Source organism: Hyperolius riggenbachi, chromosome 2 (assembly GCF_040937935.1).
Source record: "Hyperolius riggenbachi isolate aHypRig1 chromosome 2, aHypRig1.pri, whole genome shotgun sequence".
In the NCBI taxonomy this organism is placed as follows: domain Eukaryota; kingdom Metazoa; phylum Chordata; class Amphibia; order Anura; family Hyperoliidae; genus Hyperolius; species Hyperolius riggenbachi.
The window spans coordinates 66715023-66859201 of record NC_090647.1 but is presented as its reverse complement, the minus strand read 5'-3'; the positions used below and the strand labels follow the sequence as shown (position 1 = coordinate 66859201).

At 44.8% G+C, this 144179-nt stretch overlaps 2 protein-coding genes across 2 annotated transcripts; both read left to right on the top strand.

Moving 5' to 3' along the window:
• Positions 1-18020: 18020 nt before the first annotated feature.
• DCUN1D5 (defective in cullin neddylation 1 domain containing 5) lies at positions 18021-38087 on the top strand. Its single transcript, XM_068264956.1, is given in 9 exon segments — positions 18021-18059; positions 18062-18087; positions 25829-25917; positions 28192-28262; positions 28727-28818; positions 29324-29432; positions 30589-30693; positions 33660-33762; positions 37861-38087. Coding segments are annotated over 9 exon segments (690 nt in total). The 3' UTR covers positions 37917-38087.
• Positions 38088-94512: 56425 nt separating this feature from the next.
• Positions 94513-142451, top strand: LOC137545529 (collagenase 3-like). Its single transcript, XM_068266869.1, has 11 exons — positions 94513-94594; positions 96296-96391; positions 99049-99263; positions 101448-101596; positions 117285-117410; positions 120334-120495; positions 125476-125578; positions 127427-127557; positions 134277-134436; positions 138716-138822; positions 142309-142451. Exons 1-11 carry the CDS (start codon positions 94571-94573, stop codon positions 142398-142400), a joined length of 1365 nt encoding a protein of 454 aa, XP_068122970.1. The 5' UTR covers positions 94513-94570; the 3' UTR covers positions 142401-142451.
• Positions 142452-144179: the final 1728 nt, after the last annotated feature.

Below are 144179 nucleotides of genomic sequence, written 5' to 3'. Positions count from 1 at the left end.
CTCCGCATAGTTATTTGTGTGCTAGGCACTGTACATACCCATGTCTATCTCATCATGTCACATGTCATTTTGGGTATCCTTTAAAGGATTCATATTTTTATTGTCTATTTGTTATTACAACAATTAAATGTTGTCTTTAGTACAATGTATGATGACAATGTATTATTTGGAAATAAAGGTGTATTTTTCCCGTTTTGTTTCTGTTTCTACTCTATCAATGCAAAAATAGCAGTTATATACTCTCATGATATACATTAAGAAAGCTTATGCCAACTCTTGCCCCACTGAGTCTTTTTCCCCATCTGTGCCACCACTTCCCCCCCTGTGCCTCTTTTGTCCCTCTCTTTGTTACAGGTAGAGATGTCTCGAACCTACGATTTTTGGTTCGCGAACCTCAAACACGAACTTCCGCAAAAGTTTGCGAACCTGCGAACTGCAATAGACTTCAATGGGGAGGTGAACTTTCAAAACTTCAAACACTAATTCTGGCCACAAAAGTGATGGAAAAGATGTTACATGGGGTCTAACACCTGGAGGGGGGCATAGCGGAGTGGGATACACGCCAAAAGTCCCTGGGAAAATTACGGATTTGATGCACAGCAGCGTTATAATCCCTAAAGGGCAGAAATCACATTGCATTGCTAAATTGGAGGCATAAAGTGCTTTAAAACAGCTTGCGTGTGTATACATCAATCAGGTAGTGTCATTAGTGTACTGCTTCACACTGGCAGACCAAACTCACTGTGTAACGCACCGCAAACAGCTGTTTGTGTAGTGACGGCCGTGCTGGACTGGTGCGCACCATGGCGAGAGTGCAGGCAATGGCGGTTTTCAAGCCCATATGGTCGGGCTGAGGTAGCTCAATGACAGAACAACAGTGACTTTCCAACTGATCAATTTTGGTCTGTCCACAATGAAGCAACGACCTTATTATCTTGGGTCAGGTGTGCCCCCCAACACACTCATATAGCCGGTCGTTGCTTCATTGTGATACGTAAGCCCCTTCACCGCGGCAAAGGTGGCCAGTGTGAGGAAAATCTGCACATGCCCAGTTGAATGAAGCCACTCATGCATAGCTTCATTCTACCATGCATGAGCGATTAGCTCTAAAGGGCATTCACAGACCTTTCTCCTGTATGGCCTGTGTTCACAGCAAGAAGAAACCTGCTTGACTCACATCAGTAGAATAGATTTGTGGGCTACAGGAGGGTCCAGGAAGCCTTTGGACCATACCAAGGCTTCCCACTGCTACAGTATGTTATTTTTAGACTTCAGATGTCTTTTAAAAATCTGACAGGCCCTGTCTATTACCCACTCTACAGCTACCTGATTTTTCCAATGAGTTCACCATTCTTCAGCTCATGGTCCCATGTGCTTCAGTCATGTGTCCATAGCCAGGTTATACCACTGCACATAGTAAGCAGTAGGTCATGGACACATGATGACAGAGACAGAGATTGTTTTGTGGCATAGAGATCAATGGGGGTAGCAGGAATCGATAGATGGGGTAGCGGTGTGGTCAGATGATCAGATACCTCTCCTACATCAGCCCACACTAGTCACAGGTCTACTGTGCCTAGCGGGAACTCCTACCCTAAAGCTGGTTTCACGCTTATCAAATTTCGCATGCATTTTGCAAATGTACAAAAACGCGTTTGCCTTGCATCTAATGAAACTAAATGAAAAATCACACTTATTCTAACTGTAACCTTCTCTGCTCTAAGTGCCTAACCCACCTACCTAATGCCTCACAATACACCCCCCTCCCCCTTCCCGTAGGTGCCTAATCCTCCTAACCCCTGACCTAGTGCCAAACCTCCTCCGAAAGTGCCTGAAATACTATTCCCCCTACGAGTCGTAGCAACTCAGAGGGAGAAGTGAGGGAGGGAGAAGTGCTGTCGCCAGCACACAAATATATATTAACAATCCCGCTGCACCACTATAGACTTAATAACATTAGGTCTATAGTGGTGCCCAGGTCAGATGCAGCGCAGCACTAAGCGCACACCAAAATGATCTGCTTCCTAACCTTAAAGGGGAACTGAAGAGAGAGGAATATGGAGGCTGTCATGTTTATTTCCTTTTAGACAATACCAGTTGCCTGGCAGCCCTGCTGATCCTCTGCCTCTAATACTATTAGCCATAGCCCCTGAACAAGCATGCAGCAGATCAGGTGTTTCAGTGGTTCAGACTTATAAGTCTGATCTGACAAGACTAGCTGCATGCTTGTTTCTGGTTTTAATCAGATACTACTGCAGAGAAATAGACCAGCAGGGCCGCCAGGTAACTGGTATTGATTAAAAGGAAATAAACATGACAGCCTCCATATACCTCTCTCTTCAGTTCCCCTTTAACTCGCCCACCTAATGCCTAAAACCTAACCTTAACACCCCCCATAAGTGCCTAACACTAACCTAAAATCAGGGGTGATTGTCTTCCAAATACCCTTTTAACAAAAACCTCTCTAACCAGTCTAGAAGTCATTTGGATTACAAAGATTTTTTGAACACTGCCTGCTTGTTGTGGCAGTTGCTAGGAGAGTGTTCGGGAAAGTGATAATGTGTGTGCATGCGTGTGTGTGTGTTTGGTTTTCTCCCTGAGACAGGTGAGACTATAAGGCTGATTTCAGTCCAAAGCTGTCCTGCTCTGGGACCTAAGTGGTTGTGGTGGACTGCAGTTACTGCACAATCATAGGTGTCAGAATTTTGTGCTGCGAAAAGGTTTTCTCGTTTTTTTTTGTTTTTTTTTGGGTTATTTTTTGTTTTATTTGGGACAAACAGTAAGTTTGCTCACAGCAGAAAGGATCTATAATTAAAATATTGTAAAAACCACGTTCAAAAGCACACAAATTAAAGAGAACCCGAGGTGGGTTTTAAGAATGCCATTAGAACACACAGAGGCTGGTTCTGCATACAATGCCCAGTCTCTGTTACTATACTGTTCCTCCCCAGGCTCCCCCTGCACTCTGCTGTCCCCCATAAATCAACCGCCACTCCCCTGCCTCTATATCGCCGCTCGCCGCCTGCATCCCTTCCCTCCAATCAGCGGGGAGGGAAGGGACGCAGGCGGGAAGCGGCGATATAGAAGAGGCGGGGGAGCGGTGGTGACAGACACTCAGAGAGCTAAACAGCCTGCTAGCGACACGCTGCATGTCGCTAGCACGGCGGTTTGATTTATGGGGGACAGCAGAGCGCAGGGGAGCCTGGGGAGGAACAGTATAGTAACAGAGGATGGTTATTGTATGCAGAACCAGCCTCTGTGTCCTGGCATTCTTAAAACCCACCTCGTCTTCTCTTTAAAGCGGAACTGTAGATATAAAATAAACACATTGTTTCACTTACCTGGGGCTTCCCCAAGCCCCCAGTAGCTGTCCTGTCCCGCGCTGCTCCTCAACGAGTCTCCGTTCCCCTGCCGCCGCATGGTCCCGTACCTCGACTTGTAAGTCGAGGCCAGCGCAGCCCTGCCAAGCGTATCCTTTCTTCGCGTTCCCCTCTGCAATAGCGGGGAACGCAAAGAAAGGATACGCGTGGCCAGAGCCGCGCAGACCCAGTGGCCCGGCGGCGAAACCGAAAGTAGTTGGCAGCGGGCGAACGGAGGCTCGTTGAGGAGCGGCGCAGGACAGGACGGCTGCTGGGGGCTTGGAGAAGCCCCAGGTAAGTGAAACAATGTGTTTAGTTTATATCTACAGTTCCGCTTTAAATCTCCACACATTTTTCACCTTCCTCTCAAAAGAAACGTGAATACTAGTACACAAATGTGATTTATTCAAGTACCCAAACTTGATGCTGGGCAGGAAGTACATCACTGGGATTCCCGTCGGTGCTGCACATGGATGCCTCTCCTGCCGTGCACACTGCTTGCGTCGCCCATTGACTTGCATTACTGCATGATCCGTGGTGTGGCATTGCGGCGATATGGAGACTTCCATTGCACCGCATCACATTGGGCTTGATTCACTAAGACAAATAGCATGCCTCATCAGCATTAACACACCTTATCCAAATTAACACGCTTTATCAGGGATAACACACCTTATCAGAGTTAACATACATTATTAAAGGTAACACGCCTTATCAGAGTAGCATAACGAGCGCTACAAACTTATGCCTGCTAATTGGCAATGACGAACTTATGCCTGCTAATTGGCAATGCCTGTGAAGTTTCCTGCTAAGTGACAGGCAGCCTATTGGGCCAATCAAAGTGCGGGGATAATGTCCTTTACAGTAATTGGACCCGCAGGGGTTTAGGGCAGGACGAGTGGAGCTCTCGTCATTGCCAATTAGCAGGCATAAGTTTGTAACGCTCACTATGCTACTCTGATAAGGCGTGTTATCTCTGATAAGGCGTAGAAGTCTGAGGAAGGCAGTGTGGGAGCGATCCGTGCGGATGGGGCTGGAACTTTTATTATTCGTCAGCTCTGGTTTCCTTTAGGGCTTGCTCACATCCAAAATCAATGACACCAGCGATTTTCAATTTTTTGCACTTCTCTTTTTCCCCCCTGTGCTTACATGCGCGCTTCGATTTTGTGTAAATCGCTTTTCTAAGTGCTTTTGCAGAGCGATTTATTTTTTCACTTCCTAAGGCAGGTCAGGAAGTCTTTGACCCGGAAAAGAATAAATACAAAGTATTTATTCTTAAAAGCTCTGGGGAAATCGTTATACAAAGTGCTTTTTCAAGCGTTTTGCGATTTCCCTCTTCCTTCCATCGAGGCAAAGCGCTTTGGTGAGCGGATCGTAAACAAACTGCAATCAGATGTGAACACTCTCATAGGGAATCATTGCACAAGCACTTTTAGGCTCCATTCACACTAGAGAGCTTTGCTGGCGATTTCAGCAAAACGCTCAAGCGCTAGTGCTATAAAAGCCTATGGGCCTGTTCTTACTTGTGCGATTTGCATTAATCACTGGCGATTAACGTAAATCGCCAAACGCAAACGCGTAGCCTGCACCATTTTAAGGCGATTTCCAGGCGATTGTGTTTAGTGCTATAGAAGAGCTAAACGCTATCGCTGAAAAATAGCTGCAGTGTCCAGTGATTTCTCAGCTGAAAAAATCACTCAAGCATAACGCCGGTTTTACGCTTTTAACCCTCTGGGCGATACAATTATATCGCCCAGGAGGGGGCGCAGCACTATTTTTTTAAAATGTTTTAAATCGTGTAGCGAGCCCTGGGCTCGCTACATGATAGCCGCAGCGCGGCGGCATCCCCCCACCCACTCCGATCGCCTTCGGCGATCAGAGTAAGCAGAAAATCCCGTTCAGAACGGGATTTCCTGCTGGGCTTCCCCGGTCGCCATGGCGACGGGGCGGGATGACATCACCGACGTCATGGACGTCGTGACGTCAGATGGAGTTCCGATCCACCCCTCAGTGCTGCCTGGCCAGCTGATTGGCCAGGCTGCGCAAGGGGTCGGGGAGGGGGGGGCTGCGCAGCACGGCGGGTAGCGGCGGATCGGAAGTTACACTCAGCTAGCAAAGTGCTAGCTGCGTGTAACAAAAAAAAAAATTATGCAAATCGGCCCACCAGGGCCTGAGAACTCCTCCTGCGCGACATACCCCGAGCTCAGCTCGGGATTATCGCCCAGGAGGTTAAGTGTGAATAGGGCCTTAGGGCGATTTTGCAAACCGCCGGCGCTTAAAAAAAGGCGAAAACACCGTAGGTGTGAACAAGCCCTTAAACAATATAAACAGATTGTTGGAAGTGTTAAAATGAGCCAATGATTGGAAAATCAAAATTGGATGTGTGATCCAGTCTTCACACATACTCCTATACACACTTGTACAAACATACACACACTCAATCACACACATACACGCCCCGCCCTCTCACCCGGTTGGAGGTCACATGATCCGAGCACATGACGCTGATGTCACATCCACCTCCTTCAAGAAAGTGCAGTGCAGCATCTGCCCGGGGCCGGCCGGTGAATCAGTGCCCGGGCAGCAGAGAGGTAACAATGGTGGGGAGGAGAGCAGGTTGCCCCGTGTGTCCCATCCGTGCGGCCAGTGTGTCTGCATGGTGTGTGCGGAGCCTGCTCTGCCAGCCTGTGTATATTCTATATACATGGGCATCCTGTATGTAGCCATTGTAGAGGGAGGCAGTGCAGTGTTATGTGACCATGCTCTCTATTCTGGGCAAACATTCACACTCATACATATATATTCTATATTATGTTCATTCCTATATAAATGCCTCTGTATATTGAGCATGCTGTATATTATGTAAATGCTGCTATACATGACTATGCTCTATATTCTGGGCATTCAGTCACATCCATACATAAATCTGCTCTAATATCCCTATATAAATACCTCTATGTATATGACCATGCTCTATATATTGTATACATTATTATATAAATGCTGCTATACAAGACCATGCTCTCTATTCTGGGCATTCACATTCATACACAAATCTGCTGTATTATATGTATGTGTGTGTGTGTGTGTGTGTGTGTGTATATATATATATATATATATATATATATATATATATATATATATATATATATATATATTCTATCCATGCTCTGTGATGTACATTATTATATAAATGACCATGCTTTATATTGTGGGCATTCATATGTATATATTATGTACATTTCTATACAAATGCTGCTATATATGACCATGCTTTATATTATCTACACCCCTATTTAAATGCTGCAATGCATGACCATCCTCTATTTTCTGGGCATTCAGTCACATTCATACATAAACCTTCTATATTATGTAGATTCCTATGTAAATGCTGCTATATTTGTCCATGCTCTATATATTATGTATATCCCTCTTCAAATGCTGCTATACATGACCATACTATATACTCTGGGAATTTAGTTCTATATGAAATACTGTTAGGTTCTTGGATTTTCAGCTAAATGGGAGATCATTTCTCAACCAGAGCAGCTATTTGTATTGAGGGGCTTATTTTTATTCAATTAGTTTGTCTTGTCTGTGCTTAGGTAGGATTTAATGATGGGATTTACTAGTAGGGCAGCACGGTAGTGTAGTGGTTAGCACTCTCACTGGGTCCCTTGGTACCAATCTCAGCCAGGGCATAATCTGCACAGAGTTTGTATGTTCTCCCCGTGTTTGCATGGGTTTCCTCTGGGCACTTCAGTTTCCGCCCACATCCTGCTAACATAGAGATAAGTTAATTGGCTTCCCCCTGAATTGGTCCTAGACTATGATACATACATAGACATATGACTCTGGTAGGAATTAGATTGTGAGCCCCTCTGAGGCGTACGAGAGATAACGGTGCCGGAGACTTGGGCGCAGGATACAGCCGCTATATGGCTGATCCTGCTGCTGCACAAGTCCGGGCCGTATTAATTACTATTCCCCCTCCAGGCTGCCATGGATGGTGGGGAATGAAATAATTCAGCTTCCAGCTATTGCTGGAAGCTGAATTATGGTTTTAAAAGCAACTTCAGCTCCGTCTTCTGACCGCTCTGAAGTTACTCCCTGTGCCTGCGATAGCCGTAATACCTATTATGGCCTATAGTGGCGCCGGCTGCACCGAAGTCTCCTGCGCTGGGTTCAGCGTGTTCGCCTCTGAGTCTGAGGGACAGTTAGTGACAAGACAATATACTCTGTACAGCGCTGCGGAAGATGTCAGTGCTATATAAATACTAAGTAATAATGTTAGTTTTACACTGGGGTATTGCATTATATGTCCTGTAAAAACAGCCTTGCAATGGAGGTGAAAGTTGAATTGTGCGTTATGTGAAAGTAGCCTGTAGGTTTTTGATTTGTTTTTTAGAGGTGGAAGCTGATGTGCTAGGAAACATACTACATGCAGATAGTGCCCAGGATAGGCCCTCAAGATTCAAACCTGGTCCATGATGCTGCAAAACAAAAGGATTATGAAGCCACTGTGTCACTAAGCATTTGCTCACAGTCCCGCAAGGGCAGTGTTTCTGCATGTACCATTAATGATGGACAGGTACACTCTATTGTGGATTACATCATCTTGCGTTCCCTTGACGCATACATATTACTTAGGAATACTCAGTATAGCTACGTTCGCAATGCTGCGGTGTAACAGTCACATTGCACCATGGATTTCCGGACTGCAACGTTCACAGTGCAACCAATATGGTGTGACAGTGCGTTACTGCAAAACGCATGTTAACAGTGAAGCATACGTTTCATTGACAGTATGCACCACTGGTTTTTTTTTTTAATGATATGTTACAGGTTAGTTTATACAGTGCTTCACTGCATCTGTAAAGGCCACATTGGCTATCCATGAACAGGCTGTCGGTAAAGAGAGTCAGTGCGGGAAAACACCGCTGGTGGATTTTTAGACTTCTGGGTGGGCATTCATAAAGATGTATCCATGTGCGGAAGCACTGTGGAGATTCCATGAACTAGGCAGGCGGTAGGCTTGCGGAGACACAGGAAGCAGCCGAGTTGATACATTTCTCCGTGTTCCGCTCTGCTGCAGCTGCCTGGGAGGTCTGTGTGTCTCCATTCATTTACATTGATATCGCCACATCAGAGGGAGCGGTACTTCCCGACCTCACACCTCTTGCAGTGATCTTTATGAATTAACATTTTGCTACATTTGTACCGATAATCACCGCACAAGGCGGTGATTTATCACTCTGCTCGGTAGTGTCATTTTTCCATGCGGAAAGAGGCTTTATGAAGGCTGACTTTGCCGAGTGGTCGGTAAAGTCAGCTGTTTTAAGCATTTCCGCATGCGGAAATGCTTTATGAATGATAGCCATTGTCCAGTAATGCACAGCATGCTGATATTCTGACAACTTCCACCACACTGCAAACTCGCTTATGTTAAAGCCCCAAAATCGTATATATCGTGATGCGATTATTTTGTCAGACACAAAGCACCACAAGATGCTGGTGTGAAAGAGGCCTTCCTCATAAATACAGTGGTTTGCAAAAGTATTCGGCCCCCTTGAAGTTTTCCCCATTTTGTCACATTACTGCCACAAACATGCATCAATTTTATTGGAATTCCACGTGAAAGACCAATACAAAGTGGTGTACATGTGAGAAGTGGAACGAAAATCATACATGAGTCCAAACATTTTTTACAAATCAATAACTGTAAAGTGGGGTGTGCGTAATTATTCGGCCCCCTGTGTTAATACTTTGTAGAACCACCTTTTGCTGCAATTACAGCTGCCAGTCTTTTAGGGTATGTCTCCACAAGCTTTGCACATCTAGAGACTGAAATCCTTGCCCATTCTTCTTTGCAAAACCGCTCCAGCTCAGTCAGATTAGATGGACAGCGTTTGTGAACAGCAGTTTTCAGATCTTGCCTCAGATTCTCGCAGGGCTGTGGAGTCGGTCCAAAAATCCACCGACTCAGACTCCTCAGTTTAGGATTCCACCGACTCCGACTCCACGACTCCGACTCCTCTAATTTGCATATTACAAATTTGTTGATTAAAAGTATGTAACATGAAATTCGTCTCTTAACTGCCAACGCTTAGGAATTTTACAAGACAACTGAAGTGAGAAGGATATGTAGACTACTATATTTATTCCCTTTAGACTAAAACTAGTCCTTGGTAAGAGTACTTGTAAAAGGTACAAACCGGAACAAAGAACATCTATCAGGCCCTAGGCAATGTAAGTGTGGGTACATGTAAGAATGATGTGCAGGTACTCTGCAGGGGAATGAGGAGATTGTAAACAGACAACACCTCTGTGTTCAATGTGGACAGCATTCTCAGTGGATTCCTGCAGCTCTGTGGGGAGTGCATATGTAGAGTATAGTACTACTGTGTAACAAAGTAAACCTGAGAGAGATGAAATTAAAGTTTTATACATACCTGGGGCTTCCTCCAGCCGCCTTCAGGATAATCAGTCCCTGTATGTCCTCCTCCACCACCTGGATCTTCTGCTATGAGTCCAGGTACTTGAGCCAGTCAGGCGTAGTGCGCATGCACACACTCCGCCGCCAGGAGCATACTACACCTGTGCAGCACTATTGCGCAGGTGCAGAATGTTCCTGGCTGTGGGAGCGGCATGCGGCCGGACAGCGCTGACTGGCTGAATTACCAGGACTCATAGCAGAAGATCCGGGTGGTGGAGGACAGCGAGGGACTGATTAGCCTGAAGGGGGCTGGAGGAAGCCCCAGGTATGTATAAAACTTTACTTTTCATCCGTTTCAGTTACCCTTTAATTTGTAGTCACCAAACCAAATTTTAATAACATATCACATTATTTGATTTCATCAGCAAAGGGAGTGCATACATTTGCATAAATCAGCATCAATGCAGAATTATTTCCATCTCGTTGACCATCTCTATTAGTGACACAGCTACACATCAGGCTTTATTCTTACAGCATAGATGTTATTTAGTATATATAAGAGATTCCTGTGTACACATCATATATACAGTCACAATCAGATATGTATATCTGACCTTAAAAATACGGGGACTGCTTTATTGAAGCAGCACAAGTAACTAATTTTGACTGGTTTATTTCATTTTTGTGGACTAAGCACAGCTATTACTGTATATATACTGTATATATACATTATTTTTAATGACTATTATCTGAGAAATAGAACATTTTATCATATTTTCTATTTTAATTACAGTTACAAATTCATTAGGAGTCGGTGCATTTTTTCCCGACTCCGACTCCGACTCCAGGCACCCAAAATTGCCCGACTCCACGACTCCGACTCCACAGCCCTGGATTCTCGATTGGATTTAGATCTGGACTTTGACTGGGCCATTCTTACACATAGATATGTTCTGTTTTAAACCATTCAACGGTTGCCCTGGCTTTATGTTTAGGGTCGTTATCCTGCTGGAAGGTGAACCTACAGCCCAGTCTCAAGTCTTTTGCAGACTCCAAGAGGTTTTCTTCCAAGATTGCCCTGTATTTGGCTCCATCCATCTTCCCATCAACTCTGACCAGCTTCCCTGTCCCAGCTGAAGAGGAGCACCCCCAGAGCATGATGCTGCCAGTGCCACCACCATATTTTACAGTGGGAATGGTGTGTTCTGAGTGATGTGCAGTGTTAGTTTTCTGTCAAACATAGCATTTTGGCCAAAAACGTTCCATTTTGGTCTCATCTGACCAGAGCACCTTCTTCCACATGTTTGCTGTGTCCCCCACATGGCTTGTGGCAAACTGCAAACGGGACTTTTTATGCTTTTCTGTTAACAATGCCTTTCTTCTTGCCACTCTTCCATAAAGGCCAATTTTGTGCAGTGCACGACTAATAGTTGTCCTATGGACAGATTTCCCCCACCTGAGCTGTAGATCTCTGCAGCTCGTCCAGAGTCACCATGGGCCTCTTGACTACATTTCTGATCAGCGGTCTCCTTGTTCGGCCTGTGAGTTTAGGTACATGGCCTTGTCTTGGTAGGCTCACAGTTGTGCCATACTCCTTCCATTTCTGAATGATTGCTTGAACAGTGCTCCGTGGGATGTTCAAGGCTTTGGAAATCTTTTTGCAGCCTAAGCCTGCATTAAATTTCTCAATAACTTTTTTTTACCCTGACCTGTCTTGTGTGTTCTTTGGACTTCATTGTGTTGTTGCTCCCAATATTCTTAGACAACCTCTGAGGCTGTCACAAAGCAGCTGTATTTGTACTGACATTAGATTACACACAGGTGCACTCTATTTAGTCACTAGCGCTCATCAGGCAATATCTATGGGCAACTGATTGCACTCAGAACAAAGGGGGCTGAATAATACATGGATAGCTAGCCATAATGGGCTCTATTCACAAAGCATTACCGCATTTGGTAATGCTGAAAACAGCTGATTTTACCGATCACCTTCCCAAATTCCAATTCACTAAACTGATTACCGCACAGAAAATTAATATCACCGACTAGTGTGGTAATTGCCTGAAGAAATTGCAATTCACAAAGATTTGGTTTACCGGGCAAAAGTGTTCAGTATTTTTCTGCAGCCAATAACTGGCTCTCCTCATGCTGTCACTGGCATAGAGAAGAGCTGCAGCACATCTAAAGGGATGACTGGATACAGTCCAGAGAAAACCTCCGAATCATACATGCACCTTCCTGCCTGCCCGCTGATCTGATACATGGAAGTGACACTTATTACCGAGCAGGGCTTAGTGAATTGAGGCATGTTTGTTTGATACATTTCCGAACTTCTGTCTCAAGCAGAAAAACTTCAGTGTATTTGGGGAAAAAAAGTGTAATACCAAATGAGGTATTTTACCAAACAAAATGATTTTACCGACATGCCCATTGTGAATAGAGCCCAATGTGGCAAACTGAACAATCCCTCACTGATTTGAATTTGGTAAAAAACGCACTAAGATGTTCAATAATTTCACCACTGTTCAATACAGTGAAATGCTATGGGAACGCCTGTCTACCACCGCGTCTGCTTTACCAAAATGTACCCTCCGGTCTGATAGGAATTTTGACAAATTTTTGCTGCAAATCAATCAAAATTATGATCATCGCGGCTTGGTGTCAGATTAGAATTTGCTGTTAAAAAATTGGTGTATGGCCGCCATAAACGGTTACTAAAGCGGAAAAAAAATAAAAATCCGTTAAACTTACCTGGGGCTTCTTGTAGCCCCATGGAATCTTCCTGTGCCCGTGCCATCCTTCTGGGTCTCTCCATTTGAGCAATGGTGACCCCTGAAAGCTGGCTGAGGGGGAGGGTGCCAACTAGATGCTCATACCGTTTGCTTTAGCATGTTTTTCCATGCTGTCCTAATGGTATCTCTAATGCTACGTACACACATGCGACAACGTTCGTTGTCAACGACGAACAAACTATTAATTGATGAAAGAACGACCTAAGTAAAGTTAGTTTTAAAAGTTGTGTAACGATCTGATCGTTAGAAGGAACGTTACATCATGTAAAAGCAACTATTGCGCCTGCGCATAAAAATGAAAAGTTCCATGGAGAAATAGTGAAATGTGCATGTCAAGCCTAGTACGAACGACCGTTTCCAACGATGTACTACTTTTGCAAACGATCGTCGTTGGAAAAAATCCGCCAAGCTAGATCGTTCGTTTTTACCGATCTAGCTTGTCCGCCGTTAGACTTAATGGTCGTTGGCTGCTTTTTTTAAATGATCGTCATTTGAAACGATCGGGGAACGATCGTTTCAAACGACTATAGTCGCATGTGTGTACGCACCTTTAGAGTTGGATCAGATTGGATGGTGGCATTTCCAAGCTTTTGAAGTGATCTTTTGTCTTCATCCCTCTTCAAATGCTGAATAGGATAGAGGTCAGGGGACTAGGCTGCCCCATGAATGCAGGTTAAACTCTGATAACCAATGAAGACTCATCGAGCACGGTGACACGGGTCCACAACAGGTGTCTTTTTCCTATTTTTCTGTGATTCCAAAGGCTCTCTTGATGGTCTCCTGCTGCCCATGATTTGTGAAGTCCATCTTGTGGATTGGGATATGCTTTGTGATGCACCTGCATTGAATTTAGATGTAATTTGTTGAGTTGTTGCTCTTCGGTTGCTGTGGACCATGCGTGCTACTCCCCTTTTACCTCTCGTTCACCAGCCTTTTTTAACCAAAATAGTCCTTATCGCTTGAAGTGTCTTTGTTTGTTTTCTTTTCTCAGAGTTTTCAGGGATGCTAGCACCAGCTCTTCTTGCTTTGACGATCATCCCTCGTTTAAATGCACTTCTTTTGTCGTACCCATTTGGACATTAACTTCTGTGATAACTCTCATCTAAAGCTTGGCTTTCCTCTTATAAGCAACTCTGCGTTGTCACTCTGTCACCGGTGGACTGGTTTACTTACAAATAAACTGTTTATAATTTTTTTGAGTCACTCCGTGTACAGTTGTATAGGCATTTTTTTATGTCTTGGCACTGTAACAAACGTTTTCAAACGTGTGTGTGTTTTAAATACCGGTGTTCCTCATGCTAGGAAAAGGTACCATGCAGAGTGAGTGTTGCGTTATGCTCGTGTTATAGTGCGGGCGTTAAGCGATGCCTAACTTTTTTTCTGCTATTTCACGACGGCCTTTTTCAAGTTGTCCAAACAGCTCTAGAATGAAAAGTAGTGTGCTCACACCATGAGCAATCAGTGGAAACTGTGCAGGGGTGATCTCTCGTGTATGCTCTTGCACATGTGGCGGGGGTGAATTGCAGATTCTTCAAACGGCTAACAACAAAAATTTGCAAACTTGCTATATTCCTCTGCAGAACAATGTGTAAAGCTGGACATTGAAGATTAAGATCAATTTTGGTAAATTGTCTCTGATTGGGTGGGTGTATGCCCTAGCAGAAGGGGTTAACTCGCCTGGGCCGCCACCTCCTTGAAGTGCTTCACACCGTCCTCCATTTGTCCGACACTTCCTCCTTCTGAACTGGAACTACCACTGTAGGGCTCCCTGCACACTGAAAATCCGATTTGCGATTCTGATTGTCCCTGGATGCTATCAAAAGACAAACGCAGCATGCAGTAGCGGTTAAAAATCGGAATCGCATGTAGTGTGCAAGGAGGCCTCAAGGTGGAATTGCGAAGATTGATAGCAGCATGGAGCACGTTGGCAAGAGGTGGCTGCCCAGGTGAGTTAACCCCTTCTGTCCACCTCCCGCCCTATCAAGGAGAATTTTGCTATTCTTAAACTGATTTCGCTCCTCCTTTCTGGTCATCTGTAGACCTGACAGATCGAAAGGCAAACAGTCAAATAATGAGCCATTCCGAGATGTCCCTACATTCTATTCTGCTGTGTGCGGCAGGGCAGTGGAGTAGGTACAGAAATCTGACTCCTCAGTTTATGAAACCGACTCCAGGTACTCAAAATTACTGACTCCACAGCTCTGGTATAGGGGGGCACTTGCCATTGTTAACACTGTGTTTACCAATTAGCTGCTCTGCTGTGGCAGTCAGCTGACACAGCTGTGAGATCAAATTACTACTTGTGATTAGTCACACATGAGGGATATTAGAGAGGCTAAACTCTCAGTACATGGTGCATGTCTGTTTTCCTTCTGTCCTGTGCAAGAGTTCAGGTCCACTTTAACCCTTTCTAGTCCCAAAGGGCAGCAAATAACCCTTCCAGGACCCCACATGCATTAACCCTTCCTTATCACCAACTGCAGCGAGTAACCCCTTGCTGCGCTCCTATTGGTAATTGATGTGGCCAGTACATGTGTGTCCCCCCCCCCCCCCCCCCCTCACCACCCTGACAATCATTTTGGCCAGTATCTGTCAGCCCCAAAGCGCACACACCCCATACACACACACACACACCTCATTCACATTGTGTTCCGTTCACGTGTTGTGCAGGTTTTGTGGCTTTTTTGCGATTACCTGCGTTTTTTTTTGTTTTTTTTTTTAGCTTTTCTAAGCGGATTTGTCGAGCGATTGCGGTTTCTGAACTCTTTGAACTGGAAATAATAAATACAATGTATGTATTCTTAATGTGAATGCAATCGCTGCACAAATCTATTTTGTGAACGTTTTGCATTTCTCCTATACCCTCCATTAAGGAGGAATCTCCTCAAAAATGGTCCATGCACCGGTTTGCTGACCACAGCGCACAGATCCGCGCTGATATAAATTTTCTCATAGACCTTCATTGCACAAGCGTTCAGCAGTGGTGGTGTGTGTGTTTTATTTTATATCGCCTGTGTGAAAAGAACGAAAACTCCTCCAGCGTGAACGAGCCCTCAGTGCAGCTAGCATCTCCCACCCCGTCTTAGTAATCATTATGGCCAGTATTCCTCCTCTATTCAACCACCTTCATTAGTAATGCAGCCAATGTGCTCCACCCTCAGTAACCAGCGCGGCCAGTTGACTTTGCCATAATGCCATATTTTAACCATTCTAACCGTAAAGAACCCCTTACTAAACAGGTGGCTAAAGCTTTTTTTTTCCTTCATATGCAGAACATGTCTTCTTGTCCTTTATGCAAGCCTAGTGACAAAATGCTCATCTGCCAAGCTTTTGTATTGCCCTCTGATTTATTTGTGCATATTCATTAGTTCACCTCGGGTGTTTTTTTTTGTTTTTTTTCCCTTTTTGTACAGATCGTATATTGAGTGATATCATCTCGCCTGCTGTTTTGGAAAGACTGCGTGTTTACATCTGCGAGATGTAAGCACACAATGTTTTAAGGGAACTTGAAGTCAGAGGGATATGGAGGCTGCCATCTTAATTCCCTTATACACAATGCCAGTTGCCTGGCTATCATGCTGAGCTTTCAGGCTCCTTTTACACTGTGCAGGTTGCGCTGTGATAAGATCGCAACGTTGCTAAAGTCACATTGCCTGTACATGCACTGCATGCTGTGCGTTACACAATTAATGTGATGGCCAGTTAAAATTGTATCACATTGTGATGTGATGTTTGTTACGATGCAACCTGGCCTGGGAGTCAGTGCAGAAATCATCCGACTCATCAGTTTATGAACCTCCGACTCCAGGTACCCAAAAATTGCTCAGACTCTGACTTCAACAGCCCTGGATGCAACTGGGCATAGTGTCAAAAGAGCCTCAGGCTGGGGGCCACACTTGTTGAAAAAGCACATGTGAGTTCACACAATGCAAAATTGCATGTAATGCTTCTCAGTGCGATGCACGTCCTTCATAAGGCTGCAATTTATTTTCTTTAGCTGTGATTTGTGCATTTTGTAAAAGACTAATTCCCTTCCACATAAAATTGTACAGGATGCGTAAATCATCTGCAGAAAAACACCGGTGTCTTCCATGGCCATAAGTATGGCCTCTCCCCCAGGCTCCTCTTACACTATGTCCGTTGCTTTCTGTTATAACTGTAAGGATACCTTATGTACAAGGTAATGTCTGGTTTCCTATGGCCTCTTTCACGCTGTACTCTGAAAACCCTGAAAGCTTTCTTACAATGGACTAGTATTTAACACTTGAGCAACTAAAACACATTGGTTTTTCATCTTATTGTGTAAAAGAGGCCTTGGGCTTTAGTAGTGTTTGAGTTACACAGCTGGAACAAGCATGCAGCCAGTGGAGTCACACGAGTCAGAGGATCTGATCTGCATGCGCATTCCTGGGGTAGATATGGCATTAATGAGCATTAAAGAGACTCTAACAAAGTTTCACTGGGGGTACTTACCTCGGTAAGGGGAAGCCTCAGGTCCCAGTGAGGCTTTGCCCTCCCCTGTAGCTTCAGGCAATCCAGCACTGGCTCCCCCGAAGCATCCCGCAATCCTGGCTCGACAAGGCTTGATATATTTACTTTCCCTGGCTCCAGTGGGGTGCTGTTGTGGCTCTCAGCACCGAGATGGGCGGAAATAGCCGATCTCCGCCGGGTCCGCTATACTACGCAGGAGCAGGAGACTTGCGCCTGCGCAGTAGAGCGGCCGATAGTGATCGGCTATTTCTGCCTATCGAGCCGAGCATGCACTGGGGCCGGGAACGTAAATATCTACATCCCCGCTATTCGGAGGGGCACAGCAAGACCGCCGTGGGACACAGGACGGGGTAGCCTCAATAGGAACCGGAGACTTCCTCCCCCCCCCCCCCCCCCCCCCCCCCCCTCCCCAGTGGAAATGTTTGTTTGTTTTTTTTTGTTACAGGGTTTCTTTAAATAAAACAGATACTTGCCTAAGGAGGGAGAAGGCTCTGGGTCCTCCTCTCCTGTTCCCCTCGTTCCAGCGCTGGCTCCCTCGGTAGCGGTATTCGACCAATAGGTCGAAGACAGATCTTTCTCCCCTACAGAAGGCTTCGGAAGTCTTTTAGATTATTCCTAACAGGTTCACTTAATGTTTTGAGGCACAAATGTAGCGCTAACAAAACTTTCTTTTTATTTGTGCTGTTGTGGAGGGGGCGGGCGCGGAGCTTATAGCATATTTACAGGCATGTTTCTGCAAAGCTGCACGGGACTTATGATACTAAGTTGAATATCCTACTGAGCGCATCCTGCTGTCTTCCGTTAAAAGATTTTCTTTTAACTTTTTTTTTTTTCCTCTGATTTTGATATTTTGCTGTAGTATTATACTCCGATGTTTTATTTCCTTTACTTTTTTGGCAGTGCTGAGCGGTTTCCACTATTCGCCGTTCATCTGACAACTATATGCCTGTGAAAAAAAAGAGAAAATCCACTGCCGATGAAATGAACCTGAAGAATGTAGAATTACTAGGTAGGACAGCCCTTGCCTTGTGGCCAATAGAATCTCTGCAGAATCCCAATAATCGCTTAACACCTGCTATATCCTACATCAAAACAAAGGCCTGCACTGCATAGTGTGCACCTTGGATTTTCATTTGCCCAATATTGTTAATGATCATTTGGAATTCAAGCATCTACATGCAGGTGGCCTCTTCGGCCTAGTGCCCACCGAGCGGTTTTTGGAGCGATCCGTCGGCCGCATCCGCCTGTAAAAACGCTTGGCTAATGTATTGCAATGGGATGGTGCACACTGGCGGTTTGAGGTTTTTGACAAGCCGTAAACTTGCCTCCTGCAGCACGTTTGCGGTTTTCGGAAGCGTTTCGTCAATGTAAAGTATAGGAAAAACGCAAACCGCTCTGAAAAACGCTACTTCAGAGCGGTTTGCCAGGAGTTTTTGTTACAGAAGCTGTTCAGTAACAGCTTTTACTGTAACAATATGTGTAATCTGCTACACAAAAAACGCACCCAAAACCACTAGGTATGTTTAGAAAACCTCTCTAAACATGCCTAGAATCTCTCTGAAATCCGCTCCCAAAACCGCTAGCATATTGCAGATCTGCTAGCGGTTTTGGTGTGCTCTGGGCCTTCCTGTGGTTAGAGGAGGGAGGCAAGGTGAAGCCAGCACTGCAGTTCAAATAATGTTTATTGGGATCAAAGAATGGTAAAAGCACTTACAATCAGCTCAGGTCGGATGCGATGCGGATGTGGTGGACGCCAGGTCTATGTCCCCCTGCGGACGTCCGTTTCGCGCGTCTAACGCTTGTTCACCGCAATGGGGAAGGTGAACAAGCGCTAGACGCGCGAAACGGATGTCCGCAGGGGGACATAGACCTGGCGCCCACCACATCCGCATCACATCCGACCTGAGCGGATTGTAAGTGCTTTTACCATTCTTTGATCCCAATAAACATTATTTGAACTGCAGTGCTGGCTTCACCTCGCCTCCCTCCTCTACACAAGTTTACTATTCGTTACTGTTTGCTACTCAGCCTGTGCACGCTGTTCAAAGGGACATGCACTTTCATCTAACATAGCCAATTAAGGTCCAGTCCAATCTCCTGCTACAATCCTGAGAGTGCCGGAACCCCACTTTCCTCGCTCCATACTCTACCTGTGGTTAGCTTAAAGAGACACTGAAGCGAAAAATAATTGATATAATTAATTGGTTGTGTAGTACGGATAATTACTAGAACATTGGTTGCAAACAAATATTCTCATTTTGATTTTCAGTTTTACAGGTGTGTTTTTTTTTTTGTTTTGTTTTTTTTTTAATAACCTTGCATAATTCTCTAATATTTGCAATTTACACACTACTCAGCATTCTACATGTTTTTACAGAACAGGCAGTGAACTTTTGACCTGTCCTGAACTGTTCTCTGCAAAAGAAAAAAAAATACAGTTGAGATAAAAACCATCAGAAGTCAGAGCTCTAAGATGGCTAAATTTAAAGGCGGAAATGGGAACTGTTGGAGATGTCTTACCGCGTTTGGTTCATATATGCATATGTGGTGGTCGTGCCCGGTTATACAGAACTTTTGGAGAGAGATAGGAGATTTCATTAAACTTCCTTCCCCTTTTCATCCCAGTACCGCTCTGTTGAGTTGCATGGAACCTGACAGCTTTAGACATGCAAATAAACTAGTAATCCCTGCAGCAATTGTGGCCAGGAAACTTATAGCAAAATCCTGGAAGAACCCCGAAGCTCCCAGTATGGAAGAGTGGATATGGATGATGTCAGATTTTTTGCAAGGTGGCGAGGGCAGTGTAGAAGATGCTGGCACCAACAAACAAATGGAGGAATGGAAAATTGCATGGGAAAAAATAAGTAACATAATATGTAGTTAAGTATTTGAAGTGGAGGGGATGAGGAGAAAAGAACCAAATAACCACTATATTACCAACTGAAACTGTAAGGATAAATGGATGGATGAATGTGCAGATGCATGGATATATGTTGAAGTATAGAAGGCACTTATATGAATGTGTATGAAAGGTGAAATAAGAGTAATTGCTTTGCTTCTCAGCTTAGATATGTGACCTGTTTGTGCATGAGGCCTGTCCCCTCCATTGGCTCGTCCGGCCCTGATGGCTCATGCATGGAGGGCATGCCCATAAAATAAGTGGGTGGTCGGAAAGGGATATTAACCACTTAATGTTAAGATGGGTAGGTGGAGTTTTTTTTTTGCTGGTGTTTGTGGTTTTTTTTGTTTTTTTTCTTGCTTTCTTTTTTCTCTTTCTTACTATAATTAGTTTGACCTGAGCCACTGGTGGAATATTTGATATATTGTAGTGATGATGGAGGGGGGGAGGAGAGGAAAGAAAATCAAACTATGATGCAGACCTGAGACCCACGTATGATGGCTTCACAGCTGTCACATGGTCATATCTGGGTCACATACCGGCTGAGTTTGAAAAAGAGAAAAAAGAAAAAAAGAGAAAAAAAAAAAAGTCAGAGCTCTCTGCGACTTTGAAAGTGGTGGAGCTCAATGGCTATTTGCATAGATAACTGGAGTTTCTTAACTCTTCCTGTACTGGAAACAATATTAGACTCATGTCTCTGCTCCTAATGCTTTATTTCTAAGCTGTACTACACAACCAATTCATTATATCATATATTTTTTTCGCTTCAGTGTCTCTTTAAAGCGGATCCGAGATGAAAAACTAATTTTAACAAGTCACTTGTCTATATATCTTAGTTTAAATAGTTTACACAGCAAATCTGGCTGCAAACAGCTTCCAACAGTTTATGATTATTTCTTCCTGTGATACAATGAGAGCGGCCATGTTCTGCTTCTGATCATTATGCTGGATACACACCATGCGTTTCCGTGTTCGATGCGTCCGTCGATATGCATCTATTCGATTATTTTCGACCTGTCCGATTCAAGCTTCGATGGATCGTTAGATCGATTAGCCATACTTTACATGGCAATCGACCTAAAAATCATCGAAATGCGTTCGGAAATAATCGTATCGACGGTAGGGTTGCCGCGATTTACCGGTATTACGGTATACCACGGTTTTACAATGCACGGTAATCGCGGTAAGCACTTTTAGGAAATACCGGTTTTTGCTGTATTTCCGTATCCCCCGCCACCGCTCCGGCATTGTCCTGCTCTCCGTCTTCCTCGTTACGAAGGCAAGCTCCCAAAGCTAGTTCCTGATTGCGGGAGGCTTGTGACATGAGTGCAGGAGCTGGGTGGTGATGATACGCGTCCTGTGATGACGCAGCCACGGCTGGAGCGCACACAGAGATCTATTTCCCGGCATATCTGCTTGTATTTTTTTTTTAATTGCGGACTGTACTACAAAGGCAGAGGGGGAGTCACCAGGTCATTCCTGCCAAAATAAATAGGCAAATGAGAAAAGGCTACAGCCCGTTCTCCCTCCTGCTAGATGCATGCAGCCCTCTGCCTCCCCCGACTGCAGAGCTGACATAAACACTGATACAGATCAGTGTTCAAAGGAATGTCCAGCTCTCCTCCCCCCATGAAAATGATGAGCACGCCGCCCGCCCGGGAGAAGGAGCGAGAGACGCACTGCACATGGAGAGCTGAAGCTTAATGACACCAGATGAGCAGTGTTGCTGTGGGAGAGGTGCTGTATTTGAATGCAGCCAGTGTGTATATGTATGGCTTGTGTGTGTGAGATGTGTCTGCCTGATGTATGTGTGTGGGATGTCTGCCTGATGGATGGATGGATGGATGGATGGATGGATGGATGGGTGGATGGATGGATGTCTGCCTGATGGATGTGAATGTGTGTGTGTGTGTGTGTGTGTTACTGTATATACTGTACATACAAGTGATTTCTCCCTGATGCATGTCTCTGTGTGATGTCATGTGTCCTCATGCCCACTGCCCCCCCCCCCCCCCCCCCTGTTCTACTCTGTCCCCCTACTTTTTAAAGAAATCGTCCGCAGTGGCTTAGCACAGGACTTCGCCTAACTCATGTCCGCTCCACCCATTTGCATTTTAGTTTTCAGCTCTGGTATCCTTTAAAGGAAACCAGAGACGCAGCATAGTGAAAGTTTTTTATACATAACTGCGGCTTCCTCCAACCCATCATGCACACAGATCCCTCCCACGCCATCCTCAGCCTTTTCTATCGCTGTTACTGAGTCCCGTAACTTTGGCCAGTCACGGCCAGTTTTATGCATGCGCAGTGCGCTCCCTCCATCTCTTGCAGAAAATAGTACTACGCCTACGTAGTATTATTCTCCGCTGCAGAGAACGCACTGCACATGCTCAGACTGGCCGCGACTGGCTCAAGTTACCGGACTCAATACCAGCGATAGAAAAGGCTGAGGATGGCGGCGTGGGAGGGATCTGTGTGCACGATGGGTTGGAGGAAGCCGCAGTTATGTATAAAACTTTCACTATGCTTCATCTCTGGTACACTTTAAGGTGTATAGTAAAGTGTACCACCAGCATTTTTGAAGTGGACCTGAACTCAAATGTCCTCCCCTCTGCTCAAAGATATGCAACAGCAATTTCTTTCTTTGTTATAGCTGATACAAATCCTAAAATAAATCTGCACAGTTTCTACTTCCTGATTCATGGAAGCAGACATATTAACCTACTGTGCTTTCAAATGGCCTTATTATCTGCCCTGTCTGCCATAGGCAGTCATGTGACACGGGGAGAATGAGATTTACTTTTGGTATTGTTTGGTATTGTTGTTTTTTTTTTTACATTTAGAAGAGTAAATATTTCAAGTATGACAGGAGGACCCTAACCATTAAGGGTCTAATAAAGAAGAGTTTGTTCAACTTTGACCTTTTCTTATTTTTATAAGGGTAATTGTAATGCGAATAATTGCGTAATACCGTATACCGTAATACCGTCATACCGTGATATTTTTTTTGACGGTTATCATACCGTGAATTTTCATACCGTTGCAACCCTAATCGACGGACGCATTCGACGCGGAAACGCATGGTGTGTAGCCAGCATAACACACAGGCAAGCTGATAGCATCTCCAGCCTGTGAAAACATCACTCCCCACTCCTCCTCCCTTCTCCCCTCTGCCTCTGAAATCTCTGGCTAGTAACCTCCTCCTCCTCCCACCCAGACTGATCTCCCATAAGCCCTTGCTACATGGGTCTCAGAGTGCCTAGGCACTGGAGGAGCTGTGGGCGAGGCTTGTTTCGTTTATAGTGAATTAGGGTATTAAAACAGTCCTTTTTTTTTCTTGAGGAATTTCCTATAAACTATATGAAAGGAACACAATTATGAGAAAGTTTATCTTGGATCCACCTTGGCAGATGCTGATCCTGTAAAACGTACTATATCACTCTGGGAGTTTCATTGTCCACTATAACACAGCATCTGTCCACAGACTGTTATTAAAAGTCCACTTTATATGATCAGGATGTTATCGCAGGAGCGGTCCTCAAGCCTTAGTGACTCCACCACCTCACTCTATAGACGGGGCACTCACCCTTTGATCAGACCCACCATTAGATTGGTTCGTTATTGTGTGTTGTTTTACTAGTACTTTTCTGATTATACAATGCACCACCATTTTTATTTGTTTAACCCCTGGCGGTATAATTCCCGCGGCTACGCAGCCGCGGGAGGGTTTTTCGGCTTTTTTTTTTTTTTTTTTTACGTGTAGCTAGCCTAGCGCTAGCAACATGCTTCCCCCCCCTCCCCGCGGTGTCCGCCAGTCCCCTCCGATCGCCGCCGGCGCCGCTTGCCATGGCGACGAATGGTGTGATGTCATCGACGTCACTGACATCGTGACGTCACAGGGAGTCCCGATCCACCCCATAGCACAGCCTGGCGGCGATTGGCCAGGCTGCGCAAGGGGTATGTGGGAGGGGGCCTGTTTCCACGGCGGGTAGCGGCGCATCGGCGGCGGGCGGCGGCGATCAGAGCAAACACACAGCTAGCAAAGTGCTAGCTGCGTGTTTGAAGAAAAAAATTATGTAAAACGGCCCAGCAGGGCCTGAGCGGCACCCTTCGGCGGCTTACCCCGTGTCGCACACGGGGTTACCGCCAAGGAGGTTAAAGGATAACTGTAGCGAGCGGTATATAGAGGCTGCCATATGTATTTCCTTTTAAACAATACCAGTTGCCTGGCAGCGCTGCTGATTTGTTTGGCTGCTGTAGTGTCTGAATGACACCAGAAACAAGCCTGCAGATAATCTTGTCAGATCTGACAGACACGCCTGATCTGCTGCATACTTGTTCAGGGGCTGTGACTAAAAGTTTTACAGGCAGAGGATCAGCAGGGCTGCCAGATTTTGAAATCCAGATGCTGATGTGCTACCTGCAGCTTGGGGGGTACCCTCTGCAGACCAGAACACACAGATGAGCAGTGTATGTACAGCATTCCTAGCCCAAAACAGTCCATTCAGACACCTGCCTCAGTAGCTGTGTAACATACCGCAGTATAAATTCAATATCGGTGTGTTTCCTCACTTAAAGGGAACCTTAACTGAGAGGGAAATGGATATTTCCTTTTAAACAATACCAGTTGCCTGGCAGTCCTGCTGATCTCTTTGGCTGCTGTAGTGGCTGAATCACACACCTGAAACAAGCATGCAGCTAATCCAGTCTGATTTCAGTCAGAGCACCTGATCTGCATGCTTGTTCTGGGGCTGTGGCTGAAAGTATTAGAGGCACAGGATCAGCAGGAGAGTCAGGCAACTGGTATTATTTTAAAAGGAAAAATCCATATCTTTCTCAGTTTAGGTTCCCTTTAAGGTTTGTTTTACAGAATAAAAATATGCATATATCAAGGCACATCCCCTACAGTTAGGACATTTAGGGAGGTGCTAAAGGGGGTGTGGCCTGAAAATGGCAAAAAAAAAGTTAACCCTTTGCACACTCAAATGCAAATATTCCAACAAATGCAATCACATAGATCAATCATCCAGGCACCACTGCTCTCCCTACTGCTAAATTAAAAGTAAGAGTATTGGTTACAAAAGGAATACATTCCTTTGCGTGGTCACTTACACTGTGCAGTAGTACTCGGGTATTCGTAGGCGTCCTAATGCTACGTACACACATGCGACAACGATCGTTAAGAACGACGAACAAACTTTTAATTGATGAAAGAATGACCTAAGTAAAGGTAGTTTTAAAATGTGTGTAACGATCTGATCGTTAGAACGAACGTTACATCACAGAAAGCAACTATTGCGCCTGCGCATAAAAATGAGAAGTTCCATGGAGAAATAGTGAAATGCGCATGTCAAGCCTAGTACGAACGATCGTTTCCAACGATGTACTACTTTTGCAAACGATCGTCGTTGGTTAAAATCCGCCGAGACAGAACTTTCTTTTGTAGCGATTTGGCTCGTTCGTCGTTTGCCTTAATAGTCAGTGGTTCGTTTTTTGTAACGATCGTCGTTGGTAAAGATCGGTGAACGTTCGTTACAAACGACTATAGTCGCATGTGTGTACGCACCTTTACTCTGGCCCTGTAGCATGTATAGTGCAGACATGCAAACATTCATTGCATCAAACCTATCTAAAAGATTTGGAGCACATATCCTGATCCGTGTGATTGCATTTGTTTGAACATTTGCATGTTAGAACACACACACACCACACACCACAAACACCCTCTGCCGTTTCTGTCTTTACAAAAGCAGAGTTGAGACAATGTTGTTCTGTCTGCAGAAATCATTGTGCTGTATTTGTGGGCTTATGTTGTGTGTTTTGTTTTTTTGTTTTTTCCCCCCTCTCTCCTCAGTTATTGTAGGACACAAGCACCTGGTAGATTATTAGCAGAGGACCTGTTTTCTAGCAAAAAGTGCTTGGCTTGGTTTTATGAATATGCAGGTGAGTACTGGGATGTTCTCTGTTTTTGAAACTGGAGTTCCTCCATTAAAGCCCAATCTGGCTATAAATGCTATCCCAGATCTGTAACTCGAATGCAGCAAGTATTTTATGTATGTAGACTCCTTAATTGGCTGATATCGTCTAAGGCATTTTATTAGTGGTTCTTGGGTAGGAGTGCAAAGGCTGGACATGTTCTGCATGTCAGACTGCTATTACTATAGGCTGCAGCCTTTTCCAAGGTTCAGTCTGTAGACAAAAACAATTTATTGATTACAATCAGCCTGGGACCCACTTGCAATCACAAATCGCAGTGGCTCTGCTTTTTTTTGCTAGCATTTTTAAAGCAATTTCAGCAGTGATTCCTGGAGGTTTTTGTAGTGATTTTAGGAGGGGGGGGGGGGGGGGGGTTAGCGACTGGGTTTTTTTTGTTTTTTGTTTTTTTTTAGGTGGTTCAGGTAGTAAAGTCGCTGTTACACTTTTTTACAGTGTGCAGCGATTCACAAAGGGATTTTTACAGTGATCCTATTTTGTATTTGAGTGAACCCTCCCAAAATTCTGCAGGCAGAGCGATTGGGATTTGGCCAAAATGCAATCACTCTAGTGGCTTCCCTCCCATTTGACTTTCATTGGCAAAGCGCTTTTTGTAATCTCTGGCAATTGTCAGCGATCAACCGCTGACAAAAGTGCTCAAGTGGGTCCCAGGCCTAAGGCTTCATCAGATCAGTACAGCGCCCATCGCTGCAGTGAAAAGAGCTAGGAGCACCTTAGCTGTTGGGCACAATCTGTAAATGCACCTGTTCCTTCTTGCATTCAAATTTAACTTGCAAACAAACCTATAGTCCCTTTCTTGTTTGCAATCTGGGGATTGCCTGTATAACATTTTCATGTCAGTGAATAGACTAATTGGTGGAGCTGCAGTCAAACTTCTTAGAGGCCCTGTAGTGACACTTAGAAAAATGCAGCAAATTATTCAGGATACCTACTTTTACAGTAATTTCCATGGGGGGGGGGGGGGGGGGGTAATTGATCCCTCACTGATCTGAATCTTATCAGTTTGCCACATTGGGCACACATTTCTGCTTGTATGGCCACAACAGGCCATGCACATCCTAGTTTTTTGTCCCTCACCGCTTCTGAGGTCCTACATGGAGTGCTAGGGACTTGGGAAGAGGGATGCTGCTGATATCACATCCTGTGATCAGGAAGGCAGAGCTCTGAGCTGTCATATCAGACAAGACCCATAACATTTATATTCTGCTTTTCTACTGGCTGACTCAAAACGCTAAGCAGTACCAGTGTTAGGGAGTCTTGCCCAACATCTCCTTACTGAATAAGCGAAGGAAAGCCATATGCTCTGTAACCCCCAAGGCAAACTCACTGGTGCTGGATCTGGATAAGCCAAACCATCATAAGCGACAAGAGAGGGATTCACGGACTTCAGATGAGTTTGTAAAAAGCCGAATAACTTTATTGCAAAAGTCCACAAAAGGCATAGACATCCATGGGAAGAAACTGACGCATGTCAGGCTCAGTGTGTGCACTTAGTCATAGTTAGCAGTTAGAACTATGACTAAGGGCACATACTGATCCCGATACGTGTCAGCATTTGATTCTGTGGATGTCTGTCTTTTTGTGGACTTTTGCAATAAAGTTATCCGGCTTTTTACGAACTCATCTGAAGTCTGTGGATACTTCTCTTGCTCCTTACTGAATATCTGCTGGCTTGCCGAACAGGAAGAGCCGAGATTTGAACCCGGGACGCCTGTCAGAAGCAGAGTACAGTATCCAGCCAATATCGGGCAGGCATTGTCTCGGCTATTGTATTCTGGTATGAAACGAGCGAGGCAGGCCCATTTATATGTTCTATCTGTGAGGTTTGTTACTGCTGGTTGAATGCCTAGAATTTTTCTTGGTTTGATACTTGGCTACAAGATTCGCATAGCTGCGGTAAAATTAGCATGTGCAGGCAGCACATGGCAATATTGCTGATATGTATGCCAGCAGAGTACCAGGAGATGCATAAATAATGCAAGTGTTGCTACAGTAACGCACGTTATTCTTTTTGCATAATGAGCCTTACCCATCTATTGCTGGTCTGGCTAATTGCACAACAAGCACTATCCTGCTGGTAAGATTGCAGAGCACTGCCTGCCTCCACTGTTTTATCAGGGCTTTGTGAATCGGGCCACTTCTATGCAATCATTTCACGTCTTTTATTGTAAATTGTGCCTTTTTTTCTAAATTTATGGTTTTTGTTCTCTCTTTATACAACAGGTCCAGATGAAATTGTGGGGCCAGAAGCAATGGAAAAATTCTGTGAAGACATAGGCGTAGAACCAGAAAATGTAAGCTCTTTGATGCACCTAAAATATATATATATTTACATTTTTCCCTTCCAACCACTTGCTGATGTAATTCACCCCCTTATGCAGTAAGCTGGGGCACAGAAGGATCCCCATGCTCCTACATAAGCAGGTGGATTATGCAGTGGTTGATGAATAGCTTTTAGTGTTGGTTTCCGAATTTTGGAAAACCCCCAAATACTCCAAAAAAAAAACAACCACAGTTTAGCACCATTTCAGTACCGAACAGACCAGGGCAGTTCACTTACTTGTGCTACACATGACTAATGATGCTTCTTCTTTCCAAAGCTGAAAGGAGGAAGTGTCGTCGTCAATGTGGCGCAAGTAAGTGAACTGCCCCTGTCTGCTTGTTCGGTACTTAGATGATTTGCATCGAATTGGCCTTACCGAGTAACATGCAGTGTGTTTGCTTTCTGTTCACCTGTTCCATTTTCTGTCTCCTGCAGATAATTATGTTGGTTCTGGCCTGGAAACTAGAAGCTGAAAGTATGGGCTTTTTCACAAAGGAGGAGTGGTTAAAAGGAATGACCTCGCTACAGTAAGTCTGGTCTCACTCTTGCATGGTGTGTGCAGGTACACTCCTTTTTATTCTTATAGGTAAGCTGGCCAACAGATTTGGGGGGGGGGGGGTCTAAGAATGGCTGCAGTTTATATTTTCCCATTTGCTTGTGCTCTGCCCACTTTGTAACCTTGACAGTGTAACTGAATGACCAAATCCCTTTTTTTTTTTTTTTTTTTAGTTGCTGCCTAGTCTTCAGTTCTGCTTATCGGAACTAAACGAACATACATATGTAAATGCATCCCTATTGCCTGGTTTAGGACCCGTTCATATGGTTCATTCCATAAAAATCATTCACTTTATTGGAGCGTAGGTGTGAACCCAGCCTTATACTCCACATCTAGCACACATGGCCCTTTTTAGTTGGTTATGAGCTTGTAATGGATTTTGCGCCTTGCGTTTGCAAGAAAGATAAAGTGGTCAGTGTTTGTTTTTTACGTTCTTGGATCCCTGTTTTAATCTAGATTTTATCCTTCTATTACAGATGTGACTGCACAGAGAAGTTACAGGGTAAATTTGATTATCTTCGCGCTCAACTGAACGATAGCACTGCCTTTAAGAATATTTATCGATATGCTTTCGATTTTGCAAGGGTAAGTATATCACGCCTTTGAAAACTGTATTATTTAGCAGACCATGTATCTCAACACATAGAAGGGGTAGGAAAAACTAAAGCAAAATAATGCAATTGTCTGACAGTCAGTTAGGCTTGATCTTTGAAACCAGTTAGGGTTGCTAAGGGCAACTGCCCTACTTCTGCTCCAGTTTTGGCCTCCATATGCACAGTGTCAGGCAGAAAACCTTTATTTGCTGTATTAGCTTTTGGGTAAGGAACTCTTGCACAGCACACAATGAAAAGTATTTTATTCCACATCTAGTTGCTGAAGAATTTACTTCTGTTTTTTACAGATTAGATCAAAGTGTCTCATTGGTTCCTAGCAGTAGGTGTGAATAGACTGCAGAAGTGCTCTGCCCAGCTCTCCATATAGTAAACACTGAGGCTTAAAGGGACCACAAGCAGAAAAATAAATTCTTACCTGGTGTTCCCTGCAGAAGTGAAACCCAAGTGAAACTTCATTACAATTTATAGAAATCCTAAAAAAAAACTGAAGAAATATTATTTTCCTCCATTAAGGTTATCATGCTGGGGTTTATCTTTTAGAGCAGAGAGGAAGTTCTAAGTTTAGTTCCACTTTAAGCTTATTGTTGAGCTTGAGGTAACATTGGTGGTAAGTTCCTGGGTTAGTTTAATGGCTCATTCACAGTAGCCTTGGTGCACATTGCGCTGTGCTGTTGTCGCTTAGGATTCCGCTTGGCATGCAAGGGGCCGTTCACGCTAATAGGTGCGGTGCTTTGGGAGAAATATGCAACCAACAAGATATTCATGGATGGCCTATTTACTTATATGGAATGTGACTGCACTGCATACAGTAACAGGAAACAGACTCAAACTGTTTTCATCAGACACTTACCCCCTACTTTTTTTTTGGGGGGGGGGGGGGGGGTTGCTCCACATATGTCCTACCTTATGCCAACCCTTTCTATATATTGTGCAGAGCTGCATAATATGTTGGCGCTTTATAAATAAAATAGCCTATCTACATGGCTGCTAGTGTGAACTAGATGGGACCTGACTCTGAAGTTGTAACAGATGTATATATGTCAAGTAGGTATTGAATTGGAATCTTTCAGAAATGTATGAATTAAGTCTGAGTTTATTTTAATTTTTTTTTCTTTTTTTTGCCTCAGGACAAGGACCAGCGGAGCCTGGACTTAGATACAGCTAAATCCATGTTAGCACTTTTGCTAGGAAGAACGTGGCCCTTATTTTCCGTGTTCTACCAATATCTGGAGGTAAAATTCCATGTTTGGATAGTTACTGTATTGAAACAAAGACCATGACGGCGCATTCACAGCATGAGCTTTTAAGAGACTATAAAGCCAAGTTACAGATTGCATGCTCTCCTGTCAGGTAAAAAGTTATGACTTGCGTGTTTCAAGTCCCCACACCCCTTCCGAAGACTTCTTTATCCTACTTCTCAAATTACTGTATGGCCAAACTGGGCACAGGATTGTCACAGTATGGTAGAATCTGGTTACAGTGAACTCTGATATAATAAACCTCTGGCTATAGTAAGCTCAGTCCTCAGGTCCCGGGCATCCGCTGTATGGATACAATGTATGACCAATTATGATATAGTAAACTACTTGGCCAGGTCCCTTGAAGTTTACTATAAGGCAGGGGTCTCAAACTCGCAGGCCATTTGCGGCCCTCGATGCAATATTTTGTGGCCCTCACTGGCAAAAGCTTCCTTATAGTTCGCTTCAGTGCTCCCAAGTAATCCGCCGCATCCCTGCCGCTAAACGAAGGCTGCAGAGCCCCCAAATCGCCCGGGGGCAATCCGCCGGCATTTCCTGGAAGGGGCAGAGCTTTCAGCTCTGCCCCTCCTGACGTCAATCGCCGCCCGGATCGCCGCCTCTCCCCGCACCTCTCTGTGAAGGAAGAGTGAGAGGGGCGGGCAGAGGAGACGATGCGCCGCGATTGTGAAATTCCTTATGCCGCCCAGCCTCATCCTGACTTTGCCTCCTGTGGCCCCCCATGTAAATTGATATTGAGACCCCTGCTATAAGGGGATTTTACTGTAACTTCATGAAAATGTTGTGTCGCAGTCTTACTGATAACTGTCTTGGGCATTCTGCTCTCTCAGGTCCTCTGCTTGGAAAGGGCTGAATGTTAGACATGCCACTATAGCTTGTGGATTCAATGGTTGTGCAGGAGAGACTTGAGCTGCTGTTTGTGGAGAACATACATTTATTTTTGAAGGTTTATACCCAACAGGATTTTGCTGTACTTGTGTATACTTAGCCACCAAATACATTTAGCATTGCCAAAGCAAAACATTAGCGTGGGAGGGGGTGGTTGTGGGATTAAGGAAATGGTATAAGTGCTGGTATATACAGTCCATAAGGGTGTGGAGGATGTAAGGGACAGTATATGGGACTGGGATATATAGTCCTTAGGGGTGAGAAGGGCAAAGGGGTGGTATACAGTCCATACAGTCATGGGGTATCCTGTTCCCCTCAGTTAGTGGCAGGTAGCAACATATCTGGCCGCTATTTGCACTGTTTCCTCTTCCCCTTGGTAGGATGTAGTTTCCTTGCCTCATCTGCGGAGGTGAAATCCTGGATGTGGTCTGAGAGTCTCTGGAAGTGGGCAGTCCTTACTGGTGCGTGTTTGCTGCAGTGCAGCAGAAAGTGGGCCTCATCATCCTGGGCCCCTTAGTCACATTGTCTGCACAGTCTCTGCTCCCGGGGCTTCCATGTCTGTCTGTACCGTATTGTCTCTACCTCCAGGCTGTAGGCACTCAGATGGTACAGGATCAGGGTCTTTCTTTATGGTGGTGTAGCCTCTCCAGATATGGGCTATTGTGTACGCCCTCTGCAGTGATTGGTAGACGTTGAGTTTCTTGGAGTTCTGTCACTCCTCCATTCCTCTAGGTATCATTCCTTGCAACTTTCTATAGTCCTTTTTTTTTTTTTTTATTTTGGTTTTGTCAGGCTGTGTTGGTGGTCCTGGCTGGGCTGACTGCTGACGCTTTTCTTAAAGGGACTCCGAGCTCAGCGAAAAAAGTAAAGTTGTACTCACCAGGGTCTTTCTCCAGCCCAGTGCTGGTCGGGAGGTCCCACGCCGGCGTCCTGGCTCCTCTCCTTCACCCCGCTCCGGTATCGTTGACAGGCCGCAGCCCGGGCGACACTCGGTGGAGTGTCGGGCTGCAGCTTCCGCGTATGACGCGGATTACGTCACACGCCGGCCGCCTCGCGTCATCACGGCGGCCGGCGTGAAAGTACTGCGCATGCGCGATTAAAGCGCGCATGCGCAGTACTTTCACGCCGGCCGCCGTGATGACGCGAGGCGGCCGGCGTGTGACGTAATCCGCGTCATACGCGGAAGCTGCAGCCCGACACTCCACCGAGTGTCGCCCGGGCTGCGGCCTGTCAACGATACCGGAGCGGGGTGAAGGAGAGGAGCCAGGACGCCGGCGTGGGACCTCCTGACCAGCACTGGGCTGGAGAAAGACCCTGGTGAGTACAACTTTACTTTTTTTGCTGAGCTCGGAGTCCCTTTAAAGGACCACTATTGCGAAAATCTTAACATTTTAAATACATGGAATCTCTTACAAATAAGTACATTTCTTCCAGAGTAAAATGAGCATAAACTACTTTTGTCCTCTGTTGCTGTCACTTACAGTGGGTAGTTGAAATTTGACTGAACTAACAGATGTTTGTATTAGTCCATCTCTTCATGGGGGATTCTCAACATGGCCTTTATTTTTATTTTTTTTATAAAGACACTCTCAAAATGCTGGCCAGCCTCCCTGCTCACTGCACACTTTTTTGGCAGTTGGGCGGAGCAACTGCCATTCACTAACTGCATTTGAAAATAAAGAAGACCCTGAGAATCTCCCATGAGGAGATGGGCTAGTCCAAAACACATCGGTTCTGTCAGATTTCTACTACCTATTGTAAGTGAAAGCAGTATAGGAGAAGAGTAACTTATGGGTCATTTTACTCTGGAAGAAAAGTACTTCTTACTTGTATGTGCTTACGTGTATTTAAAATGTTACCATTTTCGCGATGGTGGTTTTTCAAGAGCGCATGGTATGGCCTGGGCCCCAAGGCTCAGTGAGACTTTATGGTGGTAAGTGCTGGGGCTGCTGCTCTGTGCCCAGGATGACTCCTTAATGTCTTTGTTGTGAATCCAGTATACATGCCTATGAATACTGAAAAGTGCTAAAATGACTTTCATTCTGTCTTCACAGCAATCAAAATACAGAGTTATGAACAAAGACCAGTGGTACAATGTATTAGAATTCAGCCGAACTGTTAATGCCGATCTTAGTAACTATGATGAAGATGGTGCCTGTGAGTATATCCAAGTGTAATTGTTGTACTCTGTTATACAGTGATTATTTAAAGAGGCACTGTAGTGACATATAGTAGAATGCAGTGTTCAAGATATCCACATTTTAACCCAACACTGAAATGATCCTGAAGTGCTCCAGAGACAGTTGCTGCCTTTCACTACTGCAACACGCTGCACTCCATCTTCTCATAGAGAACACGAAAAAGTATCCATATAGGCAATAATATATAATCAAACACCTCAATAGTTCCAGTAGTCGCATTTTATTCAGGCAAAATATCCCAAACATACCACAAAGACATCTTCTCAACTTCTGGCTGTAAAGGTGGAACTGAGGGGAAGATTGACAGCAACGTACATTGCGGTGGGGCGAGTCAGAGACTTGGGTAAGTTGACCCTCTGCTGTGGTCAGCAGTCCAGTGAAAACTGTTTTGCAAAACTTTCTTTGCTTATCATTAAAGTTGACCTCAACCGTGGACCTTAAAAAAAAGTTTCATTTATCTGGGGCTTCCCCAAGCCCCCTACAGCTGTCCTGTGTCCTCTAGTCCCCGCTGTGGTAAGTTTCGTTTTTGACAGTCCACCCCCGGCCATGCCTAGTCTTCTTCGCCTTCCTGCCGTCAAGCGCAGGCGTAGTGCACCTGCGCAGGACGGACTTGACACCGGCAAGGCAAAGACGACTACGCGTGGCCGAGGCTCGGCTCTCCGCATGAAAATGAATCTAACCCACAGCAGGAACCGGAGGACACTCGGAGCGGCGAGGACACAGGACGGCTGCAGGGGGCTTGGGGAAGCCCCAGGTAAGTGAAACTTTTTTTTTTTTAAGTTCACTTTGTTAGTTGCATCATTAACCCTCTGGGCGATACAATTATATCGCCCAGGAGGGGGCGCAGCACTTTTTTTTTTTTTTTTTTTTTTTTTTTTTTTTTAATATTATAAATCCTGTAGCGAGCCCTGGGCTCGCTACATGATAGCCACAGCGCAGCGGCATCCCCCCACCCACTCCGATCGCCTTCGGCGATCAGAGTAAGCAGTAAATCCCGTTCAGAACGGGATTTCCTGCTGGGCTTCCCCGGTCGCTATGGCGACGGGGCGGGATGACGTCACCGATGTCATGGACATCGTGACGTCAGAGGGAGTCCCGATCCACCCCTCGGCGCTGCCTGGCACTGATTGGCCAGGCTGCGCAAGGGGTCGGGGAGGGGGGGCTGCGCGGCACGGCGGGTAGCGGCGGCGATCGGAAGTTACACGCATAGCTGCGTGTAACAAAAAAAATTATGCAAATCGGCCCACCAGGGCCTGAGAACTCCTCCTGCCCGACATACCCCGAGCTCAGCTCGGGATTATCGCCCAGGAGGTTAAATGCTGTGGTGGGAGGGTCTGCAGATCTGTAGTGCTGCAGTGGGAGGAGATTGGCTGAGTCACAGTTTATGTGCTGGGGAAAAACTTCCACTATACGAGCAATAGGGAGCTACTGGATGCCGCCATGCAGGAACTTTCAATATGTTTATTGCAGAAAGTACAGGTGTGCAATGCAGCGCACTTCATTTTTAACATCATTATCATATGCATTTAAAAACAAAGCTGATCAGGGCCAATGACAGGGATATGTTGGCTGCCATATTCACCCTTTTGTGTCTTGGAATTTGTTATACATTTTATAACATTATTTTGTTTTACATTTTATTCATCATGTTACTTTAGTCCCTGTAATTACCAATTATTTTGTACCCCATGTGTCTTAATTTTATACAATACCATGAAATATGTTGGCGCTTTATAAATCAATAATTTCCTTTTTAAAGTCAGTTGTGTGGCATAAGATGCAGTAGTATCTGGCTCACACACATGTAACGAGCATTCGACACCACACCTGATGGGCATACTTGTGTAGATGAATGCATTAGAGACACAGTATGGCCTGGTGCACACCAGAGGAGTTTTTCTGAGCGTTTTGAGTTTTTAAATCTGCTGCTAATGTTATCCTATGTGTCTGTGCACACTGGAGCAATGAGGTTTTGTAAAAAAAACCCATAGCATTACATTGGGAAGATTAGCACATTCAATCACAGCGCCAGGAATTACGTTGTCAAAGCAGGAACTCCAATCCACCTCCAGAGACCTCTCCTGTATTTTGGGTGCTATATTGCAGTGTTTCTCAACATTTTATTAGTATGTACCCCTTTTAAAACCCTGTACTTGCCAAGTACCCCCTAGCATAGTAAACATTCTCGCAAGTACCCCTTGACAAATGTATGTATGTATCATATTACATGATAATTGGTTCTAAACAATTTCCAAGCATTTACTATTGCTTTTATTCAGCTAAATTACTAATTTGGTATTGTTTAAATGGGATGTATCATTTTCTAAAACTCTAAATTTGTTATTCTTGGTTAAGTATAGCAAGTCTGAGTACCCCCTGGAACCATCAGAAGTACCCCCTGGGGTACGCGTACCGCACGTTGAGAACCTAGGCTATATTGTGTGCTCCCAGCAGCCCAATAAAAATAGAGAAGGAGAAGGTGCTCTCAGCGGATATGTTACAGGCAAATATTTATTGGAAATGGATAAATATAAACAATGCAGTAAATTCACTCACATCATGAGGGTCCTATACCAGTTAGGACCCTCTCCGGCTAGATCGCTTCCCACCCTGTGGTACTCAGTATCAAATACGATCAGAAGTGCATAGCCCGCTCTCGTCCTGACTAGTTTCGGCCTCTCGCCGTCATCAGGGGATATCCCCGGAGAGGGTCCTAACTGGTATAGGACCCTCATGATGTGAGTGAATTTACTGCATTGTTTATATTTATCTATTTCCAATAAATATTTGCCTGTAACATATCCGCTGAGAGCACCTTCTCCTTCTCTGTTGTTATTGGGCTGCTGGGAGCACACAATATAGCACCCAAAATACAGGAGAGGTCTCTGGAGGTGGATTGGAGTTCCTGCTTTGACAACGTAATTCCTGGCGCTGTGATTGAACGTGCTACTGTTTCTGTGGAGGAGAGAGGGTCCTACCCTTAACACGGCTGCAAAGGTTGTTGCTCTAAAAAGAATAAGGAAGAGGATTTCGTGTATGTCCTTGTGGGGCGCCTCTATATGCTACAGAATTACATTGGGAAGAGCTTTTAGAGGTTTCAAAAGCTCTTCCCAATGTAATGCTATGGGGTTTTTTACAAAACCTCATTGCTCCAGTGTGCACAGACACATAGGATAACATTAGCAGCAGATTTAAAAACTCAAAACGCTCAGAAAAACTCCTCTGGTGTGCACCAGGCCTATCCGTAGGAAAGCCATGATCAGCATAATTTAAAGAGAAACCGTAACCAAGGATTGAACTTCATCCCAATCAGTAGCTGATACCCCCTTTCCCATGAGAAAACTTTTCCTTTTCTCAAACGGATCATCGGGGGCTCTGTATGGCTAATATTGTGGTGAAACTCCTCACACAGTGTGACGTCAGGACTATGGTGCTGACATCACACTGTGGGAGCCTTGTTGCATTGTGGGAAATACGTTATTTTTTTGGACTAGAAGTCCACTTAGTGACTGATGAGTACACTTTTTTTCTCCCCCATAAGTGGAGAAAAGTCACTGCGTCTTCTAGTCCAAATGCAGGGAGTTCCTGACTTGTGAACACCCGCCAATACGAACCTCCAATCTGCCGCAATGTCGGGACACCCTGTACTGTGCCCATGCAGAAGAGAACACAAAGGGACATAGAGGGGTGGGTACATGGACACAGGGAGACGCAAGAAGTACGCAGGGGGCATAATCCACAAGATGCCACTTCACCATGGATACACTTAGTTTAGTTTTTTTTTTTTTTTTTTTTTTTTTTTCCCCTGGTATTTGTCCTCTACACCTAGGTGCATCTTATGGTCTGAAAAATATGGTAACAGCTGTTTTCCAACTGCCAATGAGCAAACACTGGCTAAATTATGTACACATAATTATTGTAAAAATCACTTTTGTTCGTGACGTTATTTTCACTGGAGTTCCTCTATAAATGAGGTGAAAAATGGGACGGGCTGCCTATATTGGACATGCCACTAAATTTTGCAAATACCCGACTTGTGTCTTTGTGCTTCTAGGGCCGGTTCTACTGGATGAATTTGTGGAGTGGTATAAACATCGCCAGTCATTATAGCCAGATCTGTTCTGGACACACAATACGAACTTTCAGCTGCCCCACAAGCCCTAAACATGAAGTGTGTGAAGAATATGCTCCACCTGGCCGAAGACTCCCAACCTTTTCTCTCATTTTACCATTTTAAGCAGGAACTGAAGCCTTGTTACACATAAAGTTGTCCAGCAATCAGTACGGCCCCCTCTGTTGCACTCATTCATTGTTAAGTGACCATTACTGTTCTCTCAAATTGACACCAATGTTAGATTTACACCCATACTTACTGGACTGTTCAATTTTTGTTTTATTGCCATTTGTTTTCTACCCTTTAAAGGGATACTGTAGGGGGGTCGGGGAAAATGAGCTGAACTTACCCGGGGCTTCTAATGGTCCCCCGCAGACATCCTGTGCCCGCGCAGCCGCTCACCGATGCTCCGGCCCCGCTTCCGGTTCACTTCTGGAATTTCTGACTTTAAAGTCAGAAAACCACTGCGCCTGCGTTGCCGTGTCCTCGATCCCGCTGATGTCATCAAGAGCGCACAGCGCAGGCCCAGTATGGTCTGTCTGCGCAGTACACTCCTGGTGACATCAGCGGGAGCGAGGACACGGCAACGCAGGCGCAGTGGTTTTCTGACTTTAAAGTCAGAAATTCCAGAAGTGAACCGGAGGCGGGGCCGGAGCATTAGGGAGTGGCTGCGCCAACACAGGATGGCTGCGGGGGACCATTAGAAGCCCCTGGTAAGTTTAGCTCATTTTCCCCCGACCCCCCCCCCCCCCCTTCCCTTACAATATCCCTTTAAGCTTTTGCTCTACCTGTTAGGTTACACAGTACCTACATGCTGCCATAATAGGGTATCTGGTTTCTCCAGGTTCTAAAATCCCACCAAATTCTCCTTTTTAATGTGGCTGTGTCCCCTTCTTCATTGTTTCGCGATGGATCCTCTCAAAGGAACTGCCTAGAATTCTAAAATGCCCTTTTGTTTTCCCTTTGTATTTATCAAATTGTGTTTGGCCCATTTATATGTATTAAATACAATCTGTTATCCCCTTTTTCATTTCTTCTATAGCTGTAATGACAGTCATTTTCAGCACGTGAAATTCCAGTCCTCAATGGCTGCATATGTCATGTGACCTCCTTTTCAGAAGTACAAATGCCACAGACCAACTGACAGCTGGAGGATGGTTGTGTTAAACTTTTGCTGCTTAGGGTGCGTACAAACCTCTAATTTTTACTGGCCGATTTTACCCCTTCCATGTGGTGTGAGAGCTGACCTAAACAATCTGTTCATAGTATTTAAAATTTTTTGGCCCTCATACTACATGGAAGTGGTAAAATTGGCCAATTAAAATTAGAAGTGTAGACACCCTTAAAGGATACCTGTAGCCACCTTACAAAAGAAAAAAACTCTCCTAAGAAGAGGGAGGGGAGGCTCTCTATCCTAAAGAGCCAGCCCAGCCCTCTCTTGGTTTGATCATTTCTCTACTGCTCCCCATCCAAATTTCCCTCTGGCTGTGGCTTCGTGTCTCCTCTGAAGGCTTCCGAAGGGCTTGGGTCTGAGTACTTCTGAAGACAGGTGGCTCTGTAGTGCACATTCGCTAGTCCACACTTGCGCGTGCGTAGTACAGAGCTGCTAATCTTCAGAAGAACTCTGAGACTCAAATACTTTTGAAGCCTTCAATGGAGACCCAAAGACTTGTTTGATATTCGAGTTGGATTGCTGCATCGGGTGCCTGCCGGTGGAACGAGGAGAGGGAGAGAGAACCAGGAAGACTCTAATTTTGTGGTGTTTTTGTTTTTGTTTTTTAGGGGTTCTGTGTCATGTTTAAAAAAAAAAATAAAATAAACTGCCACTAACCTGGGGCTTCTATCGGCCCCCTGCAACTGTCGTGTCCTGCCCCGTCCTCCTACGATCCTCCGGTCCCGGTCTAATTATGCCTGTAACTAGACTGCGGCTGCTGCATACGTCATCAGGAGCTTACTGCGCAGTACAAGAAAACTTTGTACAGCGCTTGCGCAGTAAGCTCCCGATGATGTGTGCTGGAGCGAGCATTATTTAGATCTAGTTAGACAACTAATTGGACCGGCGGTGGGGAACAGAGGATTGTAGGAGGCCGGTGTGGGACATGACAGCTGCAGGGGGCCGATAGAAGCCCCAGGTGTCAGCTTTTGTGTTAAACATGACACAGAACCCCTTTAAGTTGGCCACACACCATACAATTTTTATTTTTTTACGATCAAAAGTTTATAATCCAAATTGGAAAAAAGATTGAAACATCTGACCAATGTATCTCATGAGGTTTTTAGTTTTTTTTTTTTATTTTATTTCTCCTCTTTCGCCAGTTATGAAAAAATTGCTTGGCTCTATAAATATTTAACAATGTACCCTACACCACTCTATCTAAGATTGATCAGTTTTCCTTCACTCCCTATCAACTTATACTGATGAAAATTTGATATTTCTCCCTTGAAAAGGGAAAAAAAAACCTGTACAATGGATTGTTTTCCTAAATGGGAAAATCAAATCTTTATAGTGCTCAGATATCCAGCACCTTCTTTGAAATGTGAATATTTGTATCATCTAGACCGTATAATTTTATCAAGCGACCTGTCTGGTTTGGAGAATGCAGAGCTGGGCTCATTTTCTGTGTCTTTATTAAGAATTAGCACTGATGGGGCCTGCGAGTAGCTAATGGTAATTCCAGGATGGGCACCGATTGCCTTGTTCTTTTCGGATACGTTGTCTGATGCTTAGTCAATTGACCTGATTATGATATGGAGGCTGCCATATTTTTTTCCTTTTAAACAATACATATTGCCTGGCTGTCCTGCTGATCCGGTGCTTTAAAATCTTTTAGCCATAGAGCCTGAACAAGCATGCATATCAGATATTTGTGACTTTAGTATGACTGCATTTAATGCATGTTTGCTAAAGGTGTGTGATTCAGACACTACTGATGCATGAAAGATCAGCAGCACAGCCATGAAACTATTGTTTCAAAGAAAAAAAATGGCAGCCTCCATATCCTTCTCAGGTCAGCTTTCCTTTAAAAACCAAACATTAAAGCGTACCTGAAGTGAAATGTTTTTGGGATGCTTACCTCAGTATAGAGAGGTCTCTGGATAGTCCAGAGGCTTCGCCAGTCGTCTTATGCTCTTCGCTCCTGTGCTGGGAGCCTTGAAAAATAATTAAAGTGAACCTCCGGACTAAAAATCTACTCGGCAGAACTGTAAAGGCTTGGTGTTTAACAGTTTCACAGCATCAGAACTTTGTTTTTCTTACCAAAGCATAATTTTTAGCTGCATTTTTAACTAAGCTCCACCCATCAAAGAAAGAAAAGCCTGGGCTTTTTTTCCCTGATCCTGTGCAGAGCATGATGGGATTTTCTATGTTCACGTTGCCTAGCAACTGGGAGAGGTGCTCAGGACACAGGACAGTTGGAACGGTCTCGTGCTCCCTGTCACCTCCTTTACACCAAAAAGATGGCTGCCATCATGAAATCAAACATTTGCCTGTTCTTTTAAAGGAGAACTGTAGTGAGAGGTATATGGTGGCTGCCATATTTATTTCCTTTTAAGCAATACCAGTTGCCTGGCTATTCAGCTAATCCTCTGCCTCTAATACTTTCAGCCATAGGCCCTGAACAAGCATGCAGCAGATCAGGTGTTTCTGACAAATTTAGACAGATATGACAAGATTAGCTGCATGCTTGTTTCTGGTGTGATTCAGACACTTCTTTAGGCAAATAGACCATCAGGGCTGCCAGGCAACTGGTATTGCTTAAAAGGAAATAAATATGGCAGCCTCCATATCCCTCTCACTACAGTTCTCCTTTAAAACAGTGTGGGTAAGAGATTATATTACCTCTATTGTAATTAACATAACTAATGTAACTTAATGACAGTAGGTTTGTTTAGGCTGGAGTTCCTCTTTAACATTGTAAATGTGTGCGTTCTTGTGCTCTTCCATGTATGAGCATGGCCACTCTGCGCAGGTGCAACGTATTGCCTGCACCTGCGCAGTAGCACAGAGCTGCTCGTGCACTGCTTTTTCCTCTGCATGGGCGGCTCCAAGCTATTGTGCAAGTGCGAACCCTACTTACACCTGCACAGTAGGGAAGTGTAGCCCTGATGAAGAATGGGGCCTTGGTGAGCAACAGAGGGAGCGAGGTGGCTTCCCTCTACAATGGTATAATTTTTTTATCTTATTTATTTTTTTCGATTTGCATACAAACACCACAACATTAACTTAGGGTTTTCCGAGCCTGAGAAATATTAATGTCATTTAGCTCCTAAATGGAAAATAAAAACTGTAGCCATCATGGGATTGCCTCGCCTTGGGTTCCCCATTGTTTTTTAGGTTGCAGCTGCTAGAACTGAAAGAATGACCGATGCTGAGTTTGCAGAGTGTTTTCCCGACAGGAGGAGGTCACGTGATGTAAACAGCAGTGAAAGCGATACCAGCTACTGCAGATCACAAGGTCATGTTACTGAAAACACTGCAGTGAACAGATGATCCAAGTTTCAAAATGTTTGATCTTTGCTTTTTCTTTGGCCCATGGTCCAGTTTTATACGTTAATCATTTTTCTACATAGCTTCATCCCTATAACCAACGTTTCAGTTAAATATTGTTCCTCAGAATTCTCACTTATTTTATCCATTTAAATGCTTGTGTTTTTTTTGTTTTTTTTTTTTTTTCCTTGGTACTGATGAAAGCATCATTCCACTGTTCTACAATTGCAAGCATAATGCCACCTTTCTGACAAATGTGAATTAGTCAGAGCAGTGACATACTCTGCTGTGTAAATGGTACACATAACCCATTTTGTTATGTTGTGCACTTATTTTAAAGTATCCACTGTGCCAAACACCAATATTGTGCTGTTTGCAGTGGGGGTGTTGCTTCTGCTGCCTATAGTCTCCTTGTTTGTGACTACAGGACTCACGCAGCAAGCAGCACTAGCACTGGACTCCAAGGCTATTCAGTCAACAAGTGTGTGGGGTAAATAAATTCTGTATAATTTTATTGTTTCTCTGGCCTGCCTCTATATCTCATGTGAAACCGAAAAGAAGTGGAGTTGTATTTTAACTAGTCACAAATGGGAATACAACACTCTCATACATTTATTTCTGATAACATTCTTTAGCTTTTTTTTTTTTTCCAATGAAGATTGTGAAGCTGCTCTTCAGTGGTAAATAAATGGTTCCTCTACTAGGACTTGTTTGACCGCCCAGCCTCCTCCTGTACTTGTTTCCTTCCTGCTCATAGCACAAGTGTTTGGACTAGACGCCATAATCCCACTTATTGTTCAAGTAGTGCTCCCTAGTTTGCCAAACCATTTTTTTCCCCAATTTTCTTTTCTGTATTTATTGATGGCATTCAAAAGAACATTTCACGGAATGGTGAGGGTAGCCAGGCTACCGCTGATTGGAGTATGCTCTAAAAGGGAGGTTAAAATGGGCCTTTTTGTACTTGCGTTTTAACTTTTTCTTTTCTAAAAAGTGTCATGTTAATTGTCGAATTGTGCAGGTTACATGCAACATTAAAGATTTGTTTTTTTGAATCCTTCATAATCTTGCAGTGTCTTGTTTAACTTCTTGTTCTTTGTGTTGCAAATTTGTGTTGTGTTTTTTTTTTTTTTTTTTTGTCTTTTTTTTTAACTAGTTAGTAGGAGCATGCATGCTATATTGTATAGTCATGGCCAAAAATTTTGAGAATGGCTCATACATCTTTTCACTCAGTTTGCTAGTTCATTATGATGGCAATTTGCATATACTCCAGAACGTTATGAAGAGTAACTGGGTTGATTGCAAAGAACATTAACCTAAAGGACAACTGTAACAAGAGGGTGTTGAAGCTGCCATATTTATTTCCTTCTAACAATACCAGTTGCCTGGCAGCCCTGCTGATCTATTTGGCTGCAGTAGTGTCTGAATCGCACCAGAAACAAGCTTTCAGGTAATCTTGTCAGGTCTGACAGTAATGTCAAACACCTGATCTGCTACATGCTTGTTCAGGGTCTATGGCTAAAAGTATTAAAGGCAGGGATAGCTAGGCAACTAGTAAACTAGTATTTTTTTTTAAAAGGAAATGTGGCAGCCTCCATATCCCTTTCGTTACAATTGTCCTTTAATCCCAAAAAAATCCTTATCCAATGCATTTAAGCCAGGTATGTCAAACCGGTCCTACGAGGGCTGAGGTCCTCACACATTTTTGATACAGCTCAAATTAATTGATGGGTGTGGTCCATCAGGTAGAACACATTCCTCTCTGTCCATCCTAAACACTGGCATGGATCTGGCTCTCCAGGCCTTGAGTTCAACACGTGATTTAAGCCTTGCCACAAAAGGACCTGCTGAGATCATGTCAGTAAGTGGGTCAGAGTGGCACACCTTTTTATAGATGTCTTGGGTGTATGACCTAGGTGACAAGCCGTACCACTGAACCAAAAGTATTGAGTCTGGTCTACTCCCCAGAGTAGTATGATGCCTTGATTTACTCCATCGGCAGTCTACAATGTAAGCTGCCAATTGTTTCGGAGCACAATTTTTGTCTCCATTGAAAAGCATTGTGTGCTCCCAGCCTTAAAGTAAACCAGAGATGATTATATCTAAAGATTTGATACTTGCCTGCAGTTTACTCCAGCCCCATAACACGTGCAAGTCCCACGCCATCCTCCCGCGATCTGCCATTCAGCCGCAATCACTCTCAGTAATTGCTTCAGTTGAGAGTCTGGGTCTTCTGCGCATGGGCAGACCTCCTGCACATGGGCAGTCATACCCCCATCTATGTACAAGCGTGGCATGCCTGTGTATTAGCACAAAGCCATGCATGACCTGGTTTGTGCTACTGTGCTGTTAGGGCTTGTGCTCGGATGGTAGAGCAGCTATTAGAAAGTATTTGACAAGCTCTTGTTGAATGGTTTCCAGCTTTCAAATGGCTATGCAAACAAAGAGGAATGCAAAAAAGCCATGGGCACACCTTGAGAATATCGATCCATAAGGAAAAAAGGTCTAGAGTGTGACCCTTGCAAACTACCCATATTTAGACGGCTCTGGATGTTCTTTTTCATAATAGTGATATTTGACACCACTTTTTTTTTTTTTTTTTCTAAAGTCCATTCTCTTCTGGAGTTATGCAAACAGACTTATGCTGTAAAATCTGATCAGAAAAAGACTGAAAAAAGGCCAATAGTGCATCTTGAGTATAATGGATTTCTGCATCACCTGATTGTTATCAAATTAAAGGGAACCTAAACTGAGAAGGATATGGATTTTTCCTTTTAAAATGATACCAGTTGCCTGACTCTCCTGCTGATCCTGTGTCTCTAATACTTTCAGCCACAGCCCCTGAACAAGCATGCAGATCAGGTGCTCTGACTGAAGTCAGACTGGATTAGCTGCATGCTTGTTTCAGGTGTGATTCAGCCACTGCTGCGGCCAGAGAGCGCAGCAGGACTGCCCCGCAACTGGTATTGTTTAAAAGGATACATTCATGTCCCTCTCAGTGTGGGTTCCCTTTTAAGCGAATGTGCCATCATCCTAACCGTGTCAAGCCCTAGAATACATTTTTGTTGCTAGACTCAGGTTGCATACAAAATAGGTAGGGACAAACTCCATCCAACATTAAAAAAAGGTTATTTTCAAAATTTTGCTGAAACATTCACAACTTTGATCTCAACACAGGTCCATAGATTACTAAACACAAACTTTTGAATAGCTCAGGTTGTTAGTTTTTCATAGTGGTGACATTTGTGGCCTTTTTCTGATGTTCAGAGTCTTCTGAGGCTCTTCGAAGAGCAAATGGCTCAGAAAATTGGCCTGTAGCAAGCCACATGCACTCTTAAGAGTTAATGAGCTGGTAAATGCCCAACTAGCTGTCAGATGTGGCATATATATCATTTTAATAAGTAGAATAGATTTTAGGGTTGAGGCCTTTGTGTTGTGTATTCTTTTTAGTGACAAACTGAACCAAAAGTAGTAATTTTCATATATCCTGTACCAAAATAAGACTTGTAAAAATAAAACACAGGGACAGAATTTAAAAGAAAATACATAGATTACCCTAGGAACTTGGCTTTTTAAATATGTATGTCAAGAGGGTATATTACTGTTATTTTTGCAAATAAGATCTTGAAATCCTTGGAGTACAAAAAAAACACAAAACAGAGAAAAAATACATGTCTTTCCTAATAAAATATTGTCACCATAGATTGTACTAGGAACAATTTCAATGTTTGTGATCAGGACAAATATGCAAATACAATGGCCTCAATTCACTAACATCATGCTGGAGATAATAAGGCAAGAGAAAACTTACCACTAGAGAGAGACCGAACCTCCAGTTTTTGGTTCGCGAACTTTCGCGGAAGGTTGGGTTCACGCGAACTGCAATAGACTTCAATGGGGAGGTGAACTTAAAAATTTAGAAAAATTTCTACCGGCTGGAAAAATGATAGAAAACATGTTTCAAGGGATCTAATACCTGGAGGCAGACATGATTGAGTGAAATGCACCTCAAAAGTCCTAGGCAAAAATCTAGATTTCACATAAACCTCTATTTTAAGGTCACAAATCTCATTCAATTACAGGCCTACACTTCTGCTGCGCTTAACTCCTCATAGACACATCCAGTGGGTGTCATCTTCCAGGGAATTGTAGAATTTCAAAAGCCAGCTTATATACCTTGGCCAGCAATTGAACCCAGGTCTGAGTGCTTGGTAGATAGCTCTCTTAACTGCTATACCACCACTAACACTACATGCTGAAGGCAGCCTAGCATGTACCATTATGATCTATCCTAGAAAAAAATGAGGTTACTTAAAGATTTGTAGGCTTTAAAAAGCCAGCTTACATACCTTGGCTGGGATTGAACCCAGGTCTGAGTGCGTGGTAGATAGCTCTCTTAACCGCTATACCAACACTACATTCTGAAACCAGCCTAACATGTACCATTATGATATATCCTAGAGAAAAATGAGCTTGCTTAAAGATTTGTAGGCTTTCAAAAGCCATCTTGCATACCTTGGCCGGGAATTGAACCCAGGTCTGAGTGCGTGGTAGATGGCTCTCTTAACTGCTATTCCACCACCAACACTACATTCTGAAGCCAGCCTAGCATGTACCATTATGATATATCCTAGAGAAAAATGAGCTTGCTTAAAGATTTGTAGGCTTTCAAAAGCCAGCTTACACATACCTTGGCCGGGAATTGAACCCAGTCTGAGTGCATGGTAGATGGCTCTCTTAACAGCTATACCAACACTACATGCTGAAGCCAGCCTAGCATGTACCATTGTGATATACCCAAGAGAAAAATGAGCTTGCTCTCTCTCTCTAGGACTTGATGGTTTTACCAGCAGAATTTCACAGGCAATTTCGGAATTCTGCCGGATTGAAAAAGCAATTCCGTTCCAACCAAACGAAATGGAATAACCAATTTCCGCCCAAAATTGCGGAAAATACAATTCCGCGGAAAGCGGTGACCATCTCTACTAGAGAGAGAGAGAGAGAGATGAATCTACGTGGCTATCTGGGGTTCTCTTCGGACAACTGTTGAACACAAAAGGCAAGGCCATGCCTGGGTGGGGTTGAACCACCAACCTTTTAGTTAACAGCCAAACACGCTAACCAATTGTGCCACAGAGACTGTGTACCACAAAGACTGTGCACACAGTTGCTGTTAAATGATTTTATGGGGATGTATGTGTGTCTTTTGGAGGGAGGAAGTAAGTCTGCTCCAAAAAGTTTCAGCATGTAGTGTTGGTGGTATAATGTTTAGGATAGCAGCCTTCAGAGCGGTATGCCTGGGTTCTATTCCTGGCCAATGTGAGTTGGCTTTTAACATACTACACATCCTTAAGCAAGCTCATTTTTCTCTTGGATATATCATAATGGTACGTGCTAGGCTGGTTTCAGAATGTAGTGTTGGTGGTGGTATAGCGGTTAAGAGAGCTATCTACCACGCACTCAGACCTGGGTTCAATTCCTGGCCAAGGTATGTAAGCTGGCTTTTGAAAGCCTACAAATCTTTAAGCAAGCTAATTTTTCTCTAGGATATATCATAATGGTACATGCTAGGCTGGTTTCAGAATGTAGTGTTGGTGGTAGTATAGCGGTTAAGAGAGCTATCTACCAAGCACTCAGACCTGGGTTCAATTCCCGGCCAAGGTTTATTAGTTGGCTTTTGAAATTCTACAATTCCCTGAAAGATGAGACCCGCGAGGAGGGGGTGAGGGAGGAGGTAATATAAGGAACAAGCCTATAAGAGCCTAACTAAACTCTCCCTAGCAGAGTCTGCCAGCAGCTGTCCCTTAAAGGGGAACTGAAGAGAGAGGTATATGGAGGCTGTCATGTTTATTTCCTTTTAGACAATACCAGTTGCCTGGCAGCCCTGCTGATCCTCTGCCTCTAATACTATTAGCCATAGCCCCTGAACAAGCATGCAGCAGATCAGGTGTTTCAGTGGTTCAGACTTATAAGTCTGATCTGACAAGACTAGCTGCATGCTTGTTTCTGGTTTTAATCAGATACTACTGCAGAGAAATAGACCAGCAGGGCTGCCAGGCAACTGGTATTGATTAAAAGGAAATAAACAGGACAGCCTCCATATACCTCTCTCTTCAGTTCCCCTTTAACTAATTAGTGTAGGCAGACTAGTGAGTAAAACGGCACAAGGACCTTCCCTTGTATAAGGGGGGTCGGGCACCACCAGTGAGTGCAGTCTGATTGGCAACAATGTGCCTGCTGACTGTGATGTAGAGCAGTGTTCCCCAACCCTGTCCTCAAGGCCCACCAACAGTGCATGTTTTGTGGAAATCCACAGAGGTAGTTAATCAGCTCTGCTGAGACACTAATTACCTCACCTGTGCATGTTTGTGGTTTCCTGCAAAACGTACTGTTGGTGGGCCCTGAGGACAGGGTTGGGGAACTCTGATGTAGAGGGTCAAAGTTCTGCTCAATAGAGCATTATGGGGCGAATCGAACTTCCGGGAAAGTTCGCCTTCGCAGGCGACCGCGAACCACCCGAAGTTCGCCTGGAACCGTTCGCCGGCAAACCGTTCGGCACATCTCTTCTTACCACCACACAGTTATCTTCTCTGTAGCCCAGGTCAGGCGCTTCTGCCGCTGTTTCTGGTTCAAAAGTGGGTTCATGTGTCCATCTGCTGAAAAGCTTTATGGAGATGAAGATTTCATTTTATCAGCACGACCTGGCACCTGCTCACAGTGCCAAAACCACTGGTAAATGGTTTACTGACCATGGTATTACTGTGCTCAATTGGCCTGCCAACTCTCCTGACCTGAACCCCATAGAGAATCTGTGGTATATTGTGAAGAGAAAGTTGAGAGACGCAAGACCCAACACTCTGGATGAGCTTAAGGCCGCTATCAAAGCATCCTGGGCCTCTTTAACACCTGAGCAGTGCCACAGGCTGATTGCCTCCATGCCACGCCGCATTGAAGCAGTCATTTCTGCAAAAGGATTCCCGACCAAGTATTGAGTGCATAACTGAACATAATTATTTGAAGGTTGACTTTTTTTGTTTTAAAAACACTTTTCTTTTATTGGTCGGATGAAATATGCAAATTTTTTGAGATAGGAATTTTGGGTTTTCATGAGCTGTATGCCAAAATCATCAATATTAAAGAGGAACTGTAACGACAAAACGGCCCCTGGGGGGTACTCACCTCGGGTGGGGGAAGCCTCAGGATCCTAATGAGGCTTCCCACGCCGTCCTGCGTCCCTCGGGGGTCTCGCTGTAGCCCTCCGTACAGCTGTGACGCAATATTTACCTTCCTGGCTCCTGCGCAGGCGCTCTGATGGCTGTCGGCGCCGAAGTAGGCGGAAATACCCGATCGCCGTCGGGTCTGCTCTACTGCGCAGGCGCAAGTTTCCGGCGCCTGCGCAGTAGAGCGGACCCGACGGAGATCGGGTATTTCCGTCTATTTCCGTGCCGAAAGTCGCCACAGCGCCCCCGCTGGAGCCAGCAAAGGTAAATATTGAACTGACAGTCGGCACAGTCGCCGGCTGTTCGGAGGGCTGCGGCGAGACCCCCGTGGGACAGAGGACGGCGTGGGAAGCCTCATTAGGATCCCGAGGCTTCCCCCACCCGAGGTCAGTACCCCCCAGGGGATGTTTTTCATGTTACAGAGTCTCTTTAAAACAATAAAAGGCTTGAACTACTTCAGTTGTTTGTAATGAATCTAAAATATATGAAAGTCTGTTTATCAGTACATTACAGAAAATAATGAACTTTATCACAATATGCTAATTTTTTTTTTAGAAGATCCTGTATATAAAGTAGGCTTAGGGAGTCTCTCAAGCTCAAACTTTAGCGTATCTTCGAGGCACCTTGACATATGTGGGATCTCCCTCAATTCGAGTGAACACCATCACCTAGCCCCCAGAAGGGGACATGCACCCTTATTATATGCAGGGTCATTAAAGGCCACACTCTGCCTGTCATGATCCTTCAACACGTCAATTTCCTTTGCACTTGTTCCACATATAACATCTCAGAGATAAAAGACGCATCCCTCCATAGCGTAAAACCGTTCACTTATTTATTATAAATATAAAAAAGGCCTTTAACCACTTCACCACTGAGGGGTTTTACCCCTTGAGCACCAGAGCAATTTTCACCTTTCAGCGCTCCTTCCATTCATTCGTCTATAACTTTATCATTACTTATCACAATTAAATGAACTATATCTTGTTTTTTCCGCCACCAATTAGGCTTTCTTTAGGTGGGACATTATGCCAAGAATTATTTTAGTCTAAATATGTTTTAATGGGAAAATAGGAAAAATGTGGGAAAAAATTCATTATTTTTCAGTTTTCGGCCATTATAGTTTTTAAATAATGCATGCTAATGTAATTAAAACCCATGAAATGTATTTGCCCATTTGTCCCGGTTATAAAACCGTTTAAATTATGTCACTATCACAATGTTTGGCGCCAATATTTTATTTGGAAATAAAGGTGCATTTTTTTCAGTTTTGCGTCCATCCCTAATTACAAGCCCCTAGTTTATAAAGTAAGTGTTGTACCCTCCTGACATAAATATTTAAAAAGTTCAGTCCCTAAGGTAACTATGTATTTTTTTTAAATTGTAAATTTAAAAAAAAAATTTTTATTACAAAATAAAAATAAAAATGGGGAGTGTGGGAAGTAATGAGTTAATTTTTTGTGTATAAGTAATGTATTTGTATGTGAAAAATACTTTAGGGTGTAGTTTTACTATTTGGCCACAAGATGGCAACAGTAACTTTTTGTTTATTGCGACCTCCAAGTGTCCTTCCGGACGCTTGGAGGACGTACTAGGAGGCTGAGGAAAAAAAAAAAAAATTTTTCACAATGATCGCGCTGCTTAGCGGAGAAGCAGCGGATCAACGAACGGGAATGGATTTTCCCGTTCATTGATCTCCGGGCGAGTGGCCGGCGGCGTGTTTACGAGCGGGAGCGCGGGCAGCGGCGGGAGCGTGGAAAGTACGGATTTCTCCGTCCCTGGGAGTGAAAGGAGGGAAAAAGGGACGGAGAAATTAGTACGGGCGGGGGTAAAGTGGTTAACATATTAAAACCTTGTGCTTCAAGCATGGTTTGTAGATATTTCCCGCTTGGTGTTGGCCGCCTTGCCAACTTAGGACTGCGCTTCTAGATCTCCATGTCAGGATCGACGCTACCACGGCTGCCTGTTTCCACGTGTAGAGCTGCTCAACTAGTTTTGTCAGCATATGACTCATCAGGGCCACAGAGGTGCCTAAAACATGACACTAGTTAAAAGTAGTTTAAAAAGGGAGGTAGTGGTGGACTTGCCTCCCCGATATAGACTCAAACGGTCGTTATCAAGCAGAAACGCATTATTCGTACACTCTAAAAAATGGAATGCGTTTCAAGGGAATTTACCCTCTTCATTAGGCAATAAAATAGGTGTAACTGGGTTGAAAGTCTCAGCAAGCAAAATGCCTGTGTGTTGGACACACTAAAAACAAACTTTTGTTTGCAAAATAATCTCCTCACCATAAGATAGTTGGTTTTGTACTGTCATTTATACAAGCACTTTATGGTTTATATTTTATTTAACATGTGGTCTTGCAAACTTTGGAATATGTTGGGGATATACAGTACATTAGGTATCCTGGTTCTTATTCCTTGTGCTATATATCCCTTTTTTCATCCAGTTTTATTTTTGTCATATTTCTCAGGGTGTTTATTTTCTCTCTCTTTGCAGTGTGGTGTAACTTACGCTCCTTTGATTTGAATCAGTTGGTTCTCGATTAAGACTGCATTCACAGTGTGGGTTATGGTGTCTTGTGTCAGACAGTATAATTGAATGCCAAGCGCAATGCAGTTATATTGTAAGGGTACGTTTACATTGGCTGGTAAGCAGTGCGATGCGGCGGAATCTGTCGGCATAACGTGAGTTGTGCAGTACCACGATACACTTGTGTTAACAGAAAACTGGAAAGGCTGCTACACTCACGCTCACTTGACAAATGGGAGCCAGGAAGTAAGATGCTAAAGTCCAAATAGTAACCGAAAGGATATCCCGCTGCATATCCCGTACAGATAAAAGCTATTATCTGTACGTTTGATGTTGGATTAAGAATAAAGATTTTCTACTTTCACCCAATCATCTGGTGCAGCGGGATATCCTTTCGGTTACTACTTGTGTTTACAGTTGCAGTGAAGCATACGGTATGCTTCACTGCATGCATCGCACTGCACTATATATCGCGTAACGTGGCTTTTCCTCTCGGTTGCGATTTCTGTTTTTGCAGGATATGTAACGCCTCACTGTGAATGCAGCCTTTAAAGGACAACTGAAGTGAGAGGGATATGGAGGCTGCCATATTTATTTCCTTTTAAGCAATACTAGTTGCCTGGCTATCCTGCTGATCCTCTGACTCTCTAATACTTTTAGCCATAGACCCTGAATAAGCATGCAGCAGATCAGTTGTTTCTGACATTATTGTCAGATCTGACAAGATTAGCTGCATTCTTGTTTCGGGTGTGATTTCAGCACTACTGCAGACAAATAGACCACCAGGGCTGCCAGGCAACTGGTATTGTTTAAAAGGAAATAAATATGGCAGCATCCATATTCTTTTCACTTCAGTTGTCCTTTAATCAGACTAGTCTCTTCTTCATGATGTTTGTCTGCTTTACTGGCCACTAGATGGCAGTAGATTACTATCCAATATATTCCGTAGTATATATTGCCTCATCTTAATTCATAATATGGATGTATGGCATCTACTTTATATTGATGCATGTAAAAATAGCGCCTGCTAAAAAGTGCGACCCATTCACACCAATACAAACCTTTTCTATATTTGTGCTAAATGTGTAATACGGGTCGCACATTAATATAAACAAACCATGCCGGTTTTAATATGGGTGCTGCTTTTTATTACAGTGGGATGCAAAAGTTTGGGCAACCTTATTAATTATCATGATTTTCCTGTATAAATCGTTGGTTGTTACGATAAAAAAATGTCAGTTAAATATATCATATAGGAGACACAAAAGTTTATTGGATTTACAGAAAGTGCGCTATAATTGTTTAAATAAAATTAGGCAGGTGCATACATTTGGGCACTGTTGTCATTTTATTCATTCCAAAACCTTTAGAACTAATTATTGGTACTCAAATTGGCTTGGTAAGCTCAGTGACCCCTGACCTACATACACAGGTGAATCCAATTATAAGAATCCAATCCAATTATAAGAAAGAGTCAATTGTATGTGTCCCTCCTCTTTTAATTTTCTCTGAAGAGTAGCAACATGGGGGTCTCAAAACAACTCTCAAATGACCTGAAGACCAAGATTGTTCACCATCATGGTTTAGGGGAAGGATACAGAAAGCTGTCTCAGAGATTTCAGCTGTCTGTTTCCACTGTTAGGAACTTACTGAGGAAATAGAAGACCACAGGCTCAGTTTAAGTTAAGGCTCGAAGTGGCAGACCAAGAAAAATCTCGGATAGACAGAAGCGACAAATGGTGAGAACAGTCAGAGTTAAACCACAGACCAACACCAAAGACCTACAACATCATGTTGCTGCAGATGGAGTCACTGTGCATCTTTCAACTATTCGGTGCACTTTACACAAGGAGATGGTGTATGCAAGAGTGATGCAGAGGAAGCCCACAGGACAAACAGAGCTGCTTAAGGTATACTAAAGCACATTTGGACAAGCCAGCTTCATTTTGGAATAAGGTGCTGTGGACTGATGAAACTAAAATTTAGTTATTTTGACATAATAAGGGGCGTTATGCATAGAGGAAAAGGAACACAGCATTTCAAGAAAAACAGCTGCTCCCCACAGTAAAATATGGTGGTGGTTCCATCATGCTGTGTGGCCAGTGCAGGTACTGGGAATCTTGTCGAAGTTGAGGGACGCATGGATTCCACTCAGTATCAGCAGATTCTGGAGACCAATGTCCAGGGGTCAGTGACAAAGCTGAGGCTGCGCCGCGCTGCATCTTTCAACAAGACAACGACCCTAAATATTGCTCAAAATCCACTAAGGAATTCATGCAGAGGAACAAGTACAACATTCTGGAATGGCCATATCAGTCCCCAGACCTGAATATAATTGAAAACCTGTGGTGTGAGAAACAGAGCTGTCCATGCTTGGAAGCCATCAAACCTGAATGAACTAGAGATGTTTTGTAAAGAGGAATGGTCCAAAATACCTTAAAGGGAACCAGAGATGAACGTTTCACACAAAATAAACATATCAGTCGATAGCTTGTAAAGAATAAATGCTCTACCTGATAATTTCGCCGCTCTGGTGTGCCTTTTTTAGTGTTTTTTATTCATTATTGCTCCCAGGAAAAATCAAATATGGCCGCCGGCTCAAATCCCTTCTGCTTCCGCGTTATGAGTTGTTCTGGATGTGCTGTCTAGGCTATATGAGACTAGGCTGCTATCTAGGCTATATGAGAAATGCTGCTGCAGCCTTTCATCTGTGTGCTTTCATTTTGGTATGATGTGCAGCTGCCTGTAAGAAGTCTCTCTCATAGGAATGAAACTGCAGTCATCATCAGTATCTATGCAGACAGAGTGCACACAGAGCACACAGATCATATTGCCACACCTGTCTGTTTCAGAGATTCTATCTCAGCAGCAGCCCCTCCCATGTCATCACAGCTCTCAGTATGCAAAGCAGGATATCTGAGCCAGGAGGTGGCAGGCTTGGGCTTGAAAAGACTCCACAGAAGAGTGACTCAGCTATAATGATTCCAGGTCAAACCTAGACTGAGCCAGTCGGAGATTCTTATCACAGCTGCTAATGAAACTACTGTAAAAGCAGGGTAGGTGTTTACTGTCATGTTCCCACTGATAAATGTAATAAAATACATGAGGGTGCTTCGTCTCTGGTTCTCTTTAAACCAGAATCAAGGGCGTAGGGCCCGTGGTCGCAGCGGTCGCCTTGGCGACCGGGCCCGGCTCCTGAGGAGGCGGGGGAGGGGCCCGGGGGGCCCATCTCCGTTTGCAGGGCCATGCGCCCGTTCGCGCTGGTAGGAGGGAGCCGCAGCCGCGGGGAGGGCAGCCCGACCTCTTCCTCCCTTCCTATCCCCGGGCCCCCCCCTCAGATGCAGAGTAAGCGGCTAACGGAAGCGCTATAGGCAGAACTCACCTCCCTGCGTTCCACTCGCCGCTGATCTCCTCTCTGGCTGGCTCTGCATAGATGCTTACACACGCAGCTTCCGGCTAAACAGGAAGCTGCGTGTGTAAGCATCTATGCAGAGCCAGCCATAGAGGAGATCAGCGGCGATTGGAACCAGGGACGGAGGTGAGTTCTGCCTATAGCGCTTCCGTTAGCCGCTTACTCTGCATCTGAGGGGGGGCCCCGGGGAGAGGAAGGGAGGGAGAGGTCGGGCTGCCCTCCCCGCGGCTGCGGCCCCCCCTCCATTATGGGGACAGGCAGCTACCTAATCTATCCTGGGGGCAGCTACCTAATCTATCCTGGGGGGCACCTACCTAATCTAACCTAATCCTGGGGGGCAGCTACCTAATCTAACCTATACTGGGGGGCACCTACCTAATCTATCCTGGGGGCAGCTACCTAATCTATCCTGGGGGGCACCTACCTAATCTAACCTAATCCTGGGGGGCAGCTACCTAATCTAACCTATACTGGGGGGCACCTACCTAATCTATCCTGGGGGCAGCTACCTAATCTATCCTGGGGGGCACCTACCTAATCTAACCTAATCCTGGGGGGCAGCTACCTAATCTAACCTATACTGGGGGGCACCTACCTAATCTATCCTGGGGGCAGCTACCTAATCTATTCTGGGGGGCAGCTACCTAATCTAACCTATACTGGGAGGCACCTACCTAATCTATCCTGGGGGCAGCTACCTAATCTATCCTGGGGGGCAGCTACCTAATCTAACCTAATCCTGGGGGGCAGCTACCTAATCTATCCTGGGGGGCACCTACCTATTCTAACCTAATCCTGGGGGGCAGCTATCTAATCTATCCTGGGGGGCAGCTACCCAATCTATCCTGGGGGGCAGCTACCTAATCTATCCTGGGGGGAAGCTACCTAATCTATCCTGGGGGGAAGCTACCTAATCTATCCTGGGGGGCAGCTACCTCATCTAACCTATACTGGGGGGCACCTACCTAATTATCCTGGGGGCAGCTACCTAATCTATCCTGGGGGGCAGCTACCTAATCTAACCTATACTGGGGGGCAGCTACCTAATCTAACCTATACTAGGGGGCACCGACCTAATCTAATTTATACTGGGGGCACCTACCTATATAACCTATACTGGGGGCACTTACTTATCTAACCTGTATTGGGGGCACCTAGCTAGCCTATGCAGGTGGCAACTAAACTGGCTACCTATATTGGAGGCACCTACCTAACTAACCTATACTGGGGGCACCTACCTATCTAACCTACGCTGGGGGCAACTATTCTGGCTACCTATATTAGAGGCACCCACCTAGCTAACCTGTACTGGGGGCACCTATCTATCTAACTTATACCGGCGGCGCCTGCCTATCTCACCTATACCGGGGGCAACTATACTGGCTTACCTATGCCTGACTACCTATACTGGGGGTACCTATAGCTGGCTATAGGGATTTTGATATGTGTGTGCATCCGTCGGGTGTTGTCGGGGGAGGGGGGGCTGTTGTTGCCGGGGGGGGGGCCCACATCCAGATTCCGCATCGGGGCCCAGAGGTTTGTAGCTACGCCACTGACCAGAATCCAGACTCTCATTGGAACCTACAGGAAGCATTTATAGGCTGTAATGTCTGCAAAAGGAGGATCTACTAAATATTGATTTCATTTTTTTGTGGTGCCTAAATGTATGCACCTGCCTAATTTTGTTTAACCTCCTTAGCGGTAACCCCGTGTGTGACACGGGGTAAGCCGCCGGAGGGTGCCGCTCAGGCCCTGCTGGGCCGATTTACTTAATTTTTTTTTTTTGCTGGACGCAGCTAGCACTTTGCTAGCTGCGCCAGCACCCCGATCGCCGCCGCCACGCGCCCGATCGCCGCTATCCGGTGCGGCGCGCGGCCCCCCCCAGACCCCGAGCGCTGCCTGGCCAATCAGTGCCAGGCAGCGCCGAGGGGTGGATCGGGTCTCCCAATGACGTCCCGACGTCGCTGACGTCGGTGACGTCATTCCGCCCCGTCGCCATGGCGACGGGGGAAGCCCTCCAGGAAATCCCGTTCTTTGAACGGGATTTCCTGATCGCCTATCGCCGGAGGCGATCGGCGGGGCTGGGGGGATGCCGCTGAGCAGCGGCTATCATGTAGCGAGCCCTCGGCTCGCTACATGATTTAAAAAAAAAATAATTAAAAAAAAACCTGCGCTGCCCCCTGGCGGTATTTTTCATACCGCCAAGGGGGTTAAACAATTATTGCACACTTTCTGTAAATCCAATAAACTTCATTTCATTTCTCAAATATCACTGTGTGTGTCTCCTATGATATATTTAACTGACATTTTTTATTGTAACAACCAACGATTTATACAGGAAAATCATGACTATTAACAAGGTTGCCCAAACTTTCATCCTACTGTATTACGTAGAAATAAAGGTGTATTTTTTCCGTTTTGTTTTTTTTGTGTGTGTCCCATCAATTGTTAGGGCCCATTCACACTTAAGTGGGAATCGCGCAATTCCCATTCACCGCAAATCGCTAGCGGTTTTTAAAACCGCTTAGCACCTGGTTTGCTATGGCAGAGTTCTCACTGCCGCGATCGCAGGCATTTTGAGCTTAGCGACAATCGCAAACGCATTACATGCAGCGTTTTGTCTCCGATTCTTGAGCGATCATGATTAGCATGTATAGAACCGCTAATCATGATGGCTCCCAAAACGCTACAGTGTCCAGTAATTTTTCCGCATTAATCGCTGAAAAATCACTCCTACAAAACTGTAGCGGTAATTGGTAGCATTTTGCGATTTTAGGTGTGATCGGGACCTAAGCCCTTATGTACTAACATAACCGTAATATACCCTCATGACATACATATTAAAAAATAGCCCTAAAGCAACTAGTTATGGATTTTTTTTTTATTTTTTTCCCCTCAATGTGTTTACTTGGCAACTGGGGTGGGGGGAGGGGACTTTGAAAATGATTAAATTATATTAATATTTTTAATTAAAAAAAAAAAAGTGCAGTGTGTAATTTACCTGTTCGCCACTAGATGGTGCTAGAAACTGTTCTTAGTTTACCAGGAACTGTCAAGTCTTTTTTTTTCCCTGTACATTCACGTTCTTTATTATGAATGGACATGGCCCCTGATTGGGGTCACTTATGTCCATTCATCACAGGCACTGCAGTTGGTTCAGAGAAACCTGGCTTCTCTTCCCCAATCGCCGACACCAAAAACCGCTGGGGGGCGCGGGACTGTATCCCTGCGCACTGCTGCTTAAACGCTGGATGAAAATATCTGTCCAGATAGAATTAAGCAGAGCATATCAGGATGGAAATATCCACCCATATAGGATTAAGTGGTTAAAGGTAAGTTGTCCACTGGAAGGGGGGTGGGTTTTGAGGCTAGTTGCCTATTAAGGGGGGGGGGGGTTAAGGTTAGGCACCAACAGGGGTGGGATCTGTGTGAGGGTAGGGAGAGGTTGAGTCATAGTAAAATATTAGTAAATGTTACTGTTTTTTTACTACATGGATGAAGTAGGAAAATATCGGTAATCAACCAATATTTTATCAGTTTTCCTGGTGCCCATTTTACTAGGCGCAAAAATTGAGATTACTGTGGGGAATAGTCGAATATTGGTATTATAGACAATATTTTACGGCAATTCCTAAAAGTGCCTTACCGGTAGTGTTGGGCGAACAGTGTTCGCCACTGTTCGGGTTCTGCAGAACATCACCCTGTTCGGGTGATGTTCGAGTTCGGCCGAACACCTGACGGTGCTCGGCCAAACCGTTCGGCCATATGGCCGAACTAAGAGCGCATGGCCGAACGTTCCCCGAACGTTCGGCTAGCGCTGTGATTGGCCGAACGGGTCACGTGGTTCGGACCCGAACGCGCTCTGATTGGCCGAACTGTCACGTGGTTCGGGTAAATAAATACCCGAACCACGTCATATCTCCGCCATTTGTCTGTGGGTTTAGCTTTGGGTAGGCAGGCAGGGTAGTTCGCGCTCCAGCCACGCTAGCCAGGGTCCCCCCCAGTCATTGTGTGTCGCTGCTGGGAATAGTAATACACCGCTCGCTCAGCATTCTGTTTACTGCCACTCTGTGTACCTCGCTCAGCCACACTATATAGCATTCTGTTTACTGCCACTCTGTGTCTGCTGGGAATAGTAGTACACCGCTTGCACAGCCACACTATATAGCATTCTGTTTACTGCCACTCTGTGTACCTCGCTCAGCCACACTATATAGCATTCTGTTTACTGCCACTCTGTGTCTGCTGGGAATAGTGGTACACCGCTCGCTCAGCCACACTATATAGCATTCTGTTCACTGTTCTGTGTCTGCTTGGAATAGTGGTACACCGCTCGTTCAGCCACACTATATAGCATTCTGTGTACTGTTCTGTGTCTGCTGGGAACAGTAGTACACCGCTCGTTCAGCCACACTATATAGCATTCTGTGTACTGTTCTGTGTCTGCTGGGAACAGTAGTACACCGCTCGCTCAGCCACACTATATAGCATTCTGTTCACTGTTCTGTGTCTGCTGGGAATAGTGGTACACCGCTCGCTCAGCCACACTATATAGCATTCTGTTCACTGTTCTGTGTCTGCTGGGAATAGTGGTACACCGCTCGCTCAGCCACACTATATAGCATTCTGTTTACTGTTCTGTGTCTGCTGGGAATAGTGGTACACCGCTCGCTCATCCACACTATATAGCATTCTGTTCACTGTTCTGTGTCTGCTGGGAATAGTGGTACACCGCTCGCTCAGCCACACTATATAGCATTCTGTTCACTGTTCTGTGTCTGCTGGGAATAGTGGTACACCGCTCGCTCAGCCACACTATATAGCATTCTGTTTACTGCCACTCTGTGTACCTCGCTCAGCCACACTATATAGCATTGCGTACTCTGCCAGTCAGTGTGTATATTGCTGGGATCAGTAATACTCCACTCACCGTCAACCACTATATGAGCTCAACATGAGTTCCCCAGAGACCTCCGCTGTGAGCAGCACTCCCAACAACAGCAACAGCCAACGCCCCACGCAAGCTATAACATCCACCCCAGCAGCCAGTGGTCAGCAGCAGCCCTCCCCGGAGGAGAACGTTGTGTCCATCAGTCCGTCGCCAGAGCGATTAATGAGGGCTGCCATTGAGGAGATGATGGGGCCTGATGTGGAGGAGGAGGTCTGGCTCAGGCCAGCATCCCAAGTTAATGTTGAGGACGATGAGGGGTCTGTGTCTGGGGATGTTGGGGTGGCAGAGGTGGTGGGTGGGTCAGACTCAGGAGAAGAGTTGTATGATGAGGATGATGATCGGGACCATCTGTATGTGCCTCAGAGTCCGACCCCGGAAAACATGTTGTATCGTGTGTTTAGGTACTAAAATCTGCGTTCCCTCCCAGTAGTGTTGGGCGAACAGTGTTTGCCACTGTTCGGGTTCTGCAGAACATCACCCTGTTCGGGGTGACTATATAGCAGACTATATAGCATTGTGTTTAATGCCACTCTGTGTACACGGCTCAGCCACACTATATAGCATTGTGTTTACTTCCACTCTGTGTCTGCTGGGAACAGTAGTACACCGCTCACCCGCCACTGTATAGCATTGTGCTCTGTGTCACTGCTGACAATAGTGGTACACCGCTCACCCACCACTGTATAGCATTTCTGTACTGCCACTGTACTGCTGCCAGTCAGCGTGTACTTTAAGGATAAGTGAAATGAGGAAGAAATCCGGTGAAAGAGGGAGGGGCAAGGGAAGAGGTGTTTCCCCTGACGGTTCACGTACAGGCCACAGGGGAGCACCCAAGAAAACCCACTCAATACTGCCCATGTTGTCCAGGACAACAACCCTCACAGATCCAAAAGAACAGGACCAGATAATTACTTGGATGACCTCTCAAGCGTCCAGCAGTGGGTTAAGCAGCACCAGCACATCACGCACGAGGTCCGAGTCCTCAGCCAGTTAAAGTCTGGGCTTTCTTTGAAGACTGCACTGAGGATGTTACCATGGCGATTTGCAAGGTGTGCAAGACCCGCCTGAGCAGGGGGAAAAGTATTAACAACCTCTCCACCACCAGCATGAGCCGCCACATTCTATCCAAACATCCCACTCTGTGGGCAAACGCGGCAGGACAGGGTACCACCAGCAACACTGCCTCCCTTGGGTTCACCAGACTCACCACCAGACCCGCCTCAGCAGCAGCAGTAGCCCAGCCATTGCGTGGTTCACAACATTCACAAACATCAGACGATGCTGACACTGTCACTTTCCGGACTAGTGCTCTTGAGGTCTCCCAGTGTTCATCAAACACAACAACCAACAGCCCTTCGGTGTGCAGCGCTACGGTTGAGTTGTCTGTTTCTGAGATGTTTGAGCACAAGAGGAAATTGCCAGCAAATGACCCCCGGGCCGTGGCAGTAACAGCCAGCCAGCATAGCCAAGCTTCTGGCCTGCGAAATGCTGCCATATCGAGTGGTGGAGACAAACAGCTTCAAGGGCATGATGTCAGTGGCCATCCCACGTTACGTGGTTCCCAGCCGCTACCACTTTGCGCGCTCTGCAGTGCCTGAGTTGCATGAGCACGTGGTCAGCTAAATAACCCGAAGCTTGAAGAATGCCGTTGCCTGCAAGGTTCACCTCACCACTGACACCTGGACGAGTGCGTTCGGCCAGGGTCGATACATCTCCCTTACCGCGCACTGGGTGAACCTTGTGGAGCCTGGCAGCGATTCCTCACCTGCTACGGCGCGGGTGTTGCCCACGCCGCAAACAGCTGGATAACAACAGCAGCACCTACCTCTCTGACTCCTTCTCCTCCAACGCATCTCAAAGCTGTACCTCATCCGGAAATGCTAACCCAGCACCAGCAGCAGTAGGATCGTGGAAGCAGTGCAGCACAGCTGTTGGCATGCGTCAGCAAGCGTTGCTGAAGCTGATCTGCCTTGGGGATAAGCAGCACACAGGGGAGGAAATTTGGAGGGGAATAAAGGAACAGACGGATTTGTGGCTGGCACCGCTGGACCTGAAACCGGGCATGAAGCTAGACACCTGGCACGAACTGGCAATGTACGCAATAGAGGTGCTGGCTTGCCCGGCAGCCAGCGTTATGTCGGAACGCTGTTTCAGTGCTGCCGGAGGCATCATCACAGATCGGCGTATCCGCCTCTCCACAGAAAATGCAGACCGTCTGACTCAAATTAAAATGAATCAATCCTGGATTGGAAACGACTACGCAACACTCCTGGACCCCAACCAAGTAACATGACCGATGAACATCTGGGATGGTTTAGCGTTTCCGGTCCCTGTTTATTGAACCTCTCATCTGTATTACATTTATGACTGCATGGCGGCAAAAAGCATTGCTGCTATATCCGCACGCTTTTTGTCCTCATGCAAGGCCTGGGTTGTTGTGTCTCACAAAGCGTGGCCTTCTCCTCCTGCGCCTCCTCCTGTTCCATCACGTGTGCTGCTGCTGCTGCTGCTGCTGGGTTAGCGTTGCCGCGTGGTCCCTGTTTATTGAACCTCTTATCTTTATTACATTTATGACTACATGGCGGTACAAAGCATGCTATCCGCACGCTTTTTGTCCTCATGCAAGGCCTGGGTTGTTGTGTCTCACAAAGCGTGGCCTTCTCCTCCTGCGCCTCCTCCTGTTCCATCACGTGTGCTGCTGCTGGGTTAGCGTTGCCGCGTGGTCCCTGTTTATTGAACCACTTATCTTTATTACATTTATGACTGCATGGTGGTACAAAGCATGCTATCCGCACGCTTCTTGTCCTCATGCAAGGCCTGGGTTGTTGTGTCTCAAAGCGTGGCCTTCTCCTCCTGCGCCACCCTCCTCCTGTTCCATCACGTGTGCTGCTGCTGGGTTAGCATTACCGGTCCCTTTTCCTGGAACCTCTTATATGTATTACATTTATGACTGCATGCCGACAAAAAGCATGTTACCTGTGCAAAGAAAACAGACATTTCCCGCATTTAAAAGACAGTTTTCCCTTTGAAACTTTAAAATCGATTTTCTCAAAAACTATAAGCTCTTTTTGCTAAATTTTTTTTTCCTCTTGTACCCACTCCCAAGGTGCACATACCCTGTAAATTTGGGGTATGTAGCATATAAGGAGGCTTTACAAAGCACAAAAGTTCGGGTCCCCATTGACTTCCATTATGTTCGGAGTTCGGGTCGAACACCCGAACATCGCGGCCATGTTCGGCCTGTTCGGCCCGAACCCGAACATCTAGATGTTCGCCCAACACTACTTACCGGTAGCACCGCAATAGCTGTTCCCCATCAGTATAATATTTGTAGTAGATTTACCATTATTGTGCTAATCTTCTGATTCCTGGAAGGCAGCTGCTCCTCATTTTACCATCATCAGAAAACCAAACAAGAAACCAGATTATTATTTATAGGATGTTGAGGTGGAAGGAAAATAACAGATAAGGAAGCCCAAAAACTCTAACTGCTGCCTGTAAATATGGGAAGGTTGTTATGGAATATCTTGTCATGTTACTCAGGGCAATGTTATGGTTGGCCACACCATTGCTGTAGTGTAGAGGGAAAGGCTAGTCAGCTGGAACTGGATGAGTGGTCACGGTGGATAATGATGAGAAATGTCCGCTTGTGGCCAGGCCCATCAGTTCCTGTAAAGGTCACTGTGTGGCAGTGTCACTGGAGCAACACAAGTAAATATCACAAGAAATGATGGTTAAACTGCTTTTTCAGCCCTGAGTAGATGCAGCATAGAGGACACATTTAGTGTTCTCTTAGATGAGATGGTACAGGTTACTAAACCCCATAATGCACCAATTAAAGGTCCACTATCGCAAAAAAAAATAGTAAAATGTAAAATACATTCATATAAATGTACATTTCTCCCAGAGTAAAATGCATTATGGATTGCTTTTTTTTCTGTGTCTCTATTACCGTTTTTTTGCACCATAAGACACACTTTTTTTCCCCCAAAAGTGGACGGAAAAGTCCCTGCGTCTTATGGTCTGAAGGTGTCTGTGTCCAAAGGTGATGCCACTACCCCTTGTGTTCCTGTGTCCTTTCCTGTCTCTTATGTCCCCCTGTATTTTTTCTCTGTCCTATGTCCTCCCCCGTACCCCTGCATCTCTTATGTCCTATTTTATTCCTGTGTTCCCCCCTTCTGTGTCCCCATGTCACCTGGTGCAGGCATCCTGATACTCATCATTCACCTGAAGATGAAGAGGAGTCCCTTGACAAGCTGCAGATTCAGGCATTTATCTCTGGCTCCACAGGACTTGCTTCAGTGTAAGCCAGTGCCGTGTGGCCAATAGGGGGAGTGGCAACACGCCCATCCAATCACCGCCGCCTGCTATTCTGACAGGACCCAAGGGGGCCCTGTGAGCATAACCTAACGCTATTGGAGAGTGTGGGCCACCTAATGTGGCTATCTTGAGGGAGTATTTGGGGCTTTGGCACCACTGCTGCATTGGGGGGCGCATTAGAGGGGTTGTGGGGGTCAGGAGGGGCCTGTGCAATTTTTGCCCATGCCCCCATTTTTGCTAAAACCTACAGATTCCAGAAAGAATTAAAGGATTTACAAGGTGAAAAGTGAAATAAAGATAAATACCTGTGTGCAGTCTTGTTCTATGGAGGACATCATCTGCGCCCTCCCTTCCATTCCGCGCAGTTTATTTACATGTAGGCAGCCCCAGGTCGTATCCGGACCCCACTCCACGGGTCGGGCTAGCTTTTCCCGCATAAGATGGCCGCCAGGATTGCCGCGGATGCGCAGCTTTAGTGCCTTCTCCAGCCGCGTGACATCCCACAGTCTGTTGGATGTCACACGGCTGGAGGAGGCACTAAAGCTGCGCATCCGCACTCACGTTTATGCGGACTGTGCAGCCGCAGCAAACCTGGTGGCCATCTTATGTGGGAAAAGACAGCCCGACCCGTGGTGTGGAGTCCGGATATGACCTGGAGCTGCCTACATGTAAATAAACTGCGCGGAATGGAAGGGAGGGTGCAGATGGTGTCCTCCATAGAACAAGACTGCACACAGGTATTCATCTTTATTTCACGTTTTCACCTCGTAAGTCCTTTAAGGAAAATTAACTTCTGTTTTCAGAAAGCAAAATTGAACTTAAGACTTGGTTTATATTACACACATATAATTTTCAACTATGGCAAACAATGGATAAACATACATGTCAATGAGTTCAGTGTTATCTACACCAGCACCTATACATCATTTTTTTTTATGTCTCTGTTGTAATAGTGAAATGCAAAGTCAAGTCCTGCATGACTTTTCCCAGCACCGCATACACTACATATCTCAACAGAAACAATGAAAGCTTATCGGGACAGACCACATCCGTTCTCACTAGTGCTTTTTAACTAAAAAATGGGCAGGTAGGGGATGAAGAGCCAAAAACAGGTGGAAAGAGAGGAAATACTTAGCTCTCTCAATCCCATTTCGCACTTTCTGTATACAATTTTGTTGTACGGAAGGAAGTATACTGGATACTCTGTCCACTGCTATTATTTTGTTATTATTGTTTGGTAGTTATCAGTATGTAGTGCCTGCATCATACTTATACTTTTCTTCATGTCAGTCATTGTATGTCATCTCAACAAAAAACAAAGGAAAGTATATTGGAGGCCCATATGTTATTCACTTTTTCTCCTGAGTTATCTCCTAGGACAGTAATCTGCAAACTTGGTTCTCCAGCTGTAAAGGAACTACAAGTCCCACAATGCATTGTAGGAGTCTGACAGCCACAGACGATGATTCATACAGGCAAATGTATTGTGGGACTTGTAGTTCCTTAACAGCTGGAGAGCCAAGTTTCCAGATCACTGTCCTAGGAGATACTTTTCCATCTTCTCTTTAAAATAACTTTTCAGCACTTTTTGTAATTGAAAAAGTACCAAAAACAAGTAAAAAAGCCTCAGGTCCATATGCCATTACCTTTTTCTCTTGAGTTTTCTCCCAGGTGATATTTTTAAATTTGTTAATAAAATGCCTCCTTTAAGCCTCCAGAAAGCAAGAGAATACTCATAATAATTTTGATATCACTTCTTCACCTAGTTTTTGGTACTTTTTTAGTTGAAAACCGTTGGAAAGTTATTTTAAATCAAAGATGAAAAATGATCTCCTGGGAGAAAACTCAGATGAAGAAGTGAATTGCATATGGGCCTGAGTGCGTTATACTTTACCAAGTCACCATGAGCAACAGAAGGGCTTCCAAGTCTAAAGTATCATCTAAGGTCATTGCAAATATATTTTAAAATCAATCTTTTGTCATATTTTCATCTTTCTGTTAATTCCAGCCTTATGTATCTAAGGAGGAGTGTTATTTGATGAGATATGATTGTTTTAAGAGTTGATTCATAGTTGTCTCATGTTCCAAAGCAAAGTTATTAATTTCTGAGATGTGGAAGATAATAAAAGCATTGCTTGATTTGTATGAACTTGAGAGAATATACAGAAAATGGAACTGATCTTGGATTCAGTGTCTTGTGTGTTGTCATGGAGATATGGAATTTTCATGTATTTAATACTCAATTTTCCTTTAATGGGGGGGATGAATCTGCTTTATAATTGCAAATTTCACCCATCTCTCTCCTACAGACTCCTCCCCAACAGAGAGGGAGTTAAAAGCCCAAGTTCCAGGCTCATGAATGTCCTTTGCCTGTCTTTTGCCGTGTCAAACATCGGGCACACCAGCATGGACCATAACAAGCTAATCTTTATTAGCTGAAAATTGGAATTCCACTGACGTAATTGTCCTACAGGGTGTCCTAAGCGGGGTTGACTTTTGTTTACACGCTGAAAAGTACCTTGCTGTCACAACTAATACCATGCCTAACTGTATCCAAAATACACACTAATGGATTAAATTGGTCCAGAAACCAATTTATTCAATTGACGTAACCCTGTTCTGGGCTTAACCCTATTTATTAATACTCTACACTCTACCTACATGTTCTACATATTAGAAGTAGTCTATTCAAGTACCTGGAATATAACTAGTACATTGCGTTATTTACAAAGTGCACAAGTTACAATCCTCAGAATCAATAGTTGATATCCCCCCCCCCTTCCTACACTTTCTTTGTTCTTTATATGTTTTAGTAAATTGCTTAAATCTACAATCTCTGAGGAGGATGTGATTCCTTGCTTCTAAGAGCAGGGAAACAACCCAGATCCCAGGAAGTAAGGTCTAATGCCTGATACACACCAAGCAATTTCCCATCAGAAAGGTGGGGCAATAGATCATTCCCAACAGATCCATCACTTCTATGCGAATTGATCAGAGGAAAACGATCGGAAATCAGATCGGACCTGTCGGAAATTATATATTTGACCCATCTATCTGACGGGAAAATAAATGGTGTGTATTAGGATTTACGCTCCTCCACATCACAACTATAATAGAAGGCCATTTATATGTTAATAGGGCGATACCGTTATTCATGAGCCTTTATTGTAAGTATTACCTTTTAAGGCACGCTTAAAAACAAGAAGAGAATCGAGAGCCCAATATGGTGCAGTATTGTCAGGTAAAATGAAGAGTTCAATACAATTTTATGTATATGTATACTCACAAACACGGGTTACCAATAGGCAACCACTTTAAATGCAGGTGGGGAGCATTAGGACCTGACCCCACTCAGGTTAAGAAGTCGCTCTCTGTAGATAGTAGATGGGGATGCACCCCTCCACCCAGGGTGGACTAGAAGATCAGCAAAAACTCGATATACAGAGGCGCCAGAGTAGAGTGGGTCAAGCAATAAGTTTTGAGCGCAAACTTATTGCTTGACCCACTGAGTTGTGCTCCCATTTTTGCCTGAAGAAGCGGGGTCACGCCCGCGAAACGCGTTGCATTTGTGGAGTTGAATAAATTACTTGACAATTCTATTTTATTGAGACTCAAGTGAGTTTTCTTTTTTTGTAAGAGGGAGGTGAGTCCACCTTAACATCCCCCTCTCCTTTTAAGCGGTTTTTAAAACATTTTACTCTACTCTGGCGCCTCTGTATACCGAGTTTTTGCTGATCTTTTAAGGCACATACACACGCCAGATTCCCGCAAACAGGGAGGCCGTACTAGCGACAGTTTTCCTGTGTGTACAGTCTGTCGGCAGGCTGATAAGGCCATACAGAGCCCTCTGATGATCCGTTTGAGAAAAGGAAAAGATTTCTCATGGAAAAGGGGGTATCAGCTACTGATTGGGATGAAGTTCAATTCTTGGTTACAGTTTCTCTTTAAGAAGTTAAACAGTAACCACTTGAGGAGCGTGGCACACTAGTCTGTTTTAATGAAATGCAGACATCTTGTCTACGCAAAAGAAACCCAACAACACTGGCAGCCTTCCTCACCTTCTTGGCTTCACGCCGGTAAAAATCACATTAAGTGGTTATTTTGGAACATGAGCACATAGTTGTTAACTGTAAGTTCTGCCTACAGCTGGGGAAGCGTAGAAACACAATCATTTGAAGATGCTTCACTGCCAAAAAATACACGGCGAAGATCTGTATGCTGCATAAGCATGGAGAGAAGTTGCACATAGTTTTATGAAAGACCATGTGGGATCACTTATTTCATGCCCTCATCAAAGCAACGATAGGATCAGGCAGGTCTATGACGGAGTTTATTGTTTGCTTACTCTTCTGTTTGTGCTGAAAAAAAGGTGCATCCAATATGAGTCTCTCAGTCTGGTTATTTTTGGATCCATGGAGAGGACGTCCTTGTTCTGTGAATACAGCAGACGCCTATTAGCTGAGCACTCTCAAGGGGAGCCACCAACTGGACAGGTCAGAAGAACCTGTATTGGCGATTATCATTCCTCCCAACTTGCCTGAGATAAGCAGTGATGGCGGCATCTGCTGCCTATTCCAGCATTCCATCTTATCTCTTGCTATTTTTATATTTTTATTTTTTACTTTATTTTTATTTTAAGTTTATGTTTTTTTATTTTTATAAAATTATTCTGATCAGGATGTAGATACTATACCATAGGTACTTGGAAATATTGGAGCCACACAGTCAGATTTATACGTTTTCCTCACCTAGGCTAGACCAACTTGCTTGTGTCTCCCCTCCCATGTGCAGCAGCTCCTCCCCTTCCATGTGCAGCAGCTCCTCCCATTCCATGTGCAGCAGCTCCTCCCATTCCATGAGCAGCAGCTCCTCCCATTCCATGTGCAGCAGCTCTTCCCATTCCATGTGCAGCAGCTCCTCCCATTCCATGTGCAGCAGCTCCTCCCATTCCATTGGCAGCCTCCTATTACACGTGAAACATCCAAGTACAATAGACCCTCTCTTTCATATACAGATCCCTTGAGCAGTGCCTCTGCCGCTCCATGTGTTGTTCCCCATCATCAGCCTCCCTTTTCTATATGCAGCGTCCCCTCTTCCATGTCTAGCCACCCAAGGCCTGGGCCTTTGTGACCTTACTAGATATCTGGCCCTGTCAATATTTACAACAGATATAGCCTTATGTACCCTATGTAAAATGTAGATAACTTTACTAATCACGTCCAAAAGACACGTAAGACAGCTGACGCTTTTCAGACATACAGGTCCTTAGTCATAGCTACATTTCACCTCATGGAGTGCTGCGGGCTTCTAAGCTGACCTTATATGTCTTGTCCCATAGAGGGATTTCCAGGCACCACCAATTAACATGGGGGTCTGTAGCGGTCTGCCTACCCGTCTTTCTGTATACTATGTGTTTGTGTACCTCAGTTGATAATCTGCTACCCATGCCATAAACTTGGGTCAGTTTCTTAGAGCAAAAAAAGCTACCCACCAGTACTTCCATTTTAGGCATGTAGGAGGAAGCCAGAGTGCCCGGACACACAAACACAGGCAGCACATACAGCCTACATACATAGGGCTCGATTCACAAAGCGGTGCTAACCCAGTTAGAGACTTTAGGTGTGATAACCATTGCACCACGCTGGTGAAAAGCCAGTTTAGGCATGATAAGTTTAGGTGTGATAAGTTTAGGCATGATAAATTTAGGCATGATAAGTTTAGATAAGTTTAGATCGTGCGCAAAGTCCCGCACGCAAAGCAGCGCCATTAAACTCTATGCAAAGTGCACCAGACTTTGCTAGCGCAAAACTTTTGATCAGCTGTGCACTGCGGTGCTAACCCAGTTGGTGCTTAAACTTATCATGCCTAAACTTATCACACCTAAACTTATCATGCCTAAACGTATCACACCTAAACTTATCACACCTAAACTTATCATGCCTAAACTGAGTTTAGGCGTAATAAAGGGCTTTTCACCAGCGTGCTAACTGTTAGCACCGCTTTGTGAATCAGGCCCCTAGTGTACAGATCAGGATGGAACTCAACCCATTAATCGGACCTGTGAAGCCAGTTTTTTGCCCACCTAACCAACGGGCTGCCCTAATATTAAACAGCATGCAAGTAGCAAGTGGAGATTCTACACCAAATAGCAGCGGGGTCAGGTTGAAGAGGAACTTTAACCCAGGCCAGCATTGAACGCCATCCCAATCAGTAACTCATTCCTACTTGTCCCATGAGAAATCTTTACTTTTTCTCAAATAGATCATCGGGGAGAAGATGTCCAAAGCAGCAAAGAAGATTTGGGCGTAGCCGGCACCACCATAGACCATAATAGGAATTACGGCTATAGCAGCGCACAGTGAGTATCTTTGGTGTCGTCAGAAGACGTAGCTGAAGTTACTTTTAAAATACTGTAATTTGGCCCCCAGCAATAGCTGGCAGCCGAATTACATCATTCCCCACTATCCACGTGGACCTGGAGGGGGAATAGTAATTAACGCCGCAGGGACCTGTGCAGCAGCAGGCTAAGCCATATATCGGCTGTATCCTGCGCCCAAGTCTCCTGGTGGCTATTTCATCCGTACACCATCAGGGAGGTCTGTATAGCTGATATTGTGTTATAACCCCTCCCACGGTGTGATGTCATGACTATGGCCCTAACAGTTTGCTGTCTGTGAACCTCATTGAACTGTGGGAAATAATGGCCTTTTCCAACTGCCAAGTAAACAATATCTCCCTCTGTGCATAGAACTCTCGGTAACGAACATTCCGTACAAATCACCTGGCAGAACTAAAGATGTCACCACCAGTGATACATTTCAGAATGTAAATCAGGGAGAGGAAATATTTTACAATGAGCAAACTACATTTTATTCCTTATGTTATTTCCACTCTTTAAAGTGTAGAAAGTGACAGTTTTTGTTTTTCTCTTTTTTAGCACAGTCTGAGTGTACTGCTGCCCATGACCCAGTATTAGATTTACGCATTTAGCAGGGATGTGGTCACATATTTTTGGTGGACAAGCTAAATCCAGTTACTGGCAGGTGTCTGTAAATAAAACCCTCTGTGAATGAAAAAAGCAGATAGTAAAAAGACTACAAACTACCCAAGAAGCATCTCAGGTCACGGCGAGGATGACAGAAAAAAGATTGCAGCAAAAATGTAAAATATGCAACAAACAGGCTGGCTAAGTGGTATTTATTTTTCTTAACCCCAAGGCACATTTCAGCGGTTAGAAATGCATCATCTAAAACAAAATACAGTGAAGCCCCCATTATCCGGCACCAACGGGGATTGTCTGATACTGGATAAGTGTAGTTTCTGGTTGCTTGAGAGTCAATGTTAAAAATGGGCCTCTCTAAAAAATAGTTACATGTCTCACACTGTATACTAACCATAAATTCTGTATTCATGTTGAAATACAGTAATTAACCACTTGAGGACTGTAGGCTTACACCACCCTAGTGACCAGGCTATTTTTCACTAATTAGGCCACTGCAGCTTCAAGGCCTCGCTGCAGGGCCGTACCACTCAGCACACAAGTGATTCCAGCCCCCGCCCCCCTTCCACCCACCAACAGAGCTCTCTGTTGGTAGTCTCTGGTCCCTGATGGGATGTTTGTTTATTTTCTTATTTATTTATGTTTTTGAGGTTGGCCCGCGACTAGGTTCCAGTGTACAATATCGGCCCACTTTGTATTTGAGTTTGACACCCCTGGTCTAGGGCCAATTTTAGGGGGAAGCCAATTAACTTATCTGTATGTTTTGTGGGTTGTGGGGGGGGGGGGAACCAGAGTGCCCGGAGGAAACCCACGCAGACACGGGGAGAACATACAAACTCCGTGCAGATAATGGCCTGGTGCGGATTCGATCCTGGGACCCAGCGCTGCAAGGCAAGAGCACTAACCACTATGCCACCATGCTACATCAGGTTATTCAACCTAACAGCAATATTATTTTTCAGACCGATCATACTGCATATCTTGACATTCATGGCTCAGGTGTGAATAGCCGCAAAAGCATTTAGGCACGAGAAAACACATTTTTACACAGACAAAAATATGTGAGTAAATATATGGCCATGCGAAAACACATTTTCCCCAGCTGGAGGAGGACAGGGGGGATCCTCGATAGAATCCAGAGGCTTCCCCTTCCGAGGTAAGTACTCCCAGGGAATGTTTTTAAGTTTACAGATTCTCTTTGAACACAACACTTTGTTCCTCAGTGAAAAGCTCCGTGTTTCAGTGGGCAGCTTCTGGCCACATCGGACAAAGTGATAACCGGGGATGGGCTCACGAATAATCACGAGCTATTTGGAGTGAGGCGGGACGGCGGAATTGTGGGTAAATAACCCCATATCATCCAGCCGCACAGCTGCTGCAATTAAGGCTCATTTTAATTACGAATTTGAGTCCTTACCGACTGGTGATTACTTGTGAGTCCATCCCTGGTGATAACATTTTGTTTACATTCCTGTGTCAGATAAATTTAGGAAACATTAGCAACCTGCCGAAACTAAGCTGTACTGAGCTGATAAGCGAAAAGAGCTGAGAAGGGGTCATTAGATAGATTTTAACATATAAATACAGCAGCTACGCATTAAAATGCGATGACAGCTTTCAGAGCAGATAAACTGTACTAATTTCATTTGTAAACAGACAAATATTACTAATGCACAAAGGCAAATATAATAACTGTATGGGTAATAAAAAGTAGGAAAACACATTTTTATTGAATGTTATGTCAGAGGCTTATCCCACTTTAATGAACAAGTGTTTATAGAGAGGTACATACATTATATTGATAAAGTTGAGACAGTGCTTTAGGATATACATATTGGAGTTTCTTGTTTCCAGCTTCTTAGTCAGTGTTTTGCTGATAACAAATATTGTTTTGCTATGACTCCTTCCTTCTTGCAAGCAAAATGTAAGGTACTCTCCCACTCCGATCTAAGAATAGAATAAATCATTAGAAAGCATTAATATTCTGATGATTCAGATGGGAAAGCAGACACATAATGTGTGTAAATACAGACACCGGTGACGGGGGGCACAGGACAGCCTGCTGTGAAAACCCCAAGAAAAGGGAAGAAAGTGAAGATTCCTCGTCTTTAGTTAAGAATTTTGAGGCCAAAGACAAGTTTCAACAGAGTTTATTATGAGACGAAGTTTCACAGGAGTGATACATAAACAAAAACCAGACGGGAAATTTGGAGGCGCTCCACTGTCACATGGAGAACGGTCATTGACATCCGGTATAATGGAATTGTAATCAGAATCAATTTTATTTGGCCAAATAAGTTTACACTTACAGGAATTTGACTCCGCAGTTGCTTAAAGGACATCCGAGGTGACATGTGACATGAGATAGACATGGGTTTGTACAGTGCCAAACACACTAATAACTAGGCTGTGTTCCTTTTTTTCTTTCTCTGCCTGAAAAAGTTAAAAATCAGGTATGCAAGTGACAGTTTCTGTCTGGCTCGGGACCGGGTGGAGCAACCCTCAGTGATAAGAAATTGCAGCCATAAAACAATTTCTAGCAGTAAATGGCTTCTGAGAGCAGGAAAGACGTAAAAAAGGTCAATAGTTCACAGATTTTAGCTCTGGCATACTTCAATGGATGTGTCATTGAGAAGAGGTCATGATACAGTAAAAACTTAAAACGTAGATTTAAATATAAAATAAAAATGTGGGATCTCTAAAAAAAGTATTTTGGCGATCCAGTGCGGCGTGATGTTGGGGAGCGAGCAGGACAGAGACCGCTGGTACCGAAGTGGTTAAAGCGGACCCAAACCAAACATTTTTTTTTAATTCAAAATATTTAGTTGCACCACTCTGACACATACAGAGATAAATAAACACTCCTTCAAGCCTATGAGCATTTCAGTGCATGCTTTTCACCCTTCTCTTTTCATAACTAGGGTTATACAGGTGGCAGCCATTAGCAAATTCTCCATTGCCAGACACCACCTACTCCACTAGTCTGCCGGATTCTGTCTCGGCAATATGAAAGAAAGGGAGGGGTTCCTCCAATAAATGCAAAATATTTTATATTTGTCATCATGCAGCTGAAAAAAGGCTGCTATTTATTATTATAATTTAGAAAATAGATTTAATTTCTGAAATCTTGTATTTTTAATTTGGGTCCACTTTTAGCACCAGCTGAAATAGAGGTACATATAATAAAGTTGAGTAACAGTGTTTTACAGAGATGGATTAAAGAGGAACTCCAGTGGAAATAAAGTAATTAACAAAAGTACTTTATTTTTACAGTAATTACGTATAAATAATTTAGTCAGTGTTTGCCCATTGTAAAATCTTTCCTCTTCCTGATTTACATTCTGACATTTATCATATGGTGACATTTTTACTGTTGACGGGTGATGTCAGTGGAAGTAGCTGAACAGCTGTTATTTCCCACAATGCAACAAGGCTCCCACAGTGTGATGTCAGCACCCTGGTCCCGACATTACACTGTGGGAGGGGTTTCACCACAATATACACAGAGCCCCTTGATGATCTGTTAGAGAAAAGGTAAAGATTTCTCATGGGAAAGGGGGTAGCAGCTACTGATTGGGATGAAGTTCCACCCCTGGTCACAGTTTCTCTTTAAGATGTAATCGGGCTCTAGTCAAGGTATTAGATTTGAAGTCCCCTTGTGGTCCTTTTGGTAAGCTGAAGTGGAGAGAAGCCAGAGAAGGTGGCAGGAGGTGATCCCCTTGACCCCCACTAGGCCCCAAACACTTGCCTAGGTTGCATGGTGGATGATCCTACTCTGGTGCGTTATGGTATCAATAATGGGGATTTTTCCAAGCGTCTTAGTCAGCATTTTGCTTACAACAAGTACTGTTTTGCTGTCGCTATTTTTTTTAAGTTGCAGGAATAATTGTAAAGTAATCTCCCACTCTAAGCTAAAAAAAGAAATCAATCATTAGAAAGCATTAATATTCTGATGAGTCAGACGGAAAAGCAGACGCATAATGCCTTTCCTTTGTGTAAATACAGACATCAGGACCGGGGGACAGCTTGTTGTGGAAACCTCCGGGAAAAGGGAAGAAACTGAAAATTCCTCCTATCTTTGGTTAAGACTATTCAGGCCAAAGACAAGTTTCAACAAACGTTGTTATGGGCTGAAGTTTCACACGGCTGATACATCAACAAATACCAAAGGGACATTTTGGAAGAGCTCTTCTGTTAGAAGCAGAGAAATCACTGGCATAAGTTATACTAGTGAACAGAACTCACAGAGACACTGAAGCAAAAAATAAATAAATTATGATATAATGAATTGGTTGTGTAGTACGGATAATTACTAGAACATTAGTAGCAAAGAAAATATCATATTTTTATTGTTATGTACTGTTTTTTTTTTAATAACATTGCATCATTCTCTAATATTTCCAGTTTACACACTACTCAGCATTCTAAATGATTTTACAGAGCAGGCCAGTGAACTTTTGAACTGTCCTCTGGAGAGGAAAAGAAAATACAGTGACTGACAGTTGAGATAATAAGCTTCAGAAGACAGAGCTCTCTGCGACTTTGAAAGTGGTGGAGCTCAATGGCTCTTTTGCATAGATAACAACTGGAGTTTCTTAACTCTTCCTGTACTGGAAACAATATTAGACTTATGTCTCTGCTCCTAATGTTTTATTTCTTAACTATACTACACATACAAATCATTATATCATATTTTTTTTTCCGCTTCAGTGTCTCTTTAAAGAACACCTGACCTGCAACAAAGCTACCTAAGGTAAGCACAGAGGTATATTCAGGCTGGATCCACATACTGTACCCCTGTGAGTTGTCCGGTCCTCTCCTTGTTACCCCCTGGCCCCGTAATCAGTCCTTGAAAATTTTTACTTTTGGCTCAAGCCAAATATTTAGACAGTAATAGAGAACCCGAACCGTTCGTCGGCGAACATCTCTAAATCCATGGGCATCTTACTACTTCCGGGTCGCAATGACCCTGAGTAGTACGCCTGCACTGCCCGGCGGAGCGCATCCTAGATCGCGCTCCTGTTGCCGGCACTCTCTGCGCATGTGCGTGACGTCATTGCGACCCGGAAGTAGTAAGAGGCCCAGAGAGGTTCGCCAGGCGAACTGTTCGGCCCATCACTGGACAGGAAGAGGCAGGCTTGCTGCGATTTTCTTTCCTATCACTCTCCTGTTCCTTCCTCTTGTTTGCCTTTGAAATGGAGTGACTGAGGTGGGAAAGAAGAGGAGAGAATGGAAGAGTGATAGGAGGCAGTGGCGTACGAAGGAGGCCACATATCCCTCTGGGCTTCACCGCTGATCTTCCTACCTCCTGGGTTATGTAATGACAGGGGGCGCTGTAATCACAGAGACTGTGATGCTAGGGGGAAGCAAGATCAGCGGTGGAGCCCGGGGAGGCTTTGTTGCTTGCTTCCAGCTCTCTGCTCTGCATATGTGGTGAGAGGTTCATATACAGTATTTGGGGGTGCTAATTTGTCTTTCTATACATGAGGTCTAATCTGGTTTCCTATATTTGGGGTGTAATCTGGCTACCTATACATGGGGTGTAATCTGGCTACCTATACTTGGGGTGTAATGGAGTGTAATCTGGCTACCTATAGATGGGGTGTAATCTGGCTACCTATAGATGGGGTGTAATCTGGCTACCTATACATGGGGTGTAATCTGGCTACCTATAGATGGGGGTGTAATCTGGCTACCTATACATGGGGTGTAATCTGGCTACCTATAGATGGGGTGTAATCTGGCTACTTATACATGGGGGTGTAATCTGGCTACCTATACATGGGGTGTAATCTGGCTACCTATACATGGGGTGTAATCTGGCTACCTATACATGGGGTGTAATCTGGCTACTTATACATGGGGGTGTAATTTGGCTACCTATAGATGGGGGTGTAATCTGGCTACCTATAGATGGGGTGTAATCTGGCTACCTATACATGGGGTGTAATCTGGCTACCTATAGATGGGGTGTAATCTGGCTACCTATACATGGGGTGTAATCTGGCTACCTATACATGGGGTGTAATCTGGCTACTTATACATGGGGGTGTAATCTGGCTACCTATACATGGGGTGTAATCTGGCTACCTATAGATGGGGTGTAATCTGGCTACTTATACATGGGGTGTAATCTGGCTACCTATACATGGGGTGTAATCTGGCTACCTATACATGGGGTGTAATCTGGCTACCTATACATGGGGGTGTAATCTGGCTACCTATACATGGGGGTGTAATCTGGCTACCTATACATGGGGTGTAATCTGGCTACCTATAGATGGGGGTGTAATCTGGCTACTTATACATGGGGGTGTAATCTGGCTACCTATACATGGGGTGTAATCTGGCTACCTATAGATGGGGTGTAATCTGGCTACCTATACATGGGGTGTAATCTGGCTACCTATACATGGGGTGTAATCTGGCTACCTATACATGGGGGTGTAATCTGGCTACCTATACATGGGGTGTAATCTGGCTACTTATACATGGGGGTGTAATCTGGCTACCTATACATGGGGTGTAATCTGGCTACCTATACATGGGGTGTAATCTGGCTACCTATACATGGGGTGTAATCTGGCCACCTATACATGGGGGTGTAATCTGGCTACCTATACATGGGGTGTAATCTGGCTACCTATACATGGGGTGTAATCTGGCTACCTATACTTTGGGGGCTAATCTGGCTACCTATACTTTGGGGGGGAGGGGAGTTAAACTGGTCTACCTACAATTGGAGATACTGGGGGAAAACCTATCCTGGGGGGAGTGGTCATCTGACTACCTATAGTTAGGGAAGTACCTCAACCTGGGAGCTAAACTGGCTACCTATATTTGGGGGAAAATTTATACTGCGGTGGAAAACGTATACTGGGGAGGAGGGGGGGGGGGGTAACCTATTCTCAGGGGGCTAATCTGTCTACTTATACTTGGAGGTGGACTAATCTGACTACCTATATTGGGGGGTACCCAAACTGGGGGGTGATCTGGCTACCAATGTTGGGGGGGGGGGGTTTACGGTGTGACTAAGAGGCTGGGGGAAATGAGGAGAGGAACAGACAATTCATAGGAGTATGTGACTCCAGCCTGTACATACCTCTATGCTTACCTTGGAAGCTGTGACTTGGGTCAGGTATCCTTTAAACTGGTAAAGGGACCATAGATATGTCAATATTTTATGCAGATTCACTTAGTTTGTTGGCATCAGCTGAAAGGGGATGGCAGACCGCAGGATTTATCAATCTACTGTATTGGAAGGAGAGGACACTCACACATGTTTTGGGAGGGACTCTTCCTCAGGAATCCTAAGGAAGGGCTCAGCCTGAAACATGCTGTGCATTGTCTAGCTCTGATACAGCTGATTGCTAAAACCTGTGGTCTGCTGTCTCCTTTCTCATTAGATTGGAACTACTGTTGGCAAAAGTGGTTTTTCGGATAGGCACTTGGCACCGACTCATGGGAATAAGGTACCATATTCATGAAGAAAAAGTAAAATTGTTGTGTTCCTCCCTCCCCTATACAGTTCCCTGGTGTCTAGTGCCCCCCTACCTCCCCTATACAGTTTTCTGGTGTTAAGTGGCTTCCCCTACCTCCCTATAGAGTTCCCACCTCCCACCCCTATACAGTTGCCTGGTGTCTATTGGCTCCTATCTCCCTATACAGTTGCCTAGTGTCTAGTGACCCCCCTCCCTCCCCTATACAGTTCCCTGGTGTCTAGTGACCTCTCTCCCTCCCCTATACAGTTCCCTGGTGTCTAGTGACCTCTCTCCCTCCCCTATACAGTTCCCTGGTGTCTAGTGACCTCTCTTCCTCCCCTATACAGTTCCCTGGTGTCTAGTGGCTCTCTCCCATCCCAATTCAGTTCCCTAGTGTCTGTTGGACCCCATCCCTCCCTTATACAGTTCCCTGGTGTCTAGTGGCTCTCTCCAATCCCAATTAAGTCCCCTGGTTTCTGGTGGCCCCCACCCTCTTGTATAGAGTAATATAAACCCATGCTGTGTGTGCGAGGTATATTTAGCGCAGTTTCATGAATCAAGCTCCATGTCACATGGCACTCCAGGTGGAGGAGGCAATGTGTCTCCAGTTGCCCGCTGCTGACCTTGTTTGGGTTGTTTCTGTCTGCCTCCTGGCATGCCATCACACAGACACAGAGGAGGAACATCTGCACAAACCTGCAGTAAACATTTTTCTACATAAAAAGAAGCATGTTCAGCAGAGTCAGCACACACTTCAGCTAGGATGTCACATTCTCTGTTTACACTCACAGGAAAACTATTCCACCAGTTCACTTTATTCCCTATCAGCAAGTAATAACAGCCAGATAAGACAGTCTGGCGTGAGCAAGGCAGGAAATGCAGTCTTTTAATTGGATTGCCCTAAATTTATATTCAGTGTATCAGATCAGATGGCGTTTAGCTGACAAAAGAAACAATATTTTTTTTACCCAGGAAACTCTTCCCTTTTTTGGACAGCATTCAGGCTAGAATTTTAGGATGACAAAGTGGTGATTTACAGCTATACTTTCTGCCAGATTTGAGATCACAAAAAAATTTGAGCAGCACCTGTATCAGGTAGCAGGTAATAATGGCGACTATTATAAAGGGAGCACCATTCACATCAATGCAAATCTTTTCTCTATTTGCGCCAACTGTATGAATAGGGCGCCGTGTAAATATAAAACAACTATATCACTTATTAAATGTAACTTTCATTTCCATAACGATTTTATTGATTACAATAACCGATTATTTAACAAATATCACACCAAGAGCGCTTCTGAGCGCTTTTAAAAAGCGGTTGGCTAATGTATTTGAATGGGATAGATCACACCAGAGCAATGGGCTATTTTTCCCAAGCGCAAACGCAGGTCCTGCAGTATTTCTGCTGATTTCTGAGGCGATTCAGCATGTTAAAGTGGAACGGTCATCCATACTATGACAGGGAAAAAAACACATATATAAGTAGATAAATACTTGATCTACTTACATAACATATGTATCACACTGTCCATGTTTAGATTTCAGTGAATTTTATATAGTAAAGGAAGAGAACTCTGTTCCTGATGGGGGCCATATCTTTTGCCTACAGTTTGAGGCTAAATACTGATGTCATTTCTTCCCTTAACTTTTTTTCTTTTCTCCCCCAATTGCTGAGTCACCTCAGCCTTACTTGTAAACACAAGTGAGCAGAGGATCATGTTTCAGCTAGGCAGCTAGGCAGGGAAATAAAGGGAAGAGGAGGAATATATTATAGATAAAAAGAACCCCCAGCATGCAACTGTTTGGCAATGGCTATTAAAGGGCCAGTGCTCCTAACGTATGTGATAACTCCAAACCATAACAGCAGAAAAAGTTTTGAAAGTTTTGATTGCAGGATTAGCATCTTTATCACTTAATACGCTGAGACCAGTTGCTGTTGAAATTTGATTTTTATGGTGACAATCCCGCTTTATGTATAGGGATTAGTTAGTATTAGATTACCAAAAGAACCAAAGCTACTAACCTGCCTAGGGCCCCATTTCATCTTAATCCATCTCTGGGTACCTTTCTTTACATTGTTGTTTGGCACCTACTACATCTGCCAGACCTAAAACAAACCTCCCTATTTGCTGCTCTAAGGGCCCTTTTGGGGCAGTGTGGTGCGTCAAATTGACTGTCACTGCCTGCTTGGCTGGTGGCCAGACAGGGAGCATCGTGTACTAACGCAGAGTTCCCTGGATGCCTGTTTTTGGTGGTGCGGTGCGGCAGGCGTGACACACACCGCTGACGCTGGTTATAGTGTGAAACCAGCCTAAAGAGAAAATAAACTGGTAATGGGGTGAAAATAACTCCTCTATGTCCATATAAGAAAAGATTTTCTTCAACTTATGAAAATTGAGTTTTCTGGTAAAATCCAAAGAACTGTCCATGTGTAAAAATAGGATGTGGTTTCATCAAAAGGAATGATAACAAGCAAGATGTTTTTGTTTTTTTAACATAATTTTTATCAAGCAAGATGTTTTGTTTTTCGACTGCTGAGCTGTTAAGATGAACAATCTGTTGAAATACCTGCATACCGGGGAGAAAGAAAAACAATGGAGATTGATGTGGCTGGGTGGAAGCAAAGTTGTTAAGTTTAACACACACAACTGATTATGCACCCAAAATGTAGAAGTATACAGTGCAAGGAACAACTACAAACCACGGGTCCCCCTATGTAAACATCCTCTCCCTTGCTTATGCTGGGAATACACGTTTCATTTTTGCCTTCGTTTTAGCCTTCGATTCGTTTGGTAAACGAATCGAGTGTTGAAAACGTATGTGAAAATAGTCATAATCTCATTATAGTTTCGATTAATAGACCCCAAAAACGAATGACTAGTGATCGAACATGTTTGATATTATCTCTCTTTATCCATCTAATCGAGCCATTGGTAGGCTTGATGGCTGTTCAGATCGATTATATATTCGTTTATGCCGTCCGTCCCTGTACTACGTTTCGTTTCTTTGCAGCCTTCGATCATTGGAAAAACGAAACCATCAGAATCGAAAAAAAAAAACGAAACCGTGGGTGGTGATATTAACCGTACGATCGATTATTTCGGGATTGAAAAGGACAAAAGGCACAATCGAAACGAAGGTTTAAACGAAGGCAAAAACGAAACGTGTATTCCCAGCATTACTCTTGGTGACACTCACAGCCTGAGGACCCTGTTTTGCAATTGTCACACCCATAGCAAGTGTAGCCGCAAAAAAACACCTGATCAAGAGGATGGATTCCTGTATTGGAGGAAGGGAAAGTTAGTAGTTAAAGAGACACTGAAGTGAAAAAAAATGATGATGTAATGAATTGGTTGTGTAGTACGGATAATTACTAGAACATTAGTAGCAAAGAAAATATCCTCATATTTTTATTTTCAGTTATATAGTTTTTTTTATAACATTGCAGCATTTTTTAATATTTGCAGTTTACACACCATCATTCCAAATGATTTTACAGAGCAGGCTAGGGAACTTTTGAACTGTTCTCTGCAGAAAAAAAAATACAGTGCCAGACACTTGAGATAATAAGCTTCAGAAGACTGAGCTCTCTGCAACTTTAAAAGTCGTGGAGCTCAGTTGCTCTTTTGCATAGATAACAACTGGAGTTTCTTAAAGTGGAATGAAACCCAGCATTTCTTCTTTGCTCTAATAGATTATTTACAGCATATTATTTGCAACCAGCATTTTTTTTTACTAAAACAGCATTCAAAGGGTTATACACAGGACTTAAAGGTTCAGTGTAGAGAAATCTGGACGCATCCGAAGTTGTAGATAATGTTATCTTGTGTTTAATTGTATCAAGTGAGGAATGTAATTAAACACTTCTCCTACACTGTCGGGTCCCCTGAACAAAGTCAGACAATTTAGAAAGCATTCCTGCTTGTTAGAACATAAATAAAGCAGTTATAAATAAAATGCAAAGTCAGCGTCTAGAGCAAAAAAGTGTACTTTGGGAACTTATATTTTCTAAATGAATACTAATACTTATGCACAAAAGCAAATATGATACCCGTATGGCATATAAAAAGTAGGAAAACATGTTTTTATTAAATATATTAGACTTATGTCTCTGCTCCTAATGTTTTATTTCTTAGCTGTACTACACATACCAATCATTATATCTAGGGATGGGACGACGAATCCGTCGAATCCACGAATCCCCGAATATTAGGAAATATTCAAGATTCATGGAATCGAATCCCGACGCCATTTTCCGCTTGCCGAATCCGCCGAATCCCGACGCTGCATCGCCGCGCATCCGCCGCTTTACCCGCTCGCAATTGTCTTACTCCCGCTCCCCACGCCGCCTCCGCTCGCCTCCCTGCATAAAGAAGAAGAAGCAGCCTCTCACCTCCAGCGTGGAGCCCGGAGCGGCAGACCTCCTACAGTCTTCCTTATTCCCCCTAGTGACTGGCTCTTACTACGTCATCAGTAAGAGCCGGTCCGGCGGCCACTAGGGGGAACAAGGAAGTAAAGGAGAAGTCTGCCGCTCCGGGCTCCACGCTGGAGGTGAGAGGCTGCTTCTCCTTATTTATGCAGGGTGACGAGCGGAGGAGGCTGCGGGGGGAGGGAGGAGGATTACCCAGCTACCTACACTGCAGCCCCGCATAGCCTTCTATCTATACCGAAGCTCCCCATAGCCTGCTACCTATACTGAACCTCCCATACTGAAGCCCCCCGTAGCCTGCTAACTATACTGAAGCCCCCCATGCTGAAGCCCCCCCATAGCCTACGAACTATACTGAAGCCCCCCATAGCCTGCTACCTATACTAAAAGCCCCCCATAGCCTGCTACCTATACTGAAGCCCCCCGTAGCCTGCTACCTATACTGAAGCCCCCCATAGCCTGCTACCTATACTGAACCTCCCATACTGAAGCCCCCCCGTAGCCTGCTACCTATACTGAAGCCCCCCATAGCCTGCTACCTATACTGAACCTCCCATACTGAAGCCCCCCGTAGCCTGCTAACTATACTGAAGCCCCCCATGCTGAAGCCCCCCATAGCCTGCTAACTATACTGAAGCCCCCCCATAGCCTGCTACCTATACTAAAAGCCCCCCATAGCCTGCTACCTATACTGAAGCCCCCCATAGACTGCTACCTATACTGAAGCCCCCCATAGCCTGCTAACTATACTGAAGCCCCCCATACTGAAGCCCCTGATAGCCTGCTACCTATACTGAAGCCCCCCACAGCCTGCTACCTATACTGAAGCCCCCCATAGCCTGCTACCTATACTGAAGCCCCCCATAGCCTGCTACCTATGCTGAAGCCCCCCATAGCCTGCTACCTATACTGAAGCCCCCCAAAACCTGCTACCTATACTGAAGCCCCCCATAGCCTGTTACCTATACTGAAGCACCCCCATAGCCTGCTACCTATACTGAAGCCCCCCATAGCCTGCTAACTATACTGAAGCCCCCCCATAGCCTGCTACCTATACTGAAGCCCCCCATAGCCTGCTACCTATACTGAAGCCCCCCCATAGCCTGCTACCTATACTGAAGCCCCCCATACTGAAGCCCCCCCATAGCCTGCTACCTATACTGAAGCCCCCCATACTAAAGCCCCCCCAAAACCTGCTACCTATACTGAAGCCCCCCATAGCCTGTTACCTATACTGAAGCACCCCCATAGCCTGCTACCTATACTGAAGCCCCCCATAGCCTGCTAACTATACTGAAGCACCCCCATAGCCTGCTACCTATACTGAAGCCCCCTATACCCTGCTGTCTATACTGAAGTCCCCTTACCCAGCTACCTATACTGAAGACCCCTTACCCAGCTACCTATGCTGCAGCCCCTCATAGCCTGCTAACTATACTGGAGCACCCCCATAGCCTGCTACCTATACTGAAGACCCCCATAGCCTGCTAACTATACTGAAGCCCCCTATACCCTGCTACCTATACTGAAGGCCCCTATACCCTGCTGCCCATACTGAAGCCCCCCATACCCTGCTGCCTATACTGAAGGCCCCTATACCCTGCTGCCTATACTGAAGGCCCCTATACCCTGCTACCTATACTGAAGGCCCCTATACCCTGCTGCCTATACTGAAGGCCCCTATACCCTGCTGCCTATACTGAAGGCCCCTATACCCTGCTGCCTATACTGAAGGCCACTATACCCTGCTGCCTATACTGAAGGCCCCTATACCCTGCTGCCTATACTGAAGGCCCCTATACCCTGCTGCCTATACTGAAGGCCACTATACCCTGCTGCCTATACTGAAGGCCACTATACCCTGCTGCCTATACTGAAGGCCACTATACCCTGCTGCCTATAATGAAGGCCACTATACCCTGCTGCTTATACTGAAGGCCACTATACCCTGCAACCTATAGTGAAGGCCCCTATACCTTGCTAGCTATACTGAAGACACCTTTACCTAGCTACCTATACTGCGGGCACCTATGCCTGGGTACCTATACTGCGGGCAACTATACCATGGATCGCACAATTCTTATGTGCAGGATTCGTTAGATTCGGGATTCGAAAGGTTCGAGATATTCGAGAACCTTTTTAGATTCGGATTTGAAGAAATTGTGGATTCGTCCCATCCCTAATTATATCATAATTTTTTTTCACTTCAGTGTCTCTTTAAGGCCCCCCTGTGATTGCAGGACTTGCTCCCCAGTCCCCACATAACTGTGCTATTGGCTTGCTATGTGGAGTAAGTTGCAGCTGGGGAACACCAATTCTGCTACCAGCTCTCTTGACTGACTGTATCAGATATGAAAAGTGTGTAAATAGTGAACTAATCTTCTATTCATCTCTTCTCAGGGCTGTGTTTAGTACTGGGCACAATAGGCAGAAGCCTAGAGCCACCGGTGTGTTGAGAGGTGGCTGTCATGGGCTTGCAAACCCATGCTTGCCATACCAGAGATGTGCTGATGTCACCATCCCTGGAGCATAGAGAGCTGGACGGCCAGTCCCATCCAGCTCTTTATGCCTCAGGGAAAGCGATCTCAGCGCAGCTACATCCTGTTGGGCATGAGCGCACCAAGCAGGAGAAGTGGGGGAAAGGTGGCAGTCAGGCCAGCCTGGGAATATGGGCAGCTAGCAGAATTATGAGGCATGAGCGCACCAAGCAGGGGAAGTGGGGGAAAGGTGCCAGTCAGGCCAGCCTGGGAATATTTGCAGCTAGCAGAATTATGAGGCAGTTGAGCAGGCAAACTTGTGTTTGAAATAGGGTTTGTGGGGTTTAATGGAGGGCGTAGTTTAGCGTGCCAAAACGTCTGTGCCGATAGGCTCCCAAGATGTATTTGGGAGGGTGAACTGGGACCCCCTTTCCCATGAGAAATCTTTTCCTTTTCACAAACGGATCATCAGGGGGCGCTGTATGGCTGATATTGTGGTGAAACCCCTCCCACAGTGTGATGACAGGACCATGGTTCTGACATTACACTGTGGGAGCCTTGTTGCATTGTGGGAAATAACAGCTGTTTACAGCGGTTTCCAACTGCCAAAAAAAGCAAGCAGCATCTCCTTCCACTGACATCACCTGCCAGCAGTAAAAACGTCACCATGTGATAAATGTCAGAATGTAAATCAGGAAGAGGAAAGATTTTACAATGAGCAAACACTGACTAAATCATTTATACATAATTAAAGCACTTTTTAATTACATTATTTTCACTGGAGTTCCTCTTTAACACTGTATGGAGGTGTTATAATTGTCATAACGAATATGTGGGGCAGCACTCTGTCAGCATAGAGTTTGTATGTTCTTCTACAGTAGTCCTGTTTGCTGTCAGTTTCCTCTGATCACACTGGCAAAATAATTATCTGTCTCCAAAACCGTGCTTGATCTGTGGCCAGTACATTGAAATATGAGGCCCTTTCAGGAACACCAAGTGATATCACTGATTCAATCCTATTATCTTTAAAGGAAGGTGGGAAATGTGTCACCGTATAAAACTGTAAAATAAATATGAGGGACGCTGAAAAGCATTCCTGCACAGAAATACTTCATTGTTTCGCCTGGCTGTAGACTGAGGTGAGTCAGACCTTAGGGCCTCAAGCTGGGACTTTTCATTCATTCGATTCACTATGAAAGAGACCAAAGGGACAGTGAGTGGTCTTTCTTCATATGTGCTGCAGTTTACTCAGATCCTCTCCTGACCACTCTCTTGTAAATCTTACATTTAATGATGTCTCGGGTCACCTGTGTGCGTCTGAGGTAAATTCCTTTCACTGAAACTGGGTAACGTGATACCTAAAGAGAGGATCCATTTTAAACTCTTAATCCTAACCTACAAAACTCTCCACGATCTCTCTCCCCTATACTTGTTTCCAGATACTAACCCAATCGCAATCACAGATCTGCACATGAGCTTCTTTATTTCTCCTCAGGAATCACCTCATGCATTCACTTATACAAGACTTCTCACGTGCTTCACCTCTTCTCTCGGCAAATCTCTCACTTTCCAACCTTTGAAATCTTTAAACGATCCCTCAAAAATCACTTTTTCCGACAAGCATATGCTCTAACTTAGGCCATTCCCCTTTCGACCTCTCGCCAAGGTTTAGGCCTGGAACCCACTAGCAGTGCATTCTAAGCGCCAGTGATATGTAAAGCTCTTGCTTATAAAATGCTATGGGGAATCCTACTAATATAATAAATGGGAAAGTTCGGATGTTTGGATGTTTGTTACTCGATCACGCAAAAACGGCTGAACAGATTGAAATGAAATTTGGCACACACATAGTACATTACCTGGAATAAAGTATAGGGTACTTTTTATTCCCATAACCAAAAAGGGGGCGGAGACAAATACAAATTTCGTTGGAAAATGTAAACTGCAGCCATTCTTACACTGTTACACTGGAGGTGTGTTTAGCTTCTAAGGGTAGAATGGTTAGTTTGCATATATTCAGCAGTGATGCACTGGGAGACATCTCAAGCTCACTCCAACCTGAATTATCGCAAATTCTTTCTGTTTTAAGAAAACAAACTTTTGTTTTTCTTAACATCTTAGTAAGGGGGCTTTTAGGACCATTGTAGTCCCTTACACACTCCAATGAGTTCTGGGTCACCCTGAGCTTGCTGGTTAGTCTGTACCTCTCGGTGTTACAAGCCCTACTGCATAGAGCCAAATTAATCCTTGCCATGCACTGATGAGGATCAAACAATCCAAAACAGTCTGTATGCATGTTGGATTATTATGGCTCTGTACAAATTAACAAGCTGACACATCATTGCATTCCAGCGGTTCTGGAGGTGTGTTTAGCTTCTAAGGGTAACAATGGTTAGTTTGCATATATTCAACAGTGATGCACTCACTGGGAGACATCTCAAGCTCACTCCAACCTGAATTATCACAAATTCTTTCTGTTTTAAGAAAGCAAACTTTTGTTTTTCTTACACTGTTAATGATAGGGTTCTCAAACTTTGCACAGTTGGTCGTTGGGTGACTAGGATTATTATTCAGAAAAGTGGTTGGAGCCTATAAAAGCCAATCAAAATTCACCTATTGATTTTCAAGGGGAATATTTACATTTCTGCCATTCTTGCACTGTTAATGGCACAAGCCTCAAACCTGGTATAGTTGATCATTGGGTGACTGGGGTTCAATTTCAGAAAGGGGGTGGAGCCACAAATAGCCAATCAGATTTGTTTCATTCCAATGCAAATTATTGTTGCCAAACACCGCAAAGCTCACAAACTTGGTAATTGAGTAATTGATTAATTGTGTGTTAGGGTTAGGAAAGTGGGCACAGCCAACACCAGCCAAATACATAAGCGGGCAACGCAGGGTCATAAGTGGGCGGAGACAAATACAAATTTTACTGTGAAAATGTAAACAGCAGCCATTCTTACACTGTTAATGGTAGGGTTTTCAAACTTTGCACAGTTGATTACTGGGTGACTGGGATTAATATTCAGAAAAGTGGGTGGAGCCTACAAAAAACAATTACCTATTGATTTTTCAGGGGAATATTTTATTGCTGCCATTCTTGCACTGTTAATGGCACAAGCCTCAAACCTGGTACAGTTGATCATTGCGTGACTGGGGTATAAATTTATATAAGGGGGTGGAGCCCCAAACAGCCAATCTGATTTGTTTCATTTGAATGCAGGTTATTGTTGCCAAAGACCGCAAAGCTCACAAACTTGGTCATTGAGTAATTGAGTAATTGTGTGTTAGGGTTAGGAAAAGTGGGCGCAGCCATCACCAGATACATAATCGGACAATGTTGGGTCATCAGTAGGCGGAGACAAATACAAATTTCACGGAGAAAATGTAAACTGCAGCAATTCTTACACTATTAATGGTAGGGTTCTCAAACTTTGCACAGTTGGTCACCTGGTGACTGAGATTAATATTCAGAAAAGTGGGTGGAGCCTACAAAAGCCATTTAAAATCCACCTATCTTTAAGGGGAATATTTAATTGATGTTATTCTTGCACTGTTGGCACAAGCCTCTTGCACTGTTAATCACCTGTACCTGGTACAGTTGGCCATTTAGTGATTGGGGTTCAAATTCAGAAAAGGGGTGGAGCTACAGCCAATCAGATTTATTTTATTTCAATGCAAATTATTGATGCCAAAGACCGCAAAGCTCACAAACTTGGTCATTAAGTAATTTTGTGTTAGGGTTAGAAAAAGTGGGCGGAGCCAACACCAGCCAAATACATACCTGGGCAATGCCGAGTCATCAGTGGGCGGAGACAAACACAAATTTCACTGGGAAAATGTAAACTGCAGCCATTCTTAGGGCTGGTTCAGACAGACGCTTGCGGAGCGTTTACCACAAGTGTTCGGAACGTCGCGGTAAACGCTCCCATTCAAGTGAATGGGAGCGTTTACACCGAGCTTTTGCGCGCTTTTACCCGAACACGGCGTTCGGGTCCCGATTTTCGCGAGCGTTCGGGCTGCCCCTGGAAGCGACATGTTGCTTCCAGGGAGCGGCCAACCGCGACGGCTAATGTTCCCCTAGGGGAAGAAAAAACGCGACCGCATCACGACGCGACCGAAGGCTACTGAAAGCCTGACCGCGCAGCCGCCGCAATGCCCCCAGACGCGACGCCACGCAGACGTCCGTCTGAACCAGCCCTTACACTATTAATTGTGGGGTTCTAAAACCTTGCACAGTTGGTCACTGGGTGACTGGGATTAATATTCAGAAAAGTGGGTGGAGCCTACAAAAACCAATTCACCTATTGATTTTCAAAGCAAATATTTAATTGCTGCCATTTTTGCACTGTTAATTGCACAAGCCTCAAACCTGGTACAGTTGATCATTGGGTGACTGGGTTTAAATATTTAGAAAAGGGGTGGGGCCACAAACAGCGAATCAGATGTGTTTCATTTCAATGAAAATTATTCATGCCAAAGACCACAAATCTCACAAACTTGGTAATTGACTATTGACAATTGTGTGTTAGGGTTAGAAAATGTGGCCACAGCCAACAGCAGCCAAATACATACCCGGGAAACATTAGGACATCAGTGGGTGGAGAAAAATACAAATTTCACTGCCAGAATGTAAACTGCAGCCATTCTTACACTGTCTGTCAATGGCAGGGTTCTTAAACTTTGCACAGTGGGTGACTGGCATTAATATTCAGAAAAGTGGGTGGAGCCTACAAAAGCTAATCAAAATTCACCTATTGATTTTCAAAGGAGTGGAGCCACAGCCAATTAGATTTATTTCATTTCAATGCCAATTATTGATGCCAAAGACCGCAAAGCTCACAAACTAGGTCATCATTGAGTAATTGTGTGTTAGGATTAGAAAAAGTGGGCAAAGCTAACACTAGCCAATTACATACCCGGGCAACGCCGGGCGACCAGCTAGTTTTAAATAAGTCAAATCCCTCAAGTGGGATCACACCCACAGCATTACATTACCAAAAGAGCTTTTCAAATTACAAGCGCTCAGAAAAGGCTTAGAAAAACGTTGCTAGTGGGTTCCAAGCCTTAAGGGGCCCATACACTGGTCGATTTCGATCATCAAACGATCGATTCTATAGAATCGATCGATCAGAAATTGATTCTTTTAAATCGATCGATCGATTTCAATTGATTTGATCTACCTGACAGGATGGAAGATCTAGGTCGATCTGCTGCTGGCAGCAGAGCGATGACCCATAGAGTTGCATTGGATGTAATGGTCCAGTAATGCATTTAGATAGATTTCCAATAGATTTAATCCTGGAATCTATTGGAAATCTGTTCCTAGTGTGTGGCACACATCAGATACATTCCTGTCAGATTTGACTTGACAGGCATCTGACTGAAATCTATCTGATGGTGGAATCTGCTGCAAATCTATAAGTGTATGGCCACCTTTACTCCTTACTAGATAACCTAATCACACACTGCCTGTATGTATACTGCATACTTTCTCACCTCTTGTTCCCACACATTCCTTTAGATTGTAAGTTTGCAAGGGCAGAGCTCTCTCACCCGTTTGTGTCTTGTAATTTGTTATTCATTTTGTAGCTTGCATTCTGATTTCATACATTTGATTACTTACTTTGTACATTGCCATGCAATATGGTGGTGGTTTATAAATTAATAATAATAATACCTATTCAGTGAGAAGAAGGGATATATATGAATGACTTATATGCAGAGGGACTTGCCTTGGTAGGATGAAACACCTCAGTTTTGTTGAATCAGCAGCTAGTCAGGCCCTTCCTATTGAGTGTGTGCAGTCAGCAGGAACCCGTGCAGTGGAGGTAATACACACATGATGTCACATTCGGTGTGGGAGGTTTACGGTGAGGCTGTGGCAGAGCTTCCCTCAGAGAGATTTGGGGCTTTCCACTTCATATTCTCTGCCTATTACACACACTCGGAGTCTGGTGATGAGTACAGCTTTCGGAGTGACATTTCAGACATAATTATTCAAAAAGGGCGATGAGTGTAGCTGGCAATTATTTTTAAATTAATGAGTTGGTTGCAGGTATGCAGTTGCAGAACAACATATGGCCCACAGCCTAGATTGTGGTGTTAGGAGAACAAGGGAAGCCTCCGCAGGTTACAAAGGCTTCCCACTCCCGAGGTGATTATTCAGAATAGCCTTTAGAAAACCTCACAGGTTTGCTTTAACCTCTTGAGGACCATGGGCCTAAACCCCCCTAGTGACCAGGCTATTTTGTTACAAATTGGTCGCTGCAGCTTTAAGGCCAAGCTGCAGGGCCGCACAACACCGCACATAAGTGATTCCCCCTCCTTTTGTCCCCACCAACAGAGCTCTCTATTGGTGGGGTCTGATCGCCCCTGCGGTGTTTGTTTGTTTTTATATAAATAATGTTGTTATTTTTTTTTTCTATTAAAAGTGTGTATTTTTATTTTTTTTTCCCCTCCGTCCCTCCCACCCTCCATGCAGCCAATAACGGCAATCGGCTGTCATAGGCTTCAGCCTATGAGAGCCGATCGCTCTCTTGTCCCCCAGGGGGACAGCCGTGTCACACGGCTGTCCCCAGTACAGCGCTGCTGCTAATCGCAGCGCTGTACAGAGCAATCAAGCGGCGGTTTCGCCGTTACAGTCTCCCGAGCGGCGATTGCCGCTCGGAGACTGAAGGCGGAGCTCTGCTCCGCCCACCAAGCAGGAGATGCGCGCGCAGCCTGCGCGCGATCTCCTGCAAATGTAAGCCCCAGGACTTTACGCCAATCGGCGTTAGGCGGTCCTGGGACTGCCACCGCGGCCACGCCCATTGGCGTGACGCGGTCGGCAACTGGTTAAGTAAAAGACCGCAGGAAAATCGCACAGCAGATCACGATTTTATACATTTTTTTTTTGCAATCCAGCAGATAAAGTAATTTTCTTCCTCTTCTCTTTCAGAAATTGCATACCTAATCCTTCCGTGCAATGAAAGTCAGTGGGCTGCAATGAAAGTGGGAACTGTTTCATAAGTTCAGTTATTCCATTGGCATAGGAGCAGCTTTACCACCATAGCAACCATGGGCTCATGTGTTTGGTCGGTGGATGAGACAGGATGCAAGCTGGGGTCAATTCTCGTAGATAGTAGTTTTGATCTTTGACGTGACTATGAACCCCTTGGGTTGTAGACTATACTACTATAAATAGTTATGTAGATAAGAAGTGTAAGTTCTTACCATCTGAGAAGGACAAACCATTAGTTAATGGAAAATAAATATTTATTAATGCACAAAAGACAACATGTTTCACGGGTCTTATCCCGCTTCCTCAGGTTAATACAAGTGCCTGAGAAGCTTTCAGTCATGACGGTGAGTGCCTAAAATTTTAGGTGATTTTAGGTGCTCACATCCGTGACCGAAAGCTTCTCAGGAACGTGTATTGACCTGAGGAAGCGGGATAAGGCCAGTGAAACGCGTTGTCTAGTGTGCATTAATAATAAATATATCTTTTCCATTTACTAATGGTTTGTCCTTCTCAAAAGGTAAGAACTTACACTTCTCATCTGTATAACTATTTATAGTAGTATATCATCTAGGGCGCCTCTCAGCCTTTCTCAACCTTTTTACCTTGAAGGAACCCTGTAAATAATTATTGGATCTCGGGGAATCCCTGCACTAATTTTCCTATAGGCATGGTCTTTAAAAGTAGGTGTGGATGTTTATTACACTGCCTCTCATTATACTGTCTCCATATTCTAGTGTTTTTTTTTTATTAATGTGCTCATTATTAATTTGATATTCCTATTATAATGTGCTCTATTATACTTCCCCCATGATGGGGGGCAAATGCTAGGAACCCCTGCAAAGTACCCAAGGAACCCCGATGTTCCAGGGAACCCTGGTTGAGAAAGCCTGAGCTAGGTCAATCCTTACTCTAGATCACCAAATTTCTAGATCATCTAGTCCCACTCACAAAGCTAGCCTGCTTCCAGCTGCTTAGTGGCTTTCCTCTAGCAGCCTGTTCATATCCAGCGCTGTACAATGTGGTGTCACTCGGATAGCCGCGTTCAGTATGATCATGCAGCTATATGCCTCCTGCTGCAGGATATGGGGCCAAAGGGGAGCAAATCAATCCTGCACTGGGGAAAGCAGAAGTGAATGGTAGTATGGGGGTACTTAACCCCTAAAAAAAAAAAAAAAAAAAAAAAAAAAAGAGTTGTCTACTTAATGAGAAAATATGTTATTGTGTAACTTCTTTTGTGGGAAATATATCTTTTTTTTTTTCACAAGTTGAAGAGGATCCTATTTTTAACGTTAGGTTCTGCTTCCTTCATTTAACGGAGTTGCAGAAAACATACCGAATGGGTACATTTTCTTCACAAATGGTAACCAAGCCTAAGATAGATCTACAACTTATTGTATATCCTCATGTAACACAGTACTACACTATTGGCTCCTCGTCTTTTTCTTTGTTTGTTTTTTGGTTTCCAGGCTATCTGGTCGGTATCTCATAAAATGATGTAGCTCATCAACATGGGTTTACATGGTTTGTCTCACAAACAAGCTCAGCTTTTATAAGGCGGTGAATGACATTTTAAATCTTGGGAAAGTAATATATGTAGTATACTTGCACGTTAGAGAGGCTCTTTATACTTAACTGTCCACAATAGCCTGGTGCAGAAACTGAGGATACAGGGATTAGGAGAAAATGGGCCATATGCAATTCACTTTTTCACCTGAGTTTTCTCCTAGGAGAAAAAAATTCATCTTCCATTTAAAATAACATTTTAGCACTTTGCAATGGAAAAAGTATCAAAAAGTAGGTAAAAAGTACTATCAAAATTATTTTGAGCATTTCTTTGCTTGCTAATGGTTTAAAAACCAATTTATTGACAAGTTTAAAAATATCACTTAGGAGAAAACTCAGGTGAAAAAGTGAATTGCATATGGGCCAATGTGTGTATGTGGATAGAGAACTGGTTAATGGACAGAAGGCAAAGACTGGTGGTAAATGGATCATACTCAAAATAGGAAACTGTTAGCAGTGGGGTTCCACAAGTGTCAGTACTAGGGCCAATTGTTTTCAATGTATTTATTAATGATTTAGTATACAGAATACAGAGTAAGATAGCCATCTTCACAAATGGTACAACATGATGCATAATTATCAACACTAAACAGGTTACAACATGGCCATATGGGCAGGCACATGGCAGATTAAATGTAATGTTGATAAGTGTAAGGTCATGCACCTTGGACGTACCAATGATAGAGCACCATATAAAATAAATGGCATACAGCTGGGAACTTCACACTTGGAGAAGGACTTGGGAATACTGGTTGATAACAAGGTAAGTAGCTGCATACAATTGCAAGCAGTGGTAGCTAAAGCAAAAAAAAAATCTGGGTAAAACAGGAAATAAAATCTCAGGATAATAGTATTCTTTAAAGGGAATGTCCAAGCAAAATAAAAAAATGAGTTTCACTTACCTGGGGCTTCTACCAGCCCCATGCAGCCATCCTGTGCCCTCGTAGTCACTCACTGCTGCTCCAGTCCCCCGCTGGCAGCTTGCCGACCTCGGAGGTCGGTGGGACACATTGCGTACATTTTTACGCATTCCCGCTAGTGCAGGAACATTAACACATACATTTTTACGCATTAAACCAGTAATGCGTAAAAATGTATGTGTTAATGTTCCTGCACTAGCGGGAATGCTTAAAAATGTACGCAATGTGGCCCGCCGACCTCTGAGGTCGGCAAGCTGCCAGCGGGGGACTGGAGCAGCAGTGAGTGACTACGAGAGCACAGGGTGGCTGCATGGGGCTGGTAGAAGCCCCAGGTAAGTGAAACTCTTTTTTTTATTTTGCTTGAACCTTCCCTTTAATAAGTGTGATGCTTTTTGCTGTGCTTTGATTCTTTACGGTTATTTGGAGTTCTGCAGATATTGGCTCATCTATCAAAAATGCAGCCCGGAAGCCTGATAAGAAATTGATGTCACTGTCTATCTAACTATAAATATGTGATGATGACCAACTTCATGCCAAAGAACGGGCATTACTAACACAGAATCATGTTCTCTGCCCAGCTCTGCCTTCTGTTTTGGGGAATGAGAAGCGTAACACAAGGCCTGCCAATCTCAACCAAACAACATGCAGATATTGACCTCCAAGAGTCTACAACGGTGAGTTAACAATGGAGAGAGGGAAAATGTCTGCCATATGTATTTATTTTTAAACAATACCAGTTGCCTGACTGTGCTGCTGATCACCTGGGTCTGATACTTTTAGCTATAGACCCTGAACAAGTATACAAATCAGATGTTTCTGATGGAAGTGTGGCCACATTAGCCGCCTGTGTGATCCAAATATTACTGCAGCCAAAGAGGATAGCAGGATGCAGGATAGCAACTGGTATTGTTTAAAACAAAATAAATATGGAAGTCTCCAGTCCTCGAAATGGCCGCAGTGGTATCTCACATTTATCTTCTGGTGAGCTTGCCATGGTTTAAGAGCTCAATTTGCTAAGATGTGGGACCCATGGATTGACCACATAGATAATATGAGCCTGCCCTATCATGTCTTTTTCAATTTGCTAAGACATCAGATGTATGGATTAACCACAAAGATAATATGGGCCTGTTCTATCATGTCTTTTCTGATGATACTTGTTATATCATTGAATGATCGTGTAGTTCTCTGCCTTCTCCCTTCTGAGTTCTGAACAATTGCAATCATTACCATTACCATTAATATGACACCCAACCTATGATGGTACTGTTACTTGTTTTTGTGGTTTGTTACTCTACCTGAATTTTTTCTTTATTTTACATTAACGTTTTGTTTGTTTACGATTACTGGTACAGTTTGAGGCCTCTTTCACACTAAGTGCGATTCCGATTTTTTTATACATTCTGCTTTTTGATTCCGATTAAAAAAAGTACTGCATGCTGCTACGTTTTTTAATCAGAAAGAACAATCAGATTGTATAGAAAATCAGAATCGCACGTAGTGTGCAAGAGGCCTGAGCTCCACGCATGGGGACAAATGCTGCATTCTGTATCCTATTCTCTTGCAATAAAAAAAATGAAACTAAAAGGAAATAAATTTGTCGGCCTCCAAATCTCTTAGGTCTGGTGTCCTTTAGGAGGCTAAACTGAGAGGAATATGGATGTTTCCTTTTAAACAATACCATTTGCTTGGCAGTTCTGCTGATCTCTTTGGCTGCAGTAGTGGCTGAATTACGCACCTGAAAAAAGCATGCACCTAATCCAGTCACCTGATCTGCATGCTTGTTCAGGGGCTGTGGCTGAAAGTATTAGAAACACAGGATCAGCAGGGCAGTGAGTTAACTGGTATTATTTTAACCTTCCTGGCGGTAAGCCCGAGCTGAGCTCGGCTATGCCACCGGAAGGCACCGCTTAGGCCCCGCTGGGCCGATTTGCATAATTTTTTTTTGCTACACGCAGCTAGCACTTTGCTAGCTGCGTGTGCAATCCGATCGCCGCCGCTCCCCACCGATCCGCCGCTATCCTTCGCGCCATAGCCGCCCCCCCCCAGACCCTGTGCGCTGCCTGGCCAATCAGTGCCAGGCAGCGCTGAGGGGTGGATCGGAGTCCCCTTTGACGTCATGACGTCGGGGACGTCATCCCGCCCGTCGCCATGGCGACGGGGGAAGCCCTCCAGGAGATCTCTTGATCTCCGAGCGCCGGAGGCGATCGGAGGGGCTGGGGGGATGCCGCTGAACAGCGGCTATCATGTAGCAAGACCTTGTGTCGCTACATGATATAAAAAAAAAATTAAAAAAAAGCGGCTGTGCTGCCCCCTGGCGGATTTTAATAAACCACCAGGAAGGTTAAAAGGAAAAATCCATCTCCTTCTCAGTTTAGGTTCCCTTTAAGATCTCAGAACTCGATACACTTTGCATATTCCGAACATGTTGAATAGAGTTGTTTACAGTAAAATAACTTATGTTTGTTCCTTTTGGGGCCAAATAGAGAAAAAAAGAGAATCAGCGCTTTTCCTAAAATTCAGTTAAGTTCAGTTAATTCTTACCAGCAATGTATTAGAAGTGAGGAAATTTGGTATTTAATTGCTGTCTTCCCTATTATGAATGACTCAGAACCACACCCGGTTGATCCATCCATCAGTTGCAGTCAGAGGGGGGGGGGTATGAGAAAGAATGGAGTCTTGCAACACATTTGGCCAATGAAATAGGCATTCTGGCCACCCCTTTGCTTTAATACGCTGTAAATTGTATTTAGCAAACTGGTTGCTATTAAAGCAAACCTAAAGTGAAAATAAACTTACGAGATAATGAATTGTATGTGTCGTACAGCTAAGAAATAAAGCATTAGTAACAAAGAAAAGTCTCATATTGTTTTCCAGTACAGGAAGAGTTAAAAAAATTCAGTTGTCATCTATGCGAAAGAGCTTCTCTGAGTTCTTCAACCCACTGGGTGAAATACAGTCCTGTTTTCTGAAGCACTTTAACAGCCAAGAAACAGTGAGAGACAGCCTGGGATATGGTTTTACTGCAGGAAAGTTCAAAGGGTCATTAATCCTGCTTTGGTTAATAGCTTCACAAACAGAGTGTGGTTTCTAATCTGCATATATGACAGAATGATGCCATGTTATAAAAACAAGCTATATAACTGAAAATAAAAATATGAGACTCTTTTCTTTGTTACTAATGTTCTATTTATCATCCATACTACACATACAGTTCATGTTCTCATAAGTTGTTTTTTTTTTTTTTTTTGCTTTAAAACGTGCCTTGTTTATAAAGCTGGTATTCAGCTGGGCTGTAACCTAAACCTAGAGCTCTTTCCATCATGAACAGGGACTCCTGAATGAAGTGACTGTTACAGATCATGGAAGAGCTGAAGACAGCGAGTTTCTTACCATAGCAGCCACGCCTGAGCTGCCCATGGACCAGGAACTCGTCCTGAAGACAGAGGATGGGCTGAATCTGCCCAGATGTGGAGTTCCTGATGTTGCAGGATATGCAGTCATACGTAAGGAATTGAAATGGAACTCGGCCATAATAAGTTACCGGTAAGCATACTTTATGTGCAGAGCGCTTATGCTCAGCATTCATCCTAATAGTGGCAACAGGCATTTGAATTGCATATATATATATATATATATATCACTTTGTGATTTGGACATGTTAGGATATCTATTGGTGCAATTCTTTTGCTTTTAGCTTTCTGGCTTCACATATAAAATGTGTCCAGTCCTGTCCTGTCCTGTCAGTTTTTGAAAGGTTGGCATCAGTTTTGTGTGTGTTTCTGTGGCTGTGTTCACACATACACAGTGTACATTTCTAGTCCAGTCAGGTGAAACCGATAGAAAACTGATGCAAAACTGACAAGTCTGGGCTGGACCGGAAATGTACAGGTTTATGTATGAGCCCAGCCAGTTAGTTTTCTGTGGCTACTGCATGAAGTAATGAGTTGTAGGGATGATCAATGATTTGGAGAATTATGCACTGCATGTAAATTCGACAGCCATGCCATTACATTGCATTGAGCAGTGAAATGCTTTTTAATACATTTCCTTGAACATGTGCTGTGTGTTTTAGGAATGGATCCCTCTCTGATTAGATTATGACGGGAGAGCGATCGATCATTTTGCCATGTCGGGTGGCCATTTATAAGTGTGTAGCTAGCTTCAGGCTATGTTCTCAGTATGGTGTTGTACTGCAATGCAACACCTATGTGTAGGCACGTGCCTACAGGCGCTTGATGATAGAAAGGAGGCTCGCTCTGCACCTCAAATGCCTTCCTCCCTCCTTCCCTATGCAACTCGATACTGAGGGTATTTCTGGCTACCTGACACTTAAAGAGGAACTCCAGTGAAAATAATGTAATAAAAAAAAGTGCTTCATTTTTTTACAATAATTACGGTATGTATAAATGATTTAGTCAGTGTTTGCCCATTGTAAAAAATTTTAAATCCCTGATTTACATTCTGACATTTATTACATGGTGACATTTTTACTGTTGCAGGTGATGTAGCTGCTGCATGCTTTTTTGGCAGTTGGAAACCGCTGTAAACAGCTATTTCCCACAATGCAACAAGGTTCACAGACATGAAACTGCCAGGAGTACCACGGTCCTCAGAGTTTCTTGTGGGAGGGGTTTCACCACAATATCAGTCATACAGCGCCCCCTGATGGTCTGTTTGTGAAAAGGAATAGATTTCTCATGTAAAAGGGGGAATCAGCTACTGATTGGGATAAAGTTCAATTCTGGTCGGAGTTTCTCTTTAAGGGCTGATTCACACTACTGGAGCTTTTTAAACACTAGAGATTTTTAAAGCTCTTGCTTATGCAATCCTATGGGGGATTTTTACAAAATCACATCGTTCTCGCGTGGACATTCACATAAGATAACATTAACAAGAGCTTTTAAAATCACAAAGCTCTTAGACAAGCTTTTGTAGTGTAAACCAGCCCTAAGGGGCACCTGTAGCTACCTATGACGGGCAAGCAAAGTAAGGGAGAAGTGACAGTTGGGTCAGCCAGCAAACTTGCAGTGCGGTTCAGTCGGGGTTTGTAGGCTCATGAAGGGCGAAGTCCCCTAGACAGGATATCTGTGCCTATAGGCTCCTGTGATGAAAATCCAGGCCTGCCCATGTGACTTCACAGTGCAGCCAGTGCGTTCTGATGGCAAACAGCATCCTACTGCACTGCATGCCCAGCATGCAGTGCAGTACCACAAAACGTGTGCATTAACAGTGACAGTTACTTTCCATTGACTGTAAGCTTCACTATATGTGCACGGATAATGTGCCCTGACACTTTTACGTTCCGTTATTTTGCATCCGTGCTTTTACAGGGAACACTATGCCCACTGTCAGGGCCGGTTCTAGTAACAATGGGGCCCCTGGGCAAAATTAACTTGGGGGTCCCCACAGAGATACCCCCCAACCAAAAAGCGGCAGTAGAGACCTTTTGTTGCAGCTATATTTCCCCATAGGGCCCCTGAGCCAGGGGCTGACACCCCCTGGCTCTGCCGAAGGCTATGTAGGGGCCCTGGGAAGCAACAGTTAAGCTGGGAAGAGCCCCCTTGGGGCCCCTACAGGCTCTGGGGCAATTGCCCCCTTTGCCTCTATGGTAGCGCCGGCCCTGCCCACTGTAACCGTAGCCTAAGATTTACAACCCTTTTAAAGCACTAAGCCTGAGGTGAAGTGATCAGTAAAGTGATATTTGTATTTTTCTCCTGTACTCTGTAGGATTGTTAATTACACTCCAGATTTGCCTCCAGCTGAAGTAGATGAAGCCATAAGTAAAGCCCTGAAGATGTGGAGTAAGGCGACCCCATTACAGTTTATCAAGCTTCAGGATGGAATAGCGGACTTGATGGTCTCCTTTGGTGTACGAGGTAAACTTAATACGTAGATAGATTGTTTTCTTTAGTTGGGACACTTAGGCCTCTGTGCAATTCTAATTAAGGTGTTGAATGACTGTAGACAGTGCATGACAATTTTACCAGTGACCACGCAACTAACGTAATGAGCATGGCGCACATAACGCACATTGCTTCTGTAACATGTGCTGTGCTAAGAGGGTAACAGGTGTGATATAGGCAACACGGACTTTGTATACATAAGGCAATGATTGTGTGAACAAGCCCCAAATCACTGAGAAAGCAATACTGACTCCAACACTTACTCTTACATCATCAGAGAACTTATTAAAGTGTACCTGTAGTGAAGGGGGCACTTACTTCGGGAGGGGAGAAGCTTCCCCCGACCTCCTCAGCACTCCTGATCCAGCACTGACACCCCCTAAAAATCCACCGACAAGCCTGCCTGCAGTAGTCATCTCATTCCAGAACAAAGCTAATCCATTGGCTGCTTTCTGATGGGCTCCGGCAGAAATAGCCGAGCCTGGTCAAGTCTGCTCTACTGCGCAAGTGCAAGCCTTCTGCACTTGCGCAGTAGGGTGGACCTGATCGGGCTTGGTTATTTCCACCAGAGCCAGAGGGGTAAGCTGCTAGTGGGCCTGCCCGCTGCAGCGGCTAGATTATTTTTGCCTACCTGTGTCTGGGGGTCCCAGCGGTGGAAGGAGTCTGCGAGGGATGAAGGGGAAGCCTCTTTAGGATCCAGAGTCTTTCCCCTCCTGAGCTGAGTACTCCCTAGGGGAGGTTCTTCTTCTGACAGGTTTACTTTAAAGCCAAAAAAAGGAAAGGATGATGGGAAATCATCAATCCTGCAAGCAAAATAGAGGTGACTGATTTATTCTTTAAGCAAGAAGTTCTTTCTAACACTGACCTTTGTCACACAACCCTTTGTCTTCACACTTCTCTAGTGATGAGCAGAAATTATGCCCACACGTAATTACGCATCGTAATACGCAATTTCGCATCACAATCGTAATGCGAACTTTTGGGGGAATAGCATAATTCATTTTGTAGTTAATTGCTCCTAATCATAATTACGCATTAATTTACTTTGGCAGTGAATAGCAAAGCCCCCATACATGCCATTGCTACCAATATTTCTACATATGTTAAAGAGAATCTGTACTGTAAAATTCTTACAATAAAAAGCATACAATTCTATTCATTATGTTCTCCTGGGCCCCTCTGTGCTGTTTCTGCCACTCCCTGCTGCAATCCTGGCTTGTAATTGCCATTTTTATGCAGTGTTTACAGACAAAAGACATGGCTTCTAACCAGAGTATGATAGGCTGAGAACAGCTCACTGTGTGACTCATGCAGAGCTTGGAGAGGGTGTGTAAAGCTTCTGCCTATCACAAGCAGTGCTGCACATTCCACACATTCCAGCCTGAGCCCGACAGAGCCGACAGAGGAAAGAAGATAAGATTTATTACAGAGACGGTGCAACTAGAAAACACTGCAGTATGCCAGAGCCCATTAGAACAGGTATAGGAACTTATAGGATAGAAGAAATAAGGCTCAAAATTTTGTTACAGAGTCTCTTTCAGATGAATAGTGGGTGCAAGTTACAAAAATAATTGTTTAAAAAGACCTTGTAGTTTTTGAGAAAATCCATTTTAAAAACTCACACAAAATGGTTTTTAAACTGTCATTTTTCTGAGTTTAAAAAACATTTTTCTTTGCATTTTTAAAATCAATTTTCTCAAAAAACTACAAGGTCTTTTTGAAAAATTGTTTTTTTTACTTGTACCCAATATTCTCCTTTACCTATGTAGCAATTTTGGTAGCAACAGCATGTAGGATGTCTTTGCTATTTACCACCCAAGTTGGAACAAAATTACGCATAAATTACTCGTAAATTAATGCGTAATTACGAATGATTATACAAAGTCAGTTGAATTACAAATATGTAATTACGTATATGCGTTATTGAGAAAATGTATGCGTAATTTTGCGTAATCGTAATTAGCAGATTACGATCTTCGCTACACCTCTCACAGCTTACACATAGGACAACTGAAATTGATATATGGAGTCTTCCATGTTTATTTCATTTTAACCATTTAGCAGCTAAATTTTAAAAACATTGTATTGCTACGTATTCTCTTGCCTTCTTCAGCCTGCGTATTGTCTTATGGGCAAAGGTTCTGGCACCCCCACAGCTCATCCTTCAATCTCAGTCCTATATCTCTGACTCTCCCCTGGCCAGAACTCATGGAGTAACAATACACACCATCTCCGCCAGAGACTCTGAATCATTCAAACTCCATGTGATAAGCGTGTACAGCGTAGATCCCCCAGTGTATTGCAGAGAGGCACAAGGACTGGGAGCGATACATATTGAACTGATCCGGACACAGGATCGGCTCTCCTCTTCCACCACCATGAGGTACTAAAATTCTCAAATCCTCCTTTGGGTCCCGATCACATATTTATATCATGTGATTGGGCCCCAGAGGAGGATGTTGACATTACAGTGCCACTTGGCGGTGGAAGAGGAGAGATAATCCTGCATCCAGATCAAGCAAATATGAATCGCTCCTTGTGCCTCTCTGCATAGTCTGCATTAAGCAGCCCGAGTTTAGCTGGCAGAGGTTGTCCTGCCCCAAGTTACCTGATGCGAGATTACTTGGGCGGGACTGCTAAAAGGTTAAACAACACCAGTTGCCTGACAGTCCTGCTGATCTTTCATGCATCAATTATGTCTGAATCACACACCTGAAACAATCATGCAGTTATTCCAGTCAGACTTCAGTCAGAAACATCTAATCTAAATGCTTTTTCAGGGTCTATGGCTAAAAGTATTAGAGGCAAAGGATCAGCAGGACAGCTGTCATGATAATAGTTAGCACACAGAGAGAATCTGATTATTGGCGATCTGCAGTATCACCAAGAATGCATATATATACCCGATTATTGGCGATCTGCAGAATCACCGATAATACGGATATATTGCTAACCTCTGGACACCTAGCAAAGAAACACAATAAAGACAGTAATATCACGGAAGTGTGGAAATATCCACCTCACGGTAATTCCTCAGAGGTGTGGTTACCTCTGAATGGGAACCCCGTGAGTGAGATCCTCTAACCAGGCTGAGTGAGGAATCTCGACCCCTAGCAGTAATCGTCTGCTTGGGGCAGGCGTCTTCTGAAGAAGAAGAAGAAGAAGAAGAAGATTTAGCAGAAGGAGATATATAAGAAATAGAAGAAGAAGATATAGAAGAAATAGAAGAAGAAGATATAGAAGAAATAGAAGAAGAAGATATAGAAGAAGAAGAAGAAGAAAAAGAAGAAGATATAGAAGATAAAGAAGAAGAAGAAGAAGTATATACAGTACTGAACAGAATTTTGGACACAACTTCTCTTTCCACCTTTTTTTTTTTTTTTTAAAGGAACATCCCCACATAATCACTTGCTGTTGTTACTTGGAAAAAAAGATGTTTCTTGCATCATTCACCCCCAAAACAAGTGTTGGAAGCTATTTAAGGCCAATTCGAATAGTCAGCTCGAATAATGAGCTCGAATACCGACTCGAATAGTGAGCTCGAATTCCGAGGTCGAATCGAATAGTAAAAAATATGCGACTCGAATATTCGACCGAACTCGAATAATTTACTATTCGAATTCGACCTAACTCGAATAATAAAAAGGGGTATCCAAGCATCACTGGCTGCCACTGCCAGTACCACCTTGTGTGGTAGAATGCTCTCGGGGCATGCGGGCTGCGCTGTGTCCGGTTCAAAACATCTGGAGAGGGTGTCTGCCTTAATGTTTTTGGAACCTGGGGTATACGTGACCACAAATCTAAAACGCGAGAAAAATAGGGACCAGCGGGCCTGACAAGGAGTGAGCCTCTTAGCCCCTTCAATGTACTCCAGGTTCTTATGGTCAGTATATACAGTGATGGTGTGTTCTGCACCTCCCAACCAATGGCGCCATTCCTGGAAGGCTAATTTGATGGCCAACAGTTCCCTGTTGCCCACATCGTAGTTTCTCTCAGCAGGAGAAAACCTGCGTGAAAAATAGGCACAAGGATGTGTCTTTCCCTGTAGACCCGAGCGCTGAGACAGCACAGCCCCCACCCCGATCTCTGAGGCATCTACCTCTACTATGAAGGGAAGAGCGATGTTAACATGTCTCAGAAAAGGTGCTGAGCAAAACAGTTTCTTCAGGGTATTAAATGCGGCCTGGGCCTCTGATGACCACTGATAGGGATTGGCCCCTTTCTTGGTTAGATTAGTCAGGGGGGCTACTCCCGAAGAAAATCCTTTGATAAATCTTCGGTAGTAGTTAGCAAAACCAAGGAATCTCTGAAGTGCATTTAAAGAGACTCCGTAACAAAAATTGCATCCTGTTTTTTATCATCCTACAAGCTCAAAAAGCTATTCTAATGTGTTCTGGCTTACTGCAGCACTTTATACTATCACTGTCTCTGTAATAAATCAATGTATCTTTCCCCTGTCAGACTTGTCGGCCTGTGTCTGGACGGCTGCCAAGTTCTTCAGTGTTGTGGTTCTGCTATGAACTCCCCCTTCCAGGCCCCTCTATGCACACTGCCTGTGTATTATTTAGGATTAGAGCAGCTTCTCTCTTCTCTCTTATCTTTTACAAGCTGGATAAATCGTCCTCTGAGCTGGCTGGGCTTTCACATACTGAATAATTACAGACAAGGGCAAAGCTGTTTGCAGGAAGAAACAAGCAGCCTGAAACTTCAGTGCATGAGAACAGGGGGAAAGAAACACACAAATGATCTCTTGAGATTCAAAAGGAAGGCTGTATACAGCCTGCTTGTGTATGGATGTATTTTCTATGTGTGGACATACCGTACATCATCCTACTTCCTGTTTTAGTGGCCATTTTGTTTGTTTATAAACAAACTTTTTAAAACTGTTTTTAACCACTTTTAATGCGTCGAGGAGTGCCGAAATTGTGTCAGAGGGTAATAGGAGATGTCCCCTAACGCACTGGTATGTTTACTTTTGTGCGATTTTAACAATACAGATTCTCTTTAAGCCTACGGGTTGCGGACACTCTAGGACCGCCGAAACCTTTTCTGGATCCATTGAGAGGCCTGAGGTTGAGATGATGTATCCCAGAAAAGGGATTTGAGTGACCTCAAAAAGGCACTTCTCTAGTTTTGCATACAATAAGTTTTGTCTCAACCTGTTCAACACATATTTGATATGTTTGCGATGCTCATTGAGGTTTGGAGAGAAAATCAAAATGTCGTCGAGGTATACCACGACAAACCTCCCCAACACCTCCCTAAAGACCTTGTTAATCAAGTCCTGGAAGACGGCCGGGGCATTACACAACCCGAAGGGCATAACCAGATACTCGTAATGCCCGTCGGGAGTATTAAAGGCCGTCTTCCATTCGTCACCAGCCCTAATGCACACCAGGTTGTATGCCCCACGTAAGTCTAATTTTGAAAAAACAGTGGCATTGGTAATCTGGGCAAAAAGATCGTCGGCAACGGATAGTGATTCTTTATGGTGATCTTGTTTAGACCTCGGTAGTCAATACAGGGTCTAAGACCCCCATCTTTCTTTTTAACAAAGAAAAACCCCGCCCCGGCTGGTGACCGAGAAGGGCGGATGAACCCCTTAGCCAGATTCTCCGTAATGTACTCTCGCATTGCCTGTTTCTCCGGTCCGGAGAGATTATAGAGATGACCCCTTGGAGGCATACAACCAGATCTTAGGTTAATAGGACAGTCGAAACTCCGATGTGGTGGGAGTGTATCAGCGGATTTAGGACAAAACACATCCGCGAATTCAGCGTACTGTGCTGGTATCCCCTTGACTTCTACCTTGGCAGCACACATGGCAATCCTCCCCAAACAATGGTTGTGGCAATGAGATGACCGGCTGAGTAACTGACCTGAGGTTCAATCTATTTGTGGGGAATGGAGCTGTAACCAGGACATACCGAGAATAACGGTGGAGGTTGCCATGCACAAAACAAGAAACTGTAGACTCTCTTTATGTAGAACCCCTATCGTGCATGACAACCTTGGGGTCTGAGAAAGAGGTTGTTTACACTGTAGAGGGGAGTCATCTACAGCGGTGACGACGACTTGTCGGTCCAAGGGCTGTAAGGGAAAACCCAGCCCTTTCACAAATTCGTAATCTATAAAATTGGCCGCGGACCCCTAGTCCACAAACGCTTCCGTATCTACAGTAAAATTCCCCTAGGAAATGGAACACGGGAGGAGTAACCGATTATTCTGACATAGAGGTAAGCTCTGTGCGTCTAGGGTATTACCTCTAACTACACCTAGACAGCAGCGTTTCCCGATTTCCTGGGGCAATTTTGAGCAATATGACCCTGCTCTGCACAATATAAATATAGATTCTCTGCCCTTCTACGCTCCTTCTCGGCTCGAGTCAATCGAGCCTGTCCGATTTGCATCGGCTCGTCAGTAGGCGGAGCAGGTGATGAGGGCGCATGAGAGAAGACTCTCACTGCATTCCTGCCTCTCGTCTGGCGCTGATAACGCAGTCTGCGGTCCGCCTGTATCGCCAGGTAAATGGCGTCATCCACGGACTTGGGCTCTGGGTGTCCCAACAATAACTCAGAGACTGCATCTGACAGGCCTGACAGAAAACAATCTAACAAGGCGTGAGACCCCCACCTAGATGACACAGCCCACTTTCTGAATTCTGCTGCGTAAACCTCAACCGTTTCTCAACCCTGCCTGAGATTTTTGAGCTTCCTTTTGGCAGTGATCGAAGCATCCGGATCATCATAAATTATGGCCATCGCTTTGAAAAATTCCACTACTGAGGTGAGAGCCGTATCCTCGGGCAGAAGACCATACGCCCAGGTTTGCGAGTCCCCGTACAGTAAAGTTTTAATAAAGGTAACTCTTTGCTGCTCAGAACCTGACTGAGTAGGTCGTAATTCAAAGTAAGATAAAACCCGGTTACGAAAGTTCTGGAAATCAGATCTTTGCCCTGAAAACTTTTCGGGCACTGGTAGTGATGGGCGAACAGTGTTCGCCACTGTTCGGGTTCTGCAGAACATCACCCTGTTCGGGTGATGTTCGAGTTCGGCCGAACACCTGACGGTGCTCGGCCAAACCGTTCGGCCACATGGCCGAACTAAGAGCGCATGGCCGAACGTTCCCCGAACGTTCGGCTAGCGCTGTGATTGGCCGAACGGGTCACGTGGTTCGGGCCCGAACGCGCTCTGATTGGCCGAACGGTCACGTGGTTCGGGTAAATAAATACCCGAACCACGTCATATCTCCGCCATTTCTCTGTGGGTTTAGCTTTGGGTAGGCAGGCAGGGTAGTTCGCTCTCCAGCCACGCTAGCCAGGGTCCCCCCCAGTCATTGTGTGTCGCTGCTGGGAACAGTAGTACACCGCTCGCTCAGCCACACTATATAGCATTCTGTTTACTGCCACTCTGTGTACCTCGCTCAGCCACACTATATAGCATTCTGTTTACTGTTCTGTGTCTGCTGGGAATAGTAGTACACCGCTCGCTCAGCCACACTATATAGCATTCTGTTCACTGTTCTGTGTCTGCTGGGAATAGTGGTACACCGCTCGCTCAGCCACACTATATAGCATTCTGTTTACTGTTCTGTGTCTGCTGGGAATAGTGGTACACCGCTCGTTCAGCCACACTATATAGCATTCTGTTTACTGTTCTGTGTCTGCTGGGAATAGTGGTACACCGCTCGCTCACCCACACTATATAGCATTGTGTTTACTGTTCTGTGTCTGCTGGGAATAGTAGTACACCGCTCGCTCAGCCACACTATATAGCATTGTGTGTACTGCCACTCTGTGTACACGGCTCAGCCTGACTATATAGCATTGTGTGTACTGCCACTGTGCACCTCGCTCAGCCACGCTATATATAGCATTGTGTTTACTGCCACTCTGTGTACACCGCTCAGCCAGACTACATAGCATTGTGTGTACTGCCACTCTGTGTACACCGCTCAGCCAGACTCTATAGCATTGTGTGTACTGCCACTCTGTGTACACCGCTCAGCCAGACTATATAGCATTGTGTGTACTGCCACTCTGTGTACACCGCTCAGCCAGACTATATACCATTGTTTACTGACACTCTGTGTACACCGCTCAGCCAGACTATATACCATTGTTTACTGACACTCTGTGTACACCGCTCAGCCAGACTATATACCATTGTTTACTGACACTCTGTGTACACCGCTCAGCCAGACTATATACCATTGTTTACTGACACTCTGTGTACACCGCTCAGCCAGACTATATACCATTGTTTACTGACACTCTGTGTACACCGCTCAGCCAGACTATATACCATTGTTTACTGACACTCGGTGTACACCGCTCAGCCAGACTATATACCATTGTTTACTGACACTCTGTGTACACCGCTCAGCCAGACTATATACCATTGTTTACTGACACTCTGTGTACACCGCTCAGCCAGACTATATACCATTGTTTACTGACACTCTGTGTACACCGCTCAGCCAGACTATATACCATTGTTTACTGACACTCTGTGTACACCGCTCAGCCAGACTATATACCATTGTTTACTGACACTCTGTGTACACCGCTCAGCCAGACTATATACCATTGTTTACTGACACTCGGTGTACACCGCTCAGCCAGACTATATACCATTGTTTACTGACACTCTGTGTACACCGCTCAGCCAGACTATATACCATTGTTTACTGACACTCTGTGTACACCGCTCAGCCAGACTATATACCATTGTTTACTGACACTCTGTGTACACCGCTCAGCCAGACTATATACCATTGTTTACTGCCACTCTGTGTACATGGCTCAGCCAGACTATATAGCATTGTGTGTACTGCCACTCTGTGTACACCGCTCAGCCAGACTATATAGCATTGTTCACTGCCACTCTGTGTACACGGCTCAGCCAGACTATATAGCATTGCGTACTCTGCCAGTCAGTGTGTATATTGCTGGGATCAGTAATACTCCACTCACCGTCAACCACTATATGAGCTCACCATGAGTTCCTCAGAGACCTCCGCTGTGAGCAGCACTCCCAACAACAGCAACAGCCAACGCCCCACGCAAGCTATAACATCCACCCCAGCAGCCAGTGGTCAGCAGCAGCCCTCCCCGGAGGAGAACGTTGTGTCCATCGGTCCGGCGCCAGAGCGATTAATGAGGGCTGCCATTGAGGGGATGATGGGGCCTGATGTGGAGGAGGAGGTCGGGCTCAGGCCAGCATCCCAAGTTAATGTTGAGGACGATGAGGGGTCTGTGACTGTGTCTGGGGATGTTGGGGTGGCAGAGGTGGTGGGTGGGTCAGACTCAGGAGAAGAGTTGTATGATGAGGATGATGATCGGGACCATCTGTATGTGCCTCAGAGTCCGACCCCGGAAAACATGTTGTATCGTGTGTTTAGGTACTAAAATCTGCGTTCCCAGTAGTGTTGGGCGAACAGTGTTCGCCACTGTTCGGGTGCTGCAGAACATCACCCCGTTCGGGGTGACTATATAGCAGACTATATAGCATTGTGTTTACTGCCACTCTGTGTACACGGCTCAGCCACACTATATAGCATTGTGTTTACTGCCACTCTTTGTCTGCTGGGAACAGTAGTACACCGCTCACCCGCCACTGTATAGCATTGTGCTCTGTGTCGCTGCTGGCAATAGTGGTACACCGCTCACCCACCACTGTATAGCATTTCTGTACTGCCACTGTACTGCTGCCAGTCAGCGTGTACTGTAAGGATAAGTGAAATGAGGAAGAAATCCGGTGAAAGAGGGAGGGGCAAGGGAAGAGGTGTTTCCCCTGACGGTTGTGCTGGGGAGCTGTACTCCACGGCGGCGGCCCCCCACAATGACATATGACGAGTTTGAGGAGATGGAAGAGGAGGGTATGGACAATGTGGACATAGACCCAGATTTTGTTTGTGAACGAGAACATCGCCGTCGTAGCAGCAGCACAGATGAGTCTGTTGAAGAACCCACTGCTGCACGAGTTCGCCTTGTGCCACAAGGTAGGCGGCGCGCAATTTCAGGCACCACAAGCGTGGAAGTTCAAGTGAGAGGCAAAAGAGGCGCAAACAGAAATCGCCAGCAAGGCAGGTGCTCCAAATTCTGGGCTTTCTTTGAAGACTGCACTGAGGATGTTACCATGGCGATTTGCAAGGTGTGCAAGACCCGCCTGAGCAGGGGGAAAAGTATTAACAACCTCTCCACCACCAGCATGAGCCGCCACATGCTATCCAAACATCCCACTCTGTGGGCAAACGCGGCAGGACAGGGTACCACCAGCAACACTGCCTCCCTTGGGTTCACCAGACTCACCACCAGACCCGCCTCAGCAGCAGCAGTAGCCCAGCCATTGCGTGGTTCAAAACATTCCAAAAAATCAGATGACGCTGACACTGTCACTTTCCGGAGTAGTGCTCTTGAGGTCTCCCAGTGTTCATCAAACACAACAACCAACAGCCCTTCGTTGTGCAGCCCTACGGTTCAGTTGTCTGTCTCGGAGATGTTTGAGCGCAAGAGGAAATTGCCAGCAAATGACCCCCGGGCCGTGGCAGTAAGAGCCAGCATAGCCAAGCTTCTGGCCTGCGAAATGCTGCCATATCGAGTGGTGGAGACAAACAGCTTCAAGGGCATGATGTCAGTGGCCATCCCACGTTACGTGGTTCCCAGCCGCTACCACTTTGCGCGCTCTGCAGTGCCTGAGTTGCATGAGCACGTGGTCAGCAAAATAACCCGAAGCTTGAAGAATGCCGTTGCCTGCAAGGTTCACGTATCCGCCTCTCCACAGAAAATGCAGACCGTCTGACTCAAATTAAAATGAATCAATCCTGGATTGGAAATGACTACGCAACACTCCAGGACCCCAACCAAGTAACATGACCAATGAACATCTGGGATGGTTTAGCGTTTCCGGTCCCTGTTTATTGAACCTCTCATCTGTATTACATTTATGACTGCATGGCGGCAAAAAGCATTGCTGCTATATCCGCACGCTTTTTGTCCTCATGCAAGGCCTGGGTTGTTGTGTCTCAAAAAGCATGGCCTTCTCCTCCTGCGCCTGCTCCTGTTCCATCACGTGTGCTGCTGCTGCTGGGTTAGCGTTTCCGGTCCCTGTTTATGGAACCTCTCATCTGTATTACATTTATGACTGCATGGCGGCAAAAAGCATTGCTATATCCGCACGCTTTTTGTCCTCATGCAAGGCCTGGGTTGCGTCTCAAAAAGCGTGGCCTTCTCCTCCTGCGCCTCCTCCTGTTCCATCACGTGTGCTCTGTGCTGCTGCTGCTGCTGGGTTAGCGTTACCGGTCCCTGTTTATTGAACCTCTCATCTGTATTACATTTATGACTGCATGGCGGCAAAAAGCATTGCTATATCCGCACGCTTCTTGTCCTCATGCAAGGCCTGGGTTGTTGTGTCTCAAAGCGTAGCCTTCTCCTCCTGCGCCTCCTCCTGTTCCATCATGTGTGCTCTGTGCTGCTGCTGCTGCTGCTGGGTTAGCGTTACCGGTCCCTGTTTATTGAACCTCTTATCTTTATTACATTTATGACTGCATGGCGGTAAAAAGCATGCTATCTGCACGCTTCTTGTCCTCATGCAAGGCCTGGGTTGTTGTGTCTCAAAGCGTGGCCTTCTCCTCCTGCGCCTCCTCCTGTTCCGTCACGTGTGCTCTGTGCTGCTGCTGCTGCTGGGTTAGCGTTACCGGTCCCTGTTTATTGAGCCTCTTCTCTTTATTACATTTATGACTGCATGGCGGCAAAAAGCATTGCTGCTATATCCGCACGCTTCTTGTCCTCATGCAAGGCCTGGGTTGTTGTGTCTCAAAAAGCGTGGCCTTCTCCTCCTGCGCCTCCTCCTGTTCCATCACGTGTGCTGCTGCTGCTGCTGGGTTAGCGTTACCGGTCCCTGTTTATTGAACCTCTTATCTTTATTACATTTATGACTGCATGGCGGTAAAAAGCATGCTATCCGCACGCTTCTTGTCCTCATGCAAGGCCTGGGTTGTTGTGTCTCAAAAAGCGTGGCCTTCTCCTCCTGCGCCTCCTCCTGTTCCATCACGTGTGCTGCTGCTGCTGCTGGGTTAGCGTTACCGGTCCCTGTTTATGGAACCTCTTCTCTTTATTACATTTATGACTGCCTGGCGGTAAAAACCATGTTACCTGTGCAAAGAAACATGACATTTTCAGCATTTAAAAGACAATTTTTCCTTTGAAACTTTACAATCAATTTTCTCAAAAACTATAAGCTCTTTTTGCTAAATTTTTTTCCCTCTTGTACCCACTCCCAAGGTGCACATACCCTGTAAATTTGGGGTATGTAGCATGTAAGGAGGCTTTACAAAGCACAAAAGTTCGGGTCCCCATTGACTTCCATTATGTTCGGAGTTCGGGTCGAACACCCGAACATCGCGGCCATGTTCGGCCTGTTCGGCCCGAACCCGAACATCTAGATGTTCGCCCAACACTAGGCACTGGCATGCGGAGATCTGTGACCGGAGGGGATTGCACTGTGGCCACAGTCGTCTGCAAGACCCGTACAGACCCAGCCAATTGATTGATCTGAGTATGTTGCGTATTAACCACCTCAATGAGGTTATTAAGTGAGTTGGTTAAGGTCTCGATCTGACCGCGTAGTGCTTCCATATTAATGGTCTGCTGTTCTATTATGATAATAGTTAGCACACAGAGAGAATCTGATTATTGGCGATCTGCAGTATCACCAAGAATGCATATATATACCCGATTATTGGCGATCTGCAGAATCACCGATAATACTGATATATTGCTAACCTCTGGACACCTAGCAAAGAAACACAATAAAGACAGTAATATCACGGAAGTGTGGAAATATCCACCTCACGGTAATTCCTCAGAGGTGTGGTTACCTCTGAATGGGAACCCCGTGAGTGAGATCCTCTAACCAGGCTGAGTGAGGAATCTCGACGCCTAGCAGTAATCGTCTGCTTGGGGCAGGCGTCTCGGAGTGGCAAGCCTCAGAGAGAACCCTCCAGTGGGAGACGTTCCACTGAAGGGAGAAAGGTCAGACAGGCAAGGGTTCGGCAACAGAGATGACGGCAGCAGTACAAGGGCGGAAGGCAGAAGAGTAATCGGTAATCAAGCAGAGGTCGGCAACAAGAATCAGATAGGCAAAAGTACAAGATCAGCAAGAAACAGAGTAGTCAGGGATAGCCAGAGTCAAAAATACAGATCAATATACAATACAATCCTAAACTTAGGTGTGACGTCCTTGATGTCAACACCAGGGCACTGCACTAAGGTCTGAGCGCTAACACATCAGTGTATTCACGACAGCAGACAACCTGCCACTGACAGGCAAGTTGTATTTGTAGCTGGAGAGCTACTCAGCGCCGCCCCAGAGCCCCAACCAATCAGGACACCTCCTGAGGTCAGCTGACTATTGAGTCAGCTGATCCTCCTACGTAGGAGGTAAAAGTCCTGCCTCTTGGCGCACGCGCGTGCGACCCTTTGCCTCTGTGTGGAGGAGAGGCCAGGCCCTAGTTCCGCGTCCGTTTGCGGACCAGAGTCCGCCTGCCGCCATGCGGGACCCACCGCCATGTCGCCAGTCGCGGCGGCGGCGGCCCTAGGAGAGTGTACCGGCTGCTCCGCATGAACGACGGAGTCAGCCGGCTGGGAAGCTGCCCAGTGCGGCGGCGGCGGTCTCGCTATTTCTCACAACAGCCAGGTAATGTGCGTTGTTTAAAAGGCAATAAATATGTCAGCCTCCATGTCTCTCACTTTAGGTGTGCTTTTAAAACCATGGTAACAGTCAACCAATTGGTGGATAGACAACATCTACAGTTGTGTTCAAAATTATTTAACCCCCACTGAAATTGAGTGTTTTGGCCAGTTTGACATTGATTTTGATCATTTCAGTCATCTTGTTTACAATTAAATCAAAGAGGCACTTGTAAGTCAGACAAATATAACATAACATTTATAATGAAATAATCACAAATGTCTTTTCTGTGCTCACATCATTATCAGTTTTATTCAATCCCCAAGTGACATTCATTCTTAGTACTTAGTACAACATCCTTTTCCAGTTATAACAGCTTTTAAACGTGAAGCATAGCTTGACACAAGTGGCTAGCAGCGATCTGCGGGTATCTTAGCCCATTCTTCATGGGCAAAAGCCTCCAGTTCAGTCACATTCTTAGGCTTGCGCCTGTGGTTATTTCATTATAAATGCTATGTTATATGTGTCTGACTTACAAGTGCCTCTTTGATTTAATTGTAAGCAAGATGACTGAAATGATCAAAGTCAATGTCAAACTGGCCAAAACACTCAATTTCAGTTGAATAATTTTGAACACAACTGTAATTCTCATCTGTGCATTCCAAAAATATTATTTTGTTTTGCACAGAGAGCTTTACTTATAGTTATATATGATTGAGGACAGGCCCGGATTTACGTCACAGGAGCCTATAGGCACAGTTGTCCTGGAACCTACAAATCCCCACCGAACTGCACCGCAAGTGTGCTGGCTGGCCCAGCTGTCACCTCTCCCTTACTTCCCTTGCCTGTCATAGGTAGCTACAGGTGCCCCTTAGCATTAGGTAGCCAGAGATATCCTCAGTATTAAGTAGCTAGTGATGCCCCCGACTGAAAGGAGATCTGGTCAGTGGAATGATGATTATTATTTATTTATAAAGCGCCAACATAATCCGTGGCGCTGTACAATGTAAGAAAACAAACAAGGGATACATAATGATACAGACAATGATATACATCAAATATGAACACTGATACAAGATACAGAACTGCTGATTACAATTTGATTTAACATGATGACTAAAATGTATAAATGTCTAACAGTGTGCAAGCAATTAAATTAATAACATTCCATGACACAAAAGGGTGAGAGACCTGCCCTTGGGAGCTTACAATCTAAAGGAATGGGGTGGAAACAAGAGGTGGGGAAGTATACAGTATATGTACAGGCAGTGCGTAATTAGGTTATTTAGTGGGTGCATGGTCTAAGCTAGAGAATACCGAGAACTCCGGCAATACCGAGACTCGCGTGAGTAACCTCTCATTTACACTCCGCTCTGGACTTTGCATTGGCAAGGCAGGAGGGAGGCACTTGGGGAGGGGAGTAAGCCGCCTTTTCATCATCAAACGCCTGTAGGCACGTGTCTACAGTGCCTTACAGTAAATCCAGCCCTGAGTGAGGAGCATTCACATAAAGAGGTATTTAAAATCCCATGGGCGTGATTTACAAAACGGTGCTAACTTTAGCACTGGCCCTTAGCACGTCTAAACTCAGTTGAAATGTGAGAAGTAGTGATCGTGCGCAAAGTGCCGCGCGCAAAGTGCCCACTAAAGCCTATGGGACATAGGACTTTGCGTGCGCAAAACTTTGCGCGCGGTACTTAGCGCACGATCTGATTGAGAAAACTGGTGCTAACCTACTTAGCACCCTGGTTAGCGCGCCTTAAGACTTTAGACGTGCTAAGTAGGTTAGCATCTCTTAGTAAATCAGGCCCCATATGTGTTCAAAGTCCGTGTTCAGAAACATCCAACTATAAGCTGGTAAGACAACTGAGATTCTCATGTACTAAGACAGAAAAAACAAAACAGAGAGATAAACTGACTCACTGATTATCAGTTAGCAACTGAATTGTTATCATTATGTTGTTCTTTAGAACATGGAGACTTCTTTCCTTTTGATGGTCCATCCGGAGTGTTAGCCCACGCCTTTCCTCCTGGTGACCACTTGGGCGGAGATATCCACTTCGATGATGAAGAGACATGGACCATGAATTTTTCAGGTAGGGATATTTAGTAGAATGCTTAATGTTTTCCTACTAAGTCTATACAACATACACAACATGTCTTGTTCATTGATACTTGCCAGTCTTTCAATCTTGATTGGGAAGTTCCACTGGATATTAGCTCTGCTATTCTGCAGGACCTTCTTGACTTGAGATGGTTTATTTGTGTGTTCTGTTCAAGAAAAAACGACTTTTCTTTCAAAATGAAGAATCCACTTATTGACATCTCAACATAGATCACCGTACAGTATTGCCACATATTCTCCAAGGCAGTGTTGGATCAAGGGAATGGTAAACATAAGAACAAGGTTAGGTTAAAAGCTAGTATCAGGAAGGAGGGATGCAGCTTAGCTTAATGATGGGCAGAAGGTGAGAAGGTAAAGGTGGCCATAAACTAATAGATTTGCAGCAGATTCGACCATCAGATAGATGTCTGTCAGATGTCTGTCAGGTCGAATCTGACAGGAATCTATCTGATGTTTGTCACACACTAATAACAGATTCCCAATAGATTTCAGAATGAAATCTATTGAAAATCGATCTAAATGCATTATTGGACCATTCCATGCAATGCAACTCTGTGGGCTATCAGCAGATCAACCTAGATTTTCCATCCAGTCAGATAGATCAAATCGATCAAAATAGGCTTCAAAATCAATCGGCTGATTCAATAGAATAGATTTCCGATCAATGGATTGATTCAATAGAATCGATTAATTGATCGATGGCTGAAATCGACCAGTGTATGGGCCCCATAAGGGCTAATAGATGGAGATGATTGGAGTTGTGGTTAGAAAGGTAATTAAAGGATAACCGAACTGACATGTGACATGATGAGATAGACATGTGTATGTACAGTGCCTAGCACACAAATAACTATGCTGTGTTCCTTTTTTTCTTTCTCTGCCTGAAAGAGTTAAATATCAGGTATGCAATTGGGTGACCCAGTCCTGACTTGTCCTTATCCTCACGGATAAGAAATTCCTCTTTTTACCTCTTTCTTGCTCTCAGAGGCCATTTTCTGCTAGGAAAGTGTTTTATAGTTGGAATTTCTTATCAGTTAGGGTCACACTGTAGTCACTTCCTGTCTGAGTCAGAACTGAGTCAGCCACTTGCATACCTAATATTTAACTCTTTCAGGCAGAGAAAGAAAAAAAGGAACACAGCATAGTTTTTTGTGTGCTAGGTACTGTACATACACATGTCTATCTCATCATGTCACATGTCAGTTCGGGTATCCTTTAAGTGAAAGATAGATAGGGGAAAGGAAGAATATTGGCTTAAAAGATAAGATAAAATTACCATTATGAAGAGTGATGCTGGGAATACACAATGAGATTTATCAGCCGATTTACTGTCCGATCTTATTTTTCGATCGATTTTCTTATCAATTTACATTCACTTCTATGAGAAATCAATCAGAAAAACTATCGAAAATAAGACATGTCGGAAATTATCTATCGAACATCTATCTGCTAATGCCAGCATTAAGGTGTTTGGGTCAGGATAAGATTATTTTGTGTGGGTCTGGATAAGGTTTACTTGCATCTCAACCTCCAGACCATCCTTCTGCTGTGAGCTGAACTTCCTGAGACTCTAGCAAGGGTGCTACTTGGACCAGGTGAACTAAGGGGCCTCCCATGCTGCCAGGGTCACCCTGTCTGTGACGTGTATGGCCACCGCTGTCTGCCTGTCACACAAACAGGTGAAACTCTAAACAATTTAAATATTGCGCAAAAGTCCATTAATTTCAGTAATTCAACTTAAAAGGTCAGACTCTAATCAGCTAATCAATCCAAAACACCTGCAAAGGGTTCCTATTTAATATACTGTATTAGTTTCACCTTTTAAGTTGAAATACTGAAATAAATGGGCTTTTGCACAATATTCAAATTTTTGTAGTTTTATCTCAGATCAGCAACAACGTGAAAAAGAGGGGAGAGAAGCGCATTGACCGCGGAGTACAGTCTAGATGCGAATGTGACACCATTGCTCACTTCCTGCCCTTGAAGTGTGCTGCATAGTTACTGCTCCGTTGCTCTGTTCTCTATGGGTCAATGCCAATGCTTAATACGGGAGGGGCGACATCTTTGACTTTTTATACTGGAGATGACTATCTGTACTGGTGGGACAACTTTGCTACCTATACTAAGGGTGGCTACCTATATATGGGGAAAGGGGGTGCACCTTTGGCTACCTAACTATATTGGAGGGCTTTTTTTGGGGGGGGGGAGGGAAGGGGCACCTACCTTCGATACCCTATTATTACAGAAGAGAGGGCCTCTGACTGGGGGGGAAGGGCTACAAATGATGTGCTGCTTTGAGCCACAAAAACCTTATCAGCCCTCGTTCTCTGGCATCCACTTTCCCTATACAGCAAAGTCCCCAGTATCCGGCATTGTCAGGGATCACCTGATGCCAGATACATGTGCTTGCCGGTTGCTTGAGCAAATGGCCAAATAGTGTCCTCCGACTACGGCTCCCGGTGTGTCACCTGACCTGTGTCAGGTCAGGTGACACGTCTGGAACCGTGCAAGGTCGCTGGAAAGCCGAAAGCTACGGGAAAGTTAAAACACGGGCTGGAGGCTTAGTGAGCATTTTATGAGCGGCAAACCCTCCAGTAAACCCCCCAAAACAAAATCTCTGTTATCCCCTGCCGGTTAGTTGAGACTTCCGGTTGCCTGAGTTCCGAATAACAGGGACTTTGCTGTATATGTATATGACACCAATCCACCAGGGGGTTATTAGGATTCTACTTTATAAGCACCCTTTTAGAAGTTTACTCTGCAGATATCCTCCCACTTCTGCTACACTGCATCACTGAAAGATGACTTGCTGATTTATGTGCATTTGTATTTATAAATATCCCTTTCCCATCAGAGTTCTATTGCCAGTTAATGCTCCATGTTTCTTCTCTTAGACCACAACTTGTTTTCCGCGGCTGCTCATGAGATCGGCCACTCCCTGGGATTGGGACATTCTGCTGACCCCGGGGCTCTGATGTTTCCCATCTACATGTACTTCGATTCTGTGGTCTTCACCCTTCCTGCTGACGACCTGCTGGGAATACAGGAGCTGTATGGTAAACATTCCATATGTTTTCCAGTTCCCTTCCTACATTATATGCATAAGTAGCACTTAACATTCAGTTATTTCTATAATATACCAAACTTATCCTTGACTCACATTTTCCTGCCACTACTGTACATTGTAGATGTAAACTCACAGTATAAAGCTGAGTCACTTATTTTATTCATAATTAGCACCACTTCTTGTGGTCACATGATTCAGCCACTTGAAGGGGATCTTCATGTTAAATTAACATTGGTATTTGATTTCCAGAATGCTCTTAAGTAAAGAAAAAGAAAAACTTCTGAATAACCTGCCTATTGAAACTAATCCCGATGTGAAAATAAACTGATGACATAAACAATGGTATCTATCCTCTTACTCCTAAAAATGACTTTTTTTCCCCTTAGAAATACCATGATTATACTGGCGCATTTACAAAGTAGATTTAATGTTTCATCGACTGTACTCAATGGTAGAATCGCATCAGTCCCAGAGTTAAAATATATAAACTATATTTTTATCTATCCCCGTCTCTCAGTTGTTCTCTGCCAGCAAAGAGCTTTATGGCTTGAATTCCTAATCAGCTAGGATTATGTTATAAACTGACAAGGGTCCGACAAGAGAGAAGCGGTAATTTGTATTCCTGAAGAGTAACTATTTCAGTCAGTAAAAGAAAAAAAAGAAAGAAAAAGAGCTCAGTTATTATCATTATTATTGATTAATATAGTGCAAGCGTCTTCCATGACCCCGGGGCTCTGATGTTTCCCATCTACATGTACTTCGATTCTGTGGTCTTCACCCTTCCTGCTGACGACCTGCTGGGAATACTGGGAATGCTTGGCATTGTACACACACATGTTTATCTCGGGTACATTTCAAACTGGCCACCTCCAGGAGAAGAGGCCTGGATATAAACTTGGACAGGTTACCTTTAGTAAAAACAATTCATACACTTTGATCAGATGTATGAGACAACAATGAAACTTTTGGCAAAACTCCCACATCATCGGTACAAGGATTTTTTTTCTTCAGAAGGGGCAGGGCTTAGTGGCAGGGACGGATCAAGACCAAGTTGCGCCTGGGGCAAGGTCAGGTTTTGGCGCCTAAACTGCCATTCATTTTGCCGCCTTTTTAAGAATTCAACAAACTGCGCCTGGGGCAAGATACCCGCTTGCCCCCGATCTGTCCCTGCTTAGTGATACGGTGGCTTGGATACAGTATTACATCACACATGTCTGTCTGCAGCAGCCTGTCACAGTGAAAGTTTAAAACAAAATATCCAAATTCTAAAAGTTTATAGTCATGCTTGCTAGATAAAACTACATGCATAGACACTGATGATTTACTAAGGAAGCAAAGTAAAAGAACAGTGGAAAACACGTTAGTTCACATTAGAACATTAGTTCTTGGCTATTCGGAGCCGCCGCTGTGAAGAAGCATGGCCCTTAACCTAATGCGGGCCGACGCAGTTTAAATCTACGGCGGGTGGGTGGCGCTGTGGTTCTGACCGGACGTAAGCACTGCGTCCCATTCACCGCGCGTCCCCACCCGTTACCGCGGCTTTCTACCCGTTGCAATGTGCTGCCCTGCCGCCTCTATGACGGCAGAGCACTGTGAGCCGGGCAGGAGCCGTTTTCATTGGCTCTTGGCCCTTGGCCCAAGCCCATTGGCTTACATTGAGTGACAGGGTCAGGAGCCAATGAAAGCAGCTCCTGTTCGGCGCACATCGCTCTACCGTCATAGAGACGGCAGAGAGAGCAGCCTGCGGCGGGGACAGAGCGTCGTGACCGGGGGAGCGACGGATTATTGCGGCGATTCGTCGGGATGCAGCGTTTTAGCGTACCAGCAGCCTCTGGTCCTTAAGGCCCTTAATAATCCGTCGCTTAAGTTAAGGGGGCAGAGGCTGCTGGTACCGAAGTGCAGGGCCGGTTTAAGCAACAATGGGGCCCCAGGGCAAATTAAACCTGGGGGGCCCCCCAACAGATAAACCGGAGCAAAAATTGGCATTAAGGGACCTTTTTTGCAGCTGGTATAGTCAGGGTTTGAAGCCCCAATCGGTCGGAGCTCAACATTCTGGCTACCCCAGCCTGCATGGGGGACAAGGGGTTAAAAAGTTTCAGGAGGGGGGACCCCACATAATTTAAAAAAAAAAAAATTCCCATGCTCTAAACATAAAAAAAAATTGGGAAAATAGGAAAAAAATGCCAGGGATCTTCATACAGCCATATTGCGGCTGTATAGCGATCCCTGGCCAAAGCGCTGCAGCTGCGTATGGACCCCCTGGAAACCCTGTCAGGAAATTCATTGCTCTTTCTTTTGATACATGTAAAATGACACTACCGTTAGGTACTAAAAGTGACATTTACCGCATTTAAAAGTATACTTTTTTCCTTTGAAACTTTAAAATCGATTTTCTCAAAAACTATAAGGTCTTTTTGAAAAATTGTTTTTTTCCTCTTTTTCCCAATAATCTCCTTAACATATCCTGCAAATTTAGGGTTTCTAGAATTTAATGTGGATTTGCTATTAACCATTAGAGTCGGCTGGTTTTTAAATGTGTATTCTTTTTCCTTTGAAACTTTAAAATCAATTTTCTCAGGAACTATAAGGTCGATTTGAATTTTTTTTTCCTCTTGTAGCCACTGGGGGCCCCTACAAGCTCTGGGGCCCTGGGGCAGCTGCCTCCTTTGCCTCTATGGTAGCGCTGGCCCTGCCGAAGTGGTTAAAGGATACCCAAAGTGACATGTAGCATGATGAGATAGACATGTGTATGTACAGTGCCTAGCACACAAATAACTATGCTTTGTTCCTGTTTTTCTTTCTCTGCCTGAAAGAGTTAAATATCAGGTATGTAAGTGGCTGACTCAGTCCTGACACAGACAGGAAGTGACTACAGTGTGACCCTCACTGATAGGAAATTCCAACTATAAGATACTTTCCTAGCAGAAAATGGCTTCTGAGAGCAAGAACGAGATAAAAAGGGGAATTTCTTATCAGTGAGGGTCACACTGTTGTCACTTCCTGTCTGAGTCAGGACTGAGTCAGCCACTTACATACCTGATATTTAACTCTTACAGGCAGAGAAATAAAAAAAAGAACACAGCATAGTTATTTATGTGCTAGGTACTGTACATACCCATGTCTATCTCATCATGTCACATGTCACTTCGGGTATCCTTTAACCACTCGAGGACTGCAGTGTTAAACCCCCCTAAAGACCAGGCCATTTTTCTGAAATTGGGCCACTGCAGCTTTAATGCTGGGGATACACGGTACGTTTCTGCACCGTGTATCGACCAGCTGATCCGGCCAGCTGATAATATTCAGCTGGCCCGATCATGCCGCTCGACCCACGCCCACTCGATTCCCGCCGACGGACAATGGCAGGGAATCGAGCAGTGATAAGGAAGCGCCGGCGGGGACAAGCGGCAATCGATCCGCGCGGACGAGCGGGGATGCGCCGGCATCGAGCCGCTGGCTCGATCCAGTGCAATAAACGAGCCGTGTATGCACGCCATAAGGCCTCGCTGCCGGGCCGCACAACAAACCACACAAGTGATTCCCTCCCCCCTTTTCTCCCCACCAACAGAGCTTTCTGTTGGTGGGGTCTGATCGCCCCCCCCCCCAGATGTTTGTTTAACTTTCCACAAATATTGATGTTATTATTTTTTATTGCATTTCCTTATTTTTTATTTTTGTATTCCCCCCTCCCTCTCCCTGCCAGCCAATCAGCATGATCGGCTGACATTGGCTTCAGCCTATGACAGCCAATCACTTCCCTGCCTCGCAAACAGAATGGAAAATCCTAAAAACTATTTTCTCTTTTTTTTACTACAGAAAAATCACTAAAATCAAAATGTGGACAGTGCAATGCATATGTTATGTATGTAGAGCTAGTATTTATCTACTTATATATGTGTGTTTTTTTTCTGAGATAGTATGGCTGACAGCTCCACTTTAAAGAGGTCCAAGCAGTTTTTTTTTTCCTGCAATTTGTCCTTAGTTCTAATAGCTGTAGGAGCTGCTGTTTTCCCCCTCCCTTCTGCCCTTATTTATACAGGGGAAGGTAGGAATGTAATAATAAGTGTGGCTCTATAAACTGTTTGAAGAACAGTGTCGTATCTCCCCAGCTGATAAAAGCTTTTGTTTGCTCATTGCTATTGCTAATTACATCAGTCCTTATCTACCTGCTCTTTTTGTGGACAGCAGGCCGCAGAGATAAGGTATAAAATCCTCCGACAAACATTTAAATGTAAAAAGAAGAGGTAAAATGTATCTTTTTTGTAAAAAGCCACATTGCTAGCATGCATTTTTAATATGCTTTTGAGATGCCTGGGGGCTAAAAATGCAGTTCGGTTCCTAAAAATGCAGCTCAGAGCCTTTTTTTTTATAATTTCCTCTGCGATCACTGTGATTGTCTCACAGTGATCAAAGGGTCAGAAGCCAATCAAGGCACATGGAGCTCAGCTGTCATAAGACAGCTGAATTTAGGGGCAGCGGAAGTGCGACTAAGCTGTTGAAATCTACACCTTGGCAGAGAGAAGGGGCTGCACGGATTTCAATAAGCTGGACCTGTAACAGGGTAAGATACCCATACACTGTTAGATGATTGTAATAGATTAGACATACGATTTGATAAGACCATCTAATCAAGGGAAAACCTATTAAAAACAAGGGCTGTCTTAATAGATTGATGGTACGAGTGTCGCTTAATTACTGGCCACATAACTTCGTACCTCATGGAGTGGTGGAAAGGCTGCAGTGGTGGCATTCTGAGGAATATTCAACCACATTTTTGCTTATATCTGATTGAACATTTACCCTAATGGCATTCAAAGTAAACAATAATTTATTCAGGAACAAATGCACATTTTACACGTATGTATGCATATACACGTATTTTACATTTTACAGTTATTCCATATAGTGGCCCTCTAACATGATAATTATGTACAGACTGACTCTTTTATTTTTCACATTTGTGTTCCAGGCCCCAAGCCAGCAAACATCGTAACGTCACCTGTCTGCAGTCAGGGGCTTCCTATAGACGCCATAACGCACTGGGGAGAGAGCGTAATTATCTTCAAAGATAGGTATAGTCAATGTCTTATGATATTTATGTGTTTCATTAAAGAATACCTGAAATGAGAGGGATATTTTTTCCTTTTGAACAATGCACATTGCCTGGCTGTCTTGCTGATCCCCTGCCTCTAATTCTTTGAAGGGATGAGAGGGATATAGTGGCTGTCAAATGTATTACCTTATAAACAATTTTGCCTGGCAGCCCTGTTCATCTTCTGGCATAAGTAGTGTCTGAGTCAAAACCCTGGAACAAGCATATGGCTTTTCCAGTAAAACCTGAGTCAGAGTACCTGATCTAGCATGTTAGTGTTACAATGCATTCTATCAGGATAGCACACTGCATGCAGTGCATTACTGGGCAACATGCACAGTTCTGGATGTGGTGAAAACATAAGTCTTGGAGGAGTTTAAATAACAACTATCAATACAAAAGTTTTTTTTAATACTCTGTATTAGGGTTCACAATCTCACTAGTGTTAGTTGCACTTTATTTATATCTCCCTCTCTGTCTGCTTTAAAATCATCCTTCACCCCTCAGACAGCTCACAAATACTTCACTGACTGTGTTCTCCTCACAGCATGCAGGAGAGTCTGAGGAAGAAAGCTGATCAGAGTAGCTAGATGTGGTGTAATGCTGCTGTAATATATCTAGCAGTCAGGGAGATATGTATACACCACTCCTGACTGACTGTTTGTGATGTTGCACTTGTTTGCAGCATGTAACAAAGCTCTGGCTGCTCTGACCACTGTCCATGCTGGGAGGGAATATTTGATACAGATATATTGATAATTCCTTTCTAAACAGTCAGATACGTGAAGACAATAAACACACATTGCTGTAAAATTAACCACTTATCACCACATGAATAAAATTCTTTCAGCTAGGTGATTACTAGACTATTCAGTGAAGAGCTGACCGCAACCCCCCTGTGCAGGAAAATGTGGACCCCTGCAGAGCCGACACCTTTTGTATCTGGAGGTGTCAGGATGATTTTACAGCACAGAGGCATAGCTGTGTGTGAAAAGAAATTGCTCTTAGTACTTGTGGTAATGTGTGCCCTAGCATACAGCATTTACAGTTGCTTTAATTAATAGATGTCCTTTAAAGGAATCATCAGGCGATTTGACAAAAATCTGCTTAACTCACCTGGGGCTTTCTACAGCCCCTTGCAGCCGACTGTCTCACGCTGTCACCTCCGCTCTCAGCCACTGCCCCGCTGTTGTCGCACGGTGCAGAGGACAACCGCGAGGTCACCCTTACTGCACCTACATCAGGCGCCACTGTCAATCACGTCATGGCCACGTTGTCCGCGGCTTACGGCGCAGGCACAGTATATCTGCACCTGCGCAGTAAGCCGCGGACAACATGGCAGTGATTGGCAGCTGCGCTTGACGCAGGCGCAGTAAGGGCGACCTCGCTATCGTCCTCTACACCGTGCGGCGACAGCGGGACAGCGGCCGAGAGTGGAGGTGACAGCATGGGACAGTCAACTGCAAGGGGCTGGAGAAAGCCCCAGGTGAGTAAAGCAGATTTTTGTCAAATCGCCTGACGATTCCTTTAAGTTATTTACACCTCCTGTGAGAAAACTCAGGGGAAAAGGTATCTAATTTTTTAATTTTTTTTGCCAAACTGTCACAGCATTTCTTTGGGGCATACATATAGCAATACCTGGGGTAATTTTGAACGCAAAACCAGGAGTTCCATTTTGAGTTTCTCATAAGTCGCAGACTTTATCAATCAGATGAGATTGATTTATATACCATGTAAGACATTATAGGGCTGTGACTGATGTAAATGAGTAAAGAAAATCTTACGTGGTTAACAACTCGACTTCTGTTTTATGTCTCATAATTTATAGACGTGTGCGGTATTATCACCCCCAGCTGCCTGAATCTAAAGAATATTCAATTGACTCACTTTGGAAAGATGTCTCAAATAAAATAGATGCTGCTTATAACTATCCAGGGCAGGAGACCTATCTATTCAGTGGTAAGTGTAAAGATATATAAATAATATTTTACATAGCACCGGAGGTGGTCAGTGATGCAGTGAATGTGTCTTGTTAGGTGTTCCAGCTGTCTACAAAGAGAGGGTGACTAGGGGTGGGTAATAGGCATTGCTGGTAACTCCTTTACTGGCAGGAAAATTGAAATTGGACAAGGTTTCCAAGATGCCTAATCAATCCCTCCAACCAGTGGCAGCTGCAGCTTCAAAAATTTTTTAGACGGGGACACAAAGGGGGCACAATGGCTTGGGGGGACACAAAGAGGTTTAGTATGACGTTAGTATGACGAGCTTTTGATATGTTTTTTCAGGGGATAAAATTAAGGCCAACTACGGTAGTTTAGTAATGATAGGAACCAAATTTAAAGTGAACCTAAACCATCGCAAAGAAAGAGGTTCACTTACCTGGGGCTTCTACCAGCCCCCTGCAGCTGCCCTGTCCCATGTTGGTCCTCAACGATCCTCCGGTCCCCCGCGGCTTAGTTTCGTTTCTGCCAACTGATCAGTTGGCAGGCCACTGCGTCTGTGCGGCCCTGGCCCTGCGAGTCCTCGTTCGTGTTCCCGTCCGCAAGAGCATCCTGCACAGGTGCAGGACAAGGTTTTCTCTTACTGCACCTGCGCAGGGTGCTCTTGCCGGTGGGAATGCGAATGAGGATGCACAAGGCCAGGGCCGCGCAGGCGCAGTGGCCCACTGACTGTCAGTCGGCAGAAAACAAAACTAAGCCGCGGCGGTGGAATGGAAGATTGTTGATGACCGTCGCGGGACAGGACAGCTGCAGGGTACTGGTAGAAGCCCCAGGCAGGGCAGCCATCAGGGGGGTACAACTGACACTGCAGTGAGGGGCCCAGGGCTTATGGGGGCCCTGGCCTCCCCCCCCCCCCCCCAAAGTGCTGGAAGGGCCGATGCAGTGCTGGGCCGAAATTACGCATTAGCGTAATTACGCATCGTAATTCACTACAAATGCACCGTAAGCGTTACGTGTAAGGTTACGGTATTACGCGTAATTAATTATGCGTAGACCGTAGGTTACGTTATTACGCGTAACAAATTACGCGTAAGACAGTAAACTCCCATTGAAATTACACAGTCTGCCGTAATCGCGTAATATTACGCTCCCGTATAATATAAAAAAGCCGCCGACTTTAAGGGTTAATAGCAAAGCCCCCTTAAGTGCTAAGAGCCTGAAATTTGGAGAATATATTAAGGAGATCAGAAGGAATAAGAGGAAAAAAAATTTTTTCAAAAAGACCTTATAGTTTTTGAGAAAATCGATGTTAATGTTTCAAAGGAAAAATATATACATTTAAAAACCCGCCGACTTTAATGGTTAATAGCAAAGCCTGCTTAAAATTTAGGAACACCAAATTCCCAGGGTATATTAAGGGGATCAGTGGGAATAAGAGGAAAACATTTTTTTTCAAAAAGACCTTATAGTTTTTGAGAAAATCGATTTTTAAGTTTCAAGGGCAAAAATGTCTTTTAAATGCGGAAAATGTCAGGTTTTTTTGCACAGGTAACAATAGTGTTTTATTTTCATAGATTCCCCCAAGTGGGAAGAGTTTTACTTACTTCGTTCTGAGTGTGGGAAATATAAAAAAAAATGACGTGGGGTCCCCCCTCCCAGACCTCTTTAACCCCTTGTCCCCCATGCAGACTGGGATAGCCAGAATGCGGAGCACCGGCCGCGTGGGGCTCCGCACCCTGACTATACCAGCCCGCATGGTCCATGAATTGGGGGGTCTCGGAAGGGGAAGGGCAGCCAAGCTTTCCCCTCCCCCTCCGAGCCCTTGTCCAATCCAAGGACAAGGGGCTCTTCTCCACCTCCGATGGGCGGTGGAGGTGGAGGCCGCGATTTCCTGGGGGGGGGTTCATGGTGGCATCTGGGAGTCCCCTTTAAAAAGGGGTCCCCCAGATGCCCACCCCCCCTCCCAGGAGAAATGAGTATAGAGGTACTTGTACCCCTTACCCATTTCCTTTAAGAGTTAAAAGTAAATAAACACACAAACACATAGAAAAAGTATTTTAATTGAACAAAAAACATAACCACGAAAAAAGTCCTTTAATATTCTTAATTAACCATTAATACTTACCTGTCCCTTTAAAAGCCAGTTCCCACGCAATATTCTCGGAAATATACTAATCAGTTACAATGCAACAAAGTTGTTACAATGTAACAACTTTGTTACTTTGTAACACCACCGCACCCGACGTCACTCGCCGCACACCCGCCGGCCGCCGCATACACTCTAAGTCCCCGCCGGCTCCCGCTGTCCACTCCGCCCACACCTGTCACCCATATACATGCTGGCACCCATGGGTGCCAGCATGTATATAGGTGACATGTGGGAGAGGCGGGGAGGGCAGCGGAGCCGGCGGGGACTTAGCGTCCTGAACCCGACAGAGCTCTGAGCTATATAGCTCAGAGCTCTCTAAAGCATCTTTGTATTTGGGCTCCAAGGAGCCCCATTGGTCCTTAGCAGACCAATGGGGTTCCTTCAAATCAGAAGGAACCCCATTGGTCTGCTAAGGACCAATGGGGCTCCTTGGAGCCCAAATACAAAGATGCTTTAGAGAGCTCTGAGCTATATAGCTCAGAGCTCTGTCGGGTTCAGGACGCTAAGTCCCCACCGGCTCCGCTGCCCTCCCCGCCTCTCCCACATGTCACCTATATACATGCTGGCACCCATGGGTGCCAGCATGTATATGGGTGACAGGTGTGGGCGGAGTGGACGGCGGGAGCCGGCGGGGACTTAGAGTGTATGCGGCGGCCGGCGGGTGAGCGGCGAGTGACGTCGGGTGCGGTGGTGTTACAAAGTAACAAAGTTGTTACATTGTAACAACTTTGTTACATTGTAACTGATTAGTATATTTCCGAGGATATTGCGTGGGAACTGGCTTTTAAAGGGACAGGTAAGTATTAATGGTTAATTAAGAATATTAAAGGACTTTTTTCGTGGTTATGTTTTTTGTTCAATTAAAATACTTTTTCTATGTGTTTGTGTGTTTATTTACTTTTAACTCTTAAAGGAAATGGGTAAGGGGTACAAGTACCTCTATACTCATTTCTCCTGGGAGGGGGGGTGGGCATCTGGGGGACCCCTTTTTAAAGGGGACTCCCAGATGCCACCATGACCCCCCCCCCCCCAGGAAATCGCGGCCTCCACCTCCACCGCCCATCGGAGGTGGAGAAGAGCCCCTTGTCCTTGGATTGGACAAGGGCTCGGAGGGGGAGGGGAAAGCTTGGCTGCCCCTCCCCTTCCGAGACCCCCCAATCCATGGACCATGCGGGCTGGTATAGTCAGGGTGCGGAGCCCCACGCGGCCGGTGCTCCGCATTCTGGCTATCCCAGTCTGCATGGGGGACAAGGGGTTAAAGAGGTCTGGGAGGGGGGACCCCACGTCGTTTTTTTTTATATTTCCCACACTCAGAACGAAGTAAGTAAAACTCTTCCCACTTGGGGGAATCTATGAAAATAAAACACTATTGTTACCTGTGCAAAAAAAAACTGACATTTTCCGCATTTAAAAGACATTTTTGCCCTTGAAACTTAAAAATCGATTTTCTCAAAAACTATAAGGTCTTTTTGAAAAAAAAATTTTCTTCTTATTCCCACTGATCCCCTTAATATACCCTGGGAATTTGGTGTTCCTAAATTTTAAGCAGGCTTTGCTATTAACCGTTAAAGTCGGCGGGTTTTTAAATGTATATATTTTTCCTTTGAAACTTTGACATCGATTTTCTCAAAAACTATAAGGTCTTTTTGAAAAAACATTTTTTCCTCTTATTCCTTCTGATCTCCTTAATATATTCTCCAAATTTGAGGCTCTTAGCAATTAAGGGGGCTTTGCTATTAACACTTAAAGTCGGCGGCTACCTAACATTGATCCATGCGTCAACTTTTCCACTTGGCAGCATGACCTTACGCATTAATTGCTAGTAGGATTTTACGCGTAAGCCTATAACGTAACAACCTGAATTACGGTATTCTTACGCGTAATTGCGTAAGGGCTATGCGTAATTACAGACATGTACCGAAATTGAATGTCTACGCCGTAAGCGTAATTCCGTAATGCGTAATAGCGTAAAATTACGCGTAATGATCCGTAAGCGTAGCTTTTTCCATTACGCCCAGCACTGGGCCGATGTGCTGGCTGCGTGCCTGTGACTCACTAACCAGCACACCACATTTCAGCACTGAGAGAAGAGTGACATCAGTGCTTGAACGCGGGGAGCAGATGAGTGAGCCCACTACAGCGGACTTTCTGTACTGGACCCCCACCTATACCTGGCTACCTATACTGGGGCTGAAACCACCTATACCTAGCTACATATACTAGGGTACCACCTATACCTGGCTACCTATACTGGGGCACCACCTATACTTGGCTACCTATACTGAGGCACCACCTATACTTGGCTACTTATACTGGGGCGCCTACAGCATGCTGCTTATACTGGGGGCACCTGCACCTGGCTAACCTATACTGGTGGCTGGATAGTGTAATGGCTAAGGGCTCTGCCTCTGACACAGGAGACCCGGGTTCGAATCTCGGCTCTGCCTGTTCAGTAAGCCAGCACCTATTCAGTAGGAGACCGTGGGCAAGACTCCCTAACACTGCTACTGCCTATAGAGCGCGTCCTAGTGGCTGCTGCTCTGGCGCTTTGAGTCCGCCAGGAGAAAAGCGCGATATAAATGTTCTGTGTTTGTTTGTTGTTTTGTTTGGTGCACCACCCATACCAGGCTACCTATACCGGGGCACCACCTATAGTTGAATACCTATACTGGGGCACCAGCTATACCATGCTACCTATACTGGGGCACCACCTATAGCTGGCTACTTATACTGGGAGAACCTATACCTGGCTACCTATACTGGGAGAACCTATACCTGGCTACCTATACTGGGGGCACCTATACCTGGCTGGAGCAGGGGGATGAGCTGAGACAGAAGTGGACAAGAGGTAACACAGGGGGATACAAGAGGCACAGGGGGAACAGAGGCGGACAAAAGAGGCACAGGGAGAAGAGAGATGAGACGGGAACATGAGGTCACACAGAGGGACACAAAAGAGGCACAAGCTGAGGTGAGACACAGGGGGACAGAAGAGGCACAGGAAGAAAAGAGGGGGACAAAATAGAATGGATAAAGGATAAGAACGGACCTTCAAGTCCCGATCTCATTTGTTAACCGGGGACTACCTGTATTTTGCTAGTATTTGGCTCCACCCACAACATGACATGGCCATGCCCACTTTTTGCTGCATCACGCTGTGCATGTCGCTTTCTTTAGTGTCGGAGCCATGCACATTTTTCGCCGCAGCCCACTTGGTGCACACGGACACAGGGGTGGGGTGGCTAGAGGGCAGGCACAGCAACCAGTGGGTGGGCCCAGACCTGATGATGTGTGAGGGGCCCCAAAATTTCTGATGGCGGCCCTGGCCCCAGGCAAGTGAAACTCTTTTTCTTTGCGACAGTTTAGGTTCACTTTAAACACCACAAACACAATTTAGAGGCTTTTGAGCAGAGCAGATTGTCCAAATAATGGTGCTATTAAGGAAGAAAATTTACCTACAGATGTACTTGGCTAGTTGGCTGGCATGCTTTAATCGTTACTTGATAGCAAGCTGCTCCTGTGTGGACAGATCACAGACAAAACATTCCAGCCCCCAGCCTGTGCCTGACTCTAAAAGCAAGGGGAGGGGGAAGAGACAGGTGTGTATGTAATTCCTTATCTTAGTAGTTAAGCATTGCTGAAGACTAGAGCTTGTATTTTATAGACAGGAAGTTTTGAATCAAGATAATACCATGTATTGGCTAATTTAACAGAAAAAAGTAAGCTTAGGAAGTCTTCTTCAGACTCTATTCCTGCTGTCTGACAATGTTAGAACATACAATCAGAAGGCGGTAGAGAGATTTTTTTGCAAATATAAATGTCACCCAGATACATTAATCACAAGGATCTTACAAGGATTGTGAGGTATTTATGGCAAACAGATAAGAACCTTGGTTTAATTTGCTTGGTTTAATTGACACTGGGCCAATCCAAATGAGCAGAAAGTGCATCTGATTAGCTAAATTCATATGCAGCATAGAATTTGCACTGGATTTGCTTGCATGTTGGAAAAGTGCTGCTTGCCAGTCTCCAGCTCCTTATGTTGCAACATGCTGGTTTTAGGACTGGCAGTGCACCCCATGTGATAGAGCTCTTAGCCCATTTACTGTATATTCCTGCGTATAAGACTACTTTTTAACCCTTGAAAATCTTCTGAAAAGTTGGGGGTCGTCTTATACGCCAGGTGTCATTGATGCCGGGTGATACGCCCTATCCTGTTACCGCCTCTCAGATCTCCTCCCTGCTGAGGGAGCGCAATCTATTCTTCCATACTGCTCTGATAAACAGGTAGACAAGGAGAGCTGACCAGTCTACTTAAGGAGAAAGTCAATTGACTATATACTGTTATATACTGGGTAACACATACAGTACAGCACCAGTATCTGTTCAAACACAGCACCAGTACATGATTTTTTTTCTCTTTTCATTTGGTGTGCGTTGGAAGAGGGGTAGTCTTATACGGCGAGTATAGCCCAAACTATGTTTTAACTGGAAAAGTTGGGGGGTCGTCTTATACGCCCAGTCGTCTTATACGCCGGAATATACGGTATATAGTAACCTCTAATTTTCAAATCCTAAATGATATTTAGGCAGGAAGTTCTGGGCTGTCAATGGATCTCGCCTGCTGAATGAAGATCCCAGAGATATCAGTGAATACGGCTTCCCGGAATATGTGCAGAAAATAGATGCTGCTTTCTATGATTTCCAGAAAAGACGGACTTTCTTCTTCACGGGGGACCTGTGCTGGAGGTATGCTGCCTGTCAGTTAGTACTAGAAGCAGTCATTTTGTATAATAGCTAAGAGGGATACAGAACTAATGACCCTTTTAACTTTCCTGCAGTAAAACCTCATTGGAATCCTTATCTCACTACAAGCTATTTTGCATAGATAACAACTTCACCTATTGCTGGAAAACAGAAAGGGACTTCTGATAATTTGTTAGTAGGGATAGTACTATAGGTGTGTATGTTTATCTCATCAGTGGCTGGATAGTGTACTGGTCTCTGACACAGGGTTTGAATCTCGGCTCTTCCTGTCTACAAGACATCCAAAGTGAAAATAAAGTGATGTGAAAAATAATTGTATCTATCCTCCTTCTCCTAAAATAACTTTTTTTTAGATATCCCACAGTTTTATTTTATATTTAAATTTAGTTTTGAAGTTTTTACTGTTTCATTGTCTCTGCTCAATGACACCTTCATTGAAGTGTGCCAGAGCTCAAATCTATGAGTTATTCACCCTTTTTATCTCTTTCTTGCTCAAAGAAGCCTTTTACTGACATGAAGGTGTTTTATGGCTGTAATTATTTATCATTGAGGGTTATGCTATAGTCTGACCCGGTCCCGAACCAGACAGAAACTGTCACTTGTATACTTGATATCAGGGCCGAGCCTGGGCGGGTGCTGCGGGTGCAAGGCCCGCCCGGCTGCCGCTCTCCCCCTGTGGCCGAAGCTCCCTCCCTCCCTCTAGCCGCCGGCGCCGCGTCAGACCTCGATCAGGCGGGCGGGCGCACGCTAGGACCTAGCATGCCGCACTGATATGCGGAAGTGACATCACTTCCGCATATAGACCGGGTGCGTCCGGCGCCCTCTTTCTGGTCGGGTCACCCGCTGATTGAGGTCTGAAGCTGCTGCAAGGTGAGGGGGGAGCGGCGGCGGCAGCGGCTGGAGGGAGGGAGGCAGCGCGCTCCTGTCACTCACTACCTAAGCGGGGACCCTATACCTCTGCCGACATATACCCCTGGCTACATATACTGGGGACATATAACCCCGGCTACATATACTTGGACATATACCCCCTGCCTACATATACTGGGGACATATACCCCTGGCTACATATACTGGGGACATATACCCCTGGCTACATATACTGGGGACATATACCCCTGGCTACATATACTGGGACATATACCCCCTGCCTAAATATACTGGGGACATATACCCCTGGCTACATATACTGGGGACATATACCCCTGGCTACATATACTGGGGACATATACCCCTGGCTACATATACTGGGACATATACCCCCTGCCTAAATATACTGGGGACATATACCCCTGGCTACATATACTGGGGACATATACCCCTGGCTACATATACTGGGGACATATACCCCTGGCTACATATACTGGGACATATACCCCCTGCCTAAATATACTGGGGACATATACCCCTGGCTACATATACTGGGGACATATACCCCTGGCTACATATACTGGGGACATATACCCCTGGCTACATATACTGGGACATATACCCCCTGCCTAAATATACTGGGGACATATACCCCTGGCTACATATACTGGGGACATATACCCCTGGCTACATATACTGGGGACATATACCCCTGGCTACATATACTGGGGACATATACCCCTGGCTACATATACTGGGACATATACCCCCTGGCTGCATATACTGGGCACATATACCCGCTGACTACATATACTGGGCACATATACCCCCTGGCTACATATACTGGGGACATATACCCCCTGGCTACATATACTTGGCACATATACCCCCTGGCTGCATATACTGGGCACATATACCCCCTGGCTACATATACTGGGCACATATACCCCCTGGCTACATATACTGGGGACATATACCCCCTGGCTACATATACTTGGCACATATACCCCCTGGCTGCATAGACTGGGCACATTTACTGGTGAAAAACAGTCTCTTGTTATGTGCATTTACTGGTGAAAAGCGGTCTCTTGTTATGTGCATTTACTGGTGAAAAGCAGTCTCTTATGTGCATTTACATGGGGAAAAGCTGTCTCTTATGTGCATTTAGTGGGGAAATTTTGTCATCTAAAAATCTTGAAAGGTTGGCAACACTGGCAGGCTGCGCGGCGCAACGGGAAAGATACAGGCAGCCCACCTTACGCTTAGGCTTGGCAAGGGGGAGGAGCCGACGTCAGCAAGCGAGAGTAGGGTGGCCGCAGGCAGCCATAAATACGCAGTGTGTGACTGCGTCGCACTCGCAGAGCCTCTCAGCCTGAGTCAGTCCAGAGACTAGCAGACTCACAGGCAGCCAAAGCCAGCCAGGAGCAAGCCCATGGGAGAGGGGTAGGAATGGGGTATCACATGCATGCGTAAAGAGGTGGAAGGTGTGGGTGTGATTAGGCAGGACATGGGTGTGGTTATGTGGTTGGGCGTGGTTAATTTAACCACTCCCACAGGCGCCAGAGAAAATCTTGCACCCAGGTGCCAGGCACCCCAGGCTCACCCCTGCTTGATATTTAACTTTTTCAGGCAGAGAAAGGAAAAAAGGAACACAGCCTAGTTATTTGTGTTCTAGGCACTGTACATAAACATGTCTATCTCATCATGTCACATCGGTTGTCCTTTCAGTAAGCCAGCACCTATTCAGTGGGAAACCTTGGGCAAGACTTCCTAACACTGATACTGCCTATAGAGCGTCCTAGTGACTGCAACTCTTTTGCTTTGAGTCATCCAGGAGCAAAGCGCAATATAAATTGTTCTGCGTCTTGTCTTGTGAGCAACACATATGATGCAGCTTGTTTGCTTTGTTAGTAGATTTGACTGGAGATTTACTAAAGTTTTAAATTTCACTGAATGTGCTCCTTCCTGTTTCTTATTGTAGTGGTAACCTGAGATGTCCTGGGCAGCACAGTGGTGTAGTGGATGGCACTCTCGCCTTGCAGTGCTGGGTACATGGTGCAAATGCATGCATATGAATTGGCCACCGGGAGACTTGGGTGCAGGATTCAGCCGATATACGACTTATCCTGCTGCTGCACAAGTTCCCGGCGGCGTTCAATACTATTCCCCCTCTAGGTCCACGTGGATAGTGAGGAATAATGTAATTCGGCTTCCAGCTGTTGCTGGAAGGCAAATTACAGTGTTTTAGAAGCAACTTCAGCTCCGTCTTCTGGCGGCACCGAAGTTACTGAATGTGTGCCGATAATATAGCATAATTCCTATTACGGCCTATGGTGGTGCCGGCTGTACCCAAATCTCCTGTGCTGTAATCACAGTGCTCAGGTGCAAATCCCAGCCAGGGCACTCTCTGCACAGTTTGTATATTCTCTCCACATCTATGTGGGTTCCTTTAAAGAGACACTGTAACATCAAAAAGATCCCCTGGGGGGTACTCACCTCGGGTGGGGGAAGCCTCCGGATCCTAATGAGGCTTCCCACGCCGTCCTCTGTCCCACGGGGGTCTCGCTGCAGCCCTCCGAACAGCCGGCGACTGTGCCGACTGTCAGTTCAATATTTACCTTTGCTGGCTCCAGCGGGGGCGCTGTGGCGACTTTCGGCACGGAAATAGACGGAAAAACCCGATCTCCGTCGGGTCCGCTCTACTGCGCAGGCGCCGGAAACTTGCGCCTGCGCAGTAGAGCAGACCCGACGGAGATCGGGTATTTCCGCCTACTTCGGCGCCGACAGCCGTCAGAGCGCCTGCGCAGGAGCCAGGAAGGTAAATATTACGTCACCGCTGCACGGAGGGCTACAGCGAGACCCCTGACGGATGGAGGACGGCGTGGGAAGCCTCATTAGGATCCGGAGGCTTCCCCCACCCGAGGTGAGTACCGCCCAGGGGCCGTTTTGTCGTTACAGTTCCTCTTTAAGCACTCTGGCTTCCTCCTACATTACAAAAACACACAGATAAGTTAATTGGCATTACATAGGTATCGTGAACGTTGTGACCATTGTGACCAGGAGCTGTTGTGACCATGGCTGCCATTTCAGCGCCAGCTTTAGATGCTATTATAATACACGTTATGCAACTTGCACAGTGCACGTAACCCTAACAACGCGCATCGCACAATGCACGGGACCTTATCAGCGTAAGTGTTGGTAAATTTGCCATGCGCTCTGTGCACACAGTAACTTTACCGAAGTTATGTGCATATGCCCCAAGTGGACATCTGTGGCGTTCATACATCTGGCCTGTAGATGGCATAATAAGATTATCTAGACTGTTGTGGGTTGTTTGTTCCTGTTATGCCATGGCATCTTGATGAATGTTGCATTCTCTTTCCTTCTTAAGCTTTGATAGATCTACAAAGCGAATGGAAAGTGGCTTCCCTGTTCCTTTGGAATCGCAGTTCCCTGGTGTTGGGAATAAAGTAGATGCAGCCTACATGCACCATACTGGTAAGTTAGCCAGTAATACTGGGCTTTGAACTTGCATGCGTGATTCTAACAGGCATTCACCCAGAGTCATAACACTAGCCCTTAGGGGGGCGGTGGGGGCCGCTTCTCCTCCCTCTCCACACCCGCATGCAGGGTAACCTCAATCAGATGGGAAATTGCATTGTGTGTTCCCAGTATTAGAGGCAGAGGATTAGCATGACATTGTTTAACTACCTGAGGACCGCCTAACGCCGATGGGCGTGGCAGCCCCAGGACCGCCTAACGCCGATTGGCGTCAAGTCCTGGGGCTGCAGTTTCCCAGGGAACGGCCGCGCATGGGTTCCCTGCCACATCACGGAACAGAGTTCCGTGATTAGCCTGCTAGCCGCCGATCACGGCTAGCAGGCTGTTTGTAAATGAAAGGGGAAAGAAATCCCCTTTGTTTACATCCGTATATCGCTGCGATCCCTGGCAGCGCTGTACGAGATCGGCGATCCCCGGCCTTTGATTGGCCAGGGAGCGCCGTCCTCTCATAGGCTGATGTTCAATTCTGTAGGCAGTGGGGAGGAGGGAAGGAGAGGGAGGGGGACGGGGCAAGAGAGAGAGAGCCTCAATGAGGCTGAAGAAAAAATAAATAAACTGCCGCAGCAATCGGACCCCTCCGGCGGCATGTCCCCTTAGGGACAAAAAAAGGAGGTGAGTCTGATCGCTGGGCTGTGTGGGTGGCTGAAAAGCCTGCACAGCCCAGTGCTGCAAAAAACAGCCTGGTCGTTAGTGGGGGTTAGCACTGCGGTCGTCAAGTGGTTAATAGGAAATATTTGAGCTTCCATATCCCTTTAGGTGTCTTTTAAATTCAGTCAAGGCCGTTAGCATGTGGGCCTACATGGATTTTCAGTTCTGGGATAGACTTTGTGATGTAAGTTGATGTTTGGCACTGTAGCCAGTTTCATTTCCAGTACAAAGGCATAAATACATGACAGCACTGCTGCGTCACATAACTGTGGTTCCTGTAATCAGAGCTGTGGTTGTGCAGTGCAGCCATCAGCCAATCTAGTAAATCAATCTGTTTGGAACACTGACGGTAGTCATCATTTGCACTACAGGGGAGACCGCATTTACTGGTACATCACATGGTGCATTCTGTGATCCAATCCGGTGTTTCCTAATCTGTGGTGTGCGCCCACTAGAGAGCCTATCACATGGGCTGGGCTCTGGCAAAAGTTATCAGAGACACTGCAGAAAAACCCCCACAAACTTTAGTTTGTGAATATATAATAGAGGTGATCCAAAAGTCCAGAACTCAACACAGGAGGGTGGCTTCATTACTTTGGTGTTAGAATGCTGTATTATATTATTTTTATTATTATTATGTATTTTCAAGTATCTGACATTTGTGTATTTTTTCATGACTTGTTATTTATTTCACACTATTCTTTTCTTTCTGTATGATCTCTGGTCTTTCTTGGCTGCGTTAGGCGGGGTTCACACTTGTCAAATCTGTACACGTTTCCCCTTCATAAGAATTCATGTTAGAACTTACAACCAATGGGCTCTTTCAAGTCTAAAAGTCTATCCCAGAGCTTCATCCTTGCAATCAGTGGCATAACTATAAATTGTGGGGCCCTCAAGCAAAACGTTGATGGGGCCCCCCAATGTTGTCCACAAGTGTACTCAACTTAATCTTGACACAAAAAAAAACAAGTGTAGCCACAAAAACACCCGATCTGGAGGATGGACCCCTTTATTAGGGGAAGGGAATTAGTACTTGGGGCCCCCTTACAGCTCTGGGTGGCCCTACATTTTTTTTTATTTACCAAAAATGAAGCTTCTCTCCTAACTGATTTTTGTTTGTTCGGTGACGTTGCAATCCCGGTGCCCAGAGTCTACAGAGTTTACTTTGGAAGCTTTGGTAATGCTGTTTGTAATCACAAATTAGCAGGAAACAAGCTCACTTGTATGAGTGGTCGGGTACTTCCCATTTCTGTACAGAGCAGGGAGAGAAACTGATGAATAGTAATTCTGTCTCCTAGGGCTTATTATATCTACATCAGTGGTGTGCCTGTCCTGGTTCCATCACTGTTTCTGGCAGACTCAGGGGCATAACTAGAGGGGAGCAGCCCCTGCTATCTCAGGGGGGCCCAGAGGTTTGGGGGGCCCTAACCTTCCCTTCCCCCGATACAGGGGACTATACTTCAAATCATGTGTTTTTGTGGCTTCACTTGTTATGGGTGGGAAGATCATGATGGCCACACTTGTTATGGGTGGGAAGATCATGATGGCCACTCTTGTTTTATGACCCTTGTGAGATGGGCCCCAAGCTGTGAGGGCACCAAGTGGAGGCAAGGGAAGGGGTGTGAACATGGGGGGGGGGGGGGGGGGGCTTTATCAAAGTTTCACTGGAGTTGTAGTAGATAAAGTGCCCTTACAGCTCCCCTGTAATTCTGCAGGTATTTGCTTCAAACCAAGCAAAGGCCTCAATTCACTAAGCTTATCTCCTGTCTTTAATAACGTTTCTAGAGTTATCACCATGGTGATAAGGCATGTCATATTCAGGAAACATTTTACCTCAGGCAAACCTAAAGTTAACTCTTCTATCTTTAAGTTAACGCTTCAATCCTTAAAATAACTCCAGAATTCTAAAGTTAAAGACAGGCTGTTAATTAACTGCGTGTGAAAATAACTACAGAGGAGGTAACTTAGCTAGAGAGGAGGTAACTTAAGGAATGAAGAGATAAGATAACTCTCACTGTGTGGTGGCAAGTTTTCTCTTGCCTTATTATCTCCAGCATGATCTTAGTATATTGAAGCCAAAATAACATTCTATCCTGTTTGTAGATGTTGCTTTTGGTTTTTGCATATAGGAAACCTGACAGTTATCCTTCTGAACTTACTACGTAATGCTCTGTTGCCCAACATGTGTATGGAGGGGGTACTTTTATTGGACACATGTTAAATTGGGCACGGAATGTTGCCAATAGTAGAATATCGGTATTTTACTGATATTCCACTATCACCCTCTCTTATCCTATCCTCACGCTAAAGCCTCGTACACACAGGGAGTAAGAATCGTTAGAAACAAACGACTCATTTTTTAGATGTCATTTGCAAATTCAAAACATAATCCAAAACATAAATGACAGCTTAAAGTACTTGTCAAGTGAAATAAAAATATCAGATACTTACCTAAGGCCACAAAGGCCATGGCCTAGGGCATCAGGAAAGCAAGGGGCGGGCTGTGGGCAACTAGGAGGGAGATGTGATTCGGGGTCTGGCAACCCATACGTGCCTCGTGCAGCATTACATTGCTGCGATGAGGCGCCTGGTTTCGGCTCTTGCCGGTGAGCACCGTGTGCTGAGACCACCTGCTTCATGTACAGTACCTCTTGTGATGTTAGGGGGTACTTGTGAGGTCCTCTTTATCGAGCAAGTTGACCACCACCAAATACAGCCTTTCTACGGCCTTTCTTCCAATCAGTTCATTTTGTTCTTCTATTTTCTCCCATACAGGCTACATCTATTTTTACCATGAAACAAAAGAGATAAAATACGACCCAGCCAAGAACTCCGTCTCAGATACTTCAGAAAACTTCTTGTGTTAATGTAATATATTTGTTTATGTATGAAACCTTATGTTATTTATGCTCAAACTCAGTATGTCTTTCCTGAAATATTTCAGAATTTTTATCGCCATTACATTTTGTTTTATAAAAATTATCACTTGTCGTGTATTGTCTGTAATGATTTTACACAAAGAAATGAGAAAAGTTTCATAAAATATAAAAAATATGCATTCTAGCCATTAACCACTTGGCAACCTCTGCCACGCTTATCTACGACCCTTTAAAATTCACAGTCACAGGGGCATAGATAGGCGACTCCTGTTTATTTCCCGCTGTATGCGATCGCGTGCACGCGCATGCGCAAACGCGTCGTGCACCAGCTGATCTGTGATTGGCTGATGTGAACATATGTTCACAAAGCCAATCAAAATACTTGCAAGCTTGAATGAGCACTGCCAAAGCCAATGGCAGTGCTCATTCATTCAGAATGTTATAAACATGTATCAGTCACTATGCTGTTACAGTTACTGAGATCACTCTTGAGAGAATCTCAGAAAACTACAACATCCAGTGTTCAGCATCAGTGAGGTTTTTTTTTTAAATAAACTATAACCCCCATTAAGCCCATTAACCCTTGCCTCCCTGAAATGTGAAAATTGTTGTGATTTTTAGGGGAAAACCCCTGTGGTTGAGAAGTGGTTAAATGTAAAAAAAAAAAAAAAAAAAAAAAAAAAAGGAAAGAAGAGATCCTCTGTAGAACATTTACTCCACACGTCTGATGTCCTCCCACATCTCACATCATTAGGACTTCCTCTCTATATTATTTTTAGGTATGCAACAAACTAAGGGGGGGGGGGGGGGGCTTCCATTTGTTGCTAAGATCACCAGTGATCTGTGGGATTTGATTTCTAGCCATGTTGATGACAGCTACTAGGCCCATCTGCCCTTTTGTATCGCGGGGTTTCCAGCACCCTGTGTGATCTGTTTACAATCGGATTTTCCACATGTGCTTTTTGCAAACAGTTTACGGAAGAATGCATTGAATTGGAACCACACACAATTTGCAGAAAAATGCATGAACGGAACATGAACAAACGCAAACATTGAGGGTAGTAACACACTAGGCATAATCGCATATGCGTTTTCCATATTACATAGTGGAAAACGCATATGCGATTCTTCCTGGTGTGTTACTACCCTGAGCGATTTCTGAGCAGACCACTGACTTCTACAGCCACTATGGCGATCATAGCTCCCAACTGTCCCTCTATTGAAAGGGACAAGTCTCTCTTTGGGAACCCAATCACTCTGTCCCTCTTTCCTCCTCATTTGTCCCTCTTTCAGGACTGATGTACAGATCTGTGTTAATATATGTATTTTTCAATTGCAAAATGTGTTTCATTGACTCTAAACTTTATTCCCATCCTTCAAATTGATATATTTCATATTTTTTAATTGTTAAAGAACAAGTGACACCCATGCTAACCTAGAAATAAAAAACACATATAAGTAGATAAATACTACTTCTACTTACATAACAGATGTATTGTGCTATCCACGTAATGATTCCTGTGAATTTTATAAAGGAAAAGCAGAAAATCTTTTTCTAGGCAGTGGCCATCTTGCCAAGCTAATGCTGACATCATATCCTCCCTGACTCTTGTTTTCCCCCCTCCCTTCTCTTTCTCATTGTGTATTCATTAGCTGCCCTCCTCCCAGAGTCTTTTTTTTTATTTACACATCCAATCACTGAGTCACCTCAGCCTTGCTTGTAAACACAAGTGATCAGCTAGGCAGGGAAATAAATGGAAGAGAAGT

Bases quoted from the DNA above. Each gene is read 5' to 3' on its own strand.
- LOC137545529 (XM_068266869.1), top strand. From the start codon at position 94,571: ATGGGTACATTTTCTTCACAAATG. The intron at 117,411-120,333 runs GTAGGGATATTT...TTCTTCTCTTAG, and splicing joins ATGGACCATGAATTTTTCAG to ACCACAACTTGTTTTCCGCG. The intron at 127,558-134,276 runs GTAAGTGTAAAG...AATGATATTTAG, and splicing joins GGAGACCTATCTATTCAGTG to GCAGGAAGTTCTGGGCTGTC.